The sequence below is a fragment of the Bombina bombina genome, chromosome 3 (genome assembly GCF_027579735.1).
Source record: "Bombina bombina isolate aBomBom1 chromosome 3, aBomBom1.pri, whole genome shotgun sequence".
Lineage (NCBI taxonomy): Eukaryota > Metazoa > Chordata > Amphibia > Anura > Bombinatoridae > Bombina > Bombina bombina.
The window spans coordinates 20,581,941-20,726,119 of NC_069501.1; the positions used below are offsets into that span (position 1 = coordinate 20,581,941).

General features: G+C 41.7%; 2 protein-coding genes across 5 annotated transcripts in view; one reads left to right on the forward strand and one right to left on the reverse strand.

Moving 5' to 3' along the window:
* Window positions 1–8,417: 8,417 nt before the first annotated feature.
* LOC128651473 (uncharacterized) lies at window positions 8,418–66,586 on the reverse strand. 2 transcript variants are annotated; one of them, XM_053704515.1, is made up of 3 exons: window positions 66,343–66,586; window positions 22,832–23,182; window positions 8,418–8,800 (listed from the first exon to the last, which is right to left on the reverse strand). In XM_053704515.1, the coding sequence occupies exons 1-3, from the start codon at window positions 66,416–66,418 to the stop codon at window positions 8,424–8,426; spliced, it is 804 nt and encodes a 267-aa protein (XP_053560490.1). In that variant the 5' UTR covers window positions 66,419–66,586; the 3' UTR covers window positions 8,418–8,423. The 2 variants fall into 2 exon arrangements, with proteins under 2 accessions (XP_053560490.1, XP_053560488.1); XM_053704513.1 differs by having other exon boundaries at window positions 22,832–23,185.
* A 60,518-nt stretch (window positions 66,587–127,104) lies between these two features.
* LOC128652800 (uncharacterized) overlaps window positions 127,105–144,179 on the forward strand; it is a 600,730-nt gene continuing 583,655 nt past the window's right edge. For all 3 annotated transcript variants that reach the window (XM_053705739.1, XM_053705741.1, XM_053705740.1), the window contains exon 1: window positions 127,105–127,252. In XM_053705739.1, coding sequence (XP_053561714.1) covers window positions 127,201–127,252 — 52 coding nt within the window. In that variant the 5' untranslated portion in view covers window positions 127,105–127,200. The remainder of the gene's footprint in view (window positions 127,253–144,179) is intronic.

Sequence of the window (144,179 nt, forward strand, 5' to 3'; positions counted from 1 at the left end):
TCAGTGTGTCAGTGTATAACAGGACTGGGAGCAGTGTGTGAGGACATAACAGGACAGGGAACAGTGTGTGAGGGTATAACAGGACAGGAAGCAGTGTGTGAGGATATAACAGGACAGGGAACAGTGTGTGAGGGTATAACAGGACAGGGAGCAGTGTGTGAGGGTATAACAGGACAGGGAACAGTGTTTGAGTATATATTGGACAGAGAGCAGTGTTTGAGGGTATAACAGGACAGGGAGCAGTGTGTGAGGGTATAACAGGACAAGGAGCAGTGTGTGAGGGTATAACAGGACAGGGAGCAGTGTGTGAGGATATAACAGGACAGGGTGCAGTGTGTGAGTAAATAACAGGAAGCAGTGTGTGAGGGTATAACAGGACAGGTAGCAGTGTGTGAGGGTATAACAGGACATGGAGCAGTGTGTGAGGGTATAACAGGACAGGAAGCAGTGTGTGAGGGTATAACAGGACAGGGAGCAGTGTGTGAGGGTATAACAGGACAGGAAGCAGTGTGTGAGGGTATAACAGGACAGGGAACAGTGTGTGAGTATATAACAGGACAGGGAGCAGTGTGTGAGGGTATAACAGGACAGTGAGCAGTGTGTGAGGGTATAACAGGACAGGGAGCAGTGTGTGAGGGTACAACAGGACAGTGAGCAGTGTGTGAGGGTATAACAGCACAGGGATCAGTGTGTGATGGTATAACCGGACAGAGAGCAGTGTGTGAGGGTATAACAGGACAGGGAGCAGTGTGTGAGGGTATAACAGGACAGGGAGCAGTGTGTGAGGGTATAACAGGACAGGGAGCAGTGTGTGAGTGTACAACAGGACAGGGAGCAGTGTGTGAGGGTATAACAGGACAGGGAGCAGTGTGTGATGGTATAACAGGACAGGGAGCAGTGTGTGATGGTATAACAGGACAGGGAGCAGTGTGTGAGGGTATAAAAGGACAGGGAGCAGTGTGTGAGGATATAACAGACAGAGAGCAGTGTGTGAGGGTATAACAGGGCAGGGAGCAGTGTGTGAGGGTATAACAGGACAGGGAGCAGTGCGTGAGGATATAACAGGACAGGGAGCAGTGTGTCAGTTTATAACATGACTGGGAGCAGTGTGTGAGGACATAACAGGACAGGGAGCAGTTTGTAAGGGTATAACAGGACAGGGAGCAGTGTGTGAGGGTATAACAGGACAGGGAGCAGTGTGTGAGGGTATAACAGGACAGAGAGCATTGTGTGAGGGTATAACAGGACAGAGAGCAGTGTGTGAGTGTATAACAGGACAGCGAACAGTGTTTGAGTATATAACAGGACAGGGAGCTGTGTGTGAGGGTATAACAGGACAGGGGGCAGTGTGTGAGAGTATAACAGGATAGGGAGCAGTGTGTGAGGGTATAACAGGACAGGGATTAGTGTGTGAGGGTATAACAGGACAGGGATTAGTGTGTGAGGGTATAACAGGACAGGGAGCAGTGTATGAGGATATAACAGGACAGGTAGCAGTGTGTGAGGACATAACAGGACAGGGAACAGTGTGTGAGGGTATAACAGGACATGGTGCAGTGTGTGAGGGTATAACAGGACAGGGAACAGTGTTTGAGTATATAACAGGAGAGGGAGCAGTGTTTGAGGGTATAACAGGACAGGGAGCAGTGTGTGAGGATATAACAGGACGGGGAACAGTGTGTGAGGGTATAACAGGACTGGGAACAGTGTGTGAGGGTATAACAGGACTGGGAACAGTGTGTGAGGGTATAACAGGACAGGGAACAGTGTGTGAGGGTATAACAGGACAGGAAGCAGTGTGTGAGGATATAACAGGACAGGGAACAGTGTGTGAGGGTATAACAGGACTGGGAACAGTGTGTGAGGGTATAACAGGACTGGGAACAGTGTGAGAGGGTATAATAAGACAGGGAGCAGTGTGTGAGGGTATAACAGGACTGGGAGCAGTGTGTGAGGACATAACAGGACAGGGAACATTGTGAGAGGGTATAACAGGACAGGGAGCAGTGTGTGAGGGTATAACAGGACAGTGAGCAGTGTGTGAGGGTATAACAGGACAGGGAGCAGTGTGTGAGGGTATAACAGGACAGAGTGCAGTGTGTGAGGGTATAACAGGACAGAGTGCAGTGTGTGAGGGTATAACAGGGCAGGGAGCAGTGTGTGAGGATATAACAGGACAGGGAGCAGTGTGTGAGGGTATAACAGGACAGGGAGCAGTGTGTGAGGGTATAACAGGACAGGGAGCAGTGTGTGAGGGTATAACAGGACAGGGAGCAGTGTGTGAGGGTATAACAGGACAGAGTGCAGTGTGTGAGGGTATAACAGGACAGAGTGCAGTGTGTGAGGGTATAACAGGGCAGGGAGCAGTGTGTGAGGATATAACAGGACAGGGAGCAGTGTGTGAGGGTATAACAGGACAGAGTGCAGTGTGTGAGGGTATAACAGGACAGAGTGCAGTGTGTGAGGGTATAACAGGACAGAGTGCAGTGTGTGAGGGTATAACAGGGCAGGGAGCAGTGTGTCAGTGTATAACAGGACTGGGAGCAGTGTGTGAGGACATAACAGGACAGGGAGCAGTGTGTCAGTGTATAACAGGACTGGGAGCAGTGTGTGAGGACATAACAGGACAGGGAGCAATGTGTGAGGGTATAATAGGACGGGGAGCAGTGGGTGAGGGTATAACAGGGAGCAGTGTGTGAGGGTATAACAGACAGAGAGCAGTGTGTGAGGGTATAACAGGACAGAGTGCAGTGTGTGAGGGTATAACAGGGCAGGGAGCAGTGTGTCAGTGTATAACAGGACTGGGAGCAGTGTGTGAGGACATAACAGGACAGGGAGCAGTGTGTCAGTGTATAACAGGACTGGGAGCAGTGTGTGAGGACATAACAGGACAGGGAGCAATGTGTGAGGGTATAATAGGACGGGGAGCAGTGTGTGAGGGTATAACAGGGAGCAGTGTGTGAGGGTATAACAGACAGAGAGCAGTGTGTGAGGGTATAACAGGGCAGGGAGCAGTGTGTGAGGGTATAACAGGACAGAGAGCATTGTGTGAGGGTATAACAGGACAGAGAGCAGTGTGTGAGTGTATAACAGGACAGAGAGCAGTGTGTGAGGGTATAACAGGACAGGGAACAGTGTTTGAGTATATAACAGGACAGGGAGCTGTGTGTGAGGGTATAACAGGACAGGGTGCAGTGTGTGAGAGTATAACAGGATAGGGAGCAGTGTGTGAGGGTATAACAGGACAGAGAGCAGTGTGTGAGAGTATAACAGGACAGGGAGCAGTGTGTGAGGGTATAACAGGACAGGGAGCAGTGTATGAGGATATAACAGGACAGGTAGCAGTGTGTGAGGGTGTAATAGGACATGGAGCAGTGTGTGAGGACATAACAGGACAGGGAACAGTGTGTGAGGGTATAACAGGACATGGTGCAGTGTGTGAGGGTATAACAGGACAGGGAACAGTGTTTGAGTATATAACAGGAGAGGGAGCAGTGTTTGAGGGTATAACAAGACAGGAAGCAGTGTGTGAGGATATAACAGGACAGGGAGCAGTGTGTGAGGGTATAACAGGACAGGGAGCAGTGTGTGAGGATATAACAGGACTGGGAACAGTGTGTGAGGGTATAACAGGACAGGGAGCAGTGTGTGAGGGTATAACAGGACAGTGAGCAGTGTGTGAGGGTATAACAGGACAGGGAGCAGTGTGTGAGGGTATAACAGGACAGAGTGCAGTGTGTGAGGGTATAACAGGACAGAGTGCAGTGTGTGAGGGTATAACAGGGCAGGGAGCAGTGTGTGAGGATATAACAGGACAGGGAGCAGTGTGTGAGGGTATAACAGGACAGGGAGCAGTGTGTGAGGGTATAACAGGACAGGGAGCAGTGTGTGAGGGTATAACAGGACTGGGAGCAGTGTGTGAGGACATAACAGGACAGGGAACATTGTGAGAGGGTATAACAGGACAGGGAGCAGTGTGTGAGGGTATAACAGGACAGTGAGCAGTGTGTGAGGGTATAACAGGACAGGGAGCAGTGTGTGAGGGTATAACAGGACAGAGTGCAGTGTGTGAGGGTATAACAGGACAGAGTGCAGTGTGTGAGGGTATAACAGGGCAGGGAGCAGTGTGTGAGGATATAACAGGACAGGGAGCAGTGTGTGAGGGTATAACAGGACAGGGAGCAGTGTGTGTGGGTATAACAGGACAGGGAGCAGTGTGTGAGGGTATAACAGGACAGAGTGCAGTGTGTGAGGGTATAACAGGGCAGGGAGCAGTGTGTGAGGGTATAACAGGGCAGGGAGCAGTGTGTGAGGATATAACAGGACAGGGAGCAGTGTGTGAGGGTATAACAGGACAGAGTGCAGTGTGTGAGGGTATAACAGGACAGAGTGCAGTGTGTGAGGGTATAACAGGACAGAGTGCAGTGTGTGAGGGTATAACAGGGCAGGGAGCAGTGTGTCAGTGTATAACAGGACTGGGAGCAGTGTGTGAGGACATAACAGGACAGGGAGCAATGTGTGAGGGTATAATAGGACGGGGAGCAGTGGGTGAGGGTATAACAGGGAGCAGTGTGTGAGGGTATAACAGACAGAGAGCAGTGTGTGAGGGTATAACAGGGCAGGGAGCAGTGTGTGAGGGTATAACAGGACAGAGAGCATTGTGTGAGGGTATAACAGGACAGAGAGCAGTGTGTGAGTGTATAACAGGACAGAGAGCAGTGTGTGAGGGTATAACAGGACAGGGAACAGTGTTTGAGTATATAACAGGACAGGGAGCTGTGTGTGAGGGTATAACAGGACAGGGTGCAGTGTGTGAGAGTATAACAGGATAGGGAGCAGTGTGTGAGGGTATAACAGGACAGAGAGCAGTGTGTGAGAGTATAACAGGACAGGGAGCAGTGTGTGAGGGTATAACAGGACAGGGAGCAGTGTATGAGGATATAACAGGACAGGTAGCAGTGTGTGAGGGTGTAATAGGACATGGAGCAGTGTGTGAGGACATAACAGGACAGGGAACAGTGTGTGAGGGTATAACAGGACATGGTGCAGTGTGTGAGGGTATAACAGGACAGGGAACAGTGTTTGAGTATATAACAGGAGAGGGAGCAGCGTGTGAGGGTATAACAAGACAGGAAGCAGTGTGTGAGGATATAACAGGACGGGGAACAGTGTGTGAGGGTATAACAGGACTGGGAACAGTGTGTGAGGGTATAACAGGACTGGGAACAGTGTGTGAGGGTATAACAGGACAGGGAACAGTGTGTGAGGGTATAACAGGACAGGAAGCAGTGTGTGAGGATATAACAGGACAGGGAACAGTGTGTGAGGGTATAACAGGACTGGGAACAGTGTGTGAGGGTATAACAGGACTGGGAACAGTGTGAGAGGGTATAACAGGACTGGGAGCAGTGTGTGAGGACATAACAGGACAGGGAACAGTGTGAGAGGGTATAACAGGACAGGGAGCAGTGTGTGAGGGTATAACAGGACAGTGAGCAGTGTGTGAGGGTATAACAGGACAGGGAGCAGTGTGTGAGGGTATAACAGGACAGAGTGCAGTGTGTGAGGGTATAACAGGACAGAGTGCAGTGTGTGAGGGTATAACAGGGCAGGGAGCAGTGTGTGAGGATATAACAGGACAGGGAGCAGTGTGTCAGTGTATAACAGGACTGGGAGCAGTGTGTGAGGACATAACAGGACAGGGAGCAGTGTGTCAGTGTATAACAGGACTGCGAGCAGTGTGTGAGGACATAACAGGACAGGGAGCAATGTGTGAGGGTATAATAGGACGGGGAGCAGTGTGTGAGGGTATAACAGGGAGCAGTGTGTGAGGGTATAACAGAACAGGGAGCAGTGTGTGAGGGTATAACAGGACAGGGAGCAGCGTGTGATGGTATAACATGACAGGGAGCAGTGTGTGAGGAAATAACAGGACAGGAAGCAGTGTGTGAGGGTATAACAGGACAGGGAGCAGTGTGTGAGGGTATTACTGGACAAGGAACAGTGTGTGAGTATATAACAGGACAGGGAGCAGTGTGTGAGGGTATAACAGGACAGGGAGCAGTGTGTGAGGGTATAACAGGACAGGCAGCAATGTGTGAGGGTATAACAGGACAGGGAACCGTGTGTGAGTATATAACAGGATAGGGAGCAGTGTGTGAGGGTATAACAGGACAGTGAGCAGTGTGTGAGGGTATAACAGGACAGGGAGCAGTGTGTGAGGGTATAACAGGACAGAGAGCAGTGTGTGAGGGTATAACAGGACAGGGAGCAGTGTGTGAGGGTATAACAGGACAGGGAGCAGTGTGTGAGGGTATAACAGGACAGGGAGCAGTGTGTGAGGGTATAACAGGATAGGGAGCAGTGTGTGAGGATATAACAGGTCAGGGAGCAGTGTGTGAGGGTATAACAGGACAGGGAGCAGTGTGTGAGGGTATAACAGAACAGGGAGCAGTGTGTGAGGGTATAACAGGACAGGGAGCAGTGTGTGAGGGTATAACAGGACAGGGAGCAGTGTGTGACTGTATAACAGAACAGGGAGCAGTGTGAGAGGGTATAACCGGACAATGAGCAGTGTGTGAGGGTATAACAGGACAGAGAGGAGTGTGAGGCTATAACAGGACAGGGAGCAGTGTGTGTGGGTATAACAGGACAGGGAGCAGTGTGTGAGGGTATAACAGGACAGTGAGCAGTGTGTGAGGGTATAACAGGACAGGGAGCAGTGTGTGATGGTATAACAGGACAGAGAGCAGTGTGTGAGGGTATAACAGGACAGGGAGCAGTGTGTGAGGGTATAACAGGACAGGGAGCAGTGTGTGAGGGTATAACAGGACAGGGAGCAGTGTGTGAGGATATAACAGGACAGGGAGCAGTGTGTGAGGACATAACAGGACAGGGAACAGTGTGTGAGGGTATAACAGGACAGGGTGCAGTGTGTGAGGGTATAACAGGACAGGGAACAGTGTGTGAGGGTATAACAGGACAGGGAGCAGTGTATGAGGACAAAACAGGACTGGGAACCGTGTGTGAGGGTATAGCAGGACAGGGTGCAGTGTGTGAGGGTATAGCAGGACAGGGAGCAGTGTGTGAGGGTATAACAGGACTGGGAGCAGTGTGTGAGGACAAAACAGGACAGGGAACAGTGTGTGAGGACAAAACAGGACAGGGTGCAGTGTGTGAGGGTATAACAGGACAGAGAGCAGTTTTTGAGGGTATAACAGGACAGGGAGCAGTGTGTGAGGGTATAACAGGAAAAGGAGCAGTGTGTGAGTGTATAACAGGACAGTGAGCAGTGTGTGAGGGTATAACAGGACAGGGAGCAGTGTGTGATGGTATAACAGGACAGGGAGCAGTGTGTGAGGGTATAACAGGAAAAGGAGCAGTGTGTGAGTGTATAACAGGACAGGGAGCAGTGTGTGAGGGTATAACAGGACAGGGAGCAGTGTGTGAGGGTATAACAGGACATGAAGCAGTGTGTGAGGGTATAACAGGTCAGGAAGCAGTGTGTGAGGGTATAACAGGACAGGGAGCAGTGTGTGAGGGTATAACAGGTCAGGAAGCAGTGTGTGAGGGTATAACAGGACAGTGAGCAGTGTGTGAGGGTATAAAAGGTCAGGAAGCAGTGTGTGAGGGTATAACAGGACAGGGAACAGTGTGTGAGGCTATAACAGGTCAGGAAGCAGTGTGTGAGGGTATAACAGGACAGGGAGCAGTGTGTGAGGGTATAACAGGACAGGGAGCAGTGTGTGAGGGTATAACAGGACAGGGAGCAGTGTGTGAGGGTATAACAGGACAGGGAGCAGTGTGTGAGGGTATAACAGGATAGGGAGCAGTGTGTGAGGGTATAGCAGGACAGGGAGCAGTGTGTGAGGGTATAACAGGACAGAGAGCAGTGTGTGAGGGTATAACAGGACAGGGAGCAGTGTGTGAGGGTATAACAGGACAGGGAGCAGTATGTGAGGGTATAACAGGACAGGGAGCAGTGTGTGAGGGTATAACAGGACAGGGAGCAGTGTGTGAGGGTATAACAGGATAGGGAGCAGTGTGTGAGGGTATAACAGGACAGGGAGCAGTGTGTGAGGGTATAACAGGACAGGGAGCAGTGTGTGAGGGTATAACAGGACAGGGAGCAGTGTGTGAGGGTATAACAGGACAGGGAGCAGTGTGTGAGGGTATAACAGGACAGGGAGCAGTGTGTGAGGGTATAACAGGACAGGGAGCAGTGTGTGAGGGTATAACAGGACAGGGAGCAGTGTGTGAGGGTATAACAGGACAGGGAGCAGTGTGTGAGGGTATAACAGGACAGGGAGCAGTGTGTGAGGGTATAACAGGACAGGGAGCAGTGTGTGAGGGTATAACAGGACAGGGAGCAGTGTGTGAGGGTATAACAGGACAGTGTGTGTGGATACAGCTTGTGAGTTAAATCATTTCTTACCCTGTATGCAAATGACAAACATATGTCTGTACATTGGGTCTCCATATGAATCATACACCTCTACAGTATATCTCCCAGCATAGTTAGAAGTCACATGATGTAACTCTAGGCTTCCATTCAGTGAAATGTCATAGGCTACAAAGTTAAGAAATGGATAATAATAAAGATCATTATAGCCAGAAAAGTAAGAAGTGTGACAATAATTGTCCCTCAGTATTGCATGATATGAATAGGAAACGTCATCATAGATCCAGAGGACCAGATCACACGTTCTCCATAATGAATTATTTCTCCTCACTGTTGACTCCACTGGCAGCAGAATATGTGATCCCTTAGTGGTGAATATCGTTGTTTCATCAGAGCCTCCTGCAGAAATATTACAATCAAATCCATTAGAAAATCCTTCATTTCAACTAGTGAAAGTCAATAATTATACATATTTAACCTGTTACATGCAAATGACAAGCACTTAGATGAGCAGCCATATGAAAGGCAATCGCCTGCTCTTTTAAATCCTGTGTTTTTTGGGTATAAACACAATTTAAAAAATAAAAATAAACCCATCTATACATAGGCCTAGATTTGGAGTTTGGCGTTAGCCGTGAAAACCAGCGTTAGAGGCTCCTAACGCTGGTTTTAGGCTACCGCCGGTATTTGGAGTCGTGTAGGTAAGGGTCTTACGCTCACTTTTCAGCCGCGACTTTTCCATACCGCAGATCCCCCTACGCCATTTGCGTATCCTATCTTTTCAATGGGATCTTTCTAACGCCGGTATTTAGAGTCGTTTCTGAAGTGAGCGTTAGAGCTCTAACGACAAAACTCCAGCCGCCGAAAAAAAGCAGGAGTTAAGAGCTTTCTGGGCTAACGCCGGTTCATAAAGCTCTTAACTACTGTACCCTAAAGTACACTAACACCCATAAACTACCTATGTACCCCTAAACTGAGGTCCCCCCACATCGCCGCAACTCGATAAAAATGTTTTAACCCCTAATCTGCCGACCGCCACCTACGTTATCCTTATGTACCCCTAATCTGCTGCCCCTAACACCGCCGACCCCTGTATTATATTTATTAACCCCTAATCTGCCCCCCTCAACGTCGCCGCCAGCTACTTACAATAATTAACCCCTAATCTGCCAACCGCAAAGCGCCGCCACCTACGTTATCCTTATGTACCCCTAATCTGCTGCCCCTAACACCGCCGACCCCTATATTATATTTATTAACCCCTAATCTGCCCCCCACAACGTCGCCGACACCTGCCTACACTTATTAACCCCTAATCTGCCGAGCGGACCTGAGCGCTACTATAATAAAGTTATTAACCCCTAATCCGCCTCACTAACCCTATCATAAATAGTATTAACCCCTAATCTGCCCTCCCTAACATCGCCGACACCTAACTTCAATTATTAACCCCTAATCTGCCGACCGGAGCTCACCGCTATTCTAATAAATGTATTAACCCCTAGAGCTAACACCCCCCTAAGTTAAATATAATTGAAATCTAATGAAATTAATTAACTCTTATTAAATAAATTATTCCTATTTAAAGCTAAATACTTACCTGTAAAATAAACCCTAATATAGCTACAATATAAATTATAATTATATTATAGCTATTTTAGGATTAATATTTATTTTACAGGCAACTTTGTAATTATTTTAACTAGGTACAATAGCTATTAAATAGTTAAGAACTATTTAATAGTTACCTAGTTAAAATAATAACAAAATTACCTGTAAAATAAGTCCTAACCTAAGTTATAATTAAACCTAACACTACCCTATCAATAAATTAATTAAATAAAATACCTACAATTACCTACAATAAAACCTAACACTACACTATCAATAAATAAATTAAATACAATTTCTACAAATAACTACAATTACATAAACTAACTAAAGTTACAAAAAATAAAAAAATATTTACAAACATAAGAAAAATATTACAACAATTTTAAACTAATTACACCTACTCTAAACCCCCTAATAAAATAACAAAGACCCCCAAAATAAAAAAATGCCCTACCCTATTCTAAATTAATAAATTTAAAAGCTCTTTTACCTTACCAGCCCTGAACAGGGCCCTTTGCGGGGCATGCCCCAAGAAAATCAGCTCTTTTGCCTGTAAAAAAAAAACATACAATACCCCCCCCCAACATTACAACCCCCCACCCACATACCCCTAATCTAACCCAAACCCCCCTTAAATAAACCTAACACTAAGCCCCTGAAGATCTTCCTACCTTGTTTTCACCTCACCGGGTATCACCGATCGGTCCTGGCTCCAATATCTTCATCCAACCCAAGCGGGGGCTAGACATCCACTGAAGAAGTCCAGAAGAGGGTCCAAAGTCTTCCTCCTATCCGGCAAGAAGAGCACATCCGGACCGGCAAACATCTTCATCCAAGCGGCATCTTCGATCTTCTTCCATCCGGTGCGGAGCGGGTCCATGTTGAAGCAGCCGACGCGGATCCATCCTCTTCTTCCGGCGTCTCCCGACGAATGACGGTTCCTTTAAGGGACGTCATCCAAGATGGCGTCCCTGGAATTCCGATTGGCTGATAGGATTCTATCAGCCAATCGGAATTAAGGTAGGAATATTCTGATTGGCTGATGGAATCAGCCAATCAGAATCAAGTTCAATCCGATTGGCTGATCCAATCAGCCAATCAGATTGAGCTTGCATTCTATTGGCTGATCGGAACAGCCAATAGAATGCGAGCTCAATCTGATTGGCTGATCAAATCAGCCAATCGGATTGAACTTGATTCTGATTGGCTGATTCCATCAGCCAATCAGAATATTCCTACCTTAATTCCGATTGGCTGATAGAATCCTATCAGCCAATCGGAATTCCAGGGACGCCATCTTGGATGACGTCCCTTAAAGGAACCGTCATTCGTCGGGAGACGCCGGAAGAAGAGGATGGATCCGCGTCGGCTGCTTCAACATGGACCCGCTCCACACCGGATGGAAGAAGATCGAAGATGCCGCTTGGATGAAGATGTTTGCCGGTCCGGATGTCCTCTTCTTGCCGGATAGGAGGAAGACTGTGGACCCTCTTCTGGACTTCTTCAGTGGATGTCTAGCCCCCGCTTGGGTTGGATGAAGATATCGGAGCCAGGACCGATCGGTGATACCCGGTGAGGTGAAGACAAGGTAGGAAGATCTTCAGGGGCTTAGTGTTAGGTTTATTTAAGGGGGGTTTGGGTTAGATTAGGGGTATGTGGGTGGTGGGTTGTAATGTTGGGGGGGGTATTGTATGTTTTTTTTTACAGGCAAAAGAGCTGATTTTCTTGGGGCATGCCCCGCAAAGGGCCCTGTTCAGGGCTGGTAAGGTAAAAGAGCTTTTAAATTTATTAATTTAGAATAGGGTAGGGCATTTTTTTATTTTGGGGGTCTTTGTTATTTTATTAGGGGGTTTAGAGTAGGTGTAATTAGTTTAAAATTGTTGTAATATTTTTCTTATGTTTGTAAATATTTTTTTATTTTTTGTAACTTAGTTCTTTTTTATTTTTTGTACTTTAGTTAGTTTATGTAATTGTAGTTATTTGTAGGAATTGTATTTAATTTATTTATTGATAGTGTAGTGTTAGGTTTTATTGTAGGTAATTGTAGGTATTTTATTTTATTAATTTATTGATAGGGTAGTGTTAGGTTTAATTATAACTTAGGTTAGGACTTATTTTACAGGTAATTTTGTTATTATTTTAACTAGGTAACTATTAAATAGTTCTTAACTATTTAATAGCTATTGTACCTAGTTAAAATAATTACAAAGTTGCCTGCAAAATAAATATTAATCCTAAAATAGCTATAATATAATTATAATTTATATTGTAGCTATATTAGGGTTTATTTTACAGGTAAGTATTTAGCTTTAAATAGGAATAATTTATTTAATAAGAGTTAATTAATTTCGTTAGATTTAAATTATATTTAACTTAGGGGGGTGTTAGTGTTAGGGTTAGACTTAGCTTTAGGGGTTAATACATTTATTAGAATAGCAGTGAGCTCCGGTCGGCAGATTAGGGGTTAATAATTGAAGTTAGGTGTCGGCGACGTTGAGGGGGGCAGATTAGGGGTTAATAAATATAATATAGGGGTCGGCGGTGTTAGGGGCAGCAGATTAGGGGTACATAAGGATAACGTAGGTGGCGGCGCTTTGCGGTCGGCAGATTAGGGGTTAATTATTATAAGTAGCTGGCGGCGACGTTGTGGGGGGCAGGTTAGGGGTTAATAAATATAATATAGGGGTCGGCGGTGTTAGGGGCAGCAGATTAGGGGTACATAGGGATAATGTAAATTGCTGCGGTTTACGGAGCGGAAGATTAGGGGTTAATAATATAATGCAGGGGTCAGCGATAGCGGGGCCGGCAGATTAGGGGTTAATAAGGTTAGGGGTGTTTAGACTCGGGGTACATGTTAGAGTGTTAGGTGCAGACATAGGAAGTGTTTCCCCATAGGAAACAATGGGGCTGCCTTAGGAGCTGAACGCAGCTTTTTTGCAGGTGTTAGGTTTTTTTTCAGCTCAAACAGCCCCATTGTTTCCTATGGGAGAATCGTGCACGAGCACGTTTTTGAGGCTGGCCGCGTCCGTAAGCAACTCTGGTATCGAGAGTTGCATTTGCGGTAAAAATGCTCTACGCTCCTTTTTTGGAGCCTAACGCAGCATTTTTTTGAACTCTCGATACCAGAGTTAATTTTATGGTGCGGCCAGAAAAAAGCCTGCGTAGCGTTAACAGCCCATCTACTGCCAAACTCCAAATCTAGGCCATAGTTTGCACTTAAATAAACTCCCTGGAAAAAGCCTAAGACCAAATGCTACAATAAAGCTTTCATTCTATTGGCTGATTTGAATTTGATGATTAAAAGAGGTACCTCACATTTCTGTGTGTGTCTGGGGACCACATGAAGAGGAGCTCTATGTTCAGTATCTCAAGATGAGGACCACTGCCACTGTCTGGATAAAGATGGATCACCGCCTCCATCATCATTGGTGAGTACCTTATTATCGGGCTTAGGTTTTTGTGTTTTTTTGTGTTTTTTTGTTATTTGTTTTGTAAAGATAATTTTGTTTTGTTTTATTTTGTTATTTTAATCTTTTTTCTGTAATGTTAGTCTTTTTTTATTTTTTGTAATGTTAGTCTTTTTTTATTTTTTGTAATGTTAGTCTTTTTTTTATTTTCTGTAATGTTAGTCTTTTTTTATTTTTTGTAATGTTAGTCTTTTTTTATTTTTTGTAATGTTAGTCTTTTTTTTATTTTTTTTGTAGTGTTAGTCTTTTTTATTTTTTGTAGTTAGTTTTTTTTTATTTTTTGTAATGTTAGTTTTTTTTTATTTTTTGTAATGTTAGTCTTTTTTATTTTTTGTAATGTTAGTCTTTTTTATTTTTTGTAATGTTAGTCTTTTTTATTTTTTGTAGTTAGTTTTTTTTTATTTTTTGTAATGTTAGTCTTTTTTATTTTTTGTAATGTTAGTCTTTTTTATTTTTTGTAATGTTATTTTTTTTTTATTTTTTGTAATGTTAGTCTTTTTTTATTTTTTGTAGTGTTAGTCTTTTTTATTTTTTGTAGTTAGTTTTTTTTTATTTTTTGTAATGTTAGTTTTTTTTATTTTTTGTAATGTTAGTCTTTTTTATTTTTTGTAATGTTAGTCTTTTTTATTTTTTGTAGTTAGTTTTTTTTTTATTTTTTGTAATGTTAGTCTTTTTTATTTTTTGTAATGTTAGTCTTTTTTATTTTTTGTAATGTTAGTTTTTTTTTTTTGTAATGTTAGTCTTTTTTTATTTTTTGTAGTGTTAGTCTTTTTTATTTTTTGTAGTTAGTTTTTTTTTATTTTTTGTAATGTTAGTTTTTTTTATTTTTTGTAATGTTAGTCTTTTTTATTTTTTGTAATGTTAGTCTTTTTTATTTTTTGTAATGTTAGTCTTTTTTATTTTTTGTAATGTTAGTTTTTTTTTTTGTAGTGTTAGTCTTTTTTATTTTTTGTAGTTAGTTTTTTTTAATTTTTTGTAATGTTAGTCTTTTTTTTATTTTTTGTAATGTTATTCTTTTTTTTATTTTTTGTAGTGTTAGTCTTTTTTATTTTTTGTAATGTTAGTCTTTTTTTATTTTTTGTAGTGTTAGTTTTTTAGAAAGCACCACAATGGTGTAAAACGGGTTAGATGAAGTTACACTACTTACACCTACTGTACGCTCTAGGTCACTGTTTTGTCTGTTTGACTGTTTGCTTTCATATTGCATTTCAATAAAGCTATGTTTTATGCATTTTCCGATCAGCTAAGTGCCGTCACCTGATATATACATTGAGGCCTATGGGGGGTAGTTATCAAGCCGTCTACTTTTCTGACTTCGCCGGCCCAATACGCCCGCCTAAGCTCGCCTCACATCGCCGCCGCGGACCTGAAAAAATACGCCTAAAGCTGTCAAAAAGCTGCGGGGCGATGAGCAGCGGACTGTGACAGTTATCACTCATCCGATCTCGCTGCCCTTCGGATTTTCCCAGCTTTATTGCTAGCCTGTCACTAAGCACTCACACTAAACTACACTGTTCTATCCCTATACCGGCACCCCCGGAGCCCCCCGCAACTCAATAAAGTTACTAACCCCTAAACCGCCGCTCCTAGACCCCGCCGCAAATCTTATAAATGTATTAACCCCTAAACCGCCGCTCCCGGACACCGCTGCCACCTACAGTATACCTAGTAACCCCTATCCTGCCCCCCCTACACCGTCGCCCTCTATTATAAAGTTATTAACCCCTATCCTGCTGATCCCGCACCTCTCCGCAACTAAATAAATAGTTAAACCCCTAAACCGCCGCTCCCTGAACCCTCCGCAACCTATATTAAACCTATTAACCCCTATCCTGCCCCCCCTACACCGTCGTCGCCTATAATAAATTTATTAAGCCCTAATCTGCCTCCCCTACACCGTCGCCCCCTATAATAAATTTATTAACCCCTATCCTGCCCCCCACTACGCCGCCGCCACTGTAATAAAATTATTAACCCCTAAACCTAAGTCTAACCCTAACCCTAACGCCCCCCTAACTTAAATATTAATTAAATAAATCTAAATAATATTTTTATTATTAACTAAATGAATCCTATTTAAAACTAAATACCTATAAAATAAACCCTAATATAGCTACAATATAGATAATAATTATATTCTAGCTATCTTAGGATTTATTTTTATTTTCTAGGTACCTTTCAATTTATTTTAACCAGGTACAATAGCTATTAAATAGTTATTAACTATTTAATAGCTTACCTAGCTAAAATAAACTGAAATTTACCTGTAAAATAAATCCTAACCTAAGTTATAATTACACCTAACACTACACTATACTTTAATAAATTATTCCTATTTAAAAAAAAATACTTACCTGTAAAATAAACCCTAAGATAGCTACAATATAATTAATAATTACATTGTAGCTATTTTAGGATTTATATTTATTTTACAGGTAACTTTGTATTTATTTTAGCTAGTTAGAATAGTTATTAAATAGTTATTAACTATTTAATAACTACCTAGCTAAAATAAATACAAAATTACCTGTAAAATAAATCCTAACCTAAGTTACAATTAAACCTAATAATACACTATCATTAAATTAATTAAATAAACTACCTACAAATAACTACAATTAAATACAATTACATAAACTAACTAAAGTACAAAAAATAATAAAAACTAAGTTACAAAAAATAAAAAAATAAGTTACAAACATGTTAAAAATATTACACCAATTTTAAGCTACTTACACCTAATCTAAGCCCCCTAATAAAATAACAAACCCCCCCAAAATAAAAAAATGCCCTACCCTATTCTAAATTAAATAAAGTTCAAAGCTCTTTTACCTTACCAGCCCTTAAAAGGGCCATTTGTGGGGGCATGCCCCAAAGAAAACAGCTCTTTTGCCTGTAAAAGAAAAATACACCCCCCCCCAACATTAAAACCCACCACCCACATACCCCTAATCTAACCCAAACCCCCCTTACAAAAACCTAACACAAATCCCCTGAAGATCATCCTACCTTGTCTTCACTCATCCGAGCAGCAATGGAATCGAAGTGGACATCCGGAGCGGAAGAAGTTAATCCTCCAAGCGGCGCTGAGGAAATCTTCCATCCGATGAAGTCATCATCCAGGCGGCGCTGAAGAAAAGTCTTCGATCCGGCCGATGTCATCTTCAAAGAGGCGCTGAAGAGGTCTTCTATCCGGGCGAAGTCATCTTCCAAGCCGGGTCTTGAATCTTCCTTCCGCCGACGCGGAACCTCCTTCTTCACCGACGGACTATGAAGAATGAAGGCTCCTTTAAGGGACGTCATCCAAGATGGCGTCCCCTCAATTCCGATTGGCTGATAGGATTCTATCAGCCAATCGGAATTAAGGTAGGAAAATTCTGATTGGCTGATGGAATCAGCCAATCAGATTCAAGTTCAATCCGATTGGCTGATCCAATCAGATTGAGCTCGCATTCTATTGGCTGATCGGAACAGCCAATAGAATGCGAGCTCAATCTGATTGGCTGATTCCATCAGCCAATCAGATTTTTCCTACCTTAATTCCGATTGGCTGATAGAATCCTATCAGCCAATCGGAATTGAGGGGACGCCATCTTGGATGACGTCCCTTAAAGGAGCCTTCATTCGTCGTAGTCCGTCGGTGAAGGAGGTTCCACGTCGGAGGAAGGAAGATTCAAGACCCGGCTTGGAAGATGACTTCGCCCGGATAGAAGACCTCTTCAGCGCCTCTTTGAAGATGACATCGGCCGTATCGAAGACTTTTCTTCAGCGCCGCCTGGATGATGACTTCATCGGATGGAAGATTTCTTCAGCGCCGCTTGGAGGATTAACTTCTTCCGCTCCGGATGTCCACTTCGGTTCCATCGCTGCTCCGATGAGTGAAGACAAGGTAGGATGATCTTCAGGGGATTAGTGTTAGGTTTTTGTAAGGGGGGTTTGGGTTAGATTAGGGGTATGTGGGTGGTGGGTTTTAATGTTGGGGGGGGTTGTATTTTTCTTTTACAGGCAAAAGAGCTGTTTTCTTTGGGGCATGCCCCCACAAATGGCCCTTTTAAGGGCTGGTAAGGTAAAAGAGCTTTGAACTTTATTTAATTTCGAATAGGGTAGGGCATTTTTTTTATTTTGGGGGGGTTTGTTATTTTATTAGGGGGCTTAGATTAGGTGTAAGTAGCTTAAAATTGGTGTAATATTTTTAACATGTTTGTAACTTATTTTTTTATTTTTTGTACTTTAGTTAGTTTATGTAATTGTATTTAATTGTAGTTATTTGTAGGTAGTTTATTTAATTAATTTAATGATAGTGTAGTATTAGGTTTAATTGTAACTTAAGTTAGGATTTATTTTACAGGTAATTTTGTATTTCTTTTAGCTAGGTAGTTATTAAATAGTTAATAACTATTTAATAACTATTCTAACTAGCTAAAATAAATACAAAGTTACCTGTAAAATAAATATAAATCCTAAGATAGCTACAATATAATTATTAATTATATTGTAGCTATCTTAGGGTTTATTTTACAGGTAAGTATTTATTTTTAAATAGGAATAATTTATTAAAGTATAGTGTAGTGTTAGGTGTAATTGTAACTTAGGTTAGGATTTATTTTACAGGTAAATTTCAGTTTATTTTTACTAGATAGCTATTAAACAGTTAATAACTATTTAATAGATATTGTACCTAGTTAAAATAAATTGAAAGTTACCTATAAAATAAAAATAAATCCTAAAATAGCTAGAATGTAATTATTATTTATATTGCAGCTATATTAGGGTTTATTTTAAAGGTAAGTATTTAGTTTTAAATAGGATTCATTTAGTTAATAAGAGTTAATTTATTTAGATTTATTTAATTAATATTTAAGTTAGGGGGGCGTTAGGGTTAGGGTTAGACTTAGGTTTAGGGGTTAATAATTTTATTACAGTGGCGGCGGTGTAGTCGGGGGCAGGATAGGGGTTAATAAATTTATTATAGGTGGCGACAGTGTAGGGGGGGGGACAGATTAGGGGTTATTAAATTTATTATAGGTGGCGACGGTGTAGGGGGGGCAGGATAGGGGTTAATACATTTAATATAGGTTGCGGTGGGCTCCGGGAGCGGCGGTTTAGGGGTCAATATGTATAGAGTAGCTTGCGGTGGGCTCCGGGAGCGGCGGTTTAGGGGGTAATAACTTTATTTAGTTGCGGCGGTGTAAGGGGGGCAGATTAGTGGTGTTTAGACTCGGGGTACATGTTAGGGTGTTAGGTGTAGACAGCTCCCATAGAAATCAATGGGATGTCTGTCAGCAGTGAACTTGTACTTTCGCTATGGTCAGACTCCCATTGATTCCTATGGGATCCGCCGCCTCCAGGGGTGGCGGTTTGAAAACCAGGTATGCTGGGCCGTAAAAGTGCCGAGCGTACCTGCTAGTTTTTTGATAACTAGCAAAAGTAGTGAGATTGTGCCGCACTTGTGTGCGGAACATCTGGAGTGACGTAAGAATCGATCTGTGTCGGACTGAGTCCGGCGGATCGAAGCTTACGTCACAAAATTCTACTTTTGCCGGTCTCGAGCCTTTGATAACTAAGGCGTATCAGCCTCGCCACAAATACGCTGCGGAATTCCAGCGTATTTGAGGTTGACGGCTTGATAACTAGGCCCCTATGTATCAAAGGTCTTGCGGACCTGATCCGACAGTGCAAATCAGGTCCGCAAGACCTCGCTGAATGCGGAGAGCAATACGCTCTCCATATTCAGCATTGCCCCAGCAGCTCACAAGAGCTGCTGGTGCAACGCCGCCCCCTGCAGACTCGCGGCCAATCGGCCACCAGCAGGGAGGTGTCAATCAACCCGATCGTACTCAGAGCAGGCGGACTGGGTTATGGAGCAGCTGTCTTTTGACCGCTGCTTCATAACTGCTGTTTCTGGCGAGTCTGAAGTCTCGCCAGAAACACGGGCCCACAAGCTCCATACCGAGCTTGATAAATGGGCCACATTGTGTACCAGGTGATACATTTAAGGTGAGCACTTCTTTCTACGGTTATAACTGACAGCAGGAGTTCTCTTGGCAACCGGCTGTTCAGGACTGAGACAGCGGAGCGTTCCCTTTGCAAACCAAGGTACTTTTTATCCTTCCTTTTCTGACTTTTGTTTTGCTTTCTTTTTTAGTAATGGTAGTATTATTATATTTTTAAGTAAGATAAGCTTTTAATTTTAATTTTATTTTACATGTAAGTGTTTTTTTTAAGGTAGCTATAATTTTTTTTCTGTAAAATTTGGGGTATTTTAATTAGGGTTAAGTTAGCGGGTGTTAGGTTAGGGGGTTTAGATTTTAGTTTATTACTTTGCAATATGAGGGGATGGCACTTTAGGGGTTAATAGTTTATTTAGGTACTTTGCGTTGTGGGGGGATGGCGGTTTAAGGGTGATTAGTGTAGTTTAGTGTAACTGTTTCATCTGGACAAACTCTGTGACATTAAAGTCACATAAAAAGTATATAATAGAAAATATGGGGAGTGTATTACTGCAAGTTCGTGTAAACGAATTTACGGTCATTTTGATAACACTCCACTTGTAATTTGGATTTGATCGTAATGAAAACCGTGACCTCGCAATCGCATTAATGCTCCTAGCACTCATGATAACTCTTTACTTGTAATCTAGCCCTGTATATATTCATATGCATATGTACAGATATGTGTATATGGGGTAAACACTTTATATATTAATGTGCATATGTACAGATATGTGTATATGGGGTAAACACTGTATATATTCATGTGCATATGTACAGATATGTGTATATGGGGTAAACACTGTATATATTCATGTACATATGTACATATATGTGTATATGGGGTAAACACTGTATATATTCATGTGCATATGTACAGATATGTTTATATGGGGTAAACACTGTATATATTCATATGCATATGTACAGATATGTGTATATGGGGTAAACACTGTATATGTTCATGTGCATATGTACAGATATGTGTATATGGGGTAAACACTGTATATATTAAAGTGCATATGTACAGATATGTGTATATGGGGTAAACACTGTATATATTCATATGCATATGTACAGATATGTGTATATGGGGTAAACACTGTATATATTCATGTACATATGTACATATATGTGTATATGGGGTAAACACTGTATATATTCATGTGCATATGTACAGATATGTGTATATGGGGTAAACACTGTATATATTAAAGTGCATATGTACAGATATGTGTATATGGGGTAAACACTGTATATATTCATATGCATATGTACAGATATGTGTATATGGGGTAAACACTGTATATATTCATGTACATATGTACATATATGTGTATATGGGGTAAACACTGTATATATTCATGTGCATATGTACAGATATGTGTATATGGGGTAAACACTGTATATATTCATATGCATATGTACAGATATGTGTATATGGGGTAAACACTGTATATATTAATTTGCATTTGTACAGATATGTGTATATGGGGTAAACACTGTATATATTCATATGCATATGTACAGATATGTGTATATGGGGTAAACACTGTATATATTCATGTGCATATGTACAGATATGTGTATATGGGGTAAACACTGTATATATTCATGTGCATATGTACATATATGTTTATATGGGGTAAACACTGTACATATTAATGTGCATATGTACAGATATGTGTATATGGGGTAAACACTGTATATATTCATGTGCATATGTACAAATATGTGTATATGGGGTAAACACTGTATATATTCATGTGCATATGTACAGATATGTGTATATGGGGTAAACACTGTATATATTCATGTGCATATGTACATATATGTGTATATGGGGTAAACACTGTATATATTCATGTGCATATGTACAGATATGTGTATATGGGGTAAACACTGTATATATTCATGTGCCTATGTACAGATATGTGTATATGGGGTAAACACTGTATATATTCATGTGCCTATGTACAGATATGTGTATATGGGGTAAACACTGTATATATTCATGTGCCTATGTACAGATATGTGTATATGGGGTAAACACTGTATATATTCATGGCCTATGTACAGATATGTGTATATGGGGTAAACACTGTATATATTCATGTGCCTATGTACAGATATGTGTATATGGGGTAAACACTGTATATATTCATGTGCATATGTACAGATATGTGTATATGGGGTAAACACTGTATATATTCATGTGCATATGTACAGATATGTGTATATGGGGTAAACACTGTATATATTCATATGCATATGTACAGATATGTGTATATGGGGTAAACACTGTATATATTCATGTGCATATGTACAGATATGTGTATATGGGGTAAACACTGTATATATTAAAGTGCATATGTACAGATATGTGTATATGGGGTAAACACTGTATATATTTATGTGCATGTGTACATATGTTTTATGGGGTGAACACTGTATATATTCATGTGCATGTGTACATATATGTTTATATGGGATGTACACTGTATATATTCATGTGCATGTGTACATATATGTTTATATGGGATGCACACTGTATATATCCATGTGCATGTGTACATATATGTTTATATGGGATGCACACTGTATATATCCATGTGCATGTGTACATATATGTTTATATGAGGTAAACACTGTATATATTCATTGTTCAAGGCTGGACAACAGCTTATACTTAAATAAAGTTACACTGTCCTATGTACTATTGTGTGCAGACAAGGTTCTCAAGATGCTGATATACAGTTTGCTTGTGCAGTGCTGCCCCTGCTCTCAATCTTGTGAGAGCAGGGCCTGTCAATCAACCAAATAATTTACTTTGTGGCAATTTATCCTTGCCACCTTAGAGATGGCAGAAATGGTTGCAGAGCAGAGGTGGTATGACTGATACGTCGAAACCTGTAATAATCAGGATCACGTAAACAACTCTTCACCACAAGGACTTCAAAGCAGCATGCGCAGTCCACTACATGGGGTCCAAAGTAGCAGCTAGTGCTAGAGCTACAGGCCAGCAACAGCACAAAAATAGAACAAAAGTGAGCTTATATATTTATTGGCTAAACCAGTAATAAATCAACAGAAAAGACATTCCTGAGCTGTTATTGCGTAGTGTGAGGATTTCTCACCTTAAACAATAAACTAAATTGCCGTGTACCATGCATTTGTTCCTTAGTCTATTCATTAAAGGGGCAGCTTGTTTTGTGCTTAGAAACAAATGTAAGGAATACAGTGAAATGACTTATTTTCATACAAGTCTGAACGTGTGTTTACTGTGCATATGTTCCACTCACACAATACTACAGTAACAGCACAATAAAACTGCAAGCGCTTTGTCATATTTCACTTACCTGTTATATGAAGGATAAATTCCTTCTCATATATTTTTGTGAAATCTGGTTTGAAAACCTTTACTGTGTATTTGCCATCATTTCTCCTGTTTACAGCATTTATTTCTAGGCTGCCGTTCTGAGAGATGTTATAGTTCATTCTATGATTCGTAGTGTGGAGATTTTTCTGATAGTGAAGCATTTCATTGTTCATGTTACTCAGAGTTCTCATTTTAATCCCTGAATGAGTTTCATGTTTCCAGTAAAATGTGTCACAGTTCCCCGAGTCAGACTCGTTTCTTCTCAGTGTCACCTCCATAGGCAGCACAACATGAGACCCTGGTGCAGCGAACACAACAGCGTGACGATCATCTGCTAAAGACACAAGACACACGGTTACTTACAGCTGACTCTGCTTTACTGCGCTTCTAACCAAGGCTACTCAGTCATAGCATCCTGCGTGTTCAATTCATTTATGTGGCCTGTAACTCATATCTATATAATATTAACAAAATATAGCAGAAAAATATTCCTTTATTGCCATTTAACAAAACCTGCGTTTTTGTTATTTATTTAGAGAGTTTAAAGAATTAGAAGAATTATAGTGGCATAATATGCTTTGTTCCATCCATATCTGCTAATCTTTTATGGCTCAGCTTTAAAGGGACACTGAACCCAATTTTTTTATTTTGTGATTCAGATAGAGCATGACATTTTAAGCAACTTTCTAATTTACTCCTATTATCAAAATTTCTTCATTCTCTTGGTATCTTCATTTGAAATGCAAGAATGTAAGTTTAGATTCCGGCCCATCATTAGTGAACAGCTTGGGTTGTTCTTGCTGATTGGTGGATAAATTCATCCACCAATAAAAAAAGTGCTGTCCAGAGTGCTGACTCAATAAAAAAGCTAAGATGCCTTCTTTTTCAAATAAAGATAACAAGAGAATGAAGAAAATTTGATAATAGGAGTAAATTAGAACGTTGCTTAAAATTGCATACTCTATCTGAATTATGAAAGAAAAAATTTGGGTTCAGTGTCCCTTTAACACTAGAAATGTAAAGGTGAGCATTGTCTTTTATCAATGTGCAAATATAATGACATTACATTTATTATTTCACTTCCAATTATTTGCAATAATTTTTTTGAGTAAATAATACTAATGGTAAACATCTAAAATAGTCACTTTGCTACTAGAAATAAATTTCACAAAACTAAATTGTAACATAATTAATAATAACATACTTTTGTAATTATGATTAATACCAGGGGGCATATTTATCAAGTTCCGTACGGAGCTTGGTGCTCCGTGTTTCTGGAAAGCCTTCAGGCTCACCGGAAACATAAGTTATGAAGCAGTGGTCTAAAGACTGATGCTCCGTAACCTGTCTGCCTGCTCTGAGGAGGCGGACAGAAATCGACAGAAATCAACCCGATCGAATACGATCGGGTTGATTGACACCCCCTGCTAGCGGCCAATTGGCACCAGTGCTGGTGCAATGATGAATGCAGAGAGCGTATGCTGTCGGCATTTATCGATGTGCAGCGGACATGATCCGCAATATCGGATAACGTCCGCTCACACAATGATAATTCTTTCCTCAGGTGTTTTTATACCCACCCTCCTGCATCGCAAACACTATATTACACCTATTAACCCCTAATCTGCCACCCACCCGCATCGCCAACACTATTTAAATATATTAACCCCTTTTCCCCGCACCCCGACATTGCCGCCACTATAATAAAGTTATTAATCTCTATTCCGCTGCTTCCCGACATCACCGCCACTAAATAAAGTTATTAGCCCCTAAACCTCCGGCATCCCACATCTTCGCCACTAAATAAACGTATTAACCCCTAAACCGCCAGCCCCCCACATCCCAAAACACTAAATTAAACTTTTAACCCCTAAACTTAACACCCCCTAACTTTAAATTGAAATTACAATATAACTCTATTTAAATAAATAAAAACTTACCTGTGAAATAAATATAAACCCAACATTAAACTATAAATTAACCTAACATAACTAATCTAATAAAATAAAAAATACTACCAATTAAAATATCTAAATTACAAATTTAAAAAAACCGAACACTATGAAAAAAATGTAAAAATCTAAATTACAACTAAAAAAAACAAATCCTTTGAAAAAGTTTACCAAAAATAATTAAAACTAAAATCACGAAAAATAAAAAACACTAAGATTAAAAAAAAAACATTATCAAAAATAAAAACAATTACACCTAATCTAAAAGCCCTATAATATAACCCCCCTAGAATAAAAACACCCCCTAGCCTACAATAAACTACAAAAAAAATACAAAGTGCCCCCAACAGTAAAATCCACCACCCAACCAACCCCCCCAAAAAAAAACTAACTCTAAAAAAAACCTAAGATACCCATTGCCCCTAAAGGGGCATTTGTATGGGCATTGCCCTTAAAAGGGCATTTAGTTATTTTGCATTGCCCTTAAAAGGGCATTTAACTCTTTCTCAAAGCCCAAAGCCCTAATCTAAAAAAAAAAATCACCCAAAAACATAAAAAAAAAAAAAACTAACACTAACCCCAGAAGATCTACTTGTGGTTTCTTAAGTCCGGACATCCATCTCCATCCAGGCAGCGAGGTCTTAATCCAGGTGGCAAGGTCTTCATCCATCCTGGGGGCGTCTTCTATCTTTATCCCAGTGGCGAGGAGCGGAGCCATCCTGGAAGCTGAAGACATCATGTGCGGAGCGTCATCTTCATACGGTCATCGCCGTACACTGAAGTTGAATGCAAGGTAGCATCCTTTGCATTCCTATTGGCTGATTTTGATTCTTGAAATTCAAATCAGCCAATAGGATGAGAACTTCTAAAATCCTATTGGCTGATTTGAACAGCCATTAGGATTACAGTAGCTCTCATCCTATTGGTTGTTTTGAACAGCGAATAGGATTTCAGAAGCTCTCATCCTATTGGCTGATTTGAATTTCAAGAATAAAATCAGTCAATTGGAATGCAAGGGACGCCATTTTGAAATGGCTACCTTGCATTGAAGCTTCAGTGTACGGCGGTGACCGTATGAAGAGGACACTCCGCGCCGGATGTCTTCCAGGATAGCTCTGCTCCGCGCTGCCAGGATGAAGATAGAAGATGCCACCTGGATGAAGACTTCTCGCCACCTGGATGAAGACTTCTCGCCGCCTGGATGAGGATGGATGTCTGGACTTCAAAAATTGTGAGTAGATCTTCTAGGGTTAGTGTTAGTTTTTTTTTGGGGGGGGGTGTTTTTTTAGATTAGGGAGCTGAATGCCCTTTTAAGGGCAATGTAAAATATCTGTATGGCCTTTTAAGGGCAATGCCCATACAAATGCCCCTTTAGGGGCAATGGGTAGCTTAGGTTTTTTTAGAGTTAGGTTTTTTATTTTGGGGGGTTGGTTTTACTATTGGGGGGGGATTTTTATATTTTTTACAGGTAAAAGAGCTTATTTCTTTAGGGCAATGCCCTACAAAAGGCTCTTTTAAGGGCTATTGGTAGTTTATTGTAGGCTAGGAAAAATTTTTTTCGGGGGGCTTTTTTATTTTTATAGGGCTATTAAATTAGTTGTAATTGTTTTTATTTTTGATAATTTCGTTTATTAATTTTTGTAAGCTTATTTTTTTTATTTTCCGTAGTTCAGTGTTATTTTTGTAATTTTAGATTTTTTTATTTTTTTAATAGTGTTAGGTTTTTTTAAATGTGTAATTTAGATATTTTAATTGGTAGTTTTTTATTTTATTAGTATAGTTATATTAGGTTAATTGATAGTTTAAACTTAAAGTTGTTTTTTTTTTCACAGGTAAGTTTTGATTTATTTTAAGATATTTATATTGTAATTTTAATTTAAAGTTAGGAGGGTGTTAGGTTTAGGGGTTAATAGTTTAATTTAGTGTTTTGCTATGTGGGGGCTGGCGGTTTAGGGGTTAATAGGTTTATCTAGTAGTGGTGATGTGGGGTCTGGCGGTTTAGGGGTCAATAGGTTTATTTAGTGGCGGCTATGTGGGAGGCTGGAGGTTTAGGGTTTAATTACTTTATTATAGGGGCGGCGATGTCGGGGAGCGGCGGAATAGGGTTGATAACTTATATTAGTGACGGGGATGTCGGGGAGCGGCAAAATAGGGATTAATAACTTTTATTAGTGGCGGCGATGTCGGGAGTGGCAGATTAGGGGTCAATAATTTTATTTAGGTGTCAGCGATGTTGGGGGCAGCAGATTAGGGGTGTTTAGACTGGGGGTTTATGTTACGGTGTTAGGTTTAAATGTAACTTTTTTCCCCATAGACATTAATGGAGTTGTGTTACGGAAATTTTTCATTCCACACTTCAGGTGTTAGTTTTTTTTTCAAACACTCTCTCCCCATTGATGTCTATGCATGAGCGCGTCAAAGCAGCCCTTGGATTTTGTGTGGTATGGAGCTTAACGCCAACATATCGCACGCACAAGGAGGCTTTTCAGAAACTTGTAATGGCAGCGCTATGGAGGGTAAAATAATTCAAATTTTGTTGCGTTCATTTTGCACCCTGTTTAGCGCAAAACTTGTAATCTAGGTGATAGGTATTTGGAGTACTCTTAAAGAGACATGAAACCCAAAAGTTTTCTTTCATGATTTAGGTAGAGCATACACTTTTTACATCTTTCTAATTTACTTCTGGTATCAAATTTGTTTCATTCTCTTGGTATCCTTTGCTAAAGGAGCAACAATGCACTACTGGGAGCTAGCTCAACACATATAGCAAACCAATAACGAGACAAATGTGTGCAGTCTCCAATCAACAGCTAGTTCACAGTAGTGTAGGATATTATGTACATATTCTTTTTTAACAAAGGATACTAAAGGGCCAATTTATTATATGGCGGGGCGGATAGAATCATGTCCAACCGACATGTCGGCATTTATCATTGCACAAGCATTTCTTGCATGGGTAGATTCTCTAACACCAGTAGGAAAAGACTCTTATATGGCTAAATTCTCTAAAACCAGTAGGCAAAGACTTTTACATGGGTAAATTCTCTAACACCAGTAGGCAAAGACTTTTACATGGGTAAATTCTCTAACACCAGTAGGCAAAGACTTTTACATGGGTAAATTCTCTAACACCAGTAGGCAAAGACTTTTACATGGGTAAATTCTCTAAAACCAGTAGGGAAATAAGTTTGCATGGGTAAATTCTCTAAAACCAGCAGGGAAAGACTCTTAGGCCTTGTTTCCATTTATGTGGTCAATTTTGGAAATTGGTGATGAACACATTTCAAGTAGGGAAAGACTCTTATATGGCTAAATTCTCTAAAACCGGTAAGGAAAGAATCTTACATGGGTAAATTCTCTAAAACCAGCAGGGAAAGACTCTTACATGGGTAAATTCTCTAAAACCAGTAGGGAAAGACTTTTACATGGGTAAATTCTCTAAAACCAGTAGGGAAAGACTCTTACATGGGTAAATTCTCTAAAACCAGTAGGGAAAGACTCTTACATGGGTAAATTCTCTAAAACCAGTAGGGAAAGACTTTTACATGGGTAAATTCTCTAAAACCAGCAGGGAAAGACTTTTACATGGGTAAATTCTCTAAAACCAGTAGGGAAAGACTCTTACATGGGTAAATTCTCTAAAACCTGCAGGGAAATACTCATGCATGGGTAGATCTAAAAAAGCAATAGGGAATGACTCTTGCATGGATAAATTCTCTAAAACCAACAGGGAAGGACTCTTGCATTGGCACATTCTCTAAAACCAACAGGGAAAGACTCTCTTGCATGGGTAAATTCTCTAAAACCAACAGGAAAGACTCTTGCATATGTAAATTCTCTAAAACCTGCAGGGAATGACTCTTGCATGGGTAAATTCTCTAAAAACAACAGGGAAAGACTCTTGCATGGATAGCTTCTCTAAAATCATCAAGGAAAGACTCTTGCATGGGTAGATTATATAAAACTAGCTGGGAAAGACTCTTACATGGATAGCTTCTCTAAAATCATCAAGGAAAGACTCTTGCATGGGTAGATTCTCTAAAACCAGCAGGGAAAGACTCTTGCATGGGTAGATTATATAAAACCAGCAGGGAAAGACTCTTGCATGGGTAGATTATATAAAACCAGCAGGGAAAGACTCTTGCATGCGTAGATTCTATAAAACTAGCTGGGAAAGACCCTTACATGGATAGCTTCTCTAAAAGGGAAAGACTCTTGCATGGGTAGATTCTCTAAAACCAATAGTAAATAGACAGAGAGAAACCAGCACAACACTATCTGGAATCCCACAGTGAAAAACTACTAAAACTCACCAAACATAGAAGAAAAAAAGAAAAAAGTGGTCTCCAATAGATGCAAAAAATTCCTTTAATTAGGTTACATGGGATAATATCCAAACAACCACAATGTTTCGGGGTAACACCCCTTAACCATGTGATGCTTTGGTCATCAATTTCCGTTACCTTTATAGCAATACACCTTATAATGTAACTTATTTACACATCGCCATCTAGGGGACAAAATTAAAAACACTAACAATTTAAGACAACCAGAATTAAATTATAAAGTTTAAGATATACATCATTTGTTACAATGTTAATACATTTTAGGAAAAATAATTCATTTTAAAAATAGCAACATTTATTAGAAACACTAGTCAAATATAGCTATAAAAAACTACAGATTCATTATATGTGAAACAATACAATACATAACTGACCAATTGATTTCCCTATTCATACCTTTTGGCTCTAATGTATCTAATTAAAAGATCCAATAGGTTTCACGTTGTTTCAGTAATAGCTCTCTATTACAACCCCTTCTGTTTTTTTTTATCTGTTCTATTATTTGATATCTTAATTGATTAAGAACCATCAAGAACTGGCAAGCAACTGGAGAGGGGGTCACATTACATCTAATATTGCTTTTGTGTTCACTAACGCGTCTCGGATACATCTAGTGGATTCTCCCACATAGACACGCCCACATGGACATTTGATAAAATAAACCACGTACCGAGTATAAACTTGGCTATTATTGAAATTTGTTTGGTAATCTCAGAGACAAAACAGATCCTCTTTGAATCAGTTTTGATCTTTTGAACTTTAATAAATCTTCTCTCTGAATTGGCCTCACATCTTTAATAACTTTGTCTATCAATTGTCTAGGCTAGCCCCTTTCTAAGAATGTATTGCTCATGCCCTGTAATCTGGAGTGAACAGCACCACCAAATGGACCCATATTGATTGAATAGTTGGTTTTAAAAAACACATTTTTCTTCAAATATATTCATATAAATATTGGCATAACTGGGGGCGACATTGGATGCTATGGCTGTACCCTGCAGTTGGAGATAAAATTAATTCTCAAACAGAAAATAGTTATTATATAACATGATTTTTAACAGCTGGAAAATAAAATGAATCTGGCCAATGCTATGTGTACCTGTAGAGCATATCTCACGACCCCTAAACCACTTTCATGGGTGATAGATGTATGCAAACTTGTTACATCTAAACTAAACTTTGTAAATTTATCTGTGGTTAGCTGCAAGCCATTCAACTTATTGAAAAAATCATTAGTATCCTATATAAAAGTATTTAATTGCTCCACCAAGGGACGTAAAATTCTGTCCAAAAAAATGGCCATATGTGTGAAGACAGAGTTGGTACATGCAGCACAAGGATGTTCCGATGGAGCAACCAAAGACTAATGGATCTTTGGAAGGATATATAATACTAATGTTAATGGATCCTTCACCACAAGAAATTTAAAAGTTTTTTCATCAATAATGGCATTGTTCAGAGCTGTCTGAATCGCACACTGTATTTATTTCACAATCTTAAAAATAGGATTAGAAGGGCTAAGACATAAACATTGCTCATATTCAGTTGTTGCAAGATTTCAGTTTTATAATCCAATTTGTTAAGCACAACAGTGGCACCGCCTTTATTAGCTTGCTTCAAGATTAACTCCTTCTTTGCCTGTAGAGTTTTAAGAGCTGCTCGGTCCACTGTTGTGAAATTAACAGGATTAAACTTATTCTTAAAGGACCAGTCAACACATTAGATTTGCATAATCAACAAATGCAAGATAACAAGACAATGCAATAGCACTTAGTCTGAACTTCATATGAGTAGTAGATTTTTTTATAATAAATTTCAAAGTTATGTATATTTCCACTCCCCTTGTACCATGTGATAGCAATCAGCCAATTACAAATGCATATACGTATAGTCTTTGAATTCTTGCACATGCTCAGTAGGATCTGGTGACTCAAAAAGTATAAATATAAAAGACTGTGCACTTTTTTTTTAATGGAAGTAAATTGGAAAGTTGTTTAAAATTACATGCTGTATCTGAATCATGAAAATTTAATTTAACCTGAGTGTCCCTTTAAAGGTACATTTTCTTACCTTCTGTTGTAAATTGGACACATCAGAAAGAACCAATCGTTCAAATGTTTCTATGCTATGGTGAATTTTAGTAGGACAAAAAAAAACAATCTTATTATGCAAACCCTTGTGTTTAATACTTAAGGTGTCAAAAACTGATTTTGCATTTGAACCCACTTGAGATGAAACCTTCCCTCCCTGGACATCATCGGTCTTACTGTTGAGTACCTTTAGAAAGATATTAATACTCTAAAGGACTCCATTGCCAAGCTTGAGGAGGAACTGCAGCATTTAATGCCTATAGAAGCATGTGACAAGCTGTTTGCAGAGAACAAAAATATTATCACTGACTTGCGTAAAACCATTGAGGAACTTAAGAGATCAAAGTTACTTTGTGATGAACAAGATTATGCTGCTTATCAGCCATTAGTGTATCTAATTACAAAATGAAAAACAGATCCTCTAAGTATCTGTAATAGTGAATGATCCCGTCTCTGAATGGATTCCTATCTCCATAGATGTGGTACAGCTCCCACCAACCCATAAAAAGTTTGGCATAGGAGGGGCAAACAGCCCCCATAGACTTTTACATGGGTAGATTTTCTAAAACCATCTGGGAAAGACTCTTGCATGGGTAGATGCTTTAAAACCATCTGGGAAAGACTCTTGCATGGGTAGATGCTTTAAAACCAGCTGGGAAAGACTCTTGCATGGGTAGATTTTCTAAAACCATCTGGGAAAGACTCTTGCATGGGTAGATTTTCTAAAACCATCTGGGAAAGGCTCTTGCATGGGTATATTTTCTAAACCCATCTGGGAAAGGCTCTTGCATGGGTAGATTCTTTAAAACCAGCTGGGAAAGGCTCTTGCATGGGTAGATTCTTAAAACTAGCTGGGAAATACTCTTGCATGGGTAGATTCTTGAAAACCAGCTGGGGAAGACTCATATACTCATATTCATATACATATTGGAACCCATTTTTCCAGTCAAACACCTTACCATATACCTTATCCCTTTTTAACCCTTTCAATATTTTTATCAATATTAAAATTATAGTTTTAATTAAAAAGGGGTAATACTTTATTTTTTGTGAAACCTTTTTTAATCATTATACTTTATGTCAGATCTCAAGTTGCACTATTTTTTATATATATATTAGAGTATTAATTTATGTTTCTGTAATTTACATGTGTCTTGTGTGAATTTTATTTTAACCCTAACATTTTATTTCAGGTCTCAGATTGCGCTAGTTATCCACATTATAAAGTTTAAGCTATACATCATTTGTTACAATGTTAATACATTTTAGGAAAAATAATTATTTTTAAATATAGCAACATTTAATAGAAACACTAGTCAAATATAGTTATAAAAAACTACAGATCCATTATATGTGAAACAATACAATGGAAAACTGACTAATTGATTTCCCTATGCATACCTTTTGGCTCTAATGTATACAATTTAAAGATCCTATAGGTTTCACGTTGTTTCAGTAATAGCTCTCCATTACCACCCATTCTTTTTTTTAATCTGTTCTATTATTTTATACTTTAATTGATTAATATGATGTCCTGCCATCAAGAACTGGCAAGCAACTTGAGCTGGGGTCACATTACATCTAATATTGCTTTTGTGTTCACTAACTCGGTCTCGGATACGTCTAGTGGATTCTCCCACATAGACACGCCCACATAGGCATTTTATCAAATAAACCACGTAACGAGTATCACAAGTAAAGTGATCACAATAGAAATATTTATGTCCAGTATGGGGATGCATAAAATAAGGACTTTTAATAATGGAGCTACAATTAACACAGCCCAGGCAAGGTAAATATTTACTCAGCATGCCTCAGTGTCTCCATATAGACTTGGCTATTATTGAAATTTGTTTGGAAAACTCAGAGACAAAACAGATCCTCTTTGTATCAGTTTTGATCTTTTTGAACTTTAATAAATCTTCTCTCTGAATTGACCTCACATCTTCAATAACTTTTTTTATCAATTGTCTAGGTTAGCCCCTTTCTAAGAATGTATTGCCCATGTCCTCTAATCTAGAGTGAACAGTGAGGTTATCAGAAACAATTCTGTTGACTCTTAACATCTGACTATGTGGTAATGATTTAATAAAAGCTGTATGGTGTGCACTTCTGAAATGCAATAAATTATTGCGATCAGTATCTTTTCTAAAAATATCAGTCTTAAAGCCAAAATCATCCTTAATGACAGTCACATCCAAGAAATCCAGTTTAACCTCACTGCAAGATAACTTGAATTTAATATTAGTGATTGAATAATTCAATTCCTTAACAAATTGCTCAAGGGATCCAATGTTGCCTACCCAATTGCCAAAAATGTCATCAATATAGCACCACCAAATGGCCCCATATTGATTGAATAGTTGATTTTCAAAAACACATTTTTCTTTGAATATATTCATATAAATATTGGCATAATTGGGGGCAACATTAGATCCCATGGCTGTACCCTGCAGTTGGAGATAAAATGAATTCTCAAACAGAAAATAGTTGTTATATAACATGTTTTCTAACAGCTGTAAAATAAAATGAATCTGGCCAATGCTATGGGTGCCTGTAGAGCATATCTCATGGCCCCTAAACCACTTTCATGGGTGATAGGTACAAACTTGTTACATCTAAACTAAACTTTGTAAATTTATCTGTGGTTATCTGCAAGCCATTCAACTTATTGAGAAAATCGTTAGTATCCTTTATAAAAGTATTTGATTGCTACACCAAGGGACGTAAAATTCTGTCCAAAAAAATGGCCATATGTGTGAAGACAGAGTTGGTACCTGCAACACAAGGAAGTTCCAATGGAGCAACCAAAGACTAATGGATCTTTGGAAGGATATATAATACTAGTGTTAATGGATCCTTCACCACAAGAAATTTAGAAGTTTTTTCATCAATAATGGCATTGTTCAGAGCTGTCTGAATCACACACTGGGGCCCATTTATCAAGCTAAAAACGGAGCTTGTGGGCCCGTCTTTCTGGCGAGTCTTCAGACTCACCAGAATTAGCAGTTATGAAGCAGCGGTCACAAAGACTGCTGCTCCATAACGCTGTCCGTCTGCTCTGAGCAGGCGGACAGGAATCGCTGGAATTCAACTCGATCGAATACAATCAGGTTGATTTACACCCCCTGCTGCTGGTGCAATGCCGCCCCCTGCAGACTCACCCAATAAGCTTGAGCTTTCATCCAATTGGCTGATCCAATCGGCCATTTGGATGAAGACTTCTGCTGGCTTCTTGGAGGATGGATGTCGGATCTTCAAAACTGTAAGTCGATCTTCAAGGGTTAGTGTTAGGATTTTTTAAGGGTTTATTGGGTGGGTTTTATTTTTAGATTAGGGTTTGGGTGCAATAGAGCTAACTGCTCTTTTAAGGGCAATGCCCATCCAAATGCCCTTTTCAGGGCAAAGGGGAGCTTAGGTTTTTTTAGTTAGGTTTTTATTTGGGGGGTTGGTTGTGTGGGTGGTGGATTTTACTGTTGGGGGGTTGTTGTATTTTTTATTTACAGGTAAAAGAGCTGATTTCTTTGGGGCAATGCCCCACAAAAGGCCCTTTTAAAACTAAGTATTATCCCCTAAACCTAGCCCTTCCGCAATGCAAATACTAAAATAAAAATGTTAACCACTAATCTGCTGCTCCGGACACCGCCGCCACCTACATTATATTTATGAACCCCTAATCTGCTGCCCTCAACATCGCCGCCATCTACATTATATTTATTAACCCCTAATTTGTCACCTCCAATGTTGCCGCCACCTACCTACACCTATTAACCCCTAATCTGCAGCCCCCAAAGTCGCCACCACTATAATAAACATATTAACCCCTAAACCGCCACACTCCTGCCTCGCAAACATTAGTTAAATATTATTAACCCCTAATCTGCTGTCCCTAACATCGCCGCCACCTACCTACATTTATTAACCCCTAATCTGCCACCCCCAACGTCGCCGCCACTATATTAAAGTTATTAACCCCTAAACCTAAGTCTAACCCTAAATCTAACACCCACTAACTTAAATATAATTTAAATAAATCTAAATAAATATGAATATTATTACCAAAATAATTCCTATTTAAAACTAAATACTTACCTGTAAAATAAACCCTAAGCTAGCTACAATATAACTAAAAGTTACATTGTAGCTATCTTAGGGTTTATTTTTATTTTACAGGCAAGTTTGTATTTATTTTAACTAGGTAGAATTGTTATTAAATAGTTATTAACTATTTAATAACTACCTAGCTAAAATAAAGACAAATTTACCTGTAAAATAAAACCTAACCTAAGTTACACTAACACCTAACACTACACTATAATTAAATAAATTAACTAAATTAAATACAATTACCCAAATTAAATTAGCTAAAGTACAAAAAAAACCACTAAATTACAGAAAATTATAAACAAATTACAGAAATTTAAACTAATTACACCTAATCTAATAGCCCTATTAAAATAAAAAAGCCCCCCCCAATAAAAAAAAAACCCTAGCCTAAACTAAACTACCAATAGCCCTTAAAAGGGCCTTTTGCGGGTCATTGCCCCAAAGTAATCAGCTCTTTTACCTGTAAAAAAAATACAAACAACCCCCCAACAGTAAAACCCACACAACCAACCCCCCAAATAAAATACTATCTAAAAAAACCTAAGCTCCCCATTGCCCTGAAAAGGGCATTTGGATCAGCATTGCCCTTAAAAGGGCAGTTAGCTCTTTTGCCGCCCAAACCCTAATCTAAAATATAAAACCCACCCAATACACCCTTAAAGACATCCTATGCAGAGCATCCTCTTCATCCGACGACTAAAACAGAATGAAGGTACCTTTAAGTGACGTCATCCAAGATGGTGTCCCTTAGATTCCGATTGGCTGATAGAATTCTATCAGCCAATCAGAATTAAGGTAGAAAAAATCCTATTGGCTCCCTGGTGTAAATATAACTCCGGTCCCCACAAGTGGCCCTTACAATATAACCAGTTACTACCTGACATGCTTTACACTTACTTGCACCACACGTGGCCCATACAATATAACCAGTTACTACCTGACATGATTTACACTTACTTGCACCACAAGTGGCCCTTACAATATAACCAGTTACTACCTGACATGATAAACACTTACTTGCACCACAAGTGGCCCTTACAATATAACCAGTTACTACCTGACATGCTTTACACTTACTTGCACCACAAGTGGCCCTTACAATATAACCAGTTACTACCTGACATGCTTTACACTTACTTGCACCACAAGTGGCCCTTACAATATAACCAGTTACTACCTGACATGCTTTACGCTTACTTGCACCACAAGTGGCCCTTACAATATAACCAGTTACTACCTGACATGATTTACACTTACTTGCACCACAAGTGACCCATAAAATATAACCAGTTACTACCTGACATGCTTTACACTTATTTGCACCACAAGTGGCCCATACAATATAACCAGTTACTACCTGACATGATTTACACTTACTTGCACCACAAGTGGCCCTTACAATATAATCAGTTACTACCTGACATGCTTTACACTTACTTGCACCACAAGTGGCCCATACAAAATAACCAGTTACTACCTGACATGCTTTACACTTACTTGCACCACAAGTGGTCCATACAATATAACCAGTTACTACCTGACATGCTTTACACTTACTTGCACCACAAGTGGCCCTTACAATATAATCAGTTACTACTTGACATGATTTACACTTACTTGCACCACAAGTGGCCCTTACCATATAACCAGTTACTACCTGACATGATTTACACTTACTTGCACCACAAGTGGCCCATACAATATAACCAGTTACTACCTGACATGCTTTACACTTACTTGCACCACAAGTGGCCCATACAATATAACCAGTTACTACCTGACATGATTTACACTTACTTGCACCACAAGTGGCCCTTACAATATAACCAGTTACTACCTGACATGATTTACACTTACTTGCACCACAAGTGGCCCATACAATATAACCAGTTACTACCTGACATGATTTACACTTACTTGCACCACAAGTGGCCCTTACAATATAACCAGTTACTACCTGACATGATTTACACTTACTTGCACCACAGGTGGCCCTTACAATATAACCAGTTACTACCTGACATGCTTTACACTTACTTGCACCACAAGTGGCCCTTACAATATAACCAGTTACTACCTGACATGCTTTACACTTACTTGCACCACAAGTGGCCCTTACAATATAACCAGTTACTACCTGACATGCTTTACACTTACTTGCACCACAAGTGGCCCTTACAATATAACCAGTAGCTACCTGACATGATTTACACTTACTTGCACCACAAGTGGCCCATACAATATAACCAGTTACTACCTGACATGATTTACACTTACTTGCACCACAAGTGGCCCTTACAATATAACCATTTACTACCAGACATGATTTACACTTACTTGCACCACAAGTGGCCCATACAATATAACCAGTTACTACCTGACATGCTTTACACTTACTTGCACCACAAGTGGCCCATACAATATAACCAGTTACTACCTGACATGATTTACACTTACTTGCACCACAAGTGGCCCTTACAATATAACCAGTTACTACCTGACATGCTTTACACTTACTTGCACCACAAGTGGCCCTTACAATATAACCAGTTACTACCTGACATGCTTTACACTTACTTGCACCACAAGTGGCCCTTACAATATAACCAGTTACTACCTGACATGCTTTACACTTACTTGCACCACAAGTGGCCCTTACAATATAACCAGTTACTACCTGACATGCTTTACGCTTACTTGCACCACAAGTGGCCCTTACAATATAACCAGTTACTACCTGACATGCTTTACACTTACTTGCACCACAAGTGGCCCTTACAATATAACCAGTTACTACCTGACATGCTTTACACTTACTTGCACCACAAGTGGCCCTTACAATATAACCAGTTACTACCTGACATGCTTTACACTTACTTGCACCACAAGTGGCCCTTACAATATAACCAGTTACTACCTGACATGCTTTACACTTACTTGTTGCACCACAAGTGGCCCTTACAATATAACCAGTTACTACCTGACATGCTTTACACTTACTTGTTGCACCACAAGTGGCCCTTACAATATAACCAGTTACTACCTGACATGCTTTACACTTACTTGCACCACAAGTGGCCCTTACAATATAACCAGTTACTACCTGACATGATTTACACTTACTTGCACCACAAGTGGCCCATACAATATAACCAGTTACTACCTGACATGATTTACACTTACTTGCACCACAAGTGGCCCTTACAATATAACCAGTTACTACCTGACATGATTTACACTTACTTGCACCACAAGTGGCCCTTACAATATAACCAGTTACTACCTGACATGATTTACACTTACTTGCACCACAAGTGGCCCTTACAATATAACCAGTTACTACCTGACATGCTTTACACTTACTTGCACCACAAGTGGCCCTTACAATATAACCAGTTACTACCTGACATGCTTTACACTTACTTGCACCACAAGTGGCCCTTACAATATAACCAGTTACTACCTGACATGCTTTACGCTTACTTGCACCACAAGTGGCCCTTACAATATAACCAGTTACTACCTGACATGCTTTACACTTACTTGCACCACAAGTGGCCCATACAATATAACCAGTTACTACCTGACATGATTTACACTTACTTGCACCACAAGTGGCCCTTACAATATAACCAGTTACTACCTGACATGCTTTACACTTACTTGCACCACAAGTGGCCCTTACAATATAACCAGTTACTACCTGACATGCTTTACACTTACTTGCACCACAAGTGGCCCTTACAATATAACCAGTTACTACCTGACATGCTTTACACTTACTTGTTGCACCACAAGTGGCCCTTACAATATAACCAGTTACTACCTGACATGCTTTACACTTACTTGCACCACAAGTGGCCCTTACAATATAACCAGTTACTACCTGACATGCTTTACACTTACTTGCACCACAAGTGGCCCTTACAATATAACCAGTTACTACCTGACATGATTTACACTTACTTGCACCACAAGTGGCCCTTACAATATAACCAGTTACTACCTGACATGATTTACACTTACTTGCACCACAAGTGGCCCTTACCATATAACCAGTTACTACCTGACATGCTTTACACTTACTTGCACCACAAGTGGCCCTTACAATATAACCAGTTACTACCTGACATACTTTACACTTACTTGCACTTGGCTAGGAATAGCTTTCAGTCTGCATCTTTCAGAGGGTCTTTATGATGGATAACTGTACTAATTGCCATATAACATATGTATTTATTTGATTACCTGTGTCTTATGCAAGAAACTATATGCAGGACTCACTACAAAGAAGGTTAGCGTGAGAAAAAGGGAACACTTGAGTGATGTTTCCTCATCCACCACTGAATTCACAGGTTGCCCTGCAATTCAAACTAGTCCATAATGAAAATGAAGAGAGTTTAAAGTGACAGATAATTGAACAAATTAAGACTCCACTGAGAGGAGGGGATATATATCTAGCATTACATAAACGTGAAGCCTTCTGGATATTCAAATGGGCTTAAACATCAGTGCAGATATTAACTTTTGGCAAAAAAGTGATGAAGTATAGATAAGATTTGTTCCAAGTAAGAAGTTCCAATATTTTATGAGAAAGATATTCAAATTATGTTTTTGCAAATGTTTGCCCAGGGTTATGTTATTGTGGTAAATAAATAAAATAACATTTTATTTTTATTATAATTTTTTTGTAAGATTTGTATATAATAATTTCTATAGCAAAGTATAAGATGTTTGAGTTATTGCTATATTCGTTACATATGTTTTTGTTAAGGAATGCTGTATAAATATTATACCTAGAACCATTGTCTGTATACCTGGATTGTAATCTGTCTGTGCATCTTTTTTCTTGTTAAATGGATGGTCAAGAGCTAATACTTACTGAGTTAAGCATCACATGGCTTAATCTATGTATAAGTAGACTGACCAGGTGCTGCGTGGTCTATGAGTAAGGCAGTGAGACAGAAAATGGGCTGCAGCCCATGGTCTTTACTGTGTAACGCATTTCAACAGGCACATAATAAAAGCTATGTTTTAGTCTTTTATTTTTTTCCCTGCCTCACATTTCTTAATTTTTTGTACAGCCCATCAGACCAGACTGCAATGATGGTATGCAGCTCTAGATGCCTCTATTTGGAGGTAGGCTTGCTAAACACAGGGCTCAGGACAACAATGATTTCCGACAGCAGTGCTCTCAATACAATTTAATTAGGATATCATCTGTAATTAAAACCATTCCATTTTACCTCAATATTTGACATTCCTACTCCCAGATGATCCAGTAAAGGCCACAGCTGCATACCAATCAGTCAATAAATGTCTTCATAAAGAAGTTACTTTACTTTACTACTCTATTCATTATGAAGTTAAAAGATGTTGCATTGCATTCAGTGTTAGATATAAAAGCTTTATAAATGATCTTGTAAAATTCATGATAGCGTCTCTTCTTACAGATATGACCCTAAATGTCTTATGTCCAGTCATTAGATCTCAAGAATGCTTTGCCCATTACAAGATTACACATGCAGTTGATAGCACTACCAGGTGGCATTTCAACTGCTCATAGAATTTTGTTCCTAGTCATTGGTTCTCTTATCTGTGTGTTGCATTACCTAGAAGACATCTTGTTCTGTGAATTCAGCAATTAAAAGTGTGACGAACTCTATCACCACTGGGGCTTCTGGAGGGAGCTGTGAGTTAGCCTCCTGCCCACTGACTATGGACCATGGAACTTGAGGGGATTCTGTATTTTGGGAGTCGGTGCCCAGGGGACATTTGAAGTGCTTTTACCCTTCATATTTACCTAGCTTCCCCAAATTCCCAGAGACTCTGAGAACTGGAGGGCCCTGATACAGAGTTGAAGTTTCTGTGCTTTGTTGAAGTATAACATGACAGCCCAAACCAGCATTGCCTGGACCAAACCACCAGACTCAGAGCCTCAGAATGTTTGGACTAATTGCAACCTCCTGCTGTTATGTGTCTGTATATCCAGTATAGGTGTGAAGTGTCTTTCTGTCATTGTGTGAGTCATCCATTGTCCTTTTGTAAGTCAAGATGTGATTAGAATCTTGTCCGATGTTTGTCCCATTGTATACAATTTGTTTCTATTGCTCATAAAGTTACAACCCCCTTGTTGGAAAAGTATAAAATGTCTGTACACAGTTTAATAAAGTGTTCATTCTGTTTTACTCCAAAATCAGTCTTACCTGATTATTGGGGTAATTTTCTAAAGGTTTGGTGGTTCTAGTTGGTTACAAACAGTAACTGGCAGACATACCCTACTGGGGTACCAAGGAGGTCCATCATATTTAGTGGCAAGTGGTGGGATCTGCTTCCTCCATACGGGCAGTTAAACCACCACAGGGAACAAGTTTCCTCCTGATAGAAAAGAAGCGCCACAGTGGCCTGAAGCCATGGAAGCCTAGTTCTGATGGAGAATGCAAGAGGTGCTGGTCCAGCTGGACGGTCCTGGTTCTGCACAGAATGAGCTGGGATGAAGGAACTTTAGCCACCAGGAACTGTGGACGAAGGCTCTACAACAGGAGCAGGACTATCATGGATAGGTCCTCCCCACTGCTGAGGAAAGGTACTGGCTTCAGCTGGACTTAAAAGTGCCTTTCCTGGGATAACAGCCCAGGGAGGAATAGCTGTTTGAATTAGATGGACTATTCCATTCCGATATGATGTTGGATGATGGCTACAGGGCCCTCCGATGATATGCTATACAAGTGTGGCCATGGCTGAAGGATGGTATCCCCACAGAGGGCTTTGGCTTTGGTGGCCCAGAATAGTTTTTTAAGAAACTGACAAAGGACCCAGACTTTGGGAGCGAGGTGTAGTGGTGACTGGAGGAAATTGGAGAGTACTGAGAGAGACTAATAAATCTCTCGGGGGTAACCCTGGCTGCAATCTGGTGTCCCGGAATGGGAGCTGGAGGTGGCCTACAAAAAGCTTATATATTTTATTCAGCAGCAGGCTTTGGAGCCTTTGGATTGGAACTTTGTCACAGTCTCTGCAGAAGTGCTGGCATCAGGACAGAGCACCAATGGTCTCTCTCTACAATGACTGGTGGCCCTGGAGTATCTATCTAAGACCACCAATGTTTTACTTGGTTCCCTAGTGACCGACCACCTTTCTCAACTGCTCGCTTTCAAAGTGGGGGATCTCCTAGACTATTCAGCTGAGTATCCACTGTCCTGTAAGCTCTTTCAGCTAAAGTGCTGGCACCAGGGCAGAGCGCTGCACCAATGTCCACATCAGCATTCCTGGGAGAACAGGAAGCTAGCCTCTCTCCCCTACAAATGCAAGAGATCTATGGAGTACTGTCCACCATACCCGTTGATGTTACAATTACTTTTCCAGCAGAAAAACTGGTAAAAGAGCAGGCTATGCTGTCCACTGTTGGTCTCTGCCCGTTTCTCCCTGTGGCATTAGAGCCATGCCAAGGGAAGTGCCTCAGTCCTCCCTCCTGTAACTCCAGCAGAAGTGCTGGCACCAGAGCAGAGGGTTCACAACCTCTGCTCAGCACCTATAGAGATCCTTGGACCTCAGGGAGAAGAAGCAGTCAGCACTTCTCCCCAGCCGCAGTGTATGTTTTCAGGAAACAGGGCAGTCAGCTCAACTGTGGGCGATCTGGGACCTGGTTAGTCTCCTTTTGGGAGAAAGGAATGTGACAAACCCTACCGTCACTGGGGCTTCTGGAGTGGGCTGTGAACTAGACTCCTTCCCACTGACTATGAACCCTGGAACTTGAGGGGATTCTGTATTTTGGGAGACGGGTGCCCAGGGACATTTTGAGTACTTTTACCCTGGATCCAGAATTACCCTGTTTTCCCAAATTACCAGAGAATCTGAGAACTGGAGGGCCCTGATACAGAGTTTAAGTTCCTGTGCTTTGTTGGAGTATATGGTGACAGCCCAAACCAGCATGGCCTGCTTCAAACCCCCGTTGACTCAGAGACTCAAAATGTTTGAGCTGATTGCAACCTCCTGCTCTAATGCTGGGACCTCCTGCTGATATGTGTCTGTATATTTAGTCTAGTTGGGAAGTGTCTTTCTGTCATTGTGTGAGTCATCCATTGTCCTTTTGTAAGTCAAGATGTTATTAGAGTGTTATCTAATGATTGTCTGATGTTTGTCCCATTGTATACTATTTGTTTCTATTGCTCATGTGGTTACAAATAGGGATGGGCGAATGTGTTTATATTCAAATTCGAATGTTAGAACAAATGTTATTGTAGAAATTCGATTTACATAATAGAATGTTGATAAGAACGAATATTCTTAATAATTCAATTTTCGAATGTTATTTACAGTTTTCGAATGTCACATTCGAATACGAATGTCACATTCGAATTTAAATGTCACTTTCAAATTCGAATATTACATTTATAAAACACAATTGTACACTACAAACGCTATTTCAAATTCGAATGTCACATTCGAATCGAATATCACATTCGAATCGAATATAACATTCAAATCAAATATCACATTCGAATTTGAATATTACATTTATTAAACACAGTATTAGACTAGAAATACTATTTCGAATTTGAATGTCACATTCAAATCAAATATCACATTCAAATCGAATATCACATTTTAATAGAATATCACATTAAACACAATTGTAAACTAGAAATACTATTTCGAATTCGAATGTCACATTCGAATTCGAATATTACATTTAAAAAACACAGTATTAGACTAGAAATACTATTTCAAATTCGAATGTGACATTCGAATGTAACATTCAAATTCGAATATTACATTTATTAAACATAGTTGTAGACTAGAAATACTATTTCGAATTTGAATGTCACATTCAAATTCAAATATTACATTTCGAAATCGAATGAATACATAGCTAAACATTCTATTATTCTAACAAATATTTTCGAATTTTATTGAAAAATTCGAAAACGAAAATTCAAAAATAGAATGTTAGAATGTTATATAAACATTCAAAATTTGATTTGATTGAACGAATGTGTAAAAATTTGTTTTAAATTTCAAATTTGTAGAAACATTCGCCCATCAGTAGTTACAACCCCCTTGTTGGAAAAGTATAAAATGTCTCTGCACAGTTTAATAAAGTGTTAATTCTGTTTTACACCAAAATCAGTCTTGTCTGATTATTGGGGTAATTTTCTAAAGGTTTGGTGGTTCCAGTTGGTTGGAAACAGTAACTGGTGGACATACCCTATTGGGGTACCAAGGAGGTCCGTCACAAAAAGGATAAGACAAGATTCTTCTACACCTAAAAGAGCCATTTACACCTTCCCAATTACTGCCTTCTATAAGAGCCTTGAAAACAGTAAGAGGGCTGGAGTCAATTACTTATGTTGTACAATGGGCTAGGCAGAAAACAACAACATATCCTTTCAAATTTGTGCTAGAAATGTTAACAGTGCATATCTGTTACGGTTGCCTCCAGGCTGGCTGGAAGTTGGACCGTAGAAAAGGATGCTCCTAGCGCTCACCAAAGAATCATCAGCACCATAGTCAGCAATCCCTGTAGTGATTATAAGCTGTCCCCTACAAACATGAGTCAAAGCTGCAAGTTAGAGGGACAGAAAATAGGTCTGATGTGCTGGAGCACACAGCCTCCTTTTTATTGAGGTTACATGCAAACAGGACACTCTCAGGGGGAGGCATAAAATCCCCCATCACACATTTGATATTAGATAGAGAGACACTCCCTTTGACAGGCCACAACATTTACTTCAGCAGATAACATTACACACAATAAAACAATGCAGTCCACCTTATCAATACTAGTCTGATTAGACAATGGGAAAGTTGATCGCTAAACCTAATTAGAGCTAATCCCAGCAGACTTGTATGTAGAATAGGTTTCTTGAAGCTGAACAAAATTTAACTCTTAATGGCACACAATGAAACTGAACCAAGTGGGAGAAAGCCAGGGACAAGTCATTTCACAGGTCTGGGGACATAGTCTTAAAGGGGGCATTGTTCACCAGAGTCACAATATGTCCCCAGACGTTTCCCAAAGGGCCACACACACCCAACAAAAGTCAATATACTCTCAGGGGCACAATCTTCCAGGGGCCATAGTCATGAGGAAGGAGGCTGGCAAATAGGCTTCTCCAAAATCCAGGGAAGCAGGGCAACCTTCCATTTAAAGGGCCAGTCACAAATAGCAGTTTGTAACATATCTCCCCTTTTGGAGGGAGACTAACAAGGCACCTGACCTTCTGTCGGTCAGTGCCTAAGTTAGTCTCGCAACCCACCCACAAATAAACACTAGCAGCAAAGCAGCCCCCCCACAACAAGTAGCACTGGCCTGTAGGTTCCAGGTTATAGGATGAAAGTGTAGCATCCTCTGCCTTCCTGGCGCAGCTGTGCAAATAGCTGATGGTACTTGGGGGGCAGAGGCCAGCGGCACTCTGCCCTGGTGCCAGCGCTTCTGCTGGGGTGAGGGGTTTGCAGGCCAGTCCTGTAACAAGGGGGTCTGTAGGGCAGAGGCCAGCAGCGTTCTGTTCTGATGCCAGCTCTTCTGCTGGGGGAATTGGGGCATAGTCCTGCCCGGTGGCAAAGGGAACGTGAGGGTCAGTGGGGGTTAACATCTCCACTGTTAACCCTGGGCCCAAGTTAGGAGTTAGCTGGGGAGGGGGAGATTGGCTTACCTCCTCCTCCTGATACTCCGGTGGCCGTTGGGAAGGGAGGTCGATGCTCTCCGCTTCCTGTGGAACATGCTGCGGCTGGGGAGAGAGACCGGTTGTCTCCTCTCCCTGGAAGGCACACTCCGGCTGGGGAGGGAGGTCGATGCTCTCCCCTCCCTGTAGCTGGGTCTGTCGCTGGGGATCTGGGCCGCCTGCCCAGCATCCCTGTAGGGCCGGTAGAGAGACTGCGGTCCCATCTCCACCTGCCTGCTGGGGGTCCTCCCAGGACCAGTCTATGAGGCCTGCTGCCTCTGGTATCTCTGGCTGGGAAAGGGGACTGGTTGTCTCTTCCCTCTGCACGGTATACTGCCGCTGGGGAGGGAGGTCGCTGCTCTCCTCTCCCTGTAACTCTGGCTGCCGCTGGGAAGGGAGGTCGTTGCTCTCCGCTCCCTGTGACTCACTTTCTCGCTGGAGACCAGGTGTCCAGACCCTCAAACTCCACAGTTGGCGCTCAAAAGCTCGTGCCGCTTTGTTCTCCGTATCCAATTCCCGGATGATGCGACTGACTACCTCCTGTGCAGGGTCTGGACCATATCGGACTAGCCGCCTCTTTACCTCTGGAACGAAATCCGCGCCCTCATAGCGACGGATCAGGTTGAGGTGCTCTTCACAGGGTTCTGAATAGTGTCTTGTCAGCTCCATGCTGCTGTAGGTAGGGACGCTGCGCAGTGGCTAGCGTTGCCCTCAATAACTCTCCTACGATACCAGTGCTGTTGTGGTGCTGCTCCTTGCGCTAGGATGCTATCCCACCGCTGCCGCCAAATGTTACGGTTGCCTCCAGGCTGGCTGGAAGTTGGACCGTAGAAAAGGATGCTCCTAGCGCTCACCAAAGAATCATCAGCACCATAGTCAGCAATCCCTGTAGTGATTATAAGCTGTCCCCTACAAACATGAGTCAAAGCTGCAAGTTAGAGGGACAGAAAATAGGTCTGATGTGCTGGAGCACACAGCCTCCTTTTTATTGAGGTTACATGCAAACAGGACACTCTCAGGGGGAGGCATAAAATCCCCCATCACACATTTGATATTAGATAGAGAGACACTCCCTTTGACAGGCCACAACATTTACTTCAGCAGATAACATTACACACAATAAAACAATGCAGTCCACCTTATCAATACTAGTCTGATTAGACAATGGGAAAGTTGATCGCTAAACCTAATTAGAGCTAATCCCAGCAGACTTGTATGTAGAATAGGTTTCTTGAAGCTGAACAAAATTTAACTCTTAATGGCACACAATGAAACTGAACCAAGTGGGAGAAAGCCAGGGACAAGTCATTTCACAGGTCTGGGGACATAGTCTTAAAGGGGGCATTGTTCACCAGAGTCACAATATGTCCCCAGACGTTTCCCAAAGGGCCACACACACCCAACAAAAGTCAATATACTCTCAGGGGCACAATCTTCCAGGGGCCATAGTCATGAGGAAGGAGGCTGGCAAATAGGCTTCTCCAAAATCCAGGGAAGCAGGGCAACCTTCCATTTAAAGGGCCAGTCACAAATAGCAGTTTGTAACAATATCCTTTCCAGTTCATCTCAGACATACCATTGACTGGTGCATACGTGCCATTGAGAGGTCTCACACTCACATAATCAGATTGAATTCAACTACAGACATACTCAAAACAAATAATGCCAGGGAACCATTTCTCCATTTGTTTCAAATATTTCACTCAAAAAATATATAGTATGGAGATTCAACATCTTCCATCAAATCTGTTAGAAATTAAGGCAATATCTCATTCAACTAATCAATTCTAGTGTCTCTTAAAGACAAAATCCATTAAGATCTTAACAAACACGGGATAACTATGTCCCATATTCAGTTTTAGAGGAAAGGCCAGTGTTCAAGGAGCGTATAACAATAATCACCTGTTCCCAGATGCCCATAATCTCTATACAGTTATTTACAAGGACGAATTACATTTTGAATTGGATTTTCTGAGCCAGGTGAAAATGTCTCATACATAACGGGTACTGATTAGCAATGCCCTCAAAATAACAACCAGCTAGTGTTGCTATAAAAATACTGGACAACCTATAAGTGACTGGAGATGGGTGGTAGCTGGGGTCACACAGTTTCCCCACAAAAACTAAACCTTAGGCCCCACCCTTGATCCCACCACATATATTTTTCACAACTGAGCAGTAATTTTATCATCAGCAACACGGATATGCCTTAATGATTTGACCCCCTTGACTGCCAGGAGAACACACCCAGCAATTATGTAACACCCTTATGGTTGCCTGTAACACATATAATAGAAATGTACTATGTTACTTCTTTTTGAGCCATTTTTGTAATGCACAGAGGCCCAGAAGGCCCTTTACATTTAGCTGACAGGGCACTTTAAAAATACTGGACATTTAAGTGTCCAGTGTATTTTGGATACATTTTACTGGGCAGCCTGCTAAAATACTGGACTGTCCTGTTGAATACTGGATGCCTGGCACCCCTAAAATCAGCACACTTGCTGTTTGGTCTCCAAAATATTTCTCTTTCATTTCTTAACATCTGCTGTCAAATTCGTGCTACAGTAATCTATATTATAGTTTGTAGCTGTTATGGTATAACCCTGATATCGAGGGTTAATACCAGATGACAGATGCCCTGAATACGGGATCAGCAACACACAAACCCAGTTAATTCCCCCCAAACACAAGACCAAGCTCCGTCTTGAGGGTAAAACAGGAATCTACTTTATTGAGGGCTATATGCCTGGTATTTATGCAGGTCTCCCACCTGGTGGACACTCCCCTAGGGGACCAGATGGGAGATTGGAAGAGTATAGTACATTAGATAGAGGGAAGATGCCCTTTTACAGGATACAATTGAATTACATTACGTAATCAAATAAACAATCAAACACAAGAAAACAATGGATTCCTTCCTGGCACCTGGCAGTCTGGAGGTGATTAAACAAGGTGAACGCTTATCACCTAAACCTAATTACAGTAAACAATAGCTGATGCCAGGAAACCTGTCTATAAAAATACAGTTACTCAAAAATGAACAAGGAGATAGTTAACCCCTTTAGTACTGTTGGATTCACAACCGGTAACTATAATGGGCACAGGGTGACTTAACATAATGCCCAAATCCATAATCCGTAGGGAGGTTGACAGAGGGGTCTGTCACACGGCTCCCTCCTGGTGGGACATTCCGGCAGACCCGGCTTGACCCTTTGGCGGGTCAACTTGGGGATGACCGGACTAGGAAGTGGTAGGAATGTCAGTTTGCCGGGACAATCCATCTGCATTCCCGTTATGAGAGAGAATTCCTGTCCGTAAGTGTTCAGCTTCTTCAGTGCCCAGACCAGGGCTAAACAATCCTTCAAGTTTTTGTTTTCAGAGACGCTTCTTTCCAGTTGGAGACAAATCTCATCGGCTTCTTTACAAGTTTTTTGTACCTGCTCTTTATAGGTATCCACAAGCCCTTCATACTGACGTTGGGTGCCCTTGAGTTGCTGCACCTCACTATGAGCTTCTCCTCCAGTGTCGCTAAGTTTGTCTTTAATGTTTCATGTTCCACTCTGAAGCTGGTGTTTTCTGTGGTCTGTCGGTGCAGCTGGTCTAGCAGAGATTCCCGTTCTAAACGCGCTTTTTCCTCTGCGTTCCTCTTCTCTCCCGCTAGCACCGTTACATGATTGTTTAACATGACCATTTCATCCTCTACTTGACTCTTCTCCTTCATCAGCGCATTGTAACGGGACTTCCACGTATCAATAGCGGATAGAGATTTACTGAGCTCAGCGTCCTGGGGCTTAGCAGCAGGTGGGTTGGTCTCGGCGGCATGGATCTGGGCACGGGTAGTCACAGGGTTAACATCGGCGGGACCCATGGGAGCGTAAGCAGAAACAAGGGGGGGGCAAGTTATTTCCAAGGAGAACACCAGCTGGTACGTCCTTCATGACCCCCACATTCACATGTCTAGCCCCCACTCCCCAATCCAAATGTACCCGGGCAACAGGTAGGGGGAACACAGCACCCCCTGCTACCCTCACAGCCACAGTGTCTCCGGTGTGCTGGTTCTCGGACACCAAGTTCTTTTGGAGCAAGGTCATGGTAGCACCAGTATCCCATAGACCACTGACCTCCTTCCCATTCACTTTAACCAGTTGCCGGTGCTGTTGCCGGTTATCCCGGTGGGCAGCTTGCATGGGGTCTGCTTCATGTAGGATGCCCCAGCATTCTTCTTCCTCTACACAGTGGGCAGCAGGCTGAGGGTTACGTGGGTTTCCGCCGGCAGGTCTTCTCCAGGACTGTGCTTGGTTCGCTTTGTTTGGGGGACACTCTCGTCTTTTGTGCCCTAGTTGCTTACATTCGAGGCACCGAATGGGCTATGAGTAGTCCCGTGAGTTAAACCGGGCTGCCTGAGGATAGTTTGTGGCTGGAGGCGGTGTGGTAGAGCGGTGCACCAGGGCTTGGTAACTGGTAGCTGCTGGGGTGACTGTGGGTCTGTACTCCACTCTGGCAAGGATCTTAGTTGTAACAGTGTCCAGTTTGCGGGCATCCGTATACTCATCTGCCAGGCGAGCAGCTTCATGCAGGGTGGAGGGTTTACGGTCCTGAACCCACTCTCTGATAACTTTTCGAAGCAATGTTCCAACAGGAATGGCTGCAGCACCGCTTCCCCAGATACGGCTTGGCACCCCGCCATCCAGTGAGCTGCTGTGCGGTGCACCTTACATGCCCACTTGACGTAGGAATCTCCAGCTAGTTTAACAGTGTCTCTGAATCGCATACCTGGAGAGCAGAGCCTCTTTTACAGCATTATAATCCCGACTTCTTCATCTGTAATGGCCCTAAAAGCCTCGCTGGCCTGGCCGGATAATTTTCCAGATAATATCATGACCCAGTCCTCTGCGGGTACCTTGTGTAGGGCACATTGCCTCTCAAAATCCGCAAGGAACCCATCAATCTCTCCTTCTGTTTCCATGAAGTTTTTAAAAGTTGCAAAATGTACTTTTCCCTTTTCCACTGGGGTTGCTGTGACTTGGGCTGCTGCAGCTCCACTTTGGCGGAGTAGGTTGGCCTCCACAGCTGCTATGACCCGGTCGATAATTTCGGCAGTCGGGTTGGGGCCATAGCCATAATGTGCCAGTCTTATTTTAACCGCCCGGTCAAAGCTTCCTTCTTTGGGAGTTCTGTCTGATATGCTGGGCTCATTGGTTCCTTCGGTCCCTGGTACTCCATCCATCTCGGTCAGTATTGTAATAATTCTAGCAGGTCTTTAAGGGTGGCTCTTTTCAGTCTTTCATACGGTATTCCCATTAGGTCCGGATGTGTAGTTGCTCTTCTTGGCGATGAGGACCATCCCATCACTTGCCACCAATTGTTATGGTATAACCCTGATATCGAGGGTTAATACCAGATGAAAGATGCTCTGAATACGGGATCAGCAACACACAAACCCAGTTAATTCCCCCCAAACACGAGACCAAGTTCCATCTTGAGGGTAAAACAGGAATCTACTTTATTGAGGGCTATATGCCTGGTATTTATGCATGTCTCCCACCTGGTGGACACTCCCCTAGGGGACCAGATGGGAGATTGGAAGAGTATAGTACATTAGATAGAGAGAAGACGCCCTTTTACAGGATACAATAGAATTACATTACGTAATCAAATAAACAATCAAACACAAGAAAACAATGGATTCCTTCCTGGCACCTGGCAGTCTGGAGGTGAGTAAACAAGGTGAACGCTTATCACCTAAACCTAATTACAGTAAACAATAGCTGATGCCAGGAAACTTGTCTCAGAAAATGCAGTTACTCAAAACTGAACAAGGAGAGAGTTAACCCCTTTAGTACTGTTGGATTCACACCCGGTACCTATAATGGGCACAGGGTGACTTAAAATAATGCCCAAATCCATAATCCATAGGAAGGTTGACAGAGGGGTCTGTCACAGTAGCTATTTGGTAATTTCTAAAAAAAAAACATGCATACAACATCTGATGTTTACATCTATTTGAAAGATAAATTAAAACAATATTAGAGTAATGAGGACCTTATATGCTAACTTTAAAGGGACAGTCTAGGCCAAAATAAACTTTCATGATTCAGATAGAGCATGTAATTTTAAACAATTTTCCAATTTACTTTTATCACCAATTTTGCTTTGTTCTCTTGGTATTCTTAGTTGAAAGCTTAACCTAGGAGGTTCATATGCTAATGTCTTAGACCTTGAAGCCCACCTCTTTCAGATTGCATTTTAACAGTTTTTCACCACTAGAGGGTGTTAGTTCACGTATTTCATATAGATAACACTGTGCTCGTGCACGAGAAGTTATCTGGGAGCAGGCACTGATTGGCTAGACTGCAAATCTGTCAAAAGAACTGAAAAAAGGGGCAGTTTGCAGAGGCTTAGATACAAGATAATCACAGAGGTTAAAAGTATATTATTATAAATGTGTTAGTTATGCAAAACTGGGAAATGGGTAATAAAGGGATTATCTATCTTTTAAAACAATAAAAATTCTGGTGTAGACTGTCCCTTTAATGTTATTTTTATTTAATATTTGTGATATAGTTAAAAAAAAATAGTTGTTTTAATATGCAAAAAGAAAAAAACTAATTATTATAATAAGCAACTATGGGCTAGATTACAAGTAGATTTAATAATTTGCGCTCCCACACTAACTCAACTAGAAGTAAGATTTTTGTTCGCATCGCGTACCATGCCTATTACACATTACCATGTGTATTACAAGGTGAAAGTAAAAAGTTTTCACTCATGTGCTACCCCGATAAACGCAACAACAGAACTTTGAATATCATGACCATGTTATTGTAGACACCCATGGGGGTCTATTTATTAATACTTTAACTGATAATATGCTTGGATTTTGTGTCAAATTAGACCTAAAGTTGATCTGCCGTATTTAATAAAGCTTCAACATCATCAACTGTTGCAATGTTCGACGTAATATACACTCCCGTGAAATTGATCCGACGCATATCGATGCTCGTGGTCTTCGATCGGAATACTGATGATCCACTTTATTATTTCCCGCATCCACCTTCACATTCGACTCTATTTGAACCTCTTCAAAATATATAAAAAAAATCAACGTGTACGCTCGCATCTTCTCTGACGCAGCGTACCTGTCGTTCAAACCGCCACCTCCGAGGCCGCGAATGCCATAGGAATCAATGGTTATGAAAATATTTGCTATAATTATTTTTTGTCGTCGCAGAGAGTTAATGAACATACTTTCTGAATAGTTTAAATTAGCTCTACTTTTTTGTCAGTGAAGGACGATATGAATGAACTATCAGAATCCTAAAGTATAATTAAAAATATTAATGTCCCTTTTATCTTTTGTGATCAAATACATGTTAACATGCTTAAATTCTGTTCTCATGGTACAGTTATAAGTCTGTGTAGGGCATACCCAGAATTTCGAGTTTTGCGTTATGGTGCAGTATGGATATACAGCTGAAAAATTGTCCATTGCGCATGGAATGGCAGGCAACGCATATCGCAAGTCGCTGTGGTACGGCTATAACGCAAGCATTTTAGCCTTAACACAACCCTCCATTCTGCACTCAAAAAATGACGTTTGAGTGCGGGATTTTCTATTACGCTGTATTACAGGTTGTGCGGTCTGGCTAAAATGCTCACGTTAAGGCCCATACCGCCGTGAGCCATTCCGCAATCTGAGACCTGTAGTTATGGATTTTGCCAAACAAAAATGTTTCACAAAACTCATAACTACAATGTTACAAAGTACACTAACAGCCATAAACTACCTATTAACCCATAAACCACCACCTTCCCGCATCGCAAATACTATATTAACCCTATTAACCCCTAAACCACCGCTCCCCCACATCGCTAATACTATAATAAACCTATTAACTCCTAAACCGCCGGCCCCCACATCGCAACAAATGAAATGTGTGGAGGATCCTCTTCATACGATCACCGCCGTACACTGAAGTTTGAATGCAAGGTACCCGTTTAAAAATAAGGTACCTTGCATTCCTATTGGCTGACATTTTCAAATCAGCCAATAGGATGAGAGCTACTAAAATCCTATTGGTAGATTTGAACAGTGTTAGTTTTTTTTCTAACACGTTCTCCCCAATGATGTCTATGGGGGAAAGCTTGCACGAGCACGTAAACTCAGCCCTTGGCTTTTATGCGGTATGTAGTTTAACAAAAAAAAAAAAGCACAGCACAAGGATGTTTTTCAGTAACTTGAATTGGCAGCGCTATGGAAAGTGGATAACGCTCATTTTCTTGCTTTCTTTATGCACCATGTTTAGCGCAAAACTCGTAATCTAGGTGATTGTCTTCTTTCTCCTCTCTATCCCCTCACACAATGTTGTGTGTCGCTGTGTGTCTCCTCTCTACTCTTACACAATGCTGTGTGTCTCCTCACTCCTCTCATACAATGCTGTATGTCTCCTCTCTCTCCCCTCACACAATGCTGTTTGTCTCCTCTCTCTCTCCCCTCAAACAATGCTGTGTGTTTCCTCTCTCCCCTCACACAATGCTGTGTGTCTCCTCTCTCCGCTCACACAATGCTGTGTGTCTCCTCTCTCTCCCCTCAGTGCTGGATGTCTCCTCTCTCTCCCTCACACAATGCTGTGTCTCCTCTCTCTCCCTCACACAATGCTTTGTGAATCCTCTCTCTCCCTCACACAATGCTGTGTCTCCTCTCTCTCCCCTCACACAATGCTGTGTGTCTCCTCTCTCCCCTCACACAACGCTGTGTGTCTCCTCTCTCTCCCCTCACACAATGCTGTGTCTCCTCTCTCTCCCCTCACACAATGCTGTGTCTCCTCTCTCTCCCCTCACACAATGCTGTGTCTCCTCTCTCTCCCCTCACACAATGCTGTGTCTCCTCTCTTTCCCTCACACAATGCTGTGTCTCCTCTCTCTCCCTCACACAATGCTGTGTCTCCTCTCTCTCCCTTACACAATGCTTTGTGAATCCTCTCTCTCCCTCACACAATGCTGTGTCTCCTCTCTCTCCCCTCACACAATGCTGTGTCTCCTCTCTCCCCTCACACAATACTGTGTGTCTCCTCTCTCTCCTCACACAATGCTGTGTGCCTCCTCTCTCTCCTCACACAATACTGTGTGTCTCCTCTCTCTCCTCACACAATACTGTGTGTCTCCTCTCTCTCCTCACACAATGCTGTGTGTCTCCTCTCTCCCCTCACACAATACTGTGTGTCTCCTCTCTCTCCTCACACAATACTGTGTGTCTCCTCTCTCTCCTCACACAATGCTGTGTGTCTCCTCTCTCTCCCTCACACAATGCTGTATCTCCTCTCTCTCCCCTCACACAATGCTTTGTCTCCTCTCTCTCCCTCACACAATGCTGTGTCTCCTCTCACTCCCTCACACAATGCTGTGTCTCCTCTCTCTCCCTCACACAATGCTTTGTCTCCTCTCTCTCCCCTCACACAATGCTTTGTCTCCTCTCTCTCCCCTTACACAATTCTTTGTCTCCTCTCTCTCCCCTCACACAATGCTTTGTGATTCCTCTCTCTCCCTCACACAATGCTGTGTCTCCTCTCTCTCCCTCACACACACAATGCTGTGTCTCCTCTCTCTCCCCTCACCCAATGCTTTGTCTCCTCTCTCTCCCCTCACACAATGCTTTGTCTCCTCTCTCTCCCCTCACACAATGCTTTGTCTCCTCTCTCTACCCTTACACAATGCTTTGTCTCCTCTCTCTCCCCTTACACAATGCTGTGTGTCTCCTCTCTCTCCCCTCACACAATGGTGTGTCTCCTCTCTCTCCCCTCACACAATGCTTTGTCTCCTCTCTCTCCCCTCACACAATGCTGTGTCTCCTCTCTCTCCCCTCACACAATGCTGTGTCTCCTCTCTCTCCCCTCACACAATGCTGTGTCTCCTCTCTCTACCTCACACAATGCTGTGTCTCCTCTCTCTCCCTCACACAATGCTGTGTCTCCTCTCTCTCCCTCACACAATGCTGTGTCTCCTCTCTCTCCCCTCACACAATGCTGTGTGCCTCCTCTCTCTCCCCTCACACAATGCTGTGTGCCTCCTCTCTCTCCCCTCACACAATGCTGTGTGTCTCCTCTCTCTCCTCACACAATGCTGTGTGTCTCCTCTCTCTCCCTCACACAATGCTGTGTCTCCTCTCTCTCCCTCACACAATGCTGTGTCTCCTCTCACTCCCTCACACAATGCTGTGTCTCCTCTCTCTCCCTCACACAATGCTTTGTCTCCTCTCTCTCCCCTCACACAATGCTTTGTCTCCTCTCTCTCCCCTTACACAATTCTTTGTCTCCTCTCTCTCCCCTCACACAATGCTTTGTGATTCCTCTCTCTCCCTCACACAATGCTGTGTGTCTCATCTCTCTCCCCTCACACAATGCTGTGTGTCTCCTCTCTCTCCCCTCACACAATGCTGTGTGTCTCCTCTCTCCCCTCACACAATGCTTTGTGATTTCTCTCTCTCCCTCACACAATGCTGTGTGTCTCCTCTCTCTCCCCTCACACAATGCTTTGTATCATCTCTCTCCCCTCACACAATGCTTTGTGATTCCTCTCTCTCCCTCACACAATGCTGTGTGTCTCCTCTCTCTCCCTCACACAATGCTGTGTCTCCTCTCTCCCCTCACACAATGCTGTGTGTCTCATCTCTCTCCCCTCAGACAATGCTGTGTCTCCTCTCTCTCCCCTCACACAATGCTTTGTCTCCTCTCTCTCCCCTCACACAATGCTTTGTCTCCTCTCTCTCCCCTCACACAATGCTTTGTGATTCCTCTCTCTCCCTCACACAATGCTGTGTCTCCTCTCTCTCCCCTCACACAATGCTTTGTGATTCCTCTCTCTCCCTCACACAATGCTTTGTGATTCCTCTCTCTCCCTCACACAATGCTGTGTCTCCTTTCTCTCCCCTCACACAATGCTGTGTCTCATCTCTATTCCCTTTTGCATTTTTGCAGCCCCTGGGAATCCTTGCACAGAAAAAACGTTACTGACAACTTCCTTCTGGTCCTCTCTCTCCCTCACACAATGCTTTGTCTCCTCTCTCTCCCCTCACACAATGCTTTGTAATTCCTCTCTCTCCCTCACACAATGCTGTGTCTCCTCTGTCTCCCCTCACACAATGCTGTGTCTCCTCTCTCTCCCCTCACACAATGCTTTGTGATTCCTCTCTCTCCCTCACACAATGCTTTGTGATTCCTCTCTCTCCCTCACACAATGCTTTGTGATTCCTCTCTCTCCCTCACACAATGCTTTGTGATTCCTCTCTCTCCCCTCACACAATGCTTTGTCTCCTCTCTCTCCCCTCACACAATGCTTTGTGATTCCTCTCTCTCCCTCACACAATGCTGTGTCTCCTCTCTCTCCCCTCACACAATGCTGTGTCTCCTCTCTCTCCCCTCACACAATACTATGTGTCTCCTCTCTCTCCCCTCACACAATGCTATGTGTCTCCTCTCTCTCCCCTCACACAATGCTGTGTGTCTCCTCTCTCTCCCCTCACACAATACTATGTGTCTCCTCTCTCTCCCCTCACACAATGCTATGTGTCTCCTCTCTCTCCCCTCACACAATACTGTGTGTCTCCTCTCTCTCCTCACACAATGCTGTGTGTCTCCTCTCTCTCCCTCACACAATGCTGTGTCTCCTCTCTCTCCCCTCACACAATGCTTTGTGATTCCTCTCTCTCCCCTCACACAATGTTTTGTCTCCTCTCTCTCCCTCACACAATGCTGTGTCTCCTCTCACTCCCTCACACAATGCTGTGTCTCCTCTCTCTCCCTCACACAATGCTTTGTCTCCTCTCTCTCCCCTCACACAATGCTTTGTCTCCTCTCTCTCCCCTTACACAATTCTTTGTCTCCTCTCTCTCCCCTCACACAATGCTTTGTGATTCCTCTCTCTCCCTCACACAATGCTGTGTCTCCTCTCTCTCCCTCACACACACAATGCTGTGTCTCCTCTCTCTCCCCTCACCCAATGCTTTGTCTCCTCTCTCTCCCCTCACACAATGCTTTGTCTCCTCTCTCTCCCCTCACACAATGCTTTGTCTCCTCTCTCTCCCCTTACACAATGCTTTGTCTCATCTCTCTCCCCTTACACAATGCTGTGTGTCTCCTCTCTCTCCCCTCACACAATGGTGTGTCTCCTCTCTCTCCCCTCACACAATGCTGTGTCTCCTCTCTCTCCCCTCACACAATGCTGTGTCTCCTCTCTCTCCCCTCACACAATGCTGTGTCTCCTCTCTCTCCCCTCACACAATGCTGTGTCTCCTCTCTCTCCCTCACACAATGCTGTGTCTCCTCTCTCTCCCTCACACAATGCTGTGTCTCCTCTCTCTCCCTCACACAATGCTGTGTCTCCTCTCTCTCCCCTCACACAATGCTGTGTCTCCTCTCTCTCCCCTCACACAATGCTGTGTCTCCTCTCTCCCCTCACACAATGCTGTGTGTCTCCTCTCTCTCCTCACACAATGCTGTGTGTCTCCTCTCTCTCCCTCACACAATGCTGTGTCTCCTCTCTCTCCCCTCACACAATGCTGTGTCTCCTCTCTCTGCCTCACACAATGCTGTGTCTCCTCTCACTCCCTCACACAATGCTGTGTCTCCTCTCTCTCCCTCACACAATGCTTTGTCTCCTCTCTCTCCCCTCACACAATGCTTTGTCTCCTCTCTCTCCCCTCACACAATGCTTTGTCTCCTCTCTCTCCCCTCACACAATGCTTTGTGATTCCTCTCTCTCCCTCACACAATGCTGTGTGTCTCATCTCTCTCCCCTCACACAATGCTGTGTCTCCTCTCTCTCCCCTCACACAATGCTTTGTGATTCCTCTCTCTCCCTCACACAATGCTGTGTGTCTCCTCTCTCTCCCTCACACAATGCTGTGTCTCCTCTCTCTCCCTCACACACACAATGCCGTGTCTCCTCTCTCTCCCCTCACCCAATGCTTTGTCTCCTCTCTCTCCCCTCACACAATGCTTTGTCTCCTCTCTCTCCCCTTACACAATGCTGTGTCTCCTCTCTCTTCCTCACACAATGCTGTGTCTCCTCTCTCTCCCCTCACACAATGCTTTGTCTCCTCTCTCTCCCCTCACACAATGCTGTGTCTCCTCTCTCTCCCTCACACAATGATTTGTCTCCTCTCTCTCCCCTCACACAATGCTTTGTCTCCTCTCTCTCCCCTCACACAATGCTTTGTCTCCTCTCTCTCCCCTTACACAATGCTTTGTCTCCTCTCTCTCCCCTCACACAATGCTGTGTGTATCCTCTCTCTCCCCTCACACAATGCTTTGTCTCCTCTCTCTCCCCTTACACAATGCTTTGTCTCCTCTCTCTCCCTCACACAATGCTGTGTCTCCTCTCTCTCCCTCACACAATGCTTTGTCTCCTCTCTCTCCCCTCACCCAATGCTGTGTGTCTCCTCTCTCTCCCTCACACAATGCTTGTCTCCTCTCTCTCCCCTCACACAATGCTTTGTCTCCTCTCTCTCCCTTTACACAATGCTTTGTCTCCTCTCTCTCCCCTCACACAATGCTTTGTCTCCTCTCTCTCCCTCACACAATGCTGTGTCTCCTCTCTCTCCCTCACACAATGCTTTGTCTCCTCTCTCTCCCCTCACACAATGCTTTGTCTCCTCTCTCTCCCCTTACACAATTCTTTGTCTCCTCTCTCTCCCCTCACACAATGCTTTGTGATTCCTCTCTCTCCCTCACACAATGCTGTGTCTCCTCTCTCTCCCTCACACACACAATGCTGTGTCTCCTCTCTCTCCCCTCACCCAATGCTTTGTCTCCTCTCTCTCCCCTCACACAATGCTTTGTCTCCTCTCTCTCCCCTCACACAATGCTTTGTCTCCTCTCTCTCCCCTTACACAATGCTTTGTCTCATCTCTCTCCCCTTACACAATGCTGTGTGTCTCCTCTCTCTCCCCTCACACAATGGTGTGTCTCCTCTCTCTCCCCTCACACAATGCTGTGTCTCCTCTCTCTCCCCTCACACAATGCTGTGTCTCCTCTCTCTCCCCTCACACAATGCTGTGTCTCCTCTCTCTCCCCTCACACAATGCTGTGTCTCCTCTCTCTCCCTCACACAATGCTGTGTCTCCTCTCTCTCCCTCACACAATGCTGTGTCTCCTCTCTCTCCCTCACACAATGCTGTGTCTCCTCTCTCTCCCCTCACACAATGCTGTGTCTCCTCTCTCTCCCCTCACACAATGCTGTGTCTCCTCTCTCCCCTCACACAATGGTGTGTGTCTCCTCTCTCTCCTCACACAATGCTGTGTGTCTCCTCTCTCTCCCTCACACAATGCTGTGTCTCCTCTCTCTAACCTCACACAATGCTTTGTCTCCTCTCTCTCCCCTCACACAATGCTGTCTCCTCTCTCTGCCTCACACAATGCTGTGTCTCCTCTCACTCCCTCACACAATGCTGTGTCTCCTCTCTCTCCCTCACACAATGCTTTGTCTCCTCTCTCTCCCCTCACACAATGCTTTGTCTCCTCTCTCTTCCCTTACACAATTCTTTGTCTCCTCTCTCTCCCCTCACACAATGCTTTGTGATTCCTCTCTCTCCCTCACACAATGCTGTGTGTCTCATCTCTCTCCCCTCACACAATGCTGTGTCTCCTCTCTCTCCCCTCACACAATGCTTTGTGATTCCTCTCTCTCCCTCACACAATGCTGTGTGTCTCCTCTCTCTCCCTCACACAATGCTGTGTCTCCTCTCTCTCCCTCACACACACAATGCTGTGTCTCCTCTCTCTCCCCTCACCCAATGCTTTGTCTCCTCTCTCTCCCCTCACACAATGCTTTGTCTCCTCTCTCTCCCCTTACACAATGCTGTGTCTCCTCTCTCTCCCCTCACACAATGCTGTGTCTCCTCTCTCTCCCCTCACACAATGCTTTGTCTCCTCTCTCTCCCCTCACACAATGCTGTGTCTCCTCTCTCTCCCTCACACAATGCTTTGTCTCCTCTCTCTCCCCTCACACAATGCTTTGTCTCCTCTCTCTCCCCTCACACAATGCTGTGTGTATCCTCTCTCTCCCCTCACACAATGCTGTGTCTCCTCTCTCTCCCTCACACAATGCTTTGTCTCCTCTCTCTCCCCTCACACAATGTTTTGTCTCCTCTCTCTCCCCTCACACAATGCTTTGTCTCCTCTCTCTCCCCTTACACAATGCTGTGTCTCCTCTCTCTTCCTCACACAATGCTGTGTCTCCTCTCTCTCCCCTCACACAATGCTTTGTCTCCTCTCTCTCCCCTCACACAATGCTGTGTCTCCTCTCTCTCCCTCACACAATGCTTTGTCTCCTCTCTCTCCCCTCACACAATGCTTTGTCTCCTCTCTCTCCCCTCACACAATGCTGTGTGTCTCCTCTCTCTCCCCTCACACAATGCTTTGTCTCCTCTCTCTCCCCTCACACAATGCTTTGTCTCCTCTCTCTCCCCTTACACAATGCTTTGTCTCCTCTCTCTCCCCTCACACAATGCTGTGTGTATCCTCTCTCTCCCCTCACACAATGCTGTGTCTCCTCACTCTCCCTCACACAATGCTTGTCTCCTCTCTCTCCCCTCACACAATGCTTTGTCTCCTCTCTCTCCCCTTACACAATGCTTTGTCTCCTCTCTCTCCCCTCACACAATGCTTTGTCTCCTCTCTCTCCCTCACACAATGCTGTGTCTCCTCTCTCTCCCTCACACAATGCTTTGTCTCCTCTCTCTCTCCCCTCACACAATGCTTTGTCTCCTCTCTCTCCCCTTACACAATGCTTTGTCTCCTCTCTCTCCCCTCACACAATGCTTTGTGATTCCTCTCTCTCCCTCACACAATGCTTTGTGAATCCTCTCTCTCCCTCACACAATGATGTGTCTCCTCTCTCTCCCTCGCACAATGCTGTGTCTCCTCTCTCTCCCTCACACAACACTGTGTCTCCTCTCTCTCCCTCACACAACGCTTTGTCTCCTCTCTCTCCCCTCACACAATGCTTTGTCTCCTCTCTCTCCCCTCACACAATGCTTTGTCTCCTCTCTCTCCCCTTACACAATGCTTTGTCTCCTCTCTCTCCCCTCACACAATGCTTTGTGATTCCTCTCTCTCCCTCACACAATGCTGTGTGTCTCATCTCTCTCCCCTCACACAATGCTTTGTCTCCTCTCTCTCCCTCACACAATGCTGTGTATCTCCTCTCTCTCCCCTCACACAATGCTTTGTGAATCCTCTCTCTCCCTCACACAATGCTTTGTGATTCCTCTCTCTCCCTCACACAATGCTTTGTGAATCCTTTCTCTCCCTCACACAATGCTTTGTCTCCTCTCTCTCCCCTCACACAATGTTGTGTGTCTCCTCTCTCTCCCCTCACACAATGTTGTGTGTCTCCTCTCTCTCCCCTCACACAATGTTGTGTGTCTCCTCTCTCTCCCCTCACACAATGTTGTGTGTCTCCTCTCTCTCCCCTCACACAATGTTGTGTGTCTCCTCTCTCTCCCCTCACACAATGTTGTGTGTCTCCTCTCTCTCCCCTCACACAATGCTGTGTGTCTCCTCTCTCCCCTCACACAATGCTTTGTGATTTCTCTCTCTCCCTCACACAATGCTGTGTTTCTCCTCTCTCTCCCCTCACACAATGCTTTGTCTCCTCTCTCTCCCCTCACACAATGCTTTGTGATTCCTCTCTCTCCCTCACACAATGCTGTGTGTCTCCTCTCTCTCCCTCACACAATGCTGTGTCTCCTCTCTCCCCTCACACAATGCTGTGTGTCTCATCTCTCTCCCCTCAGACAATGCTGTGTCTCCTCTCTCTCCCCTCACACAATGCTTTGTCTCCTCTCTCTCCCCTCACACAATGCTTTGTCTCCTCTCTCTCCCCTCACACAATGCTTTGTGATTCCTCTCTCTCCCTCACACAATGCTGTGTCTCCTCTCTCTCCCCTCACACAATGCTTTGTGATTCCTCTCTCTCCCTCACACAATGCTTTGTGATTCCTCTCTCTCCCTCACACAATGCTGTGTCTCCTTTCTCTCCCCTCACACAATGCTGTGTCTCATCTCTATTCCCTTTTGCATTTTTGCAGCCCCTGGGAATCCTTGCACAGAAAAAACGTTACTGACAACTTCCTTCTGGTCCTCTCTCTCCCTCACACAATGCTTTGTCTCCTCTCTCTCCCCTCACACAATGCTTTGTAATTCCTCTCTCTCCCTCACACAATGCTGTGTCTCCTCTGTCTCCCCTCACACAATGCTGTGTCTCCTCTGTCTCCCCTCACACAATGCTTTGTCTCCTCTCTCTCCCCTCACACAATGCTTTGTGATTCCTCTCTCTCCCTCACACAATGCTTTGTGATTCCTCTCTCTCCTCACACAATGCTGTGTGTCTCCTCTGTCTCCCCTCACACAATGCTGTGTCTCCTCTCTCTCCCCTCACACAATGCTTTGTGATTCCTCTCTCTCCCTCACACAATGCTTTGTGATTCCTCTCTCTCCCTCACACAATGCTGTGTCTCCTCTCTCTCCCCTCACACAATGCTTTGTCTCCTCTCTCTCCCCTCACGCAATGCTTTGTGATTCCTCTCTCTCCCCTCACACAATGCTTTGTCTCCTCTCTCTCCCCTCACACAATGCTTTGTGATTCCTCTCTCTCCCTCACACAATGCTTTGTCTCCTCTCTCTCCCTTCACACAATGCTGTGTCTCCTCTCTCCCCTCACACAATGCTGTGTGTCTCCTCTCTCTCCACTCACACAATGCTGTGTCTCATCTCTCTCCCCTCACACAATGCTTTGTCTCCTCTCTCTCCCCTCACACAATGCTTTGTCTCCTCTCTCTCCCCTCACACAATGCTTTGTGATTCCTCTCTCTCCCTCACACAATGCTGTGTCTCCTCTCTCTCCCCTCACACAATGCTTTGTGATTCCTCTCTCTCCCTCACACAATGCTTTGTCTCCTCTCTCTCCCCTCACACAATGCTTTGTGATTCCTCTCTCTCCCTCACACAATGCTGTGTCTCCTCTCTCTCCCCTCACACAATGCTTTGTCTCCTCTCTCTCCCCTCACGCAATGCTTTGTGATTCCTCTTTCTCCCCTCACACAATGCTTTGTCTCCTCTCTCTCCCCTCACACAATGCTTTGTGATTCCTCTCTCTCCCTCACACAATGCTGTGTGTCTCCTCTCTCTCCCTCACACAATGCTGTGTCTCCTCTCTCCCCTCACACAATGCTGTGTGTCTCATCTCTCTCCCCTCAGACAATGCTGTGTCTCCTCTCTCTCCCCTCACACAATGCTTTGTCTCCTCTCCCCTCACACAATGCTTTGTGATTCCTCTCTCTCCCTCACACAATGCTGTGTCTCCTCTCTCTCCCCTCACACAATGCTTTGTGATTCCTCTCTCTCCCTCACACAATGCTTTGTGATTCCTCTCTCTCCCTCACACAATGCTGTGTCTCCTTTCTCTCCCCTCACACAATGCTGTGTCTCATCTCTATTCCCTTTTGCATTTTTGCAGCCCCTGGGAATCCTTGCAAAGAAAAAACGTTACTGACAACTTCCTTCTGGTCCCCTCCTTATATCCCCTTTGCTCTGCCCCTCCCCTGTCCTTTCTCTTAACCAATGCCCATTCGTTGGCTCCAGCAACCTTTTCCTCTTATCCTTTCTTACACAACCCCCACACTTGGCACACCTAGCCTTCCTATTGTTCTCCCCCAGCAGCCCCTCCCTTATGACATTCGCCTCGCATGCGCTCCCTACACTAGTTTTCCGTGAACTTTTGTTCCAACTTTTGTTCTTTCTAGGTGGATAGACTTTGATGTTATTCACATATTAATCGCTACATTTGTGTGTTCATGTTGTGTCAATTACAATTATAACAATACACTTGATACTAAATAAATTGATCTTCATGTAATTATCTGCTGTGACGTGAGTCACCAAGTTCTGAGGTCCTGTTATGGAACATTCTTTGGGTACATGGGCTTAAAGGGACAGTTTAATAAAAAAAAATATCCCCTCTAATTTGTTCCCAATGATCCACTAAACCTGCTGGAGTGTATTAAGTTGTTTAAGTTGCCTGTGGTATCCCCACCCATCCTGAAAGTTTTTGGTCTCAAGGCCAAGCTGTGTAAACACAGTCAGTAGAGGAAATTACACTCCCAGTGGGTAATAGAAGAGATAAGGTAATTTTCTATTGTTCTCTACAAGTATTGGTGATTGGTTTATGGACAGATATAAGATAAAGAAGCAGGTATATGTACACAATGTGATAAAGTAATGAGATCTGATTATACCTACAAGCTCAACCCATTTTATTAGGTTGTGGCGTCAAAAACACAAAATCAGCTAATTCATATACACAAATAAACCTTAAAAAAGCAAATCTCATACATTTTATACTCTGCAGCTGAAAAAAAAGTAATTGGAAACACATTAAGGAAAACAATTTTATAGTATACTGTCCCTTTAAGGATACCCAGAGACTGCATAGAAATGTGGAATTTTATATTGTGGACACCTCATGTACTTTCATAACTCTGTCTTATGTCCATGTCACCCTGTATCAATAAATACAGGATGGGTACAGGGTGTGAGTGCCCCTTGTGGGAGCAATTGTGACTCTATAAACCAAGTGGGCATAAAGGACTTTATAGTTAATAAGAGCTGTTCTTATATTCTGTAATAAGATGTATTTTATTTACGTTTCTAATCTGATTGTGTCTCAGGAGTCTGTCTGGGTAAACTGATTGTGTTCCTGTGTGATTATGTTAACTAGACTGCCCAACATCAGATTGTCTGAGTAAACTTTCCTCCACAGTTAATTAACTTGATATGTTAATCTGTTTCACCTGTGAATAGACAATTGTTAGAGGTTTGATGTATTGTTCATATGTTTGCTTTACTGTTTAACCAATGCCCTCTGTAACCTGAAGCTCTGTGACTCTGGAATGCCAGGGTGTATAAATCTGTGTGCTGCTTTTAAATAAAGTGTTCATTTTTGTGTTCAGACAACTGAGTGTCGTCTCAGTTCTGTTCACCTATATAACTTTAGACTGCGGTTAAAGGGAGATACCAGGAGCTATTGCTCTGGATAAAGGGATGTGCAGGACAAGGGAAGTGTTCTGACGGAGGTACTCGTTCGTGGTACCAGGCAGTCCATCACATCTGCATATTATCAAAGTTAAATAGTTGAAATAAAGATAAATATTAGAATATAAATAAAACAAGACAAAAATAAAACTATTAAATATTCCAAATAAAGAGTAACCACCATGGCTTTCAATAAATCTCCTCACACAATCTAATGCTTTCTTTTTGTTTGTGGCTTTAGTTACCTTGAATTGATGATACCAGGATATAAAAATGGATTATGATGATCGTCAGTGCCAATTTGGACTTCATTTTAACCATCTTCTGTATTGCTGAATTAGGTTCTTTTCCCAGAAGAGAGTGTAAAACAGAGCAATGCTTATTTGTAGGAAAAAAAACCACTTTGAACTTTGTAAGAAAGTCAGTGCATACTTATTTTACCTATATGTATTTTTTTATAGTTTGATGTTTCCGGTGGTGTTATTGAGGTTAATGTGTGATCTACTATGTAAAAATGAAAACGTTTCCAGTAACTTATTAGTGACAGAGCTTGGTGGTGAAATCTTAATAGACATATACCCAGTGCTATAGACGTAGGCAAACAATGCCACAGTTAAATTTAGAAAATACCATTACAGAGTTGTTGTGGGGTAGTGGCTCTTCCTGTGAGTTACATCTGATGTAGGGCACCTTGTGATAAGGTTGTAAACATGACAGTAGGAATCTTATTTCAGAATAAACTAGTTATTCTAAACTTCACACACACACTGAGAGGCATATACAGTATATACACATGCACACACACACACTGAGAGGTATATACAGTATATACACACACACACACACACACACTGAGAGGTATATACACACACACACACACTGAGAGGTATATACAGTATATACACACACACACACATACACACTGAGAGGTATATACAGTATATACACACACACACACATACACTGAGAGGCATATACAGTATACACACATGCACACACTGAGAGGTATATACAGTATATACACACACTGAGAGGTATATACAGTATATACACACACACACACATACACTGAGAGGCATATACAGTATACACACATGCACACACTGAGAGGCATATACAGTATACACACATGCACACACTGAGAGGCATATACAGTATATACACACACACACACACATACACTGAGAGGCATATACAGTATACACACATGCACACACTGAGAGGCATATACAGTATATACACATGCACACACACACTGAGAGGCATATACAGTATATACACATGCATGCCATACACTGAGAGGCATATACAGTATATACACACACACACATACACTGAGAGGCATATACAGTATATACACACACACACATACACTGAGAGGCATATACAGTATATATACACACACACACATACACTGAGAGGTATATACAGTATATACACACACACACATACACTGAGAGGCATATACAGTATATACACACACACACATACACTGAGAGGCATATACAGTATATATACACACACACACATACACTGAGAGGTATATACAGTATATACACACACACACATACACTGAGAGGCATATACAGTGTATACACACACATACACTGAGAGGCATATACAGTATATACACACACACATACACTGAGAGGCATATACAGTATACACACACACACACATACACTGAGAGGCATATACAGTGTATACACACACACACATACACTGAGAGGCATATACAGTATATATACACACACACACACACACTGAGAGGTATATACAGTATATACACACACACACATACACTGAGAGGCATATACAGTATATATACACACCAGTGATGTGCGCTGACTTCAGAGGCTGGTGAGGCAGTGGCTAGGAATCGGATACGCCTTCATTCTTTAGATATCCTTTGTTGAAGAAATAGCAATGCACATGGGCGAGCCAATCGCATGAGGTATCTATATGCAGCCACCAATCAGTAGCTACTGAGCATATTTAGATATGATTTTCAACAAAGGATATCTGGTTTTCTTCATTCTTTTGATATCCTTTGTTGAAAATCATATCTAAATATGCTCAGTAGCTACTGAGCATATTTAGATATGATTTTCAACAAAGGATATCAAAAGAATGAAGAAAGCCAGCTATTAGATGTAAATTGGAAAGTTATTTAAAATTGCATGCTCTTTCTAAATCATGAAAGAAAACATATGGGTTTCATGTCCCTTTAAATGGTGTCTTGGAAAACTGGTCAACTTAGTAAACATGATGATTTTAGTCTAAAGGATTGTAACAGAAACTCTTGCCAGATAACACAATGCTTGCTCTGATTAGGAGATCTAGAAATCCAGGCCCATTAAAATATGTTTAAAACATACTTTTTACTTTAATGCTGCAAATTATACTTATAGATTCCTTCATTATCATGGATCTACTTTTTTTGTGTGACTGTTGCAATGTAATTTCAAACATGTGAGAAATATCAGGGAATATAAATAGGCACCAAAGTATGGTGCCTACTGCCTAATCCAATTTATATTCCCTGATATTTCTCACACATGCTGCCTTGAAATTACATTGCAACAGTCACACAAAAAAGTAGATCCATGTCTGATCTCATAGAAGAATCATGGGATGGGAATCGTGAATATAGATTTAATACTAACAATATATACTCTGTCTCTGGATGAGCATTTTTGTCTTAGTATCATGATGAGACACAGGTAATTGGTGGAGTGCAAAAACACATTTTATTTGTAGCTTGAGCAAGTTGAGCTTCAGGTTCAACTCTAGTATATATATATATATATATATATATATATATATATATATATATATATATATATATATATATATATATATATATATATATATATGGTACATGACTGTTCATATCTTGTTATTATTTGACATGACTATGCCTACTTATGCTATCTGGAAATTTAAAGGGACATGAAACTCAGTTTTTCTTTTGTGATTCTGATAGAGCATACAAGTTTAAGTAATTTTAAAATTGACTTCTTCTATTAAATTTGCTACATTCTTTTGGTATCGTTTGTTGAAGGAGCAGCAATGCACCATTGAGATCTCGCTGATGACATGTGGTAAACCAATGTCAAGAGATATATATCTTCAACCACCAATCAGCCGCTAGCTTCAGTAATGCATTTCTGCTCCTGAACCTATCTAGGTATGCTGTTCAACAAAGGACTACAATAGAGTAAAGCAAATTAAATAATAGAAGTAAAGTGGAAAGTTGTTTAAAATTCCATGCTCTGTCTCAATCATAAAAGAAAATATTTGAATTTACTTTAACCTTTAAATTTAAAATTTCTATCATGCATATAAAAATTAATTTTATTAAAATATTGTTTTGCATAAATATAGGTTGATACAGACAGACAACCATACACACATATATTTATATTTCCTCAGTATAGAAACATGTCTTACAGAAAGAAAATACAAAACATGTATTACATTTTAAAATAACCCCTCTAAGATTCATAACAGGAAAAAAAATGACTTTAATGCCCTCTAATAGTACAGCCTATATTGTAAATAATTGTTATACTACATAATTCACAAGATGTCATGTGCTGTGCCCTTGTCTTGCTGAACTGGTTTTCTTTGGTATATTTCATAACACACAGACATAAAGACACTTACACACACACACACACACAGACATAAAGACACACACACACACACACACACACAGACATAAAGACACTTACACACACAGACATAAAGACACTTACACACACACATACATAAAGACACTTACACACACAGACATAAAGACACTTACACACACAGACATAAAGACACTTACACACACACAGACATAAAGACACTTACACACACAGACATAAAGACACTTACACACACACAGACATAAAGACACTTACACACACACACAGACATAAAGACACTTACACACAGACATAAAGACACTTACACACACACATAAAGACATAGACACTTACACACAGACATAAAGACACTTACACACACACACACACACACAGACATAAAGACACTTACACACACACACACACACACAGACATAAAGACACTTACACACACACACACACACATAAAGACACTTACACACACACACATACATAAAGACACTTACACACACACACATAAAGACACTTACACACACACACACACACACAGACATAAAGACACTTACTTACACACACAAAGACACAAACTCTCCCCACACACTGGTCATTACCCCAGTGGCACCATCACAGTTCAACTTGTTTAATAGAGCAAAGACCAAAGTACTATTTATTCTATTTATTTATTTTTTAAGAAAGGAGCACATTTAGCTGACCTTTTAGCTTCCTGGTGCAATTAAACTTAGTACTAAGTCCTAAGCATGCTCCCCTTTCCCCGGTCTTTTAAAACACACATTCTCATTATCTGCAGTGGAAAAAGGCCATAAAACAGCAGAAAGAAAGAAAAAAACACAACAGAGCATTTTTTTAAGTAATTAACATACCTCCTCTGTCTTCTCCGTGCTGAAAGCCCAACCCCCTGCTGCTGTCTTCACAGCTACGTTCTGGCAGGAAGTTAGCATTAAAAGCAAACAAGCTCCACACAGTCCAGCTGTCAAAGGCTCTACCGGGAGAAGTGTAGCAGCTGTAATCCCTGCACTTCTCCCCAGCCATAGTGCCTAAAGTTTTATCACAGCTCAGGATGACTCACACAAACTGGGCTCATTAAAAAGGCTCTATTTTTCATCTGGCCAGGATTTTCTTACCGCTAACTAACTGCTCCATACTAATACTTTCCTCTGCAGGTTTTACAGTAGTTGTCACCTATGCAGACCGAGTGACTGAGTCCCACTACTAAGAACCACTTGCTGGCCCCCCAAGCAGCGTTTTCTTATCCGGTGCAGCAGCAAGCAGAGCAGCTCCCTACCATCATGAATAGAAAGCTGGCCAGCAAGATGCACAGTCTGAATGGAGTATTTGGACACAGCTTTCTATTTATGATGGTAGGGAGCTGCTCTGCTTGCTGCTGCACCGGATAAGAAAACGCTGCACAACACCAGCTTAGTAGCACTCAAGAACTCACTGTCTGTGACTGTTGATTATTCATGACCCACCCGCCGTCCATCACCTACCTCTGGCTACTACGCCGGCTGACCACTCCTCTCCTAGTCTCCCCCTGAGAGTCCTGACTCCTGACCTGACTGAGGCTGACATTCCAGACAACTCACAGTGTCACACAGTGCACGTCTCACACAGCCACTGACTCTGACTGAGAGCACTCACTGACTGACTGCAGCACTTGTCTTCAATGATCCTCTCTGCTGCTCTGAAGACAACGGACATGCATAAACACCTGACCTGCGCATTGCGGCTGCGCAACTATTTCCCGCCCGGCAACTCAGCCTAGAGACTCAGACATAGTGATGTCTGATTGGCTGAGGGGCGGGCAGGCAGGGCTCCCGAGGCTAGCCTCCGGTGTGAGCAGTTATGGGCAGCAATAGAGACTGCTGCATTAGCTATTATTCCCCACTGGGTGGCAGTCTCTAAAGCAGCCCATAACATAAGACAGTATTACATTCACATTGCGCAATGGAAGGATAGCTGGCCTCTACCTTCTTGTGCAATATGAATGTATTACTTAATATTATGTAGTTTTCTTTTTAAAACAATAAATTGCAATAAAATAATGAATTTGGTGGAGGGGTGGGGGGTAGGGGGGTCACCTTTTCAGATGGAAAAAAAAATGGAAAAAAAAAAAAAATTCTTTTTTTTATTTTTTTATTTGTTTATAAAAAAGGCTGTAATTCCCACATTGGCCAGGGGAAGCACTGCCTCACCTGCCTCCAATGAATGCACGTCACTGATACACACACACACACACACTGAGAGGTATATACAGTATATACACACATACACTGAGAGGCATATACAGTATATACACACACATACACTGAGAGGTATATACAGTATATACACACACACACACACTGAGAGGTATATACAGTATACACACACACACACACATACACTGAGAGGCATATACAGTATATACACACACACACACACACACACTGAGAGGTATATACAGTATATACACATGCACACACACACACACTGAGAGGTATATACAGTATATACACACACACACACACACACACACTGAGAGGTATATACAGTATATACACACACACACACACATACACTGAGAGGCATATACAGTATATACACACACACATACATACACTGAGAGGCATATACAGTATATACACACACACACACACATACACTGAGAGGTATATACAGTATATACACACACACACACTGAGAGGTATATACAGTATACACACACACACACACATACACTGAGAGGCATATACAGTATATACACACACACACACACACACACTGAGAGGTATATACAGTATATACACACACACACACACACATACACTGAGAGGTATATACAGTATATACACACACACATACACTGAGAGGCATATACAGTATATACACACACACATACATACACTGAGAGGCATATACAGTATATACACACACACACACACATACACTGAGAGGCATATACAGTATATACACACACACATACACTGAGAGGCATATACAGTATATACACACACACACATACACTGAGAGGCATATACAGTATATACACACACACATACACTGAGAGGCATATACAGTATACACACACACACACATACACTGAGAGGCATATACAGTATATACAAACACACACACACACACACACACTGAGAGGTATATACAGTATATGCACACACACACACACACACACTGAGAGGTATATACAGTATATACACACACACACACACATACACTGAGAGGTATATACAGTATATACACACACACATACACTGAGAGGTATATACAGTATATACACACACACACACTGAGAGGCATATACAGTATATACACACACACACACATACACTGAGAGGCATATACAGTATATACACACACACACATACACTGAGAGGTATATACACACACACACACTGAGAGGCATATACAGTATATACACACACACACACACATACACTGAGAGGTATATACAGTATATACACACACACACACACATACACTGAGAGGCATATACAGTATATACACACACACACACACATACACTGAGAGGCATATACAGTATATACACACACACATACACTGAGAGGCATATACAGTATATACACACACACACACACATACACTGAGAGGCATATACAGTATATACACACACACATACACTGAGAGGCATATACAGTATATACACACACACACACACATACACTGAGAGGCATATACAGTATATACACACACACACATACACTGAGAGGCATATACAGTATATACACACACACACACACACATACACTGAGAGGCATATACAGTATATACACACACACACATACACTGAGAGGTATATACAGTATATACACACACACATACACATACACTGAGAGGCATATACAGTATATACACACACACACATACACTGAGAGGTATATACAGTATATACACACACACACACTGAGAGGCATATACAGTATATACACACACACACACACACACATACACTGAGAGGCATATACAGTATATACACACACACATACACTGAGAGGTATATACAGTATATACACACACACACATACACTGAGAGGCATATACAGTATATACACACACACACATACACTGAGAGGCATATACAGTATATACACACACACACATACACTGAGAGGCATATACAGTATATACACACACACACATACACTGAGAGGCATATACAGTATATACACACACACATACACTGAGAGGCATATACAGTATATACACACACACACATACACTGAGAGGTATATACACACACACACATACACTGAGAGGCATATACAGTATATACACACACACACACATACACTGAGAGGCATATACAGTATATACACACACATACACTGAGAGGCATATACAGTATATACACACACATACACTGAGAGGCATATACAGTATATACACACACATACACTGAGAGGCATATACAGTATATACACACACATACACTGAGAGGCATATACAGTATATACACACACATACACTGAAAGCATATACAGTATATACACACACACACACTGAGAGGCATATACAGTATATACACACACATACACTGAGAGGCATATACAGTATATACACACACATACACTGAGAGGCATATACAGTATATACACACACACACTGAGAGGCATATATGGTATATACACACACATACACTGAGAGGCATATACAGTATATACACACACACACACTGAGAGGCATATACAGTATATACACACACATACACTGAGAGGCATATACAGTATATACACACACACACATACACTGAGAGGCATATACAGTATATACACATGCACGCCATACACTGAGAGGCATATACAGTATATACACACACACACACATACCAGTGACGTGCATTCATTGGAGGCAGGTGAGGCAGTGCTTCCCCTGGCCAATGTGGGAATTACAGCCTTTTTTATAAACAAATAAAAAAATAAAAAAAAGAATTTTTTTTTTTTTTCCATTTTTTTTTCCATCTGAAAAGGTGACCCCCCTACCCCCCACCCCTCCACCAAATTCATTATTTTATTGCAATTTATTGTTTTAAAAAGAAAACTACATAATATTAAGTAATACATTCATATTGCACAAGAAGGTAGAGGCCAGCTATCCTTCCATTGCGCAATGTGAATGTAATACTGTCTTATGTTATGGGCTGCTTTAGAGACTGCCACCCAGTGGGGAATAATAGCTAATGCAGCAGTCTCTATTGCTGCCCATAACTGCTCACACCGGAGGCTAGCCTCGGGAGCCCTGCCTGCCCGCCCCTCAGCCAATCAGACATCACTATGTCTGAGTCTCTAGGCTGAGTTGCCGGGCGGGAAATAGTTGCGCAGCCGCAATGCGCAGGTCAGGTGTTTATGCATGTCCGTTGTCTTCAGAGCAGCAGAGAGGATCATTGAAGACAAGTGCTGCAGTCAGTCAGTGAGTGCTCTCAGTCAGAGTCAGTGGCTGTGTGAGACGTGCACTGTGTGACACTGTGAGTTGTCTGGAATGTCAGCCTCAGTCAGGTCAGGAGTCAGGACTCTCAGGGGGAGACTAGGAGAGGAGTGGTCAGCCGGCGTAGTAGCCAGAGGTAGGTGATGGACGGCGGGTGGGTCATGAATAATCAACAGTCACAGACAGTGAGTTCTTGAGTGCTACTAAGCTGGTGTTGTGCAGCGTTTTCTTATCCGGTGCAGCAGCAAGCAGAGCAGCTCCCTACCATCATAAATAGAAAGCTGTGTCCAAATACTCCATTCAGACTGTGCATCTTGCTGGCCAGCTTTCTATTCATGATGGTAGGGAGCTGCTCTGCTTGCTGCTGCACCGGATAAGAAAACGCTGCTTGGGGGGCCAGCAAGTGGTTCTTAGTAGTGGGACTCAGTCACTCGGTCTGCATAGGTGACAACTACTGTAAAACCTGCAGAGGAAAGTATTAGTATGGAGCAGTTAGTTAGCGGTAAGAAAATCCTGGCCAGATGAAAAATAGAGCCTTTTTAATGAGCCCAGTTTGTGTGAGTCATCCTGAGCTGTGATAAAACTTTAGGCACTATGGCTGGGGAGAAGTGCAGGGATTACAGCTGCTACACTTCTCCCGGTAGAGCCTTTGACAGCTGGACTGTGTGGAGCTTGTTTGCTTTTAATGCTAACTTCCTGCCAGAACGTAGCTGTGAAGACAGCAGCAGGGGGTTGGGCTTTCAGCACGGAGAAGACAGAGGAGGTATGTTAATTACTTAAAAAAATGCTCTGTTGTGTTTTTTTCTTTCTTTCTGCTGTTTTATGGCCTTTTTCCACTGCAGATAATGAGAATGTGTGTTTTAAAAGACCGGGGAAAGGGGAGCATGCTTAGGACTTAGTACTAAGTTTAATTGCACCAGGAAGCTAAAAGGTCAGCTAAATGTGCTCCTTTCTTAAAAAATAAATAAATAGAATAAATAGTACTTTGGTCTTTGCTCTATTAAACAAGTTGAACTGTGATGGTGCCACTGGGGTAATGACCAGTGTGTGGGGAGAGTTTGTGTCTTTGTGTGTGTAAGTAAGTGTCTTTATGTCTGTGTGTGTGTGTGTGTGTGTGTAAGTGTCTTTATGTGTGTGTGTGTAAGTGTCTTTATGTGTGTGTGTGTGTGTAAGTGTCTTTATGTCTGTGTGTGTGTGTGTGTGTGTAAGTGTCTTTATGTCTGTGTGTGTGTGTGTGTGTGTAAGTGTCTTTATGTCTGTGTGTGTGTGTGTGTGTGTAAGTGTCTTTATGTCTGTGTGTAAGTGTCTATGTCTTTATGTGTGTGTGTAAGTGTCTTTATGTCTGTGTGTAAGTGTCTTTATGTCTGTGTGTGTGTGTAAGTGTCTTTATGTCTGTGTGTGTGTAAGTGTCTTTATGTCTGTGTGTGTAAGTGTCTTTATGTCTGTGTGTGTGTAAGTGTCTTTATGTCTGTGTGTGTAAGTGTCTTTATGTCTGTGTGTGTAAGTGTCTTTATGTATGTGTGTGTGTAAGTGTCTTTATGTCTGTGTGTGTGTGTGTAAGTGTCTTTATGTCTGTGTGTGTGTGTGTCTTTATGTCTGTGTGTGTGTGTGTGTGTAAGTGTCTTTATGTCTGTGTGTTATGAAATATACCAAAGAAAACCAGTTCAGCAAGACAAGGGCACAGCACATGACATCTTGTGAATTATGTAGTATAACAATTATTTACAATATAGGCTGTACTATTAGAGGGCATTAAAGTCATTTTTTTTCCTGTTATGAATCTTAGAGGGGTTATTTTAAAATGTAATACATGTTTTGTATTTTCTTTCTGTAAGACATGTTTCTATACTGAGGAAATATAAATATATGTGTGTATGGTTGTCTGTCTGTATCAACCTATATTTATGCAAAACAATATTTTAATAAAATTAATTTTTATATGCATGATAGAAATTTTAAATTTAAAGGTTAAAGTAAATTCAAATATTTTCTTTTATGATTGAGACAGAGCATGGAATTTTAAACAACTTTCCACTTTACTTCTATTATTTAATTTGCTTTACTCTATTGTAGTCCTTTGTTGAACAGCATACCTAGATAGGTTCAGGAGCAGAAATGCATTACTGAAGCTAGCGGCTGATTGGTGGTTGAAGATATATATCTCTTGACATTGGTTTACCACATGTCATCAGCGAGATCTCAATGGTGCATTGCTGCTCCTTCAACAAACGATACCAAAAGAATGTAGCAAATTTAATAGAAGAAGTCAATTTTAAAATTACTTAAACTTGTATGCTCTATCAGAATCACAAAAGAAAAACTGAGTTTCATGTCCCTTTAAATTTCCAGATAGCATAAGTAGGCATAGTCATGTCAAATAATAACAAGATATGAACAGTCATGTACCATATATATATATATATATATATATATATATATATATATATATATATATATATATATATATATATATATATATATATATATATACTAGAGTTGAACCTGAAGCTCAACTTGCTCAAGCTACAAATAAAATGTGTTTTTGCACTCCACCAATTACCTGTGTCTCATCATGATACTAAGACAAAAATGCTCATCCAGAGACAGAGTATATATTGTTAGTATTAAATCTATATTCACGATTCCCATCCCATGATTCTTCTATGAGATCAGACATGGATCTACTTTTTTGTGTGACTGTTGCAATGTAATTTCAAGGCAGCATGTGTGAGAAATATCAGGGAATATAAATTGGATTAGGCAGTAGGCACCATACTTTGGTGCCTATTTATATTCCCTGATATTTCTCACATGTTTGAAATTACATTGCAACAGTCACACAAAAAAAGTAGATCCATGATAATGAAGGAATCTATAAGTATAATTTGCAGCATTAAAGTAAAAAGTATGTTTTAAACATATTTTAATGGGCCTGGATTTCTAGATCTCCTAATCAGAGCAAGCATTGTGTTATCTGGCAAGAGTTTCTGTTACAATCCTTTAGACTAAAATCATCATGTTTACTAAGTTGACCAGTTTTCCAAGACACCATTTAAAGGGACATGAAACCCATATGTTTTCTTTCATGATTTAGAAAGAGCATGCAATTTTAAATAACTTTCCAATTTACATCTAATAGCTGGCTTTCTTCATTCTTTTGATATCCTTTGTTGAAAATCATATCTAAATATGCTCAGTAGCTACTGAGCATATTTAGATATGATTTTCAACAAAGGATATCAAAAGAATGAAGAAAACCAGATATCCTTTGTTGAAAATCATATCTAAATATGCTCAGTAGCTACTGATTGGTGGCTGCATATAGATACCTCATGCGATTGGCTCGCCCATGTGCATTGCTATTTCTTCAACAAAGGATATCTAAAGAATGAAGGCGTATCCGATTCCTAGCCACTGCCTCACCAGCCTCTGAAGTCAGCGCACATCACTGACACATACACTGAGAGGCATATACAGTATACACACACACACACACACACACACACACATACACTGAGAGGCATATACAGTATACACACACATACACACATACACTGAGAGGCATATACAGTATATACACACACACACATACACTGAGAGGCATATACAGTATACACACACACACACATACACTGAGAGGCATATACAGTATATACACACACACACACATACACTGAGAGGCATATACAGTATATACACACACACACACATACACTGAGAGGCATATACAGTATATACACACACACACACATACACTGAGAGGCATATACAGTATATACACACACACACACATACACTGAGAGGCATATACAGTATATACACACACACACACACATACACTGAGAGGCATATACAGTATATACACACACACACACACACATACACTGAGAGGCATATACAGTATATACACACACACACACATACACTGAGAGGCATATACAGTATACACACATACACTGAGAGGCATATACAGTATACACACACACATACACTGAGAGGCATATACAGTATATATACACACACACACACATACACTGAGAGGCATATACAGTATATACACACACACATACACTGAGAGGCATATACAGTATATACACACTCATACACTGAGAGGCATATACAGTATATACACACACACACACTGAGAGGCATATACAGTATATACACACACATACACTGAGAGGCATATACAGTATATACACACACATACACTGAGAGGCATATACAGTATACACACACACACATACACTGAGAGGCATATACAGTATATACACATGCACGCCATACACTGAGAGGCATATACAGTATATACACACACACACATACACTGAGAGGCATATACAGTATATACACACACACACACACACACACATACACTGAGAGGCATATACAGTATATACACACACACACATACACTGAGAGGCATATACAGTATATACATACACTGAGAGGCATATACAGTATATACACACATACACTGAGAGGCATATACAGTATATACACACACACATACACTGAGAGGCATATACAGTATACACACACACACATATACTGAGAGGCATATACAGTATATACACACACACACATACACTGAGAGGCATATACAGTATACACACACACACATACACTGAGAGGCATATACAGTATATACACACACACACACACACATACACTGAGAGGCATATACAGTATATACACACACACACATACACTGAGAGGCATATACAGTATATACACATGCACGCCATACACTGAGAGGCATATACAGTATATACACATGCACATCATACACTGAGGCATATACAGTATATACACATGCACATCATACACTGAGAGGCATATACAGTATATACACATGCACGCCATACACTAACAGGCATATACAGTATATACACATGCACGCCATACACTGAGAGGTATATACAGTATATACACATGCACACCATACACTGAGAGGCATATACAGTATATACACATGCACGCCATACACTGAGAGGCATATACAGTATATAAACACACACACACATACACACACTGAGAGGCACATACAGTATACACACACACACATACACACACACACACTGAGAGGCATATACAGTATATATACACACACACACACACACACACACTGAGAGGCATATACAGTATACACACACACATACACTGAGAGGCATATACAGTATATACACACACACACACACACACATACACTGAGAGGCATATACAGTATATATACACACACACACACACACACACACACTGAGAGGCATATACAGTATATAAACACACACACACATACACTGAGAGGCATATACAGTATACACACACACACACATACACTGAGAGGCATATACAGTATACACACACACACATAAACTGAGAGGCATATACAGTATATACACACACACACACATACACTGAGAGGCATATACAGTATATACACACACACACATACACTGAGAGGCATATACAGTATATACACACACACACACACACACACTGAGAGGCATATACAGTACACACACACACACACACACATACACTGAGAGGCATATACAGTATATACACACTCATACACTGAGAGGCATATACAGTATATACACACACATACACTGAGAGGCATATACAGTATATACACACACACACACACACACTGAGAGGCATATACAGTACACACACACACACACACACACACACACACACATACACTGAGAGGCATATACAGTATATACACACTCATACACTGAGAGGCATATACAGTATACACACACATACACACATACACTGAGAGGCATATACAGTATATACACACACACACATACACTGAGAGGCATATACAGTATACACACACACACACATACACTGAGAGGCATATACAGTATATACACACACACACACATACACTGAGAGGCATATACAGTATATACACACACACACACATACACTGAGAGGCATATACAGTATATACACACACACACACATACACTGAGAGGCATATACAGTATATACACACACACACACACATACACTGAGAGGCATATACAGTATATACACACACACACACACACACACATACACTGAGAGGCATATACAGTATATACACACACACACACATACACTGAGAGGCATATACAGTATACACACATACACTGAGAGGCATATACAGTATACACACACACATACACTGAGAGGCATATACAGTATATATACACACACACACACATACACTGAGAGGCATATACAGTATATACACACACACATACACTGAGAGGCATATACAGTATATACACACTCATACACTGAGAGGCATATACAGTATATACACACACACACACTGAGAGGCATATACAGTATATACACACACATACACTGAGAGGCATATACAGTATATACACACACATACACTGAGAGGCATATACAGTATACACACACACACATACACTGAGAGGCATATACAGTATATACACATGCACGCCATACACTGAGAGGCATATACAGTATATACACACACACACATACACTGAGAGGCATATACAGTATATACACACACACACACACATACACTGAGAGGCATATACAGTATATACACACACACACATACACTGAGAGGCATATACAGTATATACACACACACACACATACACTGAGAGGCATATACAGTATATACACACATACACTGAGAGGCATATACAGTATATACACACACACATACACTGAGAGGCATATACAGTATACACACACACACATATACTGAGAGGCATATACAGTATATACACACACACACATACACTGAGAGGCATATACAGTATACACACACACACATACACTGAGAGGCATATACAGTATATACACATGCACGCCATACACTAAGAGGCATATACAGTATATACACATGCACGCCATACACTGAGAGGCATATACAGTATATACACATGCACATCATACACTGAGAGGCATATACAGTATATACACATGCACGCCATACACTAACAAGCATATACAGTATATACACATGCACATCATACACTGAGAGTCATATACAGTATATACACATGCACGCCATACACTAACAGGCATATACAGTATATACACATGCACATCATACACTGAGAGGCATATACAGTATATACACATGCATGCCATACACTGAGAGGCATATACAGTATATACACATGCACGCCATACACTGAGAGGCATATACAGTATATACACATGCACGCCATACACTGAGAGGCATATACAGTATATACACATGCACGCCATACACTAAGAGGCATATACAGTATATACATATGCACGCCATACACTGAGAGGCATATACAGTATATACACATGCACATCATACACTGAGAGGCATATACAGTATATACACATGCACGCCATACACTAAGAGGCATATACAGTATATACACATGCACGCCATACACTGAGAGGCATATACAGTATATACACATGCACATCATACACTGAGGCATATACAGTATATACACATGCACATCATACACTGAGAGGCATATACAGTATATACACATGCACGCCATACACTAACAGGCATATACAGTATATACACATGCACGCCATACACTGAGAGGTATATACAGTATATACACATGCACACCATACACTGAGAGGCATATACAGTATATACACATGCACGCCATACACTGAGAGGCATATACAGTATATAAACACACACACACATACACACACTGAGAGGCACATACAGTATACACACACACACATACACACACACACTGAGAGGCATATACAGTATATATACACACACACACACACACACACACTGAGAGGCATATACAGTATACACACACACATACACTGAGAGGCATATACAGTATATACACACACACACACACACATACACTGAGAGGCATATACAGTATATATACACACACACACACACACACACACACTGAGAGGCATATACAGTATATAAACACACACACACATACACTGAGAGGCATATACAGTATACACACACACACACATACACTGAGAGGCATATACAGTATACACACACACACATAAACTGAGAGGCATATACAGTATATACACACACACACACATACACTGAGAGGCATATACAGTATATACACACACACACATACACTGAGAGGCATATACAGTATATACACACACACACACACACACACTGAGAGGCATATACAGTACACACACACACACACACACACACACACACACACATACACTGAGAGGCATATACAGTATACACACACACACACATACACTGAGAGGCATATACAGTATACACACACACACACATACACTGAGAGGCATATACAGTGTATACACACACACATACACTGAGAGGCATATACAGTATATATACACACACACACACATACACTGAGAGGCATATACAGTATATACACACACACACACATACACTGAGAGGCATATACAGTATATACACATGCACACCCTATGCCAATTTTATCCTCATAGCTCAATCTGTTCCTAAGCCTCACTGAAATTATTAAACCCTTCATATCTTTATACACCATGCTGCACCTTTATTATTTATTTACTAATTTATTTTATTTTAATTGTATTTATATACATATGCTTTTATTTCTTCTGTTATGTGTGATCAGTCCACGGGTCATCATTACTTCTGGGATATAACTCCTCCCCAACAGGAAATGCAAGAGGATTCACCCAGCAGAGCTGCATATAGCTCCTCCCCTCTACGTCAGTCCCAGTCATTCTCTTGCACCCAACGACTAGATAGGATGTGTGAGAGGACTATGGTGATTATACTTAGTTTTTATGACTTCAATCAAAAGTTTGTTATTTTACAATAGCACCGGAGCGTGTTATTACTTCTCTGGCAGAGTTTGAGGAAGAATCTACCAGAGTTTTTTACTATGATTTTAACCGGAGTAGTTAAGATCATATTGCTGTTCTCGGCCATCTGAGGGAGGTAAAAGCTTCAGATCAGGGGACAGCGGGCAGATGAATCTGCATTGAGGTATGTAGCAGTTTTTATTTTCTGAATGGAATTGATGAGAAAATCCTGCCATACCGTTATAATGACATGTATGTATACACTTCAGTATTCTGGGGATGGTATTTCACCGGAACTACTCTGTTAAAAGTCACTAATCCTTTTAATAAGTATTTATCATGTTAAACGTTTTTGCTGGAATGTAGAATCGTTTACATTTCTGAGGTACTGAGTGAATAAATATTTGGGCATTATTTTCCACTTGGCAGTTGTTTGGTTTTAATTGTGACAGTTTCGTTTCTCTTCACTGCTGTGTGTGAGAGGAGGGGCCGTTTTTGGCGCTCTTTGCTACGCATCAAAAAATTCCAGTCAGTTACTCTTATATTTCCTGCATGATCCGGTTCATCTCTGACAGATCTCAGGGGTCTTCAAACTTCTTTGGAGGGAGGTAGATTCTCTCAGCAGAGCTGTGAGAATTTTATATTGGCTGTGAATAAAAACGTTGCTCTGTAATTTTTATGTCAAATTTAATTATTGTTATTTTTCTAATGGGAACAAACCTTTGCTAAAAGTTGTGTTGTTTTAAAGTTTGATGCTATAACTGTTTTTCAGTTCATTATTTCAACTTTCATTTAATCGTTTAGTACCTCTTTGAGGCACAGTACGTTTTTGCTAAAAAAGATTATAACCAAGTTGCAAGTTTATTGCTAGTGTGTTAAACATGTCTGACTCAGAGGAAGATATCTGTGTCATTTGTTCCAATGCCAAGGTGGAGCCCAATAGAAATTTATGTACTAACTGTATTGATGCTACTTTAAATAAAAGTCAATCTGTACAATTTGAACAAATTTCACCAAACAGCGAGGGGAGAGTTATGCCGACTAACTCGCCTCACGCGGCAGTACCTGCATCTCCCGCCCGGGAGGTGCGTGATATTATGGCGCCTAGTACATCTGGGCGGCCATTACAGATAACATTACAAGATATGGCTACTGTTATGACTGAAGTTTTGTCTAAATTACCAGAACTAAGAGGCAAGCGTGATCACTCTGGGGTGAGAACAGAGTGCGCTGACAATACTAGGGCCATGTCTGATACTGCGTCACAGCTTGCAGAGCATGAGGACGGAGAGCTTCATTCTGTAGGTGACGGTTCTGATCCAAACAGATTGGATTCAGATATTTCAAATTTTAAATTTAAATTGGAGAACCTCCGTGTATTACTAGGGGAGGTCTTAGCAGCTCTCAATGATTGTAACACCGTTGCAATACCAGAGAAACTGTGTAGGTTGGATAAATACTTTGCGGTACCGGCGAGTACTGACGTTTTTCCTATACCTAAGAGACTAACTGAAATTGTTACTAAGGAGTGGGATAGACCCGGTGTGCCGTTCTCACCCCCTCCAATATTTAGAAAGATGTTTCCAATAGACACCACCACTCGGGACTTATGGCAAACGGTCCCTAAGGTGGAGGGAGCAGTTTCTACTTTAGCTAAGCGTACCACTATCCCGGTGGAGGATAGCTGTGCTTTTTCAGATCCAATGGATAAAAAATTAGAGGGTTACCTTAAGAAAATGTTTGTTCAACAAGGTTTTATATTGCAACCCCTTGCATGTATCGCGCCGATTACGGCTGCGGCAGCATTTTGGATTGAGTCTCTGGAAGAGAACCTTAGTTCATCTACGCTAGACGACATTACGGACAGGCTTAGAGTCCTTAAACTAGCTAATTCATTCATTTCGGAGGCCGTAGTACATTTAACCAAACTTACGGCTAAGAACTCAGGATTCGCCATACAGGCACGTAGGGCGCTGTGGCTAAAATCCTGGTCAGCTGATGTTACTTCTAAGTCCAAATTACTTAATATACCTTTCAAGGGGCAGTCTTTATTTGGGCCCGGTTTGAAAGAAATTATCGCTGACATTACAGGAGGTAAGGGCCACGCCCTACCTCAAGACAAAGCCAAAGCTAAGGCTAGACAGTCTAATTTTCGTCCCTTTCGGAATTTCAAAACAGGAGCAGCATCAACCTCCACTGCACCAAAACAGGAGGGAGCTGTTGCTCGTTACAGGCAAGGCTGGAAGCCTAACCAGTCCTGGAACAAGAGCAAGCAGGCCAGGAAACCTGCTGCTGCCCCAAAGACAGCATGAACCGAGAGCCCCCGATCCGGGACCGGATCTAGTGGGGGGCAGACTTTCTCTCTTCGCCCAGGCCTGGGCAAGAGATGTTCAGGATCCCTGGGCGCTAGAGATCATATCTCAGGGATACCTTCTAGACTTCAAATTATCTCCCCCAAGAGGGAGATTTCATCTGTCAAGGTTGTCAACAAACCAGATAAAGAAAGAAGCGTTTCTACGCTGTGTACAAGATCTGTTATTAATGGGAGTGATCCATCCGGTTCCGCGGTCGGAACAAGGACAAGGGTTCTACTCAAACCTGTTTGTGGTTCCCAAAAAAGAGGGAACTTTCAGGCCAATCTTAGATTTAAAGATTCTAAACAAATTCCTAAGAGTTCCATCGTTCAAAATGGAAACTATTCGGACAATCTTACCCATGATCCAAAAGGGTCAGTACATGACCACAGTGGATTTAAAAGATGCTTACCTTCACATACCGATTCACAAAGATCATCACCGGTATCTAAGGTTTGCCTTCTTAGACAGGCACTACCAGTTTGTAGCTCTTCCATTCGGATTGGCTACGGCTCCAAGAATCTTCACAAAGGTTCTGGGTGCCCTTCTGGCGGTACTAAGACCGCGAGGGATTTCGGTAGCTCCGTACCTAGACGACATTCTAATACAAGCTTCAAGCTTTCAAACTGCCAAGTCTCATACAGAGTTAGTTCTGGCATTTCTAAGGTCACATGGATGGAAAGTGAACGAAAAGAAGAGTTCTCTTTTTCCTCTCACAAGAGTTCCATTCTTGGGGACTCTTATAGATTCTGTAGAAATGAAGATTTACCTGACAGAAGACAGGTTAACAAAGCTTCAAAATGCATGCCGTGTCCTTCATTCCATTCAACACCCGTCAGTAGCTCAATGCATGGAGGTGATCGGCTTAATGGTAGCGGCAATGGACATAGTACCTTTTGCACGCCTACACCTCAGACCGCTGCAATTGTGCATGCTAAGTCAGTGGAATGGGGATTACTCAGATTTGTCCCCTACTCTGAATCTGAATCAAGAGACCAGAAATTCTCTTCTATGGTGGCTTTATCGGCCACACCTGTCCAGGGGGATGCCATTCAGCAGGCCAGACTGGACAATTGTAACAACAGACGCCAGCCTACTAGGTTGGGGCGCTGTCTGGAATTCTCTGAAGGCTCAGGGACTATGGAATCAGGAGGAGAGTCTCCTTCCAATAAACATCCTGGAATTGAGAGCAGTTCTCAATGCCCTTCTGGCTTGGCCCCAATTAACAACTCGGGGGTTCATCAGGTTTCAGTCGGACAACATCACGACTGTAGCTTACATCAACCATCAGGGAGGGACAAGAAGCTCCCTAGCAATGATGGAAGTATCAAAGATAATTCGCTGGGCAGAGTCTCACTCTTGCCACCTGTCAGCAATCCACATCCCGGGAGTGGAGAACTGGGAGGCGGATTTCTTGAGTCGCCAGACTTTTCATCCGGGGGAGTGGGAACTTCATCCGGAGGTCTTTGCCCAAATACTTCGACGTTGGGGCAAACCAGAGATAGATCTCATGGCGTCTCGCCAGAACGCCAAACTTCCTCTCTACGGGTCCAGATCCAGGGATCCGGGAGCGGTTCTGATAGATGCTTTGACAGCACCTTGGAACTTCGGGATGGCTTATGTGTTTCCACCCTTCCCGCTGCTTCCTCGATTGATTGCCAAAATCAAACAGGAGAGAGCATCAGTGATTCTAATAGCGCCTGCATGGCCACGCAGGACTTGGTATGCAGATCTAGTGGACATGTCATCCTGTCCGCCTTGGTCTCTACCTCTAAGACAGGACCTTCTGATACAGGGTCCATTCAAACATCAAAATCTAACTTCTCTGAAGCTGACTGCTTGGAAATTGAACGCTTGATTTTATCAAAACGTGGTTTTTCTGAGTCGGTTATTGATACCCTGATACAGGCTAGGAAGCCTGTTACCAGAAGGATTTACCATAAAATATGGCGTAAATACCTATACTGGTGCGAATCCAAAGGTTACTCCTGGAGTAAGGTTAGGATCGCTAGGATATTGTCCTTTCTACAAGAAGGTTTAGAAAAGGGTTTATCAGCTAGTTCATTAAAGGGACAGATTTCAGCTCTGTCCATCTTGTTACACAGGCGTCTGTCAGAAAATCCAGACGTCCAGGCCTTTTGTCAGGCTTTAGCTAGGATCAAGCCTGTGTTTAAAGCTGTTGCTCCGCCATGGAGTTTAAACTTAGTTCTTAACGTTTTACAGGGTGTTCCGTTTGAACCCCTTCATTCCATTGATATAAAATTGTTATCTTGGAAAGTTCTGTTTTTAATGGCTATTTCCTCGGCTCGAAGAGTCTCTGAGTTATCAGCCTTACATTGTGATTCTCCTTATCTGATTTTTCACTCAGACAAGGTAGTTCTGCGTACTAAACCTGGGTTCTTACCTAAGGTAGTCACTAACAGGAATATCAATCAAGAGATTGTTGTTCCATCCTTGTGTCCAAATCCTTCTTCAAAGAAGGAACGTCTTCTACACAATCTGGATGTAGTTCGTGCCCTCAAGTTCTACTTGCAGGCAACTAAAGATTTTCGCCAAACTTCTTCCCTGTTTGTCGTTTATTCTGGACAGAGGAGAGGTCAAAAAGCTTCTGCTACCTCTCTCTCTTTTTGGCTTCGTAGCATAATACGTTTAGCCTATGAGACTGCTGGACAGCAGCCTCCTGAAAGAATTACAGCTCACTCCACTAGAGCTGTGGCTTCCACTTGGGCCTTTAAGAATGAGGCCTCTGTTGAACAGATTTGCAAGGCTGCAACTTGGTCTTCGCTTCATACTTTTTCCAAATTTTACAAATTTGACACTTTTGCTTCTTCGGAGGCTATTTTTGGGAGAAAGGTTCTTCAGGCAGTGGTTCCTTCTGTATAATGAGCCTGCCTATCCCTCCCGTCATCCGTGTACTTTTGCTTTGGTATTGGTATCCCAGAAGTAATGATGACCCGTGGACTGATCACACATAACAGAAGAAAACATAATTTATGCTTACCTGATAAATTCCTTTCTTCTGTTGTGTGATCAGTCCACGGCCCGCCCTGTTTTAAGGCAGGTAAATATCTTTTAAATTATACTCCAGTCACCACTTCACCCTTGGTTACTCCTTTCTCGTTGATTCTTGGTCGAATGACTGGGACTGACGTAGAGGGGAGGAGCTATATGCAGCTCTGCTGGGTGAATCCTCTTGCATTTCCTGTTGGGGAGGAGTTATATCCCAGAAGTAATGATGACCCGTGGACTGATCACACAACAGAAGAAAGGAATTTATCAGGTAAGCATAAATTATGTTTTATTTACTTAATTGTATTATTTCATTTTCTTTTAAACTAATATTCTTTTTAGAGGTAAATGAAGAGTAGGTATAGTCATTGACACTAATTTAACAAGCTCGGTTATAGCACTGGTCTTTCTGTTACAAGGCTGGAAGGGATTTTAGGTTCTAGACATCGGTACAAATAAAGTGAGGACTGACATATATAAAAGCAAGGAGATTGGCTGGATTTGTGCTCTTTTCAAAATGAATAAAACATAAACAGCCACAGGAGTGATGTAGTAATAATAATACGTATTATGGTGACAAACAGAAGCACTATCTGGATTTGTAAAATAACAAACTATACTATTATTACTATTTATTTGTAAAACACTATAGACATAGGTGCAATATACAATGATAACATGAGAGAGGCAATAACAGGCAAGACAAATGGGTAGAGGGCACTGCCAATGAGGTGCCAGCTGGTCTAGATCACCTTGCATGAAGTTACAGGACAGCTGGGCTTGTGCAAAGGGAACTAATGATGGAAGGAGAATAACTGAGGTAACAAAAGGATAATAGAAACATAGAAACATAGATATTGACGGCAGATAAGAGCCATAGGCCCAGCAAGTCTGCCCCACCTTACCTAACAGTATAAACTTATCTAGTTCGTAGGATAGCCCTATGCTTGTCCCATGCATTTTTAAAGTCCCCCACAGTGTTTGTTGCTACTACCTCTTGAGGAAGTTTATTCCATAAATCAATCACTCTTTCTGTAAAGAAGTGCTTCCTCAAATTACTCCTGAATCTACTACCCTTTAGCTTGAGCTCATGACCCCTTGTTCTTGAATTTTCCATTTTATGTAAAATACCCACAGCCTCAGTTTTACTAAACCCTTTAATGTACTTGAAAGTTGCTATCATATCACCTCTTTCCCTTCTCTCCTCTAAGCTATACATATTTAGGTCATTGAGCCTATCCTGGTAAGTTTTATTTTTTAGACCATGTACCATTTTGGTAGCCCTCCTTTGCACAGATTCAAGTTTGTTAATATCCTTCTGAAGATATGGCCTCCAGAACTGCACACAATACTCAAGATGAGGCCTAACTAATGATCTATAAAGTGGCATAAGAACCTTACTATTTCTGCTGCAAATACCTCTACCAATACATCCAAGCATTCTGCTAGCCTTACTCGCTGCCTTACTACATTGTTTACTAAGTTTTAAATCATCTGAAATAATCATCTGAAATAATAATTCCCAAGTCCTGTGTAAACATCCCTGAGATTTTGAGGAACGCTTTAAACTTTGAACTCTAGTAGTCATTTTTTAGAGCAAAGCAGAGAGTTCAACAGGATTTGGGTAATATGGACAAGTCCTGTAGACTGGAATGTGAGGAGATTACAGGAGAAGGGGAGAGAAGTTTGACAGGAGCACAAAGGAGAAAAGGGCCGAGATATAGGAGGGAAAATGGTATTAATCGCCTTAAATGTCTGAGTCAGGATTGTGTGTTTTATTCCGGCGGCTAGTAGGAGTCACTGAGTCAGGATTGTGTGTTTTATTCCGGCGTCTAGTGGGAGTCACTGAGTCAGGATTGTGTGTTTTATTCCGGCGGCTAGTGGGAGTCACTGAGTCAGGATTGTGTGTTTTATTCCGGCGTCTAGTGGGAGTCACTGAGTCAGGATTGTGTGTTTTATTCCGGCGGCTAGTGGGAGTCACTGAGTCAGGATTGTGTGTTTTATTCCGGCGGCTAGTGGGAGTCACTGAGTCAGGATTGTGTGTTTTATTTCGGCGGCTATTGGGAGTCACTGAGTCAGGATTGTGTGTTTTATTCCGGCGGCTAGTGGGGGGACTAGCAGAGAGGTGCAGCAGATGAGGAACGATATCTAAGGACTATCAGCCTGGCAGAGGCGTTTATTATGGATTGTAAAGAAATGTGTTTTATTTGCAGACACCAAGATTACAAGTTGTGCGTGAAACCCGGTGCGTAAATAATGCTAAAAATTTGGCGGTACCGCACTTTCCATAGTGCTGCCATTACAACTTTTTTATTTGGCCCTGGAGCCATTGGCCCTTAAGCTAAAACAAATATATCCAGGAATGTCTATAAATGGACATGCCCTACACATGGCTTTATATGCTGATGACATGCTCCTCTTTGTTACAGACCCCTCTCGTTATATACCCAGGATTATAGATGTCCTACAGATATTTGGAGACTTTGCAGGATACAAGGTCAATATGAGTAAATCAGAAATTTTATGGTTAACTGATGATAAATTTGACGATTCCAAATTCCCTTTTACTACTCAACCCAGCACCTTGACCTATTTGGGAATAGAGTTGCATAGGAACCCATACAAAATATATGACCTAAATATTACAAAGCAATGTATCCAATTACAATCTCATCTAAGAACTTGGGTTAAGCTCCCCTTTAGCCTATCGGGTCATATCAACCTTGTAAAAATGTCCATTCTACCTAAGTTATTATACCCGCTGCTGATGTTACCTTTTCTCCTTTCTAAGGGAGACCTCTTAATGAACAACAAAGCAATACAATCATTTATTTGGAAAGGAAAATGGTATAACTGGGCAGCATTGGTACATCTGGCGTTAGACTGGCAACTGGGTACCACACACTTTTCAGACATTTCCCTAGAGGGGGCTGTGGTGGGGTCGCATTCTTTGGCGTTCCTACCATATATCCCTCTCCGAGATCTCCCGCCTGAACTTAAATATAACATAATGTACAAAGACATATTAAAGGCTTGGTGGCTGGCTTTGAGACACTTAGACAGGAAAGGTCCCTCCCAGAAATATATCCCTCTGGTGGGTAATAGAGACTTCCCAGCGGGGAATGAAACAGCACCATTCCAGGTATGGAAAGCGATAGGCATCAACTCTGTTGGCGCACTGCTAGACCCACTTTTACATACTATAAGAACATTTCAAGACCTGAAGAACAAATTTGACTTGCCTAACACTCACTTTTATGCATATCTACAGTGTAGACACTATGTAAACTCCTTAATATCACAGGACCAGGGCTTCTGGGAGCTCTCTCCTTTTGCTATTGTACATGCAGCCTTCAAACTGGGCTGTTTTTCACTATCCCTGATTTATCAGAAACTACTTAGGCACACTGCAGAATCTACTTTGGCTGAGATTGAAACTAGATTAAAAAATGTAGGCATGAGAGACTTTACTGTTGACGACATTAAAAATAGCCTAGTCTTGACTAAAAAGGCTAGTATGGCAATTACCCATAGGGAGATGCAGGTTAGAATCCTTAAGGGAGACTACATCACCCCAGCACGCTTGGCACATTGGAACCCAACACACCTGAACTGTTGCATTAAGTGTAGCTTGCCTAAATCGTCAATTGGCCGCTACTTCTTTGATTGCCCACTAGTCAAACACTTTTGGGGCCAGGTACAATACTGGATAAGAGTCACATTACATTTGACTTAGTCTTTGACTTAAAGACAGTTTTCCTGCTTACACGAGAGGGAGAGAATAGTATCATACACCCCTCCTTACTCTCTGCATCATACTAGCTCGTCAGTGCATTTCAGCTCTCTGGATCACCAGCAATCCTCCCCTATTGTCTCAATTCAAACAAAGATTACTAAAACAACTTTTTATAGAACAACTAGATACCAAACTGGATATAAAACATAGACTTAAACCTTTCCTTAAAAAATGGCAGGGTTTTATAGGAGTTCTCTCTCCTTCTCTACAAAAACACATCCTGCGCCCATTCTTGCAACACGAGATATTCTTGGAAATGTCTCTCAGAGGGGACTGGAGCACTTTGAATTTTGACCATGAAAGAAACGCCCAGGCCTATGGTTGGGAAGAGGTGTTAATTGAGAACTAATAATAATAACAACAATATACAAGGGGAGTCGGGACTGGGGGGGTGAAGGAGAACTCCCCCCTTTTTTTTTCTCTCCATTCCTTCTCTCTCTTATGCCTCCTCCTTTTCTTCCCCCTCTTCCCACTCTTTGCCCCTTTTTCACATGCTCACTAGACTTAGGTAAATGAATAGTTAAACAATGTTGTTTATGTTACTTTGTATATAGAAAAGGTGAAAATGTAAAGTGGTATTTGGGTTGTCACATGGACTACTTCTCTCACTAGTCAACTCATCATGGAATCGTGCTCCACACTTGGAAAGGGCATCACATTTACGGACTTCTAACTTTTGATAATTAAGATGTCAATATAAGACTCCTGCGTGAGCCTATATCCTTGATATTTCTATATAACTGCCATGTTTTATGTATGATTGTGAACCCAAGTAATAAAAAGAATTTGAAAAAAAAAAATCCAGTGTTTTATTTCCTGTCCAACATCCATAAAGATTTAATTAACCCGCCAGGCAGGCCAATTATTTCAGGAATAGGTGCACTTTCCTCAAATTTATCTCAATATGTAGATTCCTTTCTCCAAAAATATGTTAAAAACATGGACTCATACCTAAAAGATTCCACTCAGGTTTTGAATATTCTGGAAACTATTCAATGGGAAAAAGAGTTATTTCTAGTTACATGTGATGTAACTTGCCTTTATACAATAATTATTCATGAGATGGGTCTACAGGCAGTGAAGAAATACCTTGATGATGACCCTGAAATTAAATTAGAGCAAAAAAATGTTTTACTAAAAAGTATTGCTTTCATATTGGAAAACAATTATTTTGTATTTAACAATCAATTGTATATACAAACTGAAGGAACTGCTATGGGCATGAGGTTTACACCAAGCTATGCTAATCTCTTCATGGGCAATTGGGAAGAACTATTTTTCCATGAGAGTGGCTATGGTGCAAACCTTGTGCTCTATAAGAGATACATTGATGATATTCTGATTATATGGAGAGGTTCAGAATTAGACCTCACCAAAATGTTCAAAAGTATGAACACCAACAATAAAGGCCTTGCAAGAAAATAAAACAGAGGTAGTACTAGGCACTGCCCTAAAACATTCAAAAAGACTGCTAGTATGAAAGTTTGTTCAATAGTTTAACTATGCAGCATACATGTAAACTCTCTATATGATATATCACTTCCTTCCTAAGTATCACTATAATTATAAGATTAATACAGTACTAGTAATACTGTACTCCAATATTCCCTATAATAAAAAAATAATAAAACAATACCATGTGTAGCTCTTTCAGTATATTTAGTTAGTACAAAAATGGAGGAAGTCCGATTGAGGAAAATGTATACACTGCTGCTCCTTTAAAAGAGTCCCATCACAAACTCTGCGTTGAAAACTGAAACAAGAAAAAGAACAGGAGCGCACAAACGCTTCTAAGTGCAGAACAATGTTACACCTTTAATGTTGATCTTGAAATAGAATCACACTCACACTATGTAAAATATAAAAGCATGATTAGACAGCAATTGAAAATTACAGCAAACCCGCTTCAGCGTCTTCTCCCAGATGGATAGAAGTTCAGGTCAGCGTATCCAGCACCAGTTGAACAAGGTGTGTGTCCAGATTGGGCCAATCAGATGATCCTCAAACACTTTACAGTTCTTTCATTGGTTAAGAACTCGGAGGTGTGTACCAAACAACACTGCTCGTGTTAAAAGTAACACGCTGTAGATTACACTCTGTCAGTGAAACTTATGCTGTTGTAAAGTGTCCATATGGCAACTGGGTGCAAACTCCTGATGCAGGTTCTTATTAAAACATCGATCCTCAGCCCACGTTCTTACCAATTGATAGTACTACCGTGGCCTCACTGGATCCAACTGATAGAATATCACTTGACGTACGTTTCGTTCCTGAGATGGAACTTTTTCAAGAGTGATTTGAAAGCACTTCCTTTCTATCTTTTATAGGCAGAGAGGGAAGTGCTTGCTAACATTAACCCTTAAGGTAAAACCGGGCTGTACATAAAAGAGCAATAAATAATGCATTAAAAAATCCTACACAAATAAAATTTAAGATAAACATTATAAAAATCTTTAAATATAAATACAATCAAAAGCCACAAATAATAGTGATATATACTGATAATCATATATGCCACTATTTAGCCACAAATTCATTCAAATGGAGATACTCCAATAATGCAAAAACCTGGTAATAGATAAGTGTATACAGTTATTACATAAATAACTATACATATTTATAAACATTAAGGGAATAGTTTAATTACCAGAGGATATTCGATTACCCTAAAAATACATATCCTACACCCCTATACGTTTCCCTGCTTTTAGTTATACGAAAGTTTACAATCAAGGAGCTCCAACAGCAGTGAATCATGTCAAAAAAGCCTGGATGTCAAGATCAACATTCATCGCTTTAGGGTGAAGACAATCCAGTTTTTTGATCCAATATGTTTCACGCTGTCGGAGCTTTAGTAATCTATTGGTGTCCCAAACATCAGGAGGAATCCACTCTATGATTTTAATTTCTAGATCTTTGGGATCTTTATTGTGGACTAATTTAAAATGTTGAGAGACACTGTGGGTTTCCAAACCGTTTTCTATGTTCTTAAGATGTTACCTAAATCGATACTTTTTTTTCTTTTTGTTCTTCCTACATAAATTTTAGATGGTATACAACATATGTACTCATGCACGTACATCTACTAGTACTGGAAAAACTCCTAGAACCATCATGATTTTCTATAAGGGTGTGATTAGGTGCTATGTGAGGGCACATTACGCAATCCTTAGTTTTACATCTATAGGTTCCAGATGACTTCCCCCAATCTAATATCTTTATAGGGGGTTTCTTCCTCAATTTACTTGGTGCCAGAATGTTCTTCAAATCTCTATTTTTCCTAAACAGATTTTCAGATTTTCAGGTCTGTCACCTATAGACTTTTTCAAGTTGTAGTACTTTCCAATGCCTGGTAATTATGTCCTTAATTTTATAGTGCTGGTTACTGTATTTAGTAATACATTTAGGGTTTGACTTTTCTGTTGAGATTCTTTTCTTACTTATAGATTTTTCAAACAGCGATTTCCTATCTATCAAATCTACTTTCTCCTTCATTTGAACTAGGTGGTGTTTATTATATCTTTTGTCCTCAAATTTTCTAGTGAGGATTTCTGACTCTTGGTTGTAGTCTTGAATATTCGTACAATTACGTTTGATACGTTGATATTGGCCAAATGGAATGTTGTTCTTCCATTGTTTCATGTGGCCACTTCGTGCATCTAGTAATCCATTCCTGTCCGTATCCTTTCTAAAGTTTTTAACTACCACTTCATTTGAATCGATAAATAAAGTGAGGTCCAAAAAATTATTGTGTGTTTGAGAATATGAAAAAGTAATCAGAAATCCTCACTAGAAAATTTGAGGACAAAAGATATAATAAACACCACCTAGTTCAAATGAAGGAGAAAGTAGATTTGATAGATAGGAAATCTCAACAGAAAAGTCAAACCCTAAATGTATTACTCAATACAGTAACCAGCACTATAAAATTAAGGGCATAATTACCAGGCATTGGAAAGTACTACAACTTGATCCGGTCCTTAAAAAGTCTATAGGTGACAGACCTGAAATTCTGTTTAGGAAAAATAGAGATTTGAAGAACATTCTGGCACCAAGTAAATTGAGGAAGAAACCCCCTATAAATATATCAGATTGGGGGAAGTCATCTGGAAACTATAGATGTAAAACTAAAGATTGCGTAATGTGCCCTCACATAGCACCTAATCACGGCCTTATAGAAAATCATGATGGTTCTAGGAGTTTTACCAGTACTAGTAGATGTACGTGCATGAGTACATATGTTGTATACCATCTAAAATGCAAGTGTAACTGGATTTATGTAGGAAGAACAAAAAGAAAAATAAAGTATTGATTTACGGAACATCTTAAGAACAAAGAAAATGGTTTGGAAACCCACAGTGTCTCTCAACATTTTAAATTAGTCCACAATAAAGACCCCAAAGATCTATAATTTAAAATCATAGAGTGGATTCCTCCTGATGTTTGGGACACCAATAGATTACTAAAGCTCTGGCAGCGTGAAACATATTGGATCAAAAAACTGGATTGTCTTCACCCTAAAGGGATGAATGTTGACAGGATTCACTGCTGTTGGAGCTCCTTGATTATATACTTTCGTATATCTAAAAGCAAGGAAACGTATAGGGGTGTAGGATATGTATTTTTAGGGTAGTCGAATATCCTCTGGTAATTAAACTATTCCCTTACGGCTAGATTTAGAGTTGGGCGGTAGCCGTCAAAACCAGCGTTAGAGGCTCCTAACGCTGGTTTTGGGCTACCGCCGGTATTTAGAGTCAGTCATTAAAGGGTCTAACGCTCACTTTCCAGCCGCGACTTTTCCATACCGCAGATCCCCTTACGTCAATTGCGTATCCTATCTTTTCAATGGGATCTTTCTAACGCCGGTATTTAGAGTCGTGGCTGAAGTGAGCGTTAGAAATCTAACGACCAAACTCCAGCCGCAAAAAAAAGTCAGTAGTTAAGAGCTTTTTGGGCTAACGCCGGTTCATAAAGCTCTTAACTACTGTGCTCTACAGTACACTAACACCCATAAACTACCTATGTACCCCTAAACCGAGGTCCCCCCACATCGCCGCCACTCAATGAAATTTTTTTAACCCCTAATCTGCCGACCTCCACCGACGTTATACTTATGTACCCCTAATCTGCTGCCCCTAACACCGCCGACCCCTATATTATATTTATTAACCTCTAATCTGCCCCCCACAACATCGCCGCCAGCTACCTACAATAATTAACCCCTAATCTGCCGACCGCAAAGCGCTGCCACCTACGTTATCCTTATGTACCCCTAATCTGCTGCCCCTAACACCGCCGACCCCTATATTATATTTATTAACCCCTAATCTCCCCCCCACAACGTCGCCGCCACCTACCTACACTTATTAACCCCTAATCTGCTGAGCGGACCGCACCGCTACTATAATAAAGTTATTAACCCCTAATCCGCCTCACTCCCGCCTCAATAACCCTATAATAAATAGTATTAACCCCTAATCTGCCCTCCCTAACATCGCCGACACCTAACTTCAAACATTAACCCCTAATCTGCCGACCGGAGCTCACCGCTATTGTAATAAGTTTTTAACCCCTAAAGCTAAGTCTAACCCTAACACTAACACCCCCCTAAGTTAAATATAATTTAAATCTAACGAAATAAATTAACTCTTATTATATAAATTATTCCTATTTAAAGCTAAATACTTACCTGTAAAATAAACCCTAATATAGCTACAATATAAATAATAATTATATTGTAGCTATTTTAGGATTAATATTTATTTTACAGGCAACTTTTGTATTTATTTTAATCAGGTACAATAGCTATTAAATAGTTAATAACTATTTAATAGCTAAAATAGTTAAAATAATTACAAAATTACCTGTAAAATAAATCCTAACCTAAGTTACAATTAAACCTAACACTACACTATCAATAAATTAATTAAATAAAATACCTACAAATAACTACAATTAAATAAACTAACTAAAGTACAAAAAATAAAAAAGAACTAAGTTACAAAAAATAAAAAAATATTTACAAACATTAGAAAAATATTACAACAATTTTAAACTAATTACACCTACTCTAAGCCCCCTAATAAAATAACAAAGCCCCCCAAAATAAAAAAATGCCCTACCCTATTCTAAATTAAAAAAGTTCAAAGCTCTTTTACCTTACCAGCCCTGAACAGGGCCCTTTGCGGGGCATGCCCCAAAGAATTCAGCTCTTTTGCCTGTAAAAAAACCACATACAATACCCCCCCCAACATTACAACCCACCACACACATACCCCTAATCTAACCCAAACCCCCCTTAAATAAACCTAACACTAAGCCCCTGAAGATCTTCCTACCTTATCTTCACCATGCCAGGTTCACCGATCCGTCCTCGGAAGTCTTGATCCAAGCCTCGGAAGTGTTGATCCAAGCCCAAGCGGGGGGCTGAAGAGTGATGTCCATCCTCGGGCTGAAGTCTGGATCCAAGCGGCGGCTGAAGAAATCCATCATCGGGCTGAAGTCGGAAGTCCATCATCGGGATGAAGTCTTCTATCAAGCAGCATCTTCAATCTTCTTTCTTCCGGAGCGGAGCGGAGCCATCTTCTTCCCAGCTGACGCGGATCCATCCTCTTCTAACGACGCCTACTAGCCGAATGACGGTTCTTTTAAATTATGTCATCCAAGATGGCGTCCGTCGAATTCCGATTGGCTGATAGGATTCTATCAGCCAATCGGAATTAAGGTAGGAAAATTCTGATTGGTTGATGGAATCAGCCAATCAGATTGAGCTTGCATTCTATTGGCTGATCCGAACAGCCAATAGAATGCGAGCTCAATCTGATTGGCTGATCGGATCAGCCAATCGGATTGAACTTGAATCTGATTGGCTGATTCCATCAGCCAATCAGAATTTTCCTACCTTAATTCCGATTGGCTGATAGAATCCTATCAGCCAATCGGAATTCGACGGACGCCATCTTGGATGACGTCATTTAAAGGAACCGTCATTCGGCTAGTAGGCGTCGTTAGAAGAGGATAAATCCGCGTCGGCTGGGAAGAAGATGGCTCCGCTCCGGAAGAAAGAAGATTGAAGATGCTGCTTGATAGAAGACTTCATCCCGATGATGGACTTCCGACTTCAGCCCGATGATGGATTTCTTCAGCCGCCGCTTGGATCCAGACTTCAGCCCGAGGATGGACGTCACTCTTCAGCCCCCCGCTTGGGCTTGGATCAACACTTCCGAGGCTTGGATCAAGACTTCCGAGGACGGATCGGTGAACCTGGCATGGTGAAGATAAGGTAGGAAGATCTTCAGGGGCTTAGTGCTAGGTTTATTTAAGGGGGGTTTGGGTTAGATTAGGGGTATGTGGGTGGTGGGTTGTAATGTTGGGGGGGGGGTATTGTATGTGTTTTTTTTACAGGCAAAAGAGCTGAATTCTTTGGGGCATGCCCCGCAAAGGGCCCTGTTCAGGGTTGGTAAGGTAAAAGAGCTTTGAACTTTTTTAATTTAGAATAGAGTAGGGCATTTTTTTATTTTGGGGGGTTTTGTTATTTTATTAGGGGGCTTAGAGTAGGTGTAATTAGTTTAAAATTGTTGTAATATTTTTCTAATGTTTGTAAATATTTTTTTATTTTTTGTAACTTAGTTCTTTTTTATTTTTTGTACTTTAGTTAGTTTATTTCATTGCATTTATTTGTAGATATTGTATTTAATTAATTTATTGATAGTGTAGTGTTAGGTTTAATTGTAGATAATTGTAGGTATTTTATTTAATTTATTGAGAGTGTAGTGTTAGGTTTAATTGTAACTTAGGTTAGGATTTATTTTACAGGTAATTTTGTAATTATTTTAACTATTTTAGCTATTAAATAGTTCTTAACTATTTAATAGCTATTGTACCTGGTTAAAATAAATACAAAGTTACCTGTAAAATAAATATAAATCCTAAAATAGCTATAATATAATTATAATTTATATTGTAGCTATATTAGGGTTTATTTTACAGGTAAGTATTTAGCTTTAAATAGGAATAATTTATTTAATAAGAGTTAATTTATTTCGTTAGATTTAAATTATATTTAACTTAGGGGGGTGTTAGTGTTAGGGTTAGACTTAGCTTTAGGGGTTAATCCATTTATTACAGTAGAGGGGAGATTCGGTCAGCAGGTTAGGGGTTAATAATTGAAGTTAGTTGTCGGTGATGTTAGGGAGGGCAGATTAGGGGTTAATACTATTTATTATAGGGTTATTGAGGCGGGAGTGAGGCGAATTAGGGGTTAATAACTTTATTTTAGCTCGGCAGATTAGGGGTTAATAAGTGTAGGCAGGTGGAGGCAACGTTGAGGGGGGCAGATTAGGGTTAATAAATATAATATAGGGGTCGGCGGTGTTAGGCGCAGCAGATTAGGGGTACATAGCTATAATGTAGGTGGCAGCGGTGTACGGAGCGGAAGATTAGGGGTTAATAATAATATGCAGGGGTCAGCGATAGCGGGGGCGGCAGATTAGGGGTTAATAAGTGTAAGGTTAGGGGTGTTTAGACTCGGGGTTCATGTTAGGGTGTTAGGTGCAGACTTAGGAGGTGTTTCCGCATAGCAAACAATGGGGCTGCGTTAGGAGCTGAACGCTGCTTTTTTGCAGGTGTTAGTTTTTTTTCAGCTCAAACAGCCCCATTGTTTTCTATGGGGGAATCGTGCACAAACACGTTTTTGAAGCTGGCCGCGTCCGTAAGCACTGCTGGTATCGAGAGTTGAAGTGGCGGTAAATTATGCTCTACGCTCCTTTTTTGGAGCCTAACGCAGCCATTCTGTGAACTCTAAATACCAGCGGTATTTAAAAGGTGCGGCCAGAAAAAAGCACGCGTAGCTAACGCACCCCTTTGGCCGCAAAACTCTAAATCTAGGCGTTAATGTTTATATATGTATAGTTATTTATGTAATAACTGTATACACTTATCTATTACCAGGTTTTTGCATTATTGGAGTATCTCCATTTGAATGAATTTGTGGCTAAATAGTGGCATATATGATTATCAGTATATATCACTATTTATTTTTAAATTAATTTTCAATATATGCCATTATGTAGGTGGCTTTTGATTGTATTTATATTTAAAGATTTTTATAATGTTTATCTTAAATTTTATTTGTGTAGGATTTTTTAATGCATTATTTATTGCTCTTTTATGTACAGCCCGGTTTTACCTTAAGGGTTAATGTTAGCAAGCACTTCCCTCTCTGCCTATAAAAGATAGAAAGGAAGTGCTTTCAAATCACTCTTGAAAAAGTTCCATCTCAGGAACGAAACGTACGTCGAGTGAAATTCTATCAGTTGGATCCAGTGAGGCCACGGTAGTGCTATCAGTTGGTAAGCAGCACGTGGGCTGAGGATCAATGTTTTAATAAGAACCCGCATCAGGAGTTTGTACCCAGTTGCCATACGGACACTTTACAACAGCATAAGTTTCACTGACAGAGTGGAATCTACAGCATGTTACGTTTAACACGAGCAGTGTTGGTTGGTACACACCTCTGAGTTCTTAACCAATGAAAGAATGGTAAAGTGTTTGAGGATCATCTGATTGGCCCAATCTGGACACACACCTTGTTCAACTGGTGCTGAAAAAGCTGACCTGAACCTCTATCCGTCTGGGAGAAGACGCTGAAGCGGGTTTGCTGTAATTTTCAATTGCTGTCTAATCGTGCTTTTATATTTTACATAGTGTGATACTATTTCAAGATCAACATTAAAGGTGTAACATTGATCTGCACTTAGATGCGTTTGTGCGCTACTGTTCTTTTTCTTGTTTCAATAAAGGCCTTGCTTTCACGTATAATTATAGTCAGGAGTCAATTGTTTTTCTAGATTTAGAAATTATGGTCTGTAACAATATTTTAGAAACAAAAACTAATTTTAAAAAGGTTGATACTAATAGTTTTATACATGCTGAGAGCTGTCACCTTAAACAATGGAAGCACAATATTCCCGTTGGACAAAGTATAAGGATTCGAAAAAATTGCTCTAGAATGTCTGATTTCGAAAATCAAATTGAGATACTTATTGACAAATTCAAGGATAGAGGTTATTGGTAAGATACCATTAATAAAGCAGTGGTTAGAGCAAAAAATACTGATAGAAAAACTCTATTATCATATAAACAAAAAAATGTTGAGATTGAGCATGGACTAATAGAAGTGCCCTTCATTACTGAATTTAGTAGTGATCATGGAATTATTAGAAATATTATTAAAAGACATTGGCAGATATTAAAAGCTGACCCAATAATAGGGGACAAACTTTTACCCACACCTAAACTAATATTTAGAATAACAAAGAATGTAAGAACCCTGTTAGCACCTAGTGAGTTTAAAAATAAAAGCAGGAGGCATGTCTTAGGAGCCGCCATGTCTAGACGCACTTTATAACAGCTCCAGATCCCTGAAGGAGATTACATAGATTATATAATTCTCAGCTCAGAGGCCATAATCCTTTCTAATGGATTTGGTTTCATGAAGTTCCACTGAATCTGAGAGTACTTCTTTCACGGGGATCGCATCTACGGATCCATTACACAGCACTTTCAGACAGACAGGGCGGCGGCCTTTCATCATCATTATAACCCCCCCCCACCTGATTGGCCGGGTACAGCTGAATCATATAGCTATTCTACTGGGTGGCGAAAGTAATGGTAGACATGGATGGGGCATCGAGTAACACAATACAAGCTCTCTTGACAGCCCTGGCACAGAGAGTAGACGATAATTTCACTCACCTTCTATCTCTAATGAAAGCTAACCCCCAGCAACAGCCAAAAATGGAACTTCAAATGGCGGCTGAATTGGCGCAGGGTATGCAGCATGTCAGCTTACAGTCTCTCCCCTGTGAGACAGAGATCACTCAGCATATTCTAACCCTGGAGCAGCAGCCGCACACAACTCGGCAGGAGGCCCCTGGGTGGTGCCCGGGAACGGGAGATTTGGTCATTGCACCTAATACAGATACGACCGGGTCTGGGAGAGCTTCTTGGGGGAAACAAACACCACTGCGGGTGGATACGGCCGGCCACCCAAATATCTACAATGTGGCATTCATAGACCCAGTGACGACCGGTGTCTTAAACTCTCCCGGGAGGTCCCCATCGCCGCCCATCGAGTCGAATATTAACTCACTCATACCTACCTACCCTCACTCATCGCCTCTTTTTGGCTCCCCTGAGTGGTCCTCATCAACTGAGAAAGAGGGGATTACGCTCGCATACATCTACTCTCACCCCTTACTTCTGGCGGTTCAGAGTTACCAGGGGAAATACTACCGACAGAGCCTGTTTTGCCTATACATCATCTTGAGGCCTTGTCACACTAAAAGAGAGCCTTCTTTCACCCGGTTGGGGATCAGGTAACTTTAGACTGACATTTAAAATCCGGCAATGCCTTATAGCGACATTTGATTTCCCATACAATATTGTTAACTCTTTTTTTTAAGTTTGAATTCATGTATGGGACTGGAACATTTGCATCTTGCAACTATTTGAATTGAGGTTATTCATGTATCAATGTTAATTATATAATTTAATACGTTGTTATGAGAATAGGCTGCTAATCTCCTTTATTGCCCCCTCAAACTAGGACTTAGTATTAATAATAGACACCCATTGAGCTAACTATACATTAGTGCCCCCCCCCCCCACTGGGGAATATAAGAAAGGAAACACACCTGATATTTTTTTTTATTGAGGAAGCAATAACACACTGTTACATACATGGCAAGCAAAAGAACAAGCGGTATCCCAAAAATTGACAATAAAGTAGACACCACACCATGATAAAACGATACACAGTAATCCTAACAGCCAATTTTTTCTGCTCCTAATTTAACTTTTAAAAGTTTGTTGTGCCATCAAAGACAACCAGATCCACTGATGGGATCATACTCTTTAAAGTCAAGGATGACACAGAAATCAATCATAGGTAGTGTCAGCTAACAAAGTATAAAGTAAACTGATAAAAGTGTTATGTCCAAACATTCTTCAGGTAACATTGCAAGTATACTAGGATAATAACAATGAGCATTCTGTAATGGAAATTACTCTAATAAAACTATTAGTTTTAGACATACGTCGAGAATGAGGGAAAGAATAGTAAGATTAGATAACATCCTAGCTGTAAGTAGTAGAGAACATAAAAGTAGACATCACAATATTTCTTTGGATTTAGGGCCCGAGGAGCCTTTTGTTATACATTCAGGATAAAACTTTAATCAGAGGCTCTTCGGACTAGGCAGAGGCTACAAAACTCTGCCAGAAAAAATAATGTGGAGAAAAAGTTACTTATCCCTTACCGCATAGAGGGGGAGGGTGGAGGGGTGGAGACTAGGCTAGTAGAGGTGTTCCCCACAACTGCTGACCTGTGTAATAGACAAGTAAACATTCTAGGTATGACGGACATTAAGCAAATAGCAAACAAAGATATACCATACATAGTGGAGTCCATATGGACATTAGTACCCATTGAAGTGATTGCTTCAGGCCTATTTAAAACATATGCTGAAACTATTATTTTCTGACTGCACTAAACAATAGGAAGTAACAATGCAGTATCCATTAAACAAAGTTGACATACCCACATTCGTGGTGCACCTTCATGGGTAGACCTGTCTAATATTAGCCGAAATATATAATAAATAATATAGTACCCCAGGAACTTATTAGGACTATAAGTAGGAATCATTCCATAGGCATAACCCCTCTGGGTTGGTCTTAACAGAGGCTAAAACTAGTCACAAGGATATTGTCTAAGTTAGACTTACATCTATGTGTAGTGGGATTTGACTCAAATTGACAATATTAATATAGGCATCTCCCCCTGCTGTACACTTATATATTGCTAAGGCTAAAAAAGAATGGGAGAGTGAATAAATCAAGATATCCGTCTACAGCATAGACTCATACCCCACCTAGTAGGAATGTATATTAACTATAACACATAAGTGAGAGAAGCGACCAGTACATGCAGAAGTAAATAACCTCCTAGAGTAAAAGGCGTGATAAAGGGCAGGATCTATTAGCGATGGAGCACACAGTACTGGAGAACATGTTAAGGATAACAAATATAATTAGGTAACTAAACATGTAACCTAAGAACTATTTCTGGTAGATCTTCTTTAGGTCTGCACATAATGGAAACATTAAGAGGGTACAGTCAGAGAATCCACACGTTTTCAGATATTATTCTACATGAATGTAGATTCCTCAGTTTCTACAAATAATACAGTTATATTATAGAGCAAGTATCACATCTCAATTAATACAATAGGTACATTCATAACATAACATACATATAAAACATTGTGAGATTTGTTTCCATAGGTTCAGTCCATATTAATCCAAAGGTCTAGAGGAACATAGGAGTGTTAATGACTCAAAACTTATAAAGCATCTTTGTTACTTTGTCTCACCTTTGACCATCAGGGAGAGGGAGGCTACTGGTTACTAAAGAAGAATGAGTCTATTATTGACATCACAACAGAACTATAGTATTTAAACCAAACCAGAGAATATTTCAACGCTCAACAAAGTGAAGAACAGTCTCCAGAGTAAACCTCCTGGGTCTATGCAGCAAGAGTGGCAAACAACTTCATGGGACATGGTTTTGCCTGCTTGTATTCCAGGCTGGAGCCCCAACTCTCAAGGCTTGGTCAGCTTGAAGGGCTTGTTTCTGAGAGCCTGCTTCCCGAGGAGGTAATTGCCACTTCTTTAGAAGGTCATGACCCTGTCTGGGGGAAAGAGCAATATACTGGGTTCCATCCTTGGTGATGATCACCCTCGTAAGGGAAGTCCCAGCGATAGCGGATCTGGTGGAGTCGAAGTGTGCTGGTGACTTCGGTGAAGGTTCTTCTTAGTTGCAGCGTATGGGAAGACAAATCCGGAAACAGAGAATACACCTGATATTTATTTATTTGCTCCTGCTTTTGCCTAAATAACCACCCAAAATATATATTATTATATGTTCAGCTTAAATGTTATATAATTTAATATTCACACAGCTTGGTGAATTATTTTGCCGTATTAACCCGCTGTACAATGCTAATCAACCTGTTATTCCACCCTCCCCAGTTTCATATTCAACTGTTAGGGCACAAGTGTGACCCGGCCCGGTTCGGAGGTTTAACAATTAGTGATATATGTGTCATAATATAGAATTTTACCTCTCAACTAAGGAAATCTGTTATGTTGTTAAGCAGTTCAAGTTAAATATCATTCTACTAGGTATTATTATATGATAAAGGGGTACTATGGTAACTAAAAATAAAAACTGTAAGGTATCATTACAAGACCAGCAACATGTAAAATTGTGACATATAAGAGATATGGTGTGCCATATTAGCCCAGGAGAATATACTTCGTAGGCTTCCACGCGCTATATGATGCTTTGGTTTAAGCTCTATTATTTAGATTATGACAATTATCAGGAGGTATATTTATGTAATGCTTTCATTTTAACAAATACTAGTTTTCACATTGTGGAGGTAATATTCATGTTGTCTTAATATGACGGTTGTTCTGCTAAATACCTTAATTAAAAAACTTTCAGCTAGATTACGAGTTTTGCGTTAGCTGAAAAAGCAGCTTTAACAGGTCCTACCACTGCTTTTTTACGCCCGCTGGTATTACGAGTCTTGCAGGTTTAGGGTCACCGTACACTTTTTGGCCTTACCGCAAAACGACTTACGTAAACTTCGTAAAGTCTTTTTTCTATGGGACTTCCATAGCTCCGGATGTTCCGAGTCTGTCCTGGGAGGCCAAAAAGTGAGTGGTACACCCTCTCCTGTCAAGATTAATACTGCATTTTAAAGTCAGTATTTATGAGTTTTATGGTACAACGCCGTAACATAAAACTCATAACTAAAGTGCTAAAAAGTACACTAACACCCATAAACTACCTATTAACCCCTAAACCGAGGCCCTCCCGCATCACAAACACTAAAATTAATTTTTTAACCCCTAATCTGCCACCCCCAATGTCCCCACCACTATAATAAACATATTAACCCCTAAACCGACGCACTCCCGCCTCCCAAACATTAGTTAAATATTATTAACCCCTAATCTGCCGTCCCTAACATTGCCGCCACCTACCTACATTTATTAGCCCCTAATCTGCCTCCCCCAACGTCACCGCCACTATATTAAAGTTATTAACCCCTAAACCTAAGTCTAACCCTAACCCTAACACCCCCTAACTTAAATATAATTAAAAGAAATCTAAATAAATGTTCCTATCATTAACTAAAGTATTCCTATTTAAAACTAAATACTGCTGTTTAGGGGTTAATATGTTTATTATAGTGGTGGCGACGTTGGGGGCGGCAGATTAGGGGTTAATAAGTGTTGGTAGGTTGCATTGACATTGGGGGCGGCAGATTAGGGGTTAACAAATATAATGTAGGTGGCGGCGATGTTGGGGGCAGCAGATTAGGGGTTCATAAGTATAATGTAGGTGGCGGCGGTGTCCAGAGCGGCAGATTAGGGCTTAATAAGTGTAAGATTAGGGGTGTTTAGACTCGGGGTTCATGTTAGGGCGTTAGGTGTAAACATAAATTGTATTTCCCCTAGGAATCAATGGGGCTGCATTACTGAGTTTTACGCTGCTTTTTTGCAGGTGTTAGACTTTTTTTCAGACGGCTCTCCCCGTTGATTTCTATGGGGAAATCGTGCACGAGCATGTTACACCAGCTCACCACTGACTTAAGCAGCGCTGGTATTGAAGTGAGATTTGGAGCTAAATTTTGCTCTACGTTCACTTTTTGTCTTTTAACGCCGGGTTTGTAAAAACCTGTAATACCAGCGCCGTATGTAAGTGAGCGGTGAGAGAAAACTGCTCGTTAGCACTGCACCCCTCATAACGCAAAACTCGTAATCTACCTGTTTGATTTAAAAAAAATAAATAAAAGCAAACAAGCTAACGTAAATAAAGATTTATTTGGGAATAAAATTTCAGGGTTTTACCTATACTATTCATGTAAAGCTTGTCAACATAGTTGTAAAAAACGTACACTAACTATACCCACTACAGGAGAAGAGTTAATAATAAAAGACCTACTTCTAGATTACGAGTTTTGCCTTATGGCTCATAACGCAGCTTTTTCACTACCGCTGCTATTACGAGTCTTGTAGGTATAGCTGTACCGCACACTTTTTTCAATGGGACTTCCATAGCGCCGGTTTTACAAGTTTCGACTGGGAGGCCAAAAAGTGAGTGGTACAGCCTATACCGACAAGATTCGTACCGCCATCTAAAGTCAGTAGTTATGGGTTTTGCGCTACAAATCTGTAGCATAAAACTCATAACTAAGGTGTTACAAAGTACACTAACACCCATAAACTACCTATTAACCCCTAAACTGAGTCCCTCCTGCATCGCAAACACGTCTATAATAAAATGATTAACCCCTTATCTGCCGCTCCGGACATCGCCGTCTACAATATACATATTAACCTCTAAACCACCGCACTCCCGCATCGCAAACACTAGTTAAATATTATTAACCCCTTTTCTGCCGCCCCCAGCGTCACCGCCACCACTATACTAAAGTTATTAACCCCTAAATCTAACCCTAACCCTAAGTCTAACCCTAACACCCCTAACTTTAATATAATTAAAATAAATCTAAATAAAAATTAAAGAAGAAAAAAGAGAGGCGCCAACCATAAAACAGTATCGTAGGAGCAAGGTGTATCATAAAAAAGGTGATTTATTGTTAAAAACAATAAATCACCTTTTTTATGATACACCTTGCTGCCTTGTGAATCTATCACCTACGTGCTACATACATTCTATTGGAATTACAGCGTCTTATACTCCCGACACCAGTCACTATCACCTTTAGTGACATACGGGTAAACGGAGCTCTATAGGACTACTCGACTGTGATTGGAGTTCTGGAGATCACGTGTACCGGCTCCGAGGCGTGTCTGTCGGGTGACTCCTAACAGTCCCGACCTGCTGTTCTAGGCACCGTACGTGTGCCGCATCGCTTGTGAGTATATCCAGCACGGGGGGAGTTGTTGTGAGCCACCGGTATATTGTTCCTACGATACTGTTTTATGGTTGGCGCCTCTCTTTTTTCTTCTTTGTCTACACCCGAGTATCCATCCGGATTACTTCTGGGAGTGCAGCCGTGTTTCTACGTTGATCATTCACAGCTTCTATCCAGCACCAGCGCACCTCTGGGGACTCTCTGATCCTTTCTTTTAAATAAACATTACTATCATTTATCTCTTTTTATTTGCCCAAACGCCTAATCTAAAAATAAAACCCACCCAATAAACCCTTAAAAACCTAACACTAACCCCCGAAGATCCTCTTACAGTTTTTGAAGACCGGACATCCATCCTCATCAAGCCGGGAGAAGTCTTCATCCAAGCGGGCAGAAGTCCTCAATGAAGCCGGGAGAAGTCTTCATCCAAGCGGCAAGAAGTCGTCCTCCAGGCGGGCAGAAGTCTTCATCCAGACGGCATCTTCTATCTTCATCCTTCCGACGCGGAGCAGCTCCATCTTCAAGACATCCAGCACGGAGCATCCTCTTCATACGGTCCCAGCTGTACACTGAAGGTTCCTTTAAATGTCGTCATCCAAGATGGTGTCCCTTAAATTCCGATTGGTTGATAGAATTAGCCAATAGGCTAATAGATAGAATCAGCCAATAGGATTGAGCTCACATTCTATTGGCTGTTCAAATCAGCCACTAGAATGCAATCTCAATCCTATTGGCTGATTGGATCAGCCAATAGGATTAAAGCTCAATCCTATTGGCTGATTTCATCAGCCAATAGGTTTTTTCACCTATAATTCCGATTGGCTGATAGAATTCTATCAGCCAATTGGAATTCAAGGGACGCCATCTTGGATGACGTCATTTAAAGGAACCTTCAGTGTACGACTGGAACCGTATGAAGTGGTTGCTCCACGTCGGATGTCTTGAAGATGGAGCCGCTCCGCGATGGAAGGATGAAGATAGAAGATGCCGTCTTGATAAAGACTTCTGCCCGCCTGGAGGACGACTTCTTGTCACTTGGATGAAGACTTCTCCCGGCTTTGGTGAGGACTTCTGCCCGCTTAGATGAAGACTTCTCCCGGCTTGATGAGGATGGATGTCCGGTCTTCAAAAACTGTAAGTTTATCTTCAGGGGTAAGTGTTTTTTTAATGGTTTATTGGGTGGGTTTTATATTTAGATTAGAGGTTTGGGCAAAGAAAAAGAGCTAAATGCCCTTTTAATGGCAATGCCCATCCAAATGCCCTTTTCAGGGCAATGGGAGCATAGATTTTTTTAGATAGGATTTTATTTAGGGGGTTTGGTTGTGTGGGTGGTGGGTTTTACTGTTGGGGGGGTTGTTTGTATTTTTTTACAGGTAAAAGAGCTGATTTCTTTGGGGCAATGCCCCGCAAAAGGCCCTTTTAAGGGCTATTGGCAGTTTAGTTTAGGCTAGGGATTTTTTTTATTGGGGGGGGGGGGGGTTATTTTGATAGGGCTATTAGATTAGGTGTAATTAGTTTAAATATTTGATTATTTCTTTTTTATTTTGTGTAATTTAGTGTTTGTTTCTGTAATTTAGTTAATTGTATTTAATTAATGTAATTTATTTAATTGTAGTGTAATGTTAGCTGTTAGTGTAAGACAGGTTAGGTTTTATTTTACAGGTAAATTTGTATTTATTTTAACTAGGTAGTTAGTAAATAGTTAATAACTATTTACTAACTAGTCAACCTAGTTAAAATAAATACTAACTTAGCTGTGAAATAACAATAAAGACAAAAAGAAAAAAGCGACAGTAAGCCAGCACTCTTGTACTAGTCAAAAAGATATGTAAATAGTAGCAGGGAGAGTCGTCTGTGTCGAGTCACATATAAAACATAACTTTTATTTATAGATAAACACTAAAATGTGTAGAGTAAATATGTGCAAGTGTATGTTTTGTGATAAAACTTAGATTAAAAATGAATAAAGAAGGCTGATATCCATAAAGGCTATTAAACTGCTATTGCAATAATCACATAGTCGCAGCGCAAACTCAGATAAAGCTCAATGCCTAAAAATTAAACTGAAAAGGGGATTGACCCCAACAACAATATTAACTGAAAAATGGCATAGGTGAGCACGAGTAAGCACCAGTCTATGTGGTTACAGATGCAAATAATGAAGCTCAAACACCATGAGCAGACCAATAATAACTGAATTAATGGATATTGCCTTCTAAGTATGCCTGATGCGCATTTCGCCGCTGTACCGGCTTTCTCAAAGGCTAACCCGATCACGGAAACTCTCCTAGCCTTTAAGTGTTACAATAGCCAATCAAAACTGAGTGTGAGTACACACCCATTTGCTAAACCAATCTGGAGTGTCTGTTCTCATAGGTTAGAGAACATCACGTGACAGTGATGTCACTATTTGTTTTGTAATGTAATGACACATTCGATCCATCTATTTACATAGTATATTGAGCATCCTGTGATAATAATGTCACTGATCCAAAGTGCACATATTCGCCATAAGTCTGATGTATATCTAATGATAAGGGATGTCAAACAAAACCGAGTCATTCTCCACATCAGTATACATTTCTGTTGTTATCCCTTCCTGACTGTATAGTGCCGTGGGAATTTGCGTTGATGCAATCCTTGTACATCTAAAATGTTATGGGAACCACAAAGGTACATGGCCATCACATGATGACATAACACCGTGGTAAACAACATCAAGATGACGGCAACCCATCAGCCCACAAATTGTACTACTAGTCTGTACATTCCATATGTAACCAATCAAATTCCAGTGTTAGTACGTGCCCTTTAATTCCTCCAATCCGTAACATCTGTTCACATAAGATAGAGAGCGTCCTGTAACCATACCATCATTATTGTGCTGAAAGTTTAGTCTCAGTAGATCGGATGTGATCCTTCGATTCTCAATGGGGACTGAAGTTTAATACCTCTAAAACCCCAATGTGCATATCAATTCAACTTATTCGTAAAAAATTATTATTGGTCTCAATATCATATAAACACCTTCCAACAACGGATCTGAATAAAAATATGGTCATATGTAAAAGTTTTTTCGGTTTACAATTAACAGGCCTGTCCTTTTATCATTATTATAATCCAAAGTTAGACCACAATTCTGTTTGCTCATACAAGTATAAATATCGTAACAGCTAATTAAAGGTAGTTACATATTCGTTTCATATTTTATGTGTGTTCATTTTATATATTTCAATACTTGATGTAAAGGAGTATTCCTCCATATATCTCATCTATCCGTTCATGAAATATATCCACTAGTGAAATTAATGTAGGTGGATAATATTTACATTGGAGCCACTTAAATATATTTAGTAACTCCATAAGTGTATGTGAAGATCTGGTTTCTGATATCATATTCATTATCAGGATTATTAAAGAGTAAAGTAAGAATGGAAGAATTTGTAATGGAAAGGATCTTATGTACAGTTATAAAAATGAGCCAAAGCCATCCCGCTCATTTAATCCATATGGTGTCAATGTATTGAGCCAGAATATCCAACGGCATTCAGCCTGTAATAACATGGTTTCCACATCACCCCCTCTAATGCCAGGTTTAATCACCTGTAGTACACATATTTTAACGTGTGGTTTAGTGCCATGCTGATGTAAATAATGTCGAGCCACGGGGTTAATTTCTTATCCTTTTGTTTGTCCGATTCACAGTTTTTTATACCGTTAATGTGTTCTCCTATTCTTACGCGAAGTTCGCGTGTCGTGATACAAATGTATCTTTTTCCACACTCACAAAGTAAACAGTATATTACGTTCTTAGTCTTGCAATTGGCGAATCCATACATACATTTGGATCCTGTTACAGTCTGAAATTCTCTTTCATTGTTGATGTATTTACAGAAGCTACATCCCCCGCAGGGGTAGGTTCCACATATGTTCCTATTGCTAGGACTTTTTCTTACAAAATGACTTTGTGTCAAACGATTTCCAATGGTTGGTGCTCTCCTCCAGCTTGTCTTAATTCTTTCACCTACATATATCCACGTGTTTGTTCAATATTTTGTGGATAGTATTATGTTCAGCATTGTATGTGGTCACAAATCTCACAGTTTCCTCTACCCCCCTTGGTTTTATCTTAGGGGTTAATAAAGAATCTTGTGATGTTCTTTTCCCTCTCTGAAATGCAGTGTGTATAATTTTTTGAGTATATCCTCTATCCTTTAATCTCTTTCGGAGCTCCTTCGCTCTCTTATAGAAAACCGTGTCATCTGTACAATTACGTCTTAATCTTAAAAATTCTCCAATAGGGATGCCTCTTTTTGTTTGTAGAGTATGACAGCTGTCAAATTGTAAGGTGGAGTTTGTGGCAGTGTCCTTCCTATACAAATCAGTTTTGAGCTTGTATTCTTCATCTTTATAAATAGTTACATCAAGAAACTCAACTTGTTGTATACTTGCAGTATATGTTAATTTCAAATTGAGATCATTTGTGTTCAATATCCCAATGAATTCTTTGAATTCAACAAGACTCCCTGTCCAAATAATGAACAAGTCGTCTATGTACCGATTCCAAAAGCTGATGTATCTGGTATATTTTTGAAGACTGTCATCAAATACTATCTCCCGCTCCCACCATCCTAAGTAGATGTTTGCACTCTTGTACTAGTCAAAAAGATATGTAAATAGTAGCAGGTAGAGTCGTCTGTGTCGAGTCACATATAAAACATAACTTTTATTTATAGATAAACACTAAAATGTGTAGAGTAAATACGTGCAAGTGTATGTTTTGTGATAAAACTTAGATTAAAAATGAATAAAGAAGGCTGATATCCATAAAGGCTATTAAACTGCTATTGCAATAATCACATAGTATATAGAGGAATACTCCTTTACATCAAGTATTGAAATATATAAAATGAACACACATAAAATATGAAACGAATATGTAACTACCTTTAATTAGCTGTTAGGATATTTATACTTGTATGAGCAAACAGAATTGTGGTCTAACTTTGGATTATAATAATGATGAAAGGACAGGCCTGTTAATTGTAAACCGAAAAAACTTTTTACATATGACCATAATTTTATTCAGATCCGTTGTTGGAAGGTGTTTATAGGATATTGAGACCAATAATAATTTTTTACGAATAAGTTGTTACTATATTGATATGCACATTGGGGTTGGGGTTTTAGAGGTATTAAACTTCAGTCCCCATTGAGAATCGAAGGATCACATCCGATCTACTGAGACTACACTTTCAGCACAATAATAATGGTATGGTTACAGGACGCTCTTTATCTTATGTGAACAGATGTTACGGATTGGAGGAATTAAAGGGCACGTACTAACACTGGAATTTGATTGGTTACATATGGAATGTACAGACTAGTAGTACAATTGGTGGGCTGATGGGTTGCCGTCATCTTGATGTCGTTTACCACGGTGTTATGTCATCATGTGATGGCCATGTACCTTTGTGGTTCCCATAACATTTTAGATGTACAAGGATTGCATCAACGCAAATTCCCACGGCACTATACAGTCAGGAAGGGATAACAACAGAAATGTATACTGATGTGGAGAATGACTCGGTTTTGTTTGACATCCCTTATCATTATATATATATCAGACTTATGGCGAATATGTGCACTTTGGATCAGTGACATTATTATCACAGGATGCTCAATATACTATGTAAATAGACGGATCGAATGTGTCATTACATTACAAAACAAATAGTGACATCACTGTCACGTGATGTTCTCTACCCTATGAGAACAGACGTACTCACACTCAGTTTTGATTGGCTATTGTAACACTTAAAGGCTAGGAGAGTTTCCGTGATCGGGTTAGCCTTTGAGGAAGCCGGTACAACGGCGAAATGCGCATCAGGCGTACTTAGAAGGCAATATCCATTAATTCAGTTGTAATTGGTCTGCTCATGGTGTTTGAGCTTCATTATTTGCATCTGTAACCACATAGACTGGCGCTTACTCGTGCTCACCTATGCCATTTTTCAGTTAATATTGTTGTTGGGATCAATCCCCTTTTCAGTTTAATTTTTAGGCATTGAGCTTTATCTGAGTTTGCGCTGCGACTATGTGATTATTGCAATAGCAGTTTAATAGCCTTTATGGATATCAGCCTTCTTTATTCATTTTTAATCTAAGTTTTATCACAAAACATACACTTGCACGTATTTACTCTACACATTTTAGTGTTTATCTATAAATAAAAGTTATGTTTTATATGTGACTCGACACAGACGACTCTCCCTGCTACTATTTACATATCTTTTTGACTAGTACAAGAGTGCTGGCTTACTGTCGCTTTTCTCTTTTTGTCTTTTCTGAATTATTGACAGTCAGCACCCCCCTACTTAGTATTTGATTAATTTGGCTGACAGTTTTGAACTGCTTGTTAGATTAACACAATTGTATACTAACATTTACAATTTACATTAGGGGCCCTTGAATTACTTATATTTATCCCTCAACTCCAATTTATCGAAATAACAATAAAACCTAAGATAGCTACAATGTAACTATTAGTTATATTGTAGCTATCTTAGGGTTTATTTTACAGGTAAGTATTTAGTTTTAAATAGGAATTAGTTAGGTAATGATAGTAAGTTTTATTTAAATTTATTTTAATTATATTAAAGTTAGGGTTAGGGTTAGGGTTAGACAGGGTTAGGTTTATGGGTTAATATATTTATTTAGTGTTAGTGATGTGGGAGGCCAGGGGTTAGGGTTTAATAAGTCGGGGGCGGCAGATTAGGGGTTAATAAGTGTAATGTAGGTGTCGGCGATGTCGGGGGCGGCAGATTTGGGGTGTTTAGACTCAGGGTTTATGTTAGGATGTTAGGTGTAAACATAACTTTCCTTTCCCCATAGGAATTAATGGGGCTGCGTTACGGAGCTTTACGCTCCTTAATTGCAGGTGTTAGGCTTTTTTTTAGCCGGCTCTCCCCATTGATGTCTATGGGAAATCGTGCACAAGCACGTAAAACCAGCTCAAAGCAGCGCTGGTATTTGTGTGCGGTATGGTGCTTAACGCTGCCATATTGCCCACTAGCGCAGGTTTTTGGAAAACATGTAATAGCAGCGCTATTAAAGCTAAGCGGTGGAAATAACTTGCAAGGTATTACCGGGCCAGCCATAACGCAAAACTCATAATCTGGCCACTAATTAGATGTACAACCAAGGGAGTGATTTATATATTACAATGTACCTTTAAACTAATTTACTTTGGTGAAACAAAAATAATGCTAAAAGACAGGATCAGAGAGCACATCCTTTTTATAGAAAAGAAGGTAGATGACACAAGACTATAAACATTTTAAAGAGGTCCACAAAGGAAGAGTAAAATATTTGAAATACTGGGGTATACACAATGTTAAATTAAATTGGAGGGGAGGTAATATAGATAAATATCTCCTATTGAAAGAAGCAGAATATATCTATAAATATAACACTTTATATCCAGTAGGTTTAAACTCCGAACAGGATATTTCACCCTTTCTATTAGATTGAAGACATTTTCTACTAAATGTTGTTCCACTAGACACATTGCACTTTATGACCATTTGTATCAATAATTATTATTATTTTTAGACACATTGCACTTGCCTTGTTCTATTTTTCTATGTACTGATTAAATTCACATCATAGTCATTTTCTATTGTTTCGTTTAAAAAATCGAATTATAAAATTACAATTGATAATTGTGACACTACTTCTTTAAAAATGACAAAACTGTAATGTTTGATCACATAATTTTTTTAAAATTAAATATGTGTTTGTAATTCCCCATATATCTATATTGCCAAATACCATCTTTCTCACTTTTATGTGTTAAACATTGCCAATACCACCTTTACTATCAATTAAAATTATTGACCAATGGAAAAGTTTGGTTACACTTAAAAGGAGGTTCTGGACTGCAATTTCTTCATCTTGAAAAAGCCCTCACGTAGGGAGAAACACGTTGATGTTGTTTTGCTAAATGCAGCCAGATTAATCTTTATTATTCCTACTTGTACTTTTTTTATACTTTCTGCCTAAAACAGAACTTTATTGGGACTTTATCGAAGACTAATCCAGGTCTTAATACCACTAACCGGTATAGTTAAAAACCTGTGATAACGTTTGTAAAATCCGCACTGAATAGTGCTAAAGAAAATCTCAAGTTCCAGCAGAATTTCCTCAGGGACATCTCTAAGGATTTTCCAATGTCCAGCGTGCAACTGCATTTAAGAGCGGATAACTTTCTCTCCTAAACTGAGAGCGGACAAGAAGTGGATCAGCTGAAGTGCTCAAATGTGACACCATCCAATAGGATCAGAGCAACTTGACAAATCCTATGCACGTGACCTAACGGAAAGAGGCACAAGATACACAGAGGACAAAACGGCTAGTAAGTCTGGTCCTGTTCCAGTGTTTACTATACACTCCAAAAGTCAGGTACTGTGTTTTTGATTTTAGCATATGAATATTTCTACGCAACCCACTAATATGTGGTCCGGATTATAACTACTGTCTGGAACTGTGTTACTAGTCATCTGGAAATACGTGCACTTTGTTTCTATTTTTGACTCTCAGTGGTGGCAATATTTATTACTTTGTTTTTATTATTGGAGACATCCAATCGATATTTTTTACCTAATCTGTTGCTACATTTATTTCATTTATGTTACTGCCTTGTTAATCTTTGCTAGGTAGTAATACATTTTTAATTACCTTATTTTGGACTGTTTTAGAATTCACGTATTCCACACATATTAGTTATCCTTACCTTAATCTTTGAGCACTCCTAAGTATATTGTGTGTTTTGCTTTTATTTTATCCTAATTGTAGGGGGTCTTTTAGGTTCTTTGGGAGTTTGGTAAGTGGGCCCTGCGCACAATTTTTAGTCTGCTAGATATTGAATAAACAGGATGTTTCGCCTCCATCCAATGGTGCTTCACCGGCTGCTCTGATTCCCCTTTCTTGATGGCCTGCCTTATAGTCATTCGATGGTTTGCCATCCGTTCACGAATAGTCCCCTGGGTCTTCCCTAAGTAATGTAGGCTACATGGACATATCAACATATACACCACATGGGTGGTAGTGCACGTAATTGAGTGGTTGATGGTATATTTTTGACCACCATGGGGATGATTGAATTTTCTGGTGGCAATCAACCCATTACATGTTGTATAATTTGGGCATCTGTAGCATCCTTTCCGTGGTCCCCCTGAATCCTCACTAGTGTAACATCTGATCGGATTGTTTGTATTAGGGCGGGTAAGGAGGATGATGGCGACTGCAGTGTGAAGATAATGCCATCTGCAAAGAGAAGGCATTTTTGGTATATGTTACCAAAAGAGATACCTGTAATAGACATGTTATTACTAATCTGAGTTGCTAATATCTCAACTGTGAGAGCAAACAATAAAGAGGACAATGGACACCCCTGGTAGGTGCAGTTGGATATAGGGAAGGATTGTGAGATAGTATTGTTAATTATAAATTTGGCTTGAGGATTAGTGTATAGTGCTTGGACTCTAGTTTTAAATATAGTGGAAAAGCCAAATTTTGACAGGGTCAACTACATGAAGTGCCAATCAACCCTGTCAAATTACTTCTCAGCATCAGTAGAAGGGAGAAGGGGGATATTAAGATCATGAGACGTTTGAAGAGTGTGGAGCACTCTTGTGGTATTGTCTTCCTCACGCCATCTGACAAATCCCACCTGGTCCAGGTGAATAATTTTTGGGAGGAATAAATTAAGTTGGTTCGCTATAATTTTTGCGTAGATTTTAATTTCAACATTTATAAGTGAGATTGGTCTATAGTTGCTCACTCTATCTTTGGGTTTATCAGGTTTGGGAATAAATGTAATGATAGCTTCTAAAAGTGGTTGTGAAAAGGTGTTTCCCTGGTCAATAGATTGAAATAGAGTGTGTAAGTGGGGGCTAATGTTGCTTTGAAGTAACTGATAGAATTTGGAAAAGAGTCCATCAGGGCCTGGAGACTTGCCCGAAGGCAGGGATTGGATCGTATTAATGACTTCCTGCAATGTTATGGGAGAATCTATAACTTGTAAATTGTCTGCTTGGATAGTCGGGATATTGATGGACGCAAGATAGTAGTCCATCAATGCGCGTCTCTCCTCCTCATTTGAATGGGTTAGGTTGTATAGTGAGGAATAATATAAGAAACAAGCTATTGGTGATGTCTTCATTTTTGGTGTGCAGTTGCCCTGTATGATGTTTAATAGATTGTATATGTAAATTAAATCTTTGTTTTTTCCTATGAGTCGTTTTTATGATTCCATCCTGTTGTGTGGATTCACCACCGAGCTCCCAGCATAGCAGAATGACACGATGTTCTAAGAAGGGCTAGATTACAAATGAAGAGCTAAATTATTGAGCTCCAACAAAAAGGCAAATTTGCCCATTTACGGGAGTGCAATAATTAACCTGCCATTACAAGTGGCTGAACATTGCTGCAGCAAGCTCCTGGTAGCAATTCGCGCTCCAAAAATCAATCAGAGGTCAGACCTCTGGTTAATTTTCTAAAAGTGCACCAAATGTCCTCAAAATAGATGGCATTTTAGTATGTTATTTAAAAAAAGTTGTCATTTTTTTAATAAGGCAGTATCTTGGGGGGGTAAAGTTGGTGGGAGTGGGGTGTTAGAAAAAAAATGGCACTGAAAAGTGACTTTACATTGCAGTCTATGGGAACTGTGTGTTCCCTGAAGAAAAAAATAATATATATATATGTGTATATGCTTATATATATTTATGTGTTAGTATGACAATATGCACATAAATATATAAGTATATAATCATATATATATATTTAAAAATGCTGCCCATCGCTGCACTACTTACCCCCTTTGTTTTGCGAGGTTCTGATGCACAATGGTTCCTAGCAATGCAACACAAGCTCGTGTTCGAATTGTGCTTAACTTGTAATAACACAAGTTATAGTGCACTGGTGTTGCAAAGTGGAGCGCTAATATTGCTTGCACGCAAGTGATATCTAGTGCTTCACTTGTAATCTAGTCCTAAGTCGGGATATTTATGCATCACAGCTGACGCAATCAAGGACGTATTCTCGCTCTTATCCTATCACTCCGCACATCATTTGCGTGTTTTGGATAGTTTTTAGTTTTTTATACGAATACGTAATCATGACCGTTTTTTAGAGCAGATAGAAAATTTAAAACATTTAATAATATATTATCATTTCTCTCCAATCAATATTAAAAAATCTAATGTCAATCACACTTCAATGAATACTGTATTGTTTTTTTCTCTCTTTAACGGGTAGTTTTATATTAGGGACCATAACTGATGTCATAATTGATACTCACTATATTATTCAGATTATGGGGGGTAGTTATCAAGCCGTCTACTTTCCTGCCTTCGCCGGCCCAATACGCCCGCCTAAGCTCGCCTACCTTCGCCGCCGCGGACCTGAAAAAATACGCCTAAGTTATCAAAAAAAGCTGTCAAAAAGCCGCGGGGCGATGAGCAGCGGACTGTGAGAGTTATCACTCATCCGATCTCGCTGCTCTTCGGCTGTTTGACAGCTTTATTGCTAGCCTGTCACTAAGCACTCACACTAAACTACACTGCTCTAACCCCTATACCGGCGCCCCCGGAGCCCCCCGCAACTAAATAAAGTTACTAACCCCTAAACCGCCGCTCCTAGACCCTGCCGCAAGTCTTATAAATGTATTAACCCCTAAACCGCTGCTCCTAGACCCTGCCGCAAGTCTTATAAATGTATTAACCCCTAAACCGCCGCTCCTAGACCCCGCCGCAAGTCTTATAAATGTATTAACCCCTAAACCGCCGCTCCTAGACCCTGCCGCAAGTCTTATAAATGTATTAACCCCTAAACCGCCGCTCCTAGACCCTGCCGCAAGTCTTATAAATGTATTAACCCCTAAACCGCCGCTCCTAGACCCCGCCGCAAGTCTTATAAATGTATTAACCCCTAAACCGCCGCTCCCGGACACCGCTGCCACCTACATTATACCTAGTAACCCCTATCCTGCCCCCCCTATACCGCCGCCCCCTGTAATAAAGTTATTAACCCCTATCCTGCTGATCCCGCACCTCGCCGCAAATAAAAAAATAGTTTAACCCCTAAACCGCCGCTCCCTGAACCCGCCGCAACCTATATTAAATTTATTAACCCCTATCCTGCCCCCCCTACACCGTCGGCACCTATAATAAATTTATTAACCCCTATCCTGCCCCCCACTACGCCGCCGCCACTGTAATAAAATTATTAACCCCTAAACCTAAGTCTAACACTAACCCTAACACCCCCCTAACTTAAATATTAATTAAATACATCTAAATAATATTTATATTATTAACTAAGTTAATCCTATTTAAAACTAAATACTTACCTATAAAATAAACTCTAATATAGCTACAATATAAATAATAATTATATTGTAGCTATCTTAGGATTTATTTTTATTTTACAGGTACCTTTCAATTTATTTTAACTAGGTACAATAGCTATTAAATAGTTATTAACTATTTAATAGCTTACCTAGCTAAAATAAAGAGAAATTTACCTGTAAAATAAAAACTAACCTAAGTTACAATTACACCTAACACTACACTATACTTAAATAAATTATTCCTATTTAAAACTAAATACTTACCTGTAAAATAAACCCTAAGATAGCTACAATGTAATTAATAATTATATTGTAGATATCTTAGGATTTATATTTATTTTACAGGTAACTTTGTATTTATTTTAGCTAGTTAGAATAGTTATTAAATAGTTATTAACTATTTAATAACTACCTAGCTAAAAGAAATACAAAATTACCTGTAAAATAAATCCTAACCTAAGTTACAATTAAACCTAATACTACACTATCATTAAATTAATTAAATAAACTACCTACAAATAACTACAATTAAATACAATTACATAAACTAACTAAAGTACAAAAAATAAAAAAAGCTAAGTTACAAAAAATAAAAAAATAAGTTACAAACATTTTAAAAATATTACAACAATTTTAAGCTACTTACACCTAATCTAAGCCCCCTAATAAAATAACAAACCCCCCCAAAATAAAAAAAATGCCCTACCCTATTCTAAATTAAATAAAGTTCAAAGCTCTTTTACCTTACCAGCCCTTAAAAGGGCCATTTGTGGGGGCATGCCCCAAAAAGTTCAGCTCTTTTGCCTGTAAAAGAAAAATACAACCCCCCCCCAACATTAAAACCCACCACCCACATACCCCTAATCTAACCCAAACCCCCCTTACAAAAACCTAACACTAATCCCATGAAGATCATCCTACCTTGAGTCGTCTTCACTCAGCCGAGCAGCGATGGAACCGAAGTGGACATCTGGAGCGGAAGAAGTTAATCCTCCAAGCGGCGCTGAAGAAATCTTCCATCCGATGAAGTCATCATCCAGGCGGCGCTGAAGAAGTCTTCGATCCGGGCGATGTCATCTTCCAAGAGGCGCTGAAGAGGTCTTCTATCCTTGCGATGACATCTTCCAAGCCAGGTCTTGAATCTTCCTCCCGCCGACGCGGAACCTCCTTCTTCACCGACGGACTACGACGAATGAAGGCTCCTTTAAGGGACGTCATCCAAGATGGCGTCCCTTCAATTCCGATTGGCTGATAGGATTCTATCAGCCAATCGGAATTAAGGTAGGAAAAATCTGATTGGCTGATGGAATCAGCCAATCAGATTCAAGTTCAATCCGATTGGCTGATCCAATCAGCCAATCAGATTGAGCTCGCATTCTATTGGCTGATCGGAACAGCCAATAGAATGCGAGCTCAATCTGATTGGCTCAGCCAATAGAATGCGAGCTCAATCTGATTGGCTGATTGGATCAGCCAATCGGATTGAACTTGAATCTGATTGGCTGATTCCATCAGCCAATCAGATTTTTCCTACCTTAATTCCGATTGGCTGATAGAATCCTATCAGCCAATCGGAATTGAGGGGACGCCATCTTGGATGACGTCCCTTAAAGGAGCCTTCATTCGTTGTAGTCCGTCGGTGAAGAAGGAGGTTCCGCGTCGGCGGGAGGAAGATTCAAGACCCGGCTTGGAAGATGTCATCGCAAGGATAGAAGACCTCTTCAGCGCCTCTTGGAAGATGACATCGCCCGGATCGAAGATTTCTTCAGCGCCGCCTGGATGATGACTTCATCGGATGGAAGATTTCTTCAGCGCCGCTTGGAGGATTAACTTCTTCCGCTCCGGATGTCCACTTCGGTTCCATCGCTGCTCGGCTGAGTGAAGACGACTCAAGGTAGGATGATCTTCAGGGGATTAGTGTTAGGTTTTTGTAAGGGGGGTTTGGGTTAGATTAGGGGTATGTGGGTGGTGGGTTTTAATGTTGGGGGGGGGTTGTATTTTTCTTTTACAGGCAAAAGAGCTGAACTTTTTGGGGCATGCCCCCACAAATGGCCCTTTTAAGGGCTGGTAAGGTAAAAGAGCTTTGAACTTTATTTAATTTAGAATAGGGTAGGGCATTTTTTTATTTTGGGGGGTTTGTTATTTTATTAGGGGGCTTAAATTAGGTGTAAGTAGTTTAAAATTGTTGTAATATTTTTTAAAATGTTTGTAACTTATTTTTTTATTTTTTGTAACTTAGCTTTTTTATTTTTTGTACTTTAGTTAGTTTATGTAATTGTATTTAATTGTAGTTATTTGTAGGTAGTTTATTTAATTAATTTAATGATAGTGTAGTATTAGGTTTAATTGTAACTTAGGTTAGGATTTATTTTACAGGTAATTTTGGATTTCTTTTAGCTAGGTAGTTATTAAATAGTTAATAACTATTTAATAACTATTCTAACTAGCTAAAATAAATACAAAGTTACCTGTAAAATAAATATAAATCCTAATATAGCTACAATGTAATTATTATTTATATTGTAGCTATCTTAGGGTTTATTTTACAGGTAAGTATTTAGTTTTAAATAGGAATAATTTATTTAAGTATAGTGTAGTGTTAGGTGTAATTATAACTTAGGTTAGGATTTATTTTACAGGTACATTTATCTTTATTTTAGCTAGGTAAGCTATTAAATAGTTAATAACTATTTAATAGCTATTGTACCTAGTTAAAATAAATTGAAAGTTGCCTGTAAAATAAAAATAAATCCTAAGATAGCTACAATATAATTATTAGTTATATTGTAGCTATATTAGGCTTTATTTAACAGGTAAGTATTTAGTTTTAAATAGGATTAACTTAGTTAATAAGAGAAATATTATTTAGATGTATTTAATTAATATTTAAGTTAGGGGGGCGTTAGGGTTAGTGTTAGACTTAGGTTTAGGGGTTAATAATTTTATTACAGTGGCGGCGGCGTAGTGGGGGGCAGGATAGGGGTTAATAAATGTATTATAGGTGGCGACGGTGTAGGGGCGGCAGATTAGGGGTTAATAAATTTAATATAGGTTGCAGCGGGTTCAGGGAGCGGCGGTTTAGGGGTTAATACATTTATTATAGTTGCGGTGGGCTCCGGGAGCGGCGGTTTAGGGGGTAATAACTTTATTTAGTTGCGGCGGTCTAGGGGGGCAGATTAGGGGTGTTTAGACTCGGGGAACATGTTAGGGTGTTAGGTGTAGACAGCTCCCATAGGAATGAATGGGATGTCTGGCAGCAGCGAACTTGTACTTTCGCTATGGTCAGACTCCCATTGATTCCTATGGGATCCGCCGCCTCCAGGGGTGGCGGTTTGAAAACCAGGTACGCTGGGCCGTAAAAATGCCGAGTGTACCTGCTAGTTTTTTGATAACTAGCAAAAGTAGTCAGATTGTGCCGCACTTGTGTGCGGAACATCTGGAGTGACGTAAGAATCGATCTGTGTCGGACTGAGTCCGGCGGATCGAAGCTTACGTCACAAAATTCTACTTTTGCCGGTCTCGAGCCTTTGATAACTAAGGCGAATCAGCCTCGCCACAAATACGCTGCGGAATTCCAGCGTATTTGAGGTTGACGGCTTGATAACTACCCCCCTATGTTGTTAACTTCAAAGCAAGACTTCCATTAGTAAATTATGGAGCCATCATTACATATTATGCTAAAGAAATGTTTTTATACCATACATAAGGTGCTGAAAACGTGTCTTAACAATAATACTTCTTTTACCCAACATAACTTATTTACTATTTATGAACAAGAGTACTCTTCAATAATTGAGTTTTATATATGCATATTATTTTTTTTTCTTAAATACAAAAAACATTTCTAATATGTGAAGAACATTGGAATGTAAAATATTCACAGTAAAACAATGAATTACATTATATTAATATTGAATAAAAATGATTTGTTTTAAGGCATTTGAGTTTAAAGGGCTCCAAAGTGTATGTATATGTGTATATAGCTATACATGGGTGTATATTTGTTATGGGTTGAATGACACCCCAGTGCTGGCGGCCGTGAATCTGCAGGGGGCGGCGTTGCACCAATAGCTCACAAGAACTGCTGGTGCAATGCTGAATACGGAGAGCGTATTGCTCTCCACATTCAGCGGGGTCTGTCGGACCTGATCCACACTGTTGGATCAGGTCTGACAGACCTTTGTTAAATAGGGGCCAATAAGTAAAGCTGTATGAAAATCCTTGCAGAAAATTATTCCATCTAAATCGATAGATAGCATATTCTGTTTATTATGGTGGGAATCACTTTTTGTAATATTTATGATGGATTTTGTATTTTTACAAAAAGCAGACAGTTGGAAAGCTGTAGTTTTAGGGTTTATTACAAAAGGGAAAAAAGAAGAAGTGACACAGACCAGACCAGCGGGTGTTAAGTTGACAAAAATAAAGTTTAGTTTTGTAATACAAAAAGGGAACTAACTAAACAGAAATAATATTTAAAGAATGTTATAGTAACGTTAATTCCATAACCTCCAGGAACAATATATGCTTTTCATTAACATTATAGTTTCTTTCTAAACAAGTTTTTTTATTTATACGACTCAAAGAGGAGGGATCATGCGACTGATCATCATATTCCAGATCTGCTCACTGATAACATCATATAAAGGTATTAAATGATTGTGAGAGGGTGAGGGGAGCTACACAGCATTGTGTGAGGGGAGAGAAGAGACAAATAGCATTGTGTGAGGGGAGAGAGGAGACAAATAGCATTGTGTGAGGGGAGAGAGGAGACAAATAGCATTGTGTGAGGGGTGAGAGGAGACACACAGCATTGTGTGAGGGGAGAGAGGAGACAAATAGCATTGTGTGAGGGGAGAGAGGAGACAAATAGCATTGTGTGAGGGGTGAGAGGAGACACACAGCATTGTGTGAGGGGAAAGAGAGGAGACACACAGCATTGTGTGAGGGGAGAGAGATAAGACACACAACATTGTGTGTGGGGAGAGAGAGGAAACACACAGCATTGTGAGAGGGGAGAGAGAGGAGACACACAGCATTGTGTGAGAGAAGAGAGGAGACACAGCATTGTGTGAGGGGAGAGAGGAGACAAATAGCATTGTGAGAGGGGAGAGAGAGGAGACACACAGCATTGTGTGAGGGGAGAGAGAGGAGACACACAGCATTGTGAAAGGGGAGAGAGAGGAGACACAGAGCATTGTGTGAGCGAAGAAAGAGGAGACACACAGCATTGTATGAGGGGAGAGAGAGGAGACACACAGCATTGTGTGAGAGGAGAGAGGAGACACACAGCATTGTGTGAGAGGAGAGAAAGGAGACATGCAGTATTGTGTGAGGTGAGAGAGGAGACACATAGCATTGTATGAGGGGAGAAAGAGGAGAGACACAGAATTGTGTGAGGGGAGAGAGGAGACAAACAGCATTGTGTGAGGGGAGAGAGAGGCGACACACAGCAGTGTGTGAGAGGAGAGAGGAGACACAGCATTGTGTGAGGGGAGAGTGGGGAGACACAGCATTGTGTGAGGGGAGAGTGGGGAGACACAGCATTGTGTGAGGGGAGAGAGGAGACACACAACATTGTGTGAGGGGAGAGAGGAGACACAGCATTGTGTGAGGGTAGAGTGGGGAGACACAGCATTGTGTGAGGGAAGAGAGAGGAGACACACAACATTGTGCGAGTGGAGAGAGAAGATGCACAGCATTGTGTGAAGGAAGAGAGAGGAGACACACAACATTGTGCGAGTGGAGAGAGGAGACACACAGCATTGTCTGAGGGGAGAGAGAAGAGACAGACAGCATTGTGCGAGTGGAGAGAAAAGATGCACAGCATTGTGTGAGGGGAGAGAGAGGAGACAGACAGCATTGTGCGAGTGGAGAGAGAAGATGCACAGCATTGTGTGAGGGGAGAGAGAGGAGACACACAGCATTGTGTTAGGGGGGAGAGAGGAGATACACACCATTGTGTGGGGGGAGAGAGAGGAGACACACAGTATTGTGTGAGGATAGAGAGGAGACAAACATTATTGTGTGAGTGGAGAAAGGAGACAGAGCATTGTGTGAGGGGAGAGAGAGGAGACACACAGCATTGTGTGAGAGGAGAGAGGAGACACACATCATTGTGTGAGAGGAGAGAGAAGAGACACACAGCATTGTGTGAGGGGAGAGAGGAAACACATAGCATTGTGTGAGGGGAGAGAGGAAACACATAGCATTGTGTGAGGGGAGACAGAGGAGACACACAGCATTGTTTGAGGGGAGAGAGGAGACACACAGCATTGTGTGAGAGTATAGAGGAGACACACAGCATTGTTTGAGGGGAGAGAGCAGAGACACACAGCATTGTGTGAGGGGAGATAGATGAGACACACAGCATTGTGTGAGATGAGAGAGGAGACACACAGCATTGTGTGAGAGGATATAGGAGACACACAGCATTGTGTGAGAGGAGAGAAAAGAGACACACAGTATTGTGTGAGGGGAGAAAGGAAACACATAGCATTGTGTGAGGGGAGAGAGAGGAGACACAGAGCATTGTGTGAGGGGAGAGAGCGGAGACACACAGCATTGTGTGAGGGGAGAGAGCAGAGACACACAGCATTGTATGAGGGGAGAGATAAGATGCAGAGTATTGTGAGAGGGGAGTGAAAGGATACGCACAGTATTGTGGGAGGGGAGAGAGGAGACACAGCATTGTGTGAGGGGAGAGAGAGGAGACACTTAGCATTGTATTAGAGAAGACACACAGCATTGTGTGAGAGGAGAGAGGAGACCAAACATTGTGTGAGGGGAGAGAGAGGAGACACACATGCATTGTGTGAGGGGAGAGAGAGGAGACACACAGCATTGTGTGAGGGAAGAGAGGAGACACACGGTATTGTGTGAGGGGAGAGAGGAGACACAAAGCATTGTATGAAGGGAGAGAGGAGACACACAGCATTGTGTGAGGGGAGAGAGAGGAGACACACAGCATTGTGTGAGAAGAGAGAGGAGACACACAGCATTGTGTGAGGGGAGAGAGAGGAGACACACAGCATTGTGTGAGAGGTTAGAGGAGACACACAGCATTGTGTGAGAGGAGAGAGAGGAGACACGCAGCATTGTGTGAGGTGTGAGAGGAGGCACAACATTGTGTGAGTAAAGAGAGAGGAAATACACAGCATTGTGTGAGGGAAGAGAGGAGACACACAGCATTGTATTAGAGGAGACACACCACATTGTGTGAGAGGAGAGAGGAGACCCAACATTTTGTGAGGGAAGAGAGAGGAGACACAGCATTGTGTGAGGGGAGAGAGGAGACACAAAGCATTGAATGAAGGGAGAGAGGAGACACACAGCATTGTGTGAGGGGAGAGAGATGAGACACACAGCATTGTGTGAGAGGAGAGAGGAGACACACAACATTGTGTGAGAGGAGAGAGAGAAGACACACAGTATTGTGTGAGAGTAGAGAGGAGACACACAGCATTGTGTGAGGGGAGAAAGATGAGACACACAGCATTGTGTGAGAGGAGAGAGGAGACACACAGCATTGTGTGAGGGGAGAGAGATGAGACACACAGCATTGTGTGAGAGGAGAGAGGAGACACACAGCATTGTGTGAGGGGAGAGAGATGAGACACACAGCATTGTGTGAGAGGAGAGAGGAGACACACAACATTGAGTGAGAGGATAGAGGAGACACAGTATTGTGTGAGAGGAGAGGGAGGAGACACATAGTATTGTGTGAGGGGAGAGAGGAGACACATAGCATTGTGTGAGGGGAGAAAGAGGAGACACTCATAATTGTGTGAGGGGAGATAGGAGACACACAGCATTGTGTGAGGGGAGAGACGATACAAACATTATTGTGGTAGGGGAGAGAGAGGAGAAACACAGCATTGTATGAGAGGAGCAAGAGGAGATACATAGCAGTGAGTGAGAGGAGAGAGGAGACACAGCATTGTGTGAGGGGAGAGTGGGGAGACACAGCATTGTGTGAGGGAAGAGAGAGGAGAAACACAGCATTGTGTTAGGTGAGAGAGAGGAGACACACAGCATTGTGTGAGAGGAGAGAGGAGACACAACATTCCATGAGGGGAGAGAGAGGAGACACATAGCATTGTATTAGAGGAGACACACAACATTGTGTGAGAGGAGACATAACATTGAGTGAGGGGAGAAAGAGGAGACACACATGCATTGTGTGAGGGGAGAGAGGAGACACACGGTATTGTGTGAGGGGAGAGAGGAGACACAAAGCATTGTATGAAGGGAGAGAGGAGACACACAGCATTGTGTGAGGGGAGAGAGAGGAGACACACGGGATTGTGTGAGAGGAGAGAGGAGACACACAGCATTGTGTGAGAGATTAGAGGAGACACACAGCATTGTGTGAGAGGAGAGAGAGGAGACATGCAGCATTGTTTGAGGTGTGAGAGGAGGCACAACATTGTGTGAGTAGAGAGAGAGGAAATACACAGCATTGTGTGAGAGATTAGAGGAGACACACAGCATTGTGTGAGAGGAGAGAGAGGAGACACGCAGCATTGTTTGAGGTGTGAGAGGAGGCACAACATTGTGTGAGTAGAGAGAGAGGAAATACACAGCATTGTGTGAGGGAAGAGAGGAGACACACAGCATTGTATTAGAGGAGACACACCACATTGTGTGAGAGGAGTGAGGAGACAAAACATTGTATGAGGGGAGAGAGAGGAGACACAGCATTGTATGAGGGGAGAGAGAGGAGACACAGCATTGTGTGAGGGGACAGAGGAGACACACAGCATTGTGTGAGGGGAGAGAGGAGACACAAAACATTGTGTGAGGGGAGAGAGGAGACACACAGCATTGTGTGAGGGGAGAGAGGAGACACACAGCATTGTGTGAGGGGAGAGAGGAGACACAAAGCATTGTATGAAGGGAGAGAGGAGACACGCAACATTGTGTGAGGGGAGAGAGATGAGACAAACAGCATTGTGTGAGAGGAGAGAGGAAACACACAACATTGTGTGAGAGGATAGAGGAGACACAAAGCATTGTGTGAGAGGATAGAGGAGACACACAGCATTGTGTGAGATGAGAGAGAGGAGACATGCAGTATTGTGTGAGGGGAGAGAGGAGACACATAGCATTGTGTGAGGGGAGAAAGAGGATACATACAGCATTGTGGGAGGGGAGAGAAGATACAAACAGTATTGTGGGAGGGGAGAGAGAGGAGAAACACAGCATTGTATTAGAGGAGCAAGAGTGTGAGAGGAGAGAGGAGACACACAGCATTGTGTGAGGGAAGAGAGAGGAGACACACAGCATTGTGTGAGGTGAGAGAGAGGAGACACACAGCATTGTGTGAGGGAAGAGAGAGGAGAAACACAGCATTGTGTTAGGGGAGAGAGAGGAGACACACAGCATTGTGTAAGGGGAGAGAGGAGACACACCATTGCGTGAGGGAAGAGAGAGGAGACACAGCGCATTGTGTGAGGGGAGAGAGGAGACACAACATTCCGTGAGGGGAGACAGAGGAGACACATAGCATTGTATTAGAGGAGACACACAACATTGTGTGAGAGGAGACACAACATTGTGTGAGGGGAGAGAGAGGAGACACACATGCATTGTGTGAGGGGAGAGAGAGGAGACACACAGCATTGTGTGAGGGAAGAGAGGAGACACAACATTGTGTGAGGGGAGAGAGGAGACACAAAGCATTGTATGAAGGGAGAGAGGAGACACACAGCATTGTGTGAGGGGAGAGAGGAGACACAAAGCATTGTATGAAGGGAGAGAGGAGACACACAGCATTGTGTGAGGAAAGAGAGTTGAGACACACAGTATTGTGTGAGAGGAGAGAGGAGACACACAGCATTGTGTGAGAGGATAGAGGAGACACACATCATTGTGTGAGAGGAGAGAGAAGAGACACACAGCATTGTGTGAGGGGAGAGAGGAAACACATAGCATTGTGTGAGGGGAGACAGAGGAGACACACAGCATTGTTTGAGGGGAGAGAGCAGAGACACACAGCATTGTGTGAGGGGAGAGAGATGAGACACACAGCATTGTAAGAGAGGAGAGAGGAGACACACAGCATTGTGTGAGAGGATAGAGGAGACACACAGCATTGTGTGAGAGGAGAGAAAAGAGACACACAGTATTGTGTGAGGGAGAGAGGAAACACACAGCATTGTGTGAGGGGAGAGAGGAGACACAAAGCATTGTATGAAGGGAGAGAGGAGACACACAGCATTGTGTGAGGGGAGAGAGAGGAGACAAACAGCACTGTGGGAGAGGATAGAGGAGACACACAGCATTGTGTGAGAGGAGAGAGGAAACACACAGCATTGTGTGAGGGGAGAGAGGAGACACAAAGCATTGTATGAAGGGAGAGAGTAGACACCAGAATTGTGTGAGGGGAGATAGAGGAGACACACAGCATTGTTTGAGGGGAGAGAGCAGAAACACACAGCATTGTGTGAGGGGAGAGAGATGAGACATACAGCATTGTGTGAGAGGAAAGAGGAGACACACAGCATTGTGTGAGACAATAGAGGAGACACACAGCATTGTGTGAGAGGAGAGAAGAGAGAGACACACAGTATTGTGTGAGGGGAGAGAGGAAACACATAGTATTGTGTGAGGGGAGACAGAGGAGACACACATAATTGTGTGAGGGGAGATAGAGGAGACACACAGCATTGTGTGAGGGGAGAGAGTGGAGACACACAGCATTGTGTGAGGGGAGAGAGAAGACACACAGCATTGTGTGAGGGGAGAGAGAGGAGACACACAGCATTGTGTGAGGGGAGAGAGGAGACACAAAGCATTGTATGAAGGGAGAGAGGAGACACACAGCATTGTGTGAGGGGAGAGAGAGGAGACAAACAGCATTGTGGGAGAGGATAGAGGAGACACACAGCATTGTGTGAGAGGAGAGAGGAAACACACAGCATTGTGTGAGGGGAGAGAGGAGACACAAAGCATTGTATGAAGGGAGAGAGGAGACACACAACATTGTGTGAGAGGAGAGAGGAAACACACAGCATTGTGTGAGGGGAGAGAGAGGAGACATACAGCATTGTGTGAGAGGATAGAGGAGACACACAGCATTGTGTGAGAGGAGAGAAAAGAGACACACAGTATTGTGTGAGGGGAGAGAGGAGACACAAAGCATTGTATGAAGGGAGAGAGGAGACACACAGAATTGTGTGAGGGGAGAAAGATGAGACACACAGTATTGTGTGAGAGGAGATAGGAGACACACAGCATTGTGCGAGAGGAGAGAGAAGAGACACACAGCATTGTGTGAGGGGAGAGAGAAGAGACACACAGCATTGTGTGAGGGGAGAGAGGAAACACATAGCATTGTGTGAGGGGAGACAGAGTAGACACCAGAATTGTGTGAGGGGAGATAGAGGAGACACACAGCATTGTTTGAGGGGAGAGAGCAGAAACACACAGCATTGTGTGAGGGGAGAGAGATGAGACATACAGCATTGTGTGAGAGGAAAGAGGAGACACACAACATTGTGTGAGACAATAGAGGAGACACACAGCATTGTGTGAGAGGAGAGAAGAGAGAGACACACAGTATTGTGTGAGGGGAGAGAGGAAACACATAGTATTGTGTGAGGGGAGACAGAGGAGACACACATAATTGTGTGAGGGGAGATAGAGGAGACACACAGCATTGTGTGAGGGGAGAGAGTGGAGACACACAGCATTGTGTGAGGGGAGAGAGAAGACACACAGCATTGTGTGAGGGGAGAGAGAAGAGACACACGGCAATGTTTGAGGGGAGAGAGCAGAAACACACAGCATTGTGTGAGGGGAGAGAGATGAGACATACAGCATTGTGTGAGAGAAAAGAGGAGACACACAGCATTGTGTGAGGGGAGAGAGAGGAGACACACAGCATTGTGTGAGAGGAGAGAAGAGAGACACACAGTATTGTGTGAGGGGAGAGAGGAAACACATAGCATTGTGTGAGGGGAGAGAGGAAACACATAGCATTGTGTGAGGGGAGATAGAGGAGACACACAGCATTGTGTGAGGGGAGAGAGCGGAGACACACAGCATTGTGTGAGGGGAGAGAGAAGACACACAGTATTGTGAGAGGGGAGTGAAATGATACACACAGTATTGTGGGAGGGGCGAGAGAGGAGACACAGCATTGTGTGAGGGGAGAGAGAAGAGACAGAGTATTGTGTGAGGGGAGAGAGAGGAGACACAACCACCATTGTGTGAGGGGAGAGAGAGGAGACACACCATTGTGTGAGGGGAGAGATAGGAGACACACAGCATTGTATTAGAGAAGACACACAGCATTGTGTGAGAGGAGAGAGGAGACCAAACATTGTGTGAGGGGAGAGAGAGGAGACACACATGCATTGTGTGAGGGAAGAGAGGAGACACAGCATTGTGTGAGGTGAGACAGGAGACACACGGTATTGGGTGAGGGGAGAGAGGAGACACAAAGCATTGTATGAAGGGAGAGAGGAGACACACAGCATTGTGTGGGGGGAGAGAGAGGAGACACAGAGCATTGTGTGAGAGGAGAGGAGACACACAGCATTGTGTGAGAGGTTAGAGGAGACACACAACATTGTGTGAGAGGAGAGAGAGGAGACACTCAGCATTGTGTGAGGTGTGAGAGGAGGCACAACATTGTGTGAGTAGAGAGAGAGGAAATACACAGCATTGTGTGAGGGAAGAGAGGAGACATAGCATTGTGTGAGGGGAGAGCGGAGACACATAGCATTGTGTGAGGGGATATAGAGGAGACAAACATTATTGTGTGAGGGGAGAGAGAGGAGACACACAGCATTGTGTGAGGGGAGAGAGAGGAGACACACATTATTGTGTGAGGGAGAGAGGAGACATACAGTATTGTGTGAGGGGAGAGAGAGGAGACACAGCAGTGTGTGAGGGGAGAGAGAGGAGACATGGCATTGTTGGAGTGGAGAGAGAAGAGACACACAGCATTGTGTTAGGAGAGAGAGGAGACACACATATCATTGTGTTAGGGGAGAGAGGAGACACACACCATTGTGTGAGTTGAGAGAGGGGAGACACACACCATTGTGTGAAGAGATAGAGGAGAAACAGCATTGTGTGAGGGGAGAAAGAGGAGACTCACAGCATTGTGTGAGAGGAGAGATGATATTTAGCATTGTGTGAGGGGAGAGAGAGGAGACACACAGCATTCTGTGAGGGGAGAGAGAGGAGACACACAGCATTGTGTGAGAGAAGAGAGGAGACACAGCATTGTGTGAGGGGAGAGAGGAGACACACAGTATTGTGTGAGGAGAGAAAAGACACGCAGCATTGTGTGAAAGTAGAGAGGAGACAAACAGCATTGTGTGAGGGGATAGATATGGGACACAAATCATTGTGTGAGAGGAGAGAGAGGAGACACACAGCATTGTGTAAGGGGAGAGAGAAGACACACAGTATTGTGTGAGGGGAGAGAGAGGAGACAAATAGCATTGTGTGAGGGGAGAGAGAAGACACACATTATTGTGAGAGGGGAGAGAAAGGAGACACACAGCATTGTGTGAGGGGAGAGAGAAGAGACACACAACATTTTGTGAGAGGAGACACACAGCATTGTGTGACAGGAGACACACAACATTTTGTGAGGGGATATAAAATACACACACCATTGTGTGAGTGGAGAGAGGAGACTCACAGCATTGTGTGAGGAGAGAGAGGAAACACACAGTATTGTATGAGCGGATAGAGGAGACACAGCATTGTGTCAGGGGATAGAAAGGAGACACACAGTATTGTGTGAGGGGAGAGAGGAGAAACACAGCATTGTGTTAGGGGAGAAAGAGGAGACTCACAGCATTTTGTGAGGGAAGAGAGAAGAGACATACAGCATTGTGTGAGGAGAGAGAGGAGACACACAGCATTGTGTGAGGGGAGAGAGGAGACACACAGCATTGTGTGAGGGGAGAGAGAGGAAACGCACAGTATTGTGTGAGGGGAGAGAGAGGAGACACACAGCATTGTAAGAGGGAAGAGGTAGTAGACACACAGTATTGTGTGGGGGAGAGAGAAAAGACACACAACATTGTGTTAGTGGAGAGACAAGATACACAGCATTGTGTGAGGGGAGAGAGAGGAGACACACAGCATTGTGTGAGAGGAGAGAGAGGAGACACACAGCAGTGTGTGAGGGGAAAGAGGATACACAGCATTGTGTGAGGGGAGAGAGAAGAGACACAGCATTGTGTGAGGGGAGAGAGAGGAAACACACAGCATTGTGTGAGAGGAGAGAAGAGAGACACACAGTATTGTGTGAGGGGAGAGAGGAGACACACAACATTGTGTGAGGGGAGACAAAGGAGACACACATAATTGTGTGAGGGGAGATAGAGGAGACACACAGCATTGTGTGAGGGGAGAGAGCGTAGACACACAGCATTGTGTGAGGGGAGAGAGAAGACACACAGTATTGTGAGAGGGGAGTGAAATGATACACACAGTATTGTGGGAGGGGAGAGAGAGGAGACACAACATTGTGTGAGGGGGAGAGAGAGGAGTCACACACCATTGTGTGAGGGGAGAGAGAGGAGTCACACACCATTGTGTGAGGGGAGAGAGAGGAGACACACCATTGTGTGAGAGGAGAGATAGGAGACACACAGCATTGTATTAGAGAAGACACACAGCATTGTGTGAGAGGAGAGAGGAGACCAAACATTGTGTGAGGGGAGAGAGAGGAGACACACATGCATTGTGTGAGGGGAGAGAGAGGAGACATACAGCATTGTGTGAGGGAAGAGAGGAGACACAGCATTGTGTGAGGTGAGACAGGAGACACACGGTATTGGGTGAGGGGAGAGAGGAGACACAAAGCATTGTATGAAGGGAGAGAGGAGACACACAGCATTGTGTGAGGGGAGAGAGAGGAGACACAGAGCATTGTGTGAGAGGAGAGAGGAGACACACAGCATTGTGTGAGAGGTTAGAGGAGACACACAGCATTGTGTGAGAGGAGAGAGAGGAGACACACAGCATTGTGTGAGGTGTGAGAGGAGGCACAACATTGTGTGAGTAGGGAGAGAGGAAATACACAGCATTGTGTGAGGGAAGAGAGGAGACATAGCATTGTGTGAGGTGAGAGAGGAGACACAAAGCATTTTATGAAGGGAGAGAGGTGACACACAGCATTGTGTGAGGGGAGAGAGAGGAGATACACAGCATTGTGTGAGAGGAGAGAGGAGACACACAACATTGTGTGAGAGGTTAGAGGAGACACACAGCATTGTGTGAGAGGTTAGAGGAGACACACAGCATTGTGTGAGATGAGAGAGAGGAGACATGCAGCATTGTGTGAGGGGTGAGAGGAGGCACATAGCATTGTGTGAGGGAAGACAAAGGAGACACACAGAATTGTGTGAGGGGAGAGAGAGGAGACACACAGCATTGTGTGAGGGGAGAGAGAGGAGAAACACAGCATTGTATGAGGGGAGTGAGAGGAGACACAGCATTGTGTGAGGGGAGAGAGAGGAGACACACAGCATTGTGTGAGGGGAGAGAGAGGAGACACACAGCATTGTGTGAGGGGAGTGAGAGGAGACACAGCATTGTATGAGGGGAGTGAGAGGAGACACAGCATTGTGTGAGGGGAGAGAGAGGAGACACACAACATTGTGTGAGGGGAGAGAGAAGACGCACAGTACTGTGAGAGGGGAGAGAGAGGAGTCACACAGCATTGTGTGAAGGGAGAGAGAAGACGCACAGTATTGTGAGAGGGGAGTGAAAGGAGGAGAGAGGAGTGAAAGGAGGAGAGAGGAGACACACCATTGTTTGTGGGGAGAGAGAGGAGACACAACATTGTATGAGGGGAGAAATAGGAGACACACAGCATTGTGTGAGAGGTTAGAGGAGACACACAACATTGTGTGAGAGGAGAGAGAGGAGACACTCAGCATTGTGTGAGGTGTGAGAGGAGGCACAACATTGTGTGAGTAGAGAGAGAGGAAATACACAGCATTGTGTGAGGGAAGAGAGGAGACATAGCATTGTGTGAGGGGAGAGCGGAGACACATAGCATTGTGTGAGGGGATATAGAGGAGACAAACATTATTGTGTGAGGGGAGAGAGAGGAGACACACAGCATTGTGTGAGGGGAGAGAGAGGAGACACACATTATTGTGTGAGGGAGAGAGGAGACATACAATATTGTGTGAGGGGAGAGAGAGGAGACACAGCAGTGTGTGAGGGGAGAGAGGAGACACGGCATTGTGTGAGGGGAGAGAGAGGAGACATGGCATTGTTGGAGTGGAGAGAGAAGAGACACACAGCATTGTGTTAGGAGAGAGAGGAGACACACATATCATTGTGTTAGGGGAGAGAGGAGACACACACCATTGTGTGAGTTGAGAGAGGGGAGACACACACCATTGTGTGAAGAGATAGAGGAGAAACAGCATTGTGTGAGGGGAGAAAGAGGAGACTCACAGCATTGTGTGAGAGGAGAGATGATATTTAGCATTGTGTGAGGGGAGAGAGAGGAGACACACAGCATTCTGTGAGGGGAGAGAGAGGAGACACACAGCATTGTGTGAGAGAAGAGAGGAGACACAGCATTGTGTGAGGGGAGAGAGGAGACACACAGTATTGTGTGAGGAGAGAAAAGACACGCAGCATTGTGTGAAAGTAGAGAGGAGACAAACAGCATTGTGTGAGGGGATAGATATGGGACACAAATCATTGTGTGAGAGGAGAGAGAGGAGACACACAGCATTGTGTAAGGGGAGAGAGAAGACACACAGTATTGTGTGAGGGGAGAGAGAGGAGACAAATAGCATTGTGTGAGGGGAGAGAGAAGACACACATTATTGTGAGAGGGGAGAGAAAGGAGACACACAGCATTGTGTGAGGGGAGAGAGAAGAGACACACAACATTTTGTGAGAGGAGACACACAGCATTGTGTGACAGGAGACACACAACATTTTGTGAGGGGATATAAAATACACACACCATTGTGTGAGTGGAGAGAGGAGACTCACAGCATTGTGTGAGGAGAGAGAGGAAACACACAGTATTGTATGAGCGGATAGAGGAGACACAGCATTGTGTCAGGGGATAGAAAGGAGACACACAGTATTGTGTGAGGGGAGAGAGGAGAAACACAGCATTGTGTTAGGGGAGAAAGAGGAGACTCACAGCATTTTGTGAGGGAAGAGAGAAGAGACATACAGCATTGTGTGAGGAGAGAGAGGAGACACACAGCATTGTGTGAGGGGAGAGAGGAGACACACAGCATTGTGTGAGGGGAGAGAGAGGAAACGCACAGTATTGTGTGAGGGGAGAGAGAGGAGACACACAGCATTGTAAGAGGGAAGAGGTAGTAGACACACAGTATTGTGTGGGGGAGAGAGAAAAGACACACAACATTGTGTTAGTGGAGAGACAAGATACACAGCATTGTGTGAGGGGAGAGAGAGGAGACACACAGCATTGTGTGAGAGGAGAGAGAGGAGACACACAGCAGTGTGTGAGGGGAAAGAGGAGACACAGCATTGTGTGAGGGGAGAGAGAAGAGACACAGCATTGTGTGAGGGGAGAGAGAGGAAACACACAGCATTGTGTGAGAGGAGAGAAGAGAGACACACAGTATTGTGTGAGGGGAGAGAGGAGACACACAACATTGTGTGAGGGGAGACAAAGGAGACACACATAATTGTGTGAGGGGAGATAGAGGAGACACACAGCATTGTGTGAGGGGAGAGAGCGTAGACACACAGCATTGTGTGAGGGGAGAGAGAAGACACACAGTATTGTGAGAGGGGAGTGAAATGATACACACAGTATTGTGGGAGGGGAGAGAGAGGAGACACAACATTGTGTGAGGGGGAGAGAGAGGAGTCACACACCATTGTGTGAGGGGAGAGAGAGGAGTCACACACCATTGTGTGAGGGGAGAGAGAGGAGACACACCATTGTGTGAGAGGAGAGATAGGAGACACACAGCATTGTATTAGAGAAGACACACAGCATTGTGTGAGAGGAGAGAGGAGACCAAACATTGTGTGAGGGGAGAGAGAGGAGACACACATGCATTGTGTGAGGGGAGAGAGAGGAGACATACAGCATTGTGTGAGGGAAGAGAGGAGACACAGCATTGTGTGAGGTGAGACAGGAGACACACGGTATTGGGTGAGGGGAGAGAGGAGACACAAAGCATTGTATGAAGGGAGAGAGGAGACACACAGCATTGTGTGAGGGGAGAGAGAGGAGACACAGAGCATTGTGTGAGAGGAGAGAGGAGACACACAGCATTGTGTGAGAGGTTAGAGGAGACACACAGCATTGTGTGAGAGGAGAGAGAGGAGACACACAGCATTGTGTGAGGTGTGAGAGGAGGCACAACATTGTGTGAGTAGGGAGAGAGGAAATACACAGCATTGTGTGAGGGAAGAGAGGAGACATAGCATTGTGTGAGGTGAGAGAGGAGACACAAAGCATTTTATGAAGGGAGAGAGGTGACACACAGCATTGTGTGAGGGGAGAGAGAGGAGATACACAGCATTGTGTGAGAGGAGAGAGGAGACACACAACATTGTGTGAGAGGTTAGAGGAGACACACAGCATTGTGTGAGAGGTTAGAGGAGACACACAGCATTGTGTGAGATGAGAGAGAGGAGACATGCAGCATTGTGTGAGGGGTGAGAGGAGGCACATAGCATTGTGTGAGGGAAGACAAAGGAGACACACAGAATTGTGTGAGGGGAGAGAGAGGAGACACACAGCATTGTGTGAGGGGAGAGAGAGGAGAAACACAGCATTGTATGAGGGGAGTGAGAGGAGACACAGCATTGTGTGAGGGGAGAGAGAGGAGACACACAGCATTGTGTGAGGGGAGAGAGAGGAGACACACAGCATTGTGTGAGGGGAGTGAGAGGAGACACAGCATTGTATGAGGGGAGTGAGAGGAGACACAGCATTGTGTGAGGGGAGAGAGAGGAGACACACAACATTGTGTGAGGGGAGAGAGAAGACGCACAGTACTGTGAGAGGGGAGAGAGAGGAGTCACACAGCATTGTGTGAAGGGAGAGAGAAGACGCACAGTATTGTGAGAGGGGAGTGAAAGGAGGAGAGAGGAGTGAAAGGAGGAGAGAGGAGACACACCATTGTTTGTGGGGAGAGAGAGGAGACACAACATTGTATGAGGGGAGAAATAGGAGACACACAGCATTGTGTGAGAGGTTAGAGGAGACACACAACATTGTGTGAGAGGAGAGAGAGGAGACACTCAGCATTGTGTGAGGTGTGAGAGGAGGCACAACATTGTGTGAGTAGAGAGAGAGGAAATACACAGCATTGTGTGAGGGAAGAGAGGAGACATAGCATTGTGTGAGGGGAGAGCGGAGACACATAGCATTGTGTGAGGGGATATAGAGGAGACAAACATTATTGTGTGAGGGGAGAGAGAGGAGACACACAGCATTGTGTGAGGGGAGAGAGAGGAGACACACATTATTGTGTGAGGGAGAGAGGAGACATACAATATTGTGTGAGGGGAGAGAGAGGAGACACAGCAGTGTGTGAGGGGAGAGAGGAGACACGGCATTGTGTGAGGGGAGAGAGAGGAGACATGGCATTGTTGGAGTGGAGAGAGAAGAGACACACAGCATTGTGTTAGGAGAGAGAGGAGACACACATATCATTGTGTTAGGGGAGAGAGGAGACACACACCATTGTGTGAGTTGAGAGAGGGGAGACACACACCATTGTGTGAAGAGATAGAGGAGAAACAGCATTGTGTGAGGGGAGAAAGAGGAGACTCACAGCATTGTGTGAGAGGAGAGATGATATTTAGCATTGTGTGAGGGGAGAGAGAGGAGACACACAGCATTCTGTGAGGGGAGAGAGAGGAGACACACAGCATTGTGTGAGAGAAGAGAGGAGACACAGCATTGTGTGAGGGGAGAGAGGAGACACACAGTATTGTGTGAGGAGAGAAAAGACACGCAGCATTGTGTGAAAGTAGAGAGGAGACAAACAGCATTGTGTGAGGGGATAGATATGGGACACAAATCATTGTGTGAGAGGAGAGAGAGGAGACACACAGCATTGTGTAAGGGGAGAGAGAAGACACACAGTATTGTGTGAGGGGAGAGAGAGGAGACACATAGCATTGTGTGAGGGGAGAGAGAAGACACACATTATTGTGAGAGGGGAGAGAAAGGAGACACACAGCATTGTGTGAGGGGAGAGAGAAGAGACACACAACATTTTGTGAGAGGAGACACACAGCATTGTGTGACAGGAGACACACAACATTTTGTGAGGGGATATAAAATACACACACCATTGTGTGAGTGGAGAGAGGAGACTCACAGCATTGTGTGAGGAGAGAGAGGAAACACACAGTATTGTATGAGCGGATAGAGGAGACACAGCATTGTGTCAGGGGATAGAAAGGAGACACACAGTATTGTGTGAGGGGAGAGAGGAGAAACACAGCATTGTGTTAGGGGAGAAAGAGGAGACTCACAGCATTTTGTGAGGGAAGAGAGAAGAGACATACAGCATTGTGTGAGGAGAGAGAGGAGACACACAGCATTGTGTGAGGGGAGAGAGGAGACACACAGCATTGTGTGAGGGGAGAGAGAGGAAACGCACAGTATTGTGTGAGGGGAGAGAGAGGAGACACACAGCATTGTAAGAGGGAAGAGGTAGTAGACACACAGTATTGTGTGGGGGAGAGAGAAAAGACACACAACATTGTGTTAGTGGAGAGACAAGATACACAGCATTGTGTGAGGGGAGAGAGAGGAGACACACAGCATTGTGTGAGAGGAGAGAGAGGAGACACACAGCAGTGTGTGAGAGGAAAGAGGAGACACAGCATTGTGTGAGGGGAGAGAGAAGAGACACAGCATTGTGTGAGGGGAGAGAGAGGAGACACACAGCATTGTGTGAGAGGAGAGAAGAGAGACACACAGTATTGTGTGAGGGGAGAGAGGAGACACACAACATTGTGTGAGGGGAGACAAAGGAGACACACATAATTGTGTGAGGGGAGATAGAGGAGACACACAGCATTGTGTGAGGGGAGAGAGCGTAGACACACAGCATTGTGTGAGGGGAGAGAGAAGACACACAGTATTGTGAGAGGGGAGTGAAATGATACACACAGTATTGTGGGAGGGGAGAGAGAGGAGACACAACATTGTGTGAGGGGGAGAGAGAGGAGTCACACACCATTGTGTGAGGGGAGAGAGAGGAGTCACACACCATTGTGTGAGGGGAGAGAGAGGAGACACACCATTGTGTGAGAGGAGAGATAGGAGACACACAGCATTGTATTAGAGAAGACACACAGCATTGTGTGAGAGGAGAGAGGAGACCAAACATTGTGTGAGGGGAGAGAGAGGAGACACACATGCATTGTGTGAGGGGAGAGAGAGGAGACATACAGCATTGTGTGAGGGAAGAGAGGAGACACAGCATTGTGTGAGGTGAGACAGGAGACACACGGTATTGGGTGAGGGGAGAGAGGAGACACAAAGCATTGTATGAAGGGAGAGAGGAGACACACAGCATTGTGTGAGGGGAGAGAGAGGAGACACAGAGCAT

Coding starts and splice junctions, on each gene's coding strand:
- LOC128651473 (XM_053704513.1), bottom strand. CDS start 66,418: ATGGTTAAAATGAAGTCCAAATTGGCACTGACGATCATCATAATCCAT. Junction 23,186..66,342: donor CCTGGTATCATCAATTCAAG/GTAACTAAAGCC, acceptor TTGTGTCTTTAG/CAGATGATCGTCACGCTGTT. Junction 8,801..22,831: donor ATTTATCCTTCATATAACAG/GTAAGTGAAATA, acceptor ATATTTCTGCAG/GAGGCTCTGATGAAACAACG.